General features: G+C 43.7%; 4 protein-coding genes across 9 annotated transcripts; 1 reads left to right on the top strand and 3 right to left on the bottom strand.

Annotated features, from left to right (window-relative positions):
• Positions 1-17,537: 17,537 nt before the first annotated feature.
• scn8aa (sodium channel, voltage gated, type VIII, alpha subunit a) lies at positions 17,538-51,379 on the bottom strand (the record flags this gene model as incomplete). 2 transcript variants are annotated; one of them, XM_079272800.1, is made up of 26 exons in its annotated part: positions 17,538-18,691; positions 18,812-19,082; positions 19,203-19,307; positions 19,404-19,541; positions 19,985-20,038; positions 20,370-20,654; positions 24,793-24,915; positions 28,905-29,078; positions 29,620-29,774; positions 30,034-30,151; positions 30,701-31,174; positions 31,331-31,687; positions 31,929-32,102; positions 33,166-33,404; positions 33,640-33,775; positions 35,311-35,625; positions 36,775-37,056; positions 37,145-37,351; positions 39,247-39,388; positions 39,572-39,635; positions 39,907-40,107; positions 43,118-43,209; positions 44,084-44,212; positions 44,388-44,468; positions 45,795-45,928; positions 51,101-51,379. In XM_079272800.1, the coding sequence occupies 26 exons, from the start codon at positions 51,377-51,379 to the stop codon at positions 17,538-17,540; spliced, it is 5,883 nt and encodes a 1,960-aa protein (XP_079128926.1). The 2 variants fall into 2 exon arrangements, with proteins under 2 accessions (XP_079128926.1, XP_079128927.1); XM_079272801.1 differs by having other exon boundaries at positions 35,344-35,625.
• A 2,000-nt stretch (positions 51,380-53,379) lies between these two features.
• On the top strand, positions 53,380-58,942 carry LOC306780684 (transmembrane protease serine 11D; the record flags this gene model as incomplete). Its single annotated transcript, XM_079273120.1, has 5 exons — positions 53,380-53,418; positions 56,679-56,851; positions 57,278-57,549; positions 58,410-58,552; positions 58,706-58,942. 5 exons carry the CDS (start codon positions 53,380-53,382, stop codon positions 58,940-58,942), a joined length of 864 nt encoding a protein of 287 aa, XP_079129246.1.
• A 1,636-nt stretch (positions 58,943-60,578) lies between these two features.
• On the bottom strand, positions 60,579-105,621 carry dip2ba (disco-interacting protein 2 homolog Ba). Of its 2 annotated transcripts, XM_079274200.1 has the most exons (40): positions 105,495-105,621; positions 88,258-88,329; positions 86,798-86,953; positions 86,540-86,665; positions 86,070-86,300; positions 85,851-85,979; positions 85,048-85,167; positions 84,636-84,833; positions 84,266-84,357; positions 84,080-84,190; positions 83,622-83,745; positions 83,290-83,399; positions 82,785-82,887; positions 82,415-82,479; positions 82,232-82,325; positions 81,346-81,465; positions 81,121-81,235; positions 80,638-80,777; positions 80,369-80,505; positions 80,048-80,128; positions 79,800-79,927; positions 79,457-79,571; positions 78,888-79,089; positions 78,673-78,785; positions 78,062-78,085; positions 76,200-76,280; positions 75,933-76,056; positions 75,668-75,789; positions 74,262-74,373; positions 73,767-73,876; positions 73,493-73,623; positions 73,214-73,382; positions 72,658-72,828; positions 72,340-72,401; positions 72,165-72,222; positions 71,979-72,053; positions 71,714-71,888; positions 71,389-71,512; positions 68,801-71,270; positions 60,579-60,730 (listed from the first exon to the last, which is right to left on the bottom strand). In XM_079274200.1, the coding sequence occupies exons 1-39, from the start codon at positions 105,577-105,579 to the stop codon at positions 71,018-71,020; spliced, it is 4,758 nt and encodes a 1,585-aa protein (XP_079130326.1). In that variant the 5' UTR covers positions 105,580-105,621; the 3' UTR covers positions 60,579-60,730; positions 68,801-71,017. The 2 variants fall into 2 exon arrangements, with proteins under 2 accessions (XP_079130326.1, XP_079130327.1); XM_079274201.1 differs by lacking the exon at positions 78,062-78,085.
• Positions 105,622-107,831: 2,210 nt separating this feature from the next.
• On the bottom strand, positions 107,832-130,925 carry asb8 (ankyrin repeat and SOCS box containing 8). Of its 4 annotated transcripts, XM_079274206.1 has the most exons (14): positions 130,685-130,925; positions 129,587-129,763; positions 129,404-129,508; positions 119,326-119,397; positions 116,086-116,182; positions 115,763-115,875; positions 115,154-115,318; positions 114,907-115,055; positions 113,781-113,874; positions 113,564-113,683; positions 112,019-112,168; positions 111,545-111,733; positions 110,953-111,058; positions 107,832-110,839 (listed from the first exon to the last, which is right to left on the bottom strand). In XM_079274206.1, the coding sequence occupies exons 2-14, from the start codon at positions 129,713-129,715 to the stop codon at positions 110,607-110,609; spliced, it is 1,722 nt and encodes a 573-aa protein (XP_079130332.1). In that variant the 5' UTR covers positions 129,716-129,763; positions 130,685-130,925; the 3' UTR covers positions 107,832-110,606. The 4 variants fall into 4 exon arrangements, with proteins under 4 accessions (XP_079130332.1, XP_079130329.1, XP_079130330.1 ...); XM_079274203.1 differs by lacking the exons at positions 129,404-129,508; positions 129,587-129,763; positions 130,685-130,925 and adding an exon at positions 124,283-124,329; XM_079274204.1 differs by lacking the exons at positions 107,832-110,839; positions 110,953-111,058; positions 111,545-111,733; ... (6 more) ...; positions 116,086-116,182; positions 119,326-119,397 and adding an exon at positions 126,679-128,579.
• Between the last annotated feature and the right edge of the window lie 427 nt (positions 130,926-131,352).

Here is a 131,352-nt window from a genome sequence, read left to right as displayed (position 1 = left end):
TTATGAAATGGCTGATAATCAATCGAATGGAAAGCAGCATCTTGTTCAACAAGTCTCATAGAACAGCCAATATTTTGAAATACATTCACACAATAATCAGATTGTTCTTTCTCTAATTGACTGATCATCAACCACAGTAATTCGAGAGACTAATGTCCAAAAGCTGAAAGTAACAGAGTCAAAAAAGAAGGTGTTAACATACAGAACTGTGCAGACTAAACTGAGCGCGTCTGTCAGATATCACACTGAAAGATCTACTCCAATAATCTCAGGCTTCTGGTGAGACTAGAAAGCAGTAACTGTGGACAGCGACGACGTATAGATTCTTCACTGATACCCATTTAATTGATTTAAATCACATAGAAGAGTGTGTGAGAGTGTGTGAGTGAGTGAGTGAGTGAGTGAGAGAGAGAGAGACACCGTTTTAGTCAAGTTAACATAATTCTGACACAATTCAATTTCTTATTATATGTGCCGCCACCGCATGCCAGTTAATGTACGTGTTGTCTGTGTGCAAGGTCTTCAGTTAAGTGTAAGCTTTGAGGAACATTACATTATGTGAAACAACTGAAGTAATCAGCACTTAAATCAATTGTAATTCATTCAATGCATGCTGCTCAGAGTAATCACAGGTAAACTGTAACTCTATCACGATAGATTCAAATGTAATCTTGTAAAAATCGTATTTGTCAAGAAACTTGAATAAAGGTTTGAAAGAGATGTTTTCACAACAATATAAAATAGATTTATGAACTTTTTAACTTCCTAACACGAAGTTTATAATACATAATAAAACTACTAATGCCAAGATGTTTTTAATCAAAGCAAGTAAAAAAAGATATATATTTCATAATTATTTTTTTATGTAAATAATCAATGTGGATGACATTACCAAAGTAAAAGGATAACATTTAGAATTTTTGACAGTTAACACGGACTTCGGGACAGTTGGAATCATTTTCAGGACGCTGGTGAAAAATATAACATTGCTGTTAATTACAGTACAGTTCAATCATAATCGGCAAGTCACACTTTTAAAAACTCTGCAGTCAGGATCGGCGATGAAACTTGCAATCTCTGCATCTTTATATATAAAATGTGATTAGTTTAATCTTTTGTAAATAAAAGGTTTCATATTTGGTATTTTACTTATTTACTTTTCATTCATTTTCAACATACGTATATGAATACAACCATAGTTATACCATATAACATCAAACACTAACACGAGTCAAAAAACACACGTTGTATTGGGGAGCCACTCAAATGACCAGTGCCTGGAACCTGCTCCATTGAAAACCGATCAACATCTGTGGAGTTAACTTTAACTCATCTGGATAATTCATTCAGTATCAATACTGCTTTCCAGGGAGTCCTTGGTACTAATAACAAAAACAAAAGCAAGCCTTCTGCATTTCACTACATTTGCATTGCAATATCGCCATTAAAGTTAAATTTATGTTACGGTGATTTTTTTTTCCATTTTCTTTTGGCAATGATCACAATCCTAGAATTCAGTACACTGTTAAAATGTACAACTTAACTGTAGTTCATCTACCATCATTTATCTCAATTGTTGTGCTCAACTACATGGTTTATATTTTAATTATGGCATTAAATACCTGCAGTGAAAATCTATACACAGTAGATTTGTGTGCATGTAAACTTTGTTACTGTATAAATGTTGTTTTATTGTTTTAGCTTTATCACAGCAATTCTTCCAGACGCTATCACACTTGCACAAAGACAAAGCAACAAGAGACAAGCATGCACACACAGAAACAGAGACAGAAAAGCGAGAGTGACGGGGAGCAGCAGCAGTATGATGAAGGTCTGTGCTCGCCTCTCATCAGAGCTATTCCAAGCGGCCGCCCTGTCAGAACTCGCCCCAGATGAGGTCCCTCTAGGCGGAGAGAGAGCTGTGATAACAGGACGCCCGGAGGGCCGTTCGATCGGGCAGACAACTCGGAGAGGTGTTAGACGCACACACAGGACCTGTCTGCATGCGAGGGGTCCTGGTTATAGCCACAGAGTACAGATCTGTTGACAGACAGGCAGTCAGAGGCCTTTATCTTTCTCTTTGCCTTCCCCCCCGCCCCCCCCACCTTTCTCTCTTGTTCTCTCCTTAATCCGAGCGAGCACGGGGAGGGAGGGAGCACCACTGACATCTTTGCTTAAATATTTATGCTGACAGGCAAAAGACAAGAATGTTATCGCCAACAAGGCGTGCTTCCATATCAACACGTGCTCTGACGCAGCCACTCACATGAAACATTTGTTCCTACGACCCCTCCACCTTCTCTTAGAGCTAGTTAAAAAGGTATGTGCACCAGTGAAAAGATGGTGGACCCAGATAAGACAATCCCCAGATGTATGTAGCTGCTTTCATTAACATACCTATGTGATGAAATGACATAGGTATGTCTCAAGGCAGGAATCACGGCAACATTTTTTTGAACACACCTTCCAGCTCCTCTCTCAAACCCTGTGACATGACCCTGCGCCACCTTTCCCCTTACTCAGGCACACTCTGTCCTGGCGCTCACTCTTTTGAGTTCATTTGTCTGTCCACTTACACAGCACAGATGGGCTGGTGTTACAGTGCGCTGGGGCCTCGGGGACATGTGTGTGCGAATGAGACAGCGCTATACACAGATGTCACATCTCATGTGATGCACATCCAATTTTAAAAAAAAAGAAGAAAAAAAAGGGGGGCTGGACAGCTTCTCCAATCAACAGATCACCTTTTCAAACAGCCCTTTGTTCTCGACCCCTCCGGCAGCTGGCAGCAATTAGCTGCCAGGACAGGACACAGCAGTCCAGCTTGCCAGTCAGTCCATTATGGAGCCGGGTGAGCCATGGGAGTGGAAGCACAAGCATTAGATCTGTGATAGATGCTGTGGAATCTCTACTCCCTAGTCGTACACACCTGATTTGGAAACTTTTCAAGGCATGTCGTTGCCAAAGCAGGGCGACGCACATGTTAGGTCAACCCAGATTATGCTTCAGAGGTTAGATATAGAGATATTAGTCTCCATACACAGCTGGTTTCTGCTTTGTCAAGTTGGCACAGGAAAGGTGATGATTTCAGTGTACCCAGTGGACTGCAAGGTCTCTCCTTGAAAAGTCTCGTTGCTGACAGCAATAATAAATTGCAATCTGACCAATCAATTGTAGACCAGCTTGAACCCTTTAAGTCCTTAAGAATGAGAGGCTGGGGGAAAATCAATTTGCAATTTACATCAGGCTGATGAGTGTTGAAAACACTGAGAAAGAGACAGCGCCGAGGATCCGAGTATAATTACATCCTGTAGCCAGTGCAGAGCCCCAACATCATCATAGATTTGATAAGCAATGGTACTGATTAGAAACTCACAGTACACACACTCCTGTCATCCATGTGCACAGCTCATTACGCTGCCAGGTGTCATACACGGGGGAAATAATTTGTGTCGCATCAACGGGCAGCAAGTGTGTGATGACAACCCTTTTAGCGGCCCGGCGCCCTAGAAACGTGGCTACCTGGTGGAAAGAGGACACCACTGAGGTTAAGGAGCATATTGAGCCGGGACGGCGTCTCAAGTGCCAGAGGCTACTGCCATGCGCAGGAATTATTTCCATCCTCCGTCACTCATTTCTCTCGTGAACACAAACGCAACACATAAAGAGGGTCTCAACACATTCATGCAAAGAGCGCGGCGCACAGCTAGAGACGGAGCCAAAAGTCAGAATGAAAAACAGAAGCAGAGGGAGGCGAATGAATAGTCGCGGTTTCGACTCTGTTTTGTTTTCTAGTGGAGACAGAAAGAAGAGGCAGAAAAAGGAGCAGACTCGAAGGGTTAAACGTTGGCAAAAAGCGGGGAGGGGACAAAGGGCCTATTGTAGGGGCCAGAAGTGTCCCCGGAAAGGAGGGGAGAGAAAAGAAAGCCACCACTGGCTGGTCCCCGGGACCCCATTGTAAGTGAAGGGGAGTGCATCCACGCATGACAGATGTCCCTGGCCATTGTTTCCCCCTGCAGCCTCCTCTCTGCCTCCTGCTCCGGCTCTGGAATTCCATGAGACGGCCTCGGCCTGTGAGAGTCGCTCCGCACGCCGCGACTCCCGCTCCGTGTTCCCCACCGCCACCCTGGCTGTGTGCAGTGGGTGTATTAAAAAGGTGGGGATGGGGGCTACACTTCTCAGGAGGAGCTCACAGTGTGGTGCCAGAAATGATCGTCACTAGACGCTGCTGTTCCCACCAGGCCTGTCACGAATGGTGCTGCAATTATACTACGGCGGGGTGCGTGCACCGACATATAGTCGTGGATACAGAGCAGCTGTTTGTACGCACAAAAACAAAAAAAATCACTTGTACTACATAAGTCACGAAGACCAGAACATGAAATCTGACATCCACCAACTTGAAAATCAATAAAAAAATAAGATCAACTGCATCTGTAATCATCTGAACGGCTTCTAAAAACAGCACTCACGTTTTATTTTGGCCTCGGGGCTGTGAAGCAAAAAGGCAATTACGAAAGTGTTAAGTGAAGCGCAGGTGGAAGCTTTTTGCAACATAAAGAGTTGAGGTAAGCCGTTTCTACAAAGCACCGACGTTTTGCATTCCCCCATTCAGCGGCCCACCATGTGGCGGACCTACAGAGGGCCGTCAGTCACAGCAACAGCGTGCCAGTGGGACGTGAGCGCCACAATGGTCGCGTCTGGTTAATGGGTGAGAGAAATAGCAAGACAACCTCTCATTTCTATACCTTACCACCACACACTGTCTGTTCTCTGTCCTATTCTTCTCTCACTAGTAACCACATTCTACCAGCACTCGCTCACTCAGACGCCAATCAGCTACCCCACCCCCACTCTCCTGTTAACGTTCATTGAAAAAAAACATTCCAATGCTTAAGCATATGTGAGAGAGAGAGAGAGAGAGAGAGAGAGAGAGAGAGAGAGAGCGAGAGAGAGAGAGAGAGAGAGAGAGAGAGAGAGAGGAAAATCAGTTTGAAAGCAATGAATGTTTACCAGGTGGATCAATGGCTGGCTGTTAAATAATTTGGTGGATTATAACAGTGCTGAGGAGTAGCTGCTGCTGCAACACCCAGTAACTGTCAGTTCATTACGATCAATACACAACGTAGGGCTGGGTGATATTTCATATTCTAGGTAATAGAAAGCTATCCGTAGAAAAAGTTTCTATCAATTAACCACGTGGTAAAGTCTATTTTTGTGAATGAAATACTCCTAAAAGTACTGAATATTTTCTCATTTTATGAAGAACTTAAGTACAAAGTGATCAGCTATTCTGAGACATTTGAGTTAGTATGTGCTTTCTATCAATTCAGACAAAGTGATTGTGTTTCACTATATCTCAATATATGACTTCATAACAATATAGTTCCATTAAAAGACAATAAATTACATTGAATAACAGCAAATACACATATAAGCAGAATATTCTGACACAGACGCTGAAAGAGAAACAGGTCAGAGTCCGTTGACAGGTCTCGGGGAGTTCTTCTGCGTGCGTGAGTTGTGTACAGCGTTCTGTGGCTCCGGAGAGAGCTGCATGAAATCTGATGAACTGCCTCAAGTTACGATTCAAAATCAACAATCTCTTTGTTTTCACAGTCACGTAAACAACCGAGTGCAACACTATGAAAGGCTTTCAGGAGATATACTCTCTGAACATGTGACATTATTGAACAACATCATGTGTTTCCCCTCAACAACTAGTTTGTCTTGGTCAGACAAACCTGTTCTGGTTGAGCATCTACCCGACCCTCAGTCAGAGGTGACTTCAAAAGAAAGACTTTCTTCAAGTATTTGACTTTGACGCGTTAATCTATGTTTAATGTGTTTGTATGTAAGTGACTGTGATGTCATTGTCTGACTTTTCAACTCCACCCTAACTGCTGAAAACAGATCTGTTTGTGCCCGTCCTGAACCTTCCATCCCTGGGGCTCTTTTTAAAGCTCAACTATTTACCATTTGTTCATCTCTCTTCTTCACTGTCACCATGTGGCTCCACATAAGTGCATAATTGAAACACCCATTTTTCTGTAATGACTGTCAGGTTAATGTCAACGGAGAAGCAACATTAGTGTCGAACATGTTTCTCAACCCACTCGTGTTAAGAGCCACGTCTGGTGAAGGCTCGGAGCCAAAACACAAGGGAAGGAGCTGCCCACAAAGAGTATGTATTCTTCCCAACTACCCTCCATAACCTGGTGGGTCTGACCTTCAAACCAGTGGTGAAGAAACGCATGACACATGGCCCAGCCGGCCTGTCCACGGGGCCAACCGTGGATTGGGCCAGCAGACCCCTGGGTGAAGTCAAATGAATGCATGTAAACATTTAGCCCCCTGCGCACTGTGCCGTGATCCCCTGCATGGGCTTAGGTGACCCCAGTCAACATCAATCAGATAGGACACAATGGGAAGAGGCACACGGGGCAAAGAAACAGGGTCAACCGCACTTTAAATAAGCAGACATGTACGGCAGTGTGGAAGCAGAGCGGCCCTGCTCTCCTGCTCGTGGGTAAGCTGGGCACTCCCGCTCCCTCGACCGCGAGCGGCAATTACGAGGAACCCTCAATGCATGAGCTTTAGAGATGAGTGGATTATCTACTTGGCCGGATTTAAGACTAATCTGCCATTTCTGTTGTCCAAATCAAATCACAATAGGATACATAACGGGTTTATGCACTGATATTATGATTTCAAAGTATGGACAGAAGGAGGGCGACTCACAGACTGGCCAGGGGAGTGTTGCAAGGATTTGGAATATGATATAACAACAAGATGAAGGGCTTTTTTGGATTTAGTTTAGATAGCCCCAACTGGCCACCGCTTCTCCAAGAGCCCAGTACAAACTGTACGATGACAATCTATAACCTCTTCCTTACAGCTCAGCTAAACTCTACCTCCCAGGAACACGCATCACGTAAACAGACGGGGAGTGACTGTGCTGACATCGGCAGGGACAGCATTGCCATATCTATCTGCCTTTTGACATAAGACCTATCAGCAGAGTAGATCACGTCTTCGCCGCTGTAACATGCTGCCGTTATGTTGTCATGCTGAGGTTTCAATCCTGCACTGCGGCAGAGCAACAAACCCACAGAGCTAATGACAAACACTAACTCCTGAGATCCTCTCTGACCGTCAGCAGGAGCAGTGACTCTGTGAAAGCAAGCGCTGTGTCTGCGTGGACATAAACACATGAAATCACACGCACACGTGTAAAAACAACAACAATGTACACAAACGGCACGCTAGATGGTGGCTGTCAGTTAAAATCTCTCGCTCTGACAGCCCTGGCCCCTCATTTCATTACCGCTCCTCCTCTCTGCCAGACACTTACAATCCCATTACCTTCTACAGCTGAGCTGCGAGCCTCCCTACACAGACACAAACACATTGATCCAACATCTGAACCAGCAAAGCACAAGGGCAGACACAAGACATCCCAGATTCACAACCACACAATCAACAGGAAAGGAAGCGCAAACGTCTTCAAAGCTAATTCAAATGAGTTACATATCGCTCACATTTTGTGTTACAAGAGGATTTTACTTCTGATTAACTGCCTCAAACAGACAGAACATATTACTGCCATACTTTTGGGAAAGAACAAAAATGAATTCTCTTAAAATTCGGTGAGATGAACATTCAAACTGTTCTGAACCCCCCCCCCCCCTCCCCTTGCTCTCTCTTCGCCCCAAGAAAATGACTTGAGGCTATGAAAATGTACAATGCAATCACTTGGTGTCTGAGGTTTGAGACCACAGTTGTCCACAAGCATTCTTCAAAACTGCTGTCAATAGACTTCCTCGGCTGCACCACAACCATATCCACCCAAGCCGACCGCTCCACCACACCCTCCACCTTTTCCCCCAGCGGAGAAAGGGCCCGACTCCATGCTGCAGAAGCTTTTTGTTGAGTATTTAAGTTATAAGGAAGAAAAAAAAAAATCAAAGACCACCAGGTCTGTCTTCCATATGCACTTGCAGGGAAATAAAAGAAAGAGGACAAGAGATGGAGTAAAGGAAAAGGGAACCGGGAGGCAGCAACATTTAGTGGGGATGCGGAGAAAAATTCACAACTAACGTAAGCTGCTGTGTTCTTGCGTCTCGCCCTCTTCCCCACCCCCGCTACCGGCTCTGCTTTCTCCGTCAGGGCCGAGCGTCCATGCCCCGAGTGCGCTCGCTGGAGCACAAGGCCCTTCAAGAATGGAGCCCATTCAACAGCCTGCCTACAGATGCTCGCCAAAACAGTCCTCCAGGCTACGGCAGGGAGCAGAAGAGGGGAGAGAGCAGGAAAGGGAGATAGGAATCGGATAGCCTATCATTAACAGACCAAATAAATGGAAGGAAAAATCTCAGGCTAAACCACTGCCCTCCGTCGTGATGTTTATAAGGCGATAGCCTTATTGTTTGGTCTCCTGTGGCGTTTCAAAGACCTGCTATGCCTCGCCAGAGAAGGCGTTTATTGTTGCAGATAAATTGTCTAATGTGTAGCATCCACTGTGATTCACAGACCCTCGAACCCCCAAGTGAGGCACGATCCATATAAGAGCACTGCATGAGTTTCTCTTCAATGTAAAGTAAGCTTACATCTTACGTAACATCCACCCTGTTGATTGGTACATTATTTGTCTTTTCATTCAGATGTAGTTTGTGTCTCACATTTTTCCAGGAAATGAAGTAAATGAACAGGATCGAGCTCAACATAACACTTCACTCACTGACACTCCGATGCTGCATCAAAGATCTCCCCCTTACCGAGCCGTCACGTGATGCGAGGCAAAGGAGCCCCCCTGTGTGTAAGAAAAGGCACGGATCAATGCAATATTAATGTATCAATCAGCACCAAGTTATCAAGCAGCAGCTGAGAGAACAGCAGTGCAGCCCATGTAAGCATGACCCTCAGCTATATGATCCCTGCACTGAACTCCCTATCTTCTGTTCGAGATAATATATATATATATATATAACGAATATAGACTCAAACATTTATACCCCTCCTCCCCGGGGGTAATGCCGGAGGAGAATAGCTAGTATGAGTTGAGAGGTCAGTGTGTGTGTGTGTGTGTGTGTGTGTATTCCTGCAAGGACATTCCTCATTAATACTATATGACTGCATCATCCCAACATGCCACCAGCTTCTTTAACTGACCAAAATGGCCAAATACTTGCCTCTTCCATCAGCGCCTTTATCTCATAATGTCAGGCATCTCAAAGTCTTTGTACCTTTTAGGCTGCAGATACAAGAGCAGAGTTTCTCATGCTTCAGGTTTGGCACCCACATCGGATTGATCGAAACGTGGACAAGATTGTCAAACACTTCCTCGATGGATTTTTGTTTGTTTCCTTTTTAACAACAGTAAATTAAATGTTGAAATGTAGTAATATGTTTGTCGAATACATCTGCAGCTATACCATCCTAATCTGACAATATAAATTACATAATTAAATATTAATTAAGATTTGACAGGTTGTTACAATTTCTGGGGTTATAAGGATTTGAGATTTAAAATAAACAAGGTTTCAGTCTAGAAAAGGGTTGAGCAACTCTACTCTGGAGGTCTTATTGAAAGGCTCCTCAACATGGCAGCGTAGAGACCTCGCTGCAGTGCTGTGCTCAAGTCTGACACCTAGTGGCCAATGCATGGAAGTACGCCACATACAGACAAGTGCAAAAACGAAAAGCAAGAATTGAAAAATATCTATGAGGTATGTCAATCAAATCAATAAAGAGGTGACTATCTTTCGAAAGAGACTTATCTCGTGCTTGTAGCGTATTTCTACCGTCTCCTGGTGTTCAGACAGCAATGACTGAGTGCCTTGACAAGATCTGAACAACTGTTAACTATTTAACTTCGACAAGACCAAGTTGATGGTTTAAGTTGTTGCAAACTTAAGTTGAGATGGAAAAGTCAGTCTCAAAGGTGAATTGTCTGAATTGTACTTACATGGTTCAGCTGGGTGGAGTGAGGTTTTTTGGGGGGCTGGAGAGGGGATGTCATCTCAGTTGTGTACTCTGCTGAACCTGTTCATCAAAGGCCCGTCCTGAAACATAGCAGTCATCCACTGAGGCCCAGGCTAGCTGTGGTAACGTTAATGGTGCTACCTGGCTTACGAACACAACACTAGACATGCCCACCACAAAGCCACCGTTTCTGTTTCCTCCCCTACAATGTATGTAACGTTACACTGGAATTATAAATGGCCGAATACAAGCAAACGTTAGGCTTCAAGCTGAAGCTAATTAGCTAGCTAAGGTCCCATGTGTCTGTGACGGTGGGTGTTGTTGTCAGTCGCTCTGGTTCCTTTTGCACTCGCAATTGATTCGTATACAACTAAATATCTGTGACAACTTATAAGCTACAAGAGTTTACAACATGCATTTGTAAATGTTAATATTTGCAATTTGGAACATATTTGAATGACTTTGAATGTTTTGCTACCTTGGCTATTTATGTTCAGTCAAAATGAGCTGTTAATGTTACTTATCAGGTCAAATATTATTGCAAAACCACAACGTGTCAAAAAACTTAACAAATGCAGAAAAAAACCGACATATTTATCTCATTGAGAACAACGATAGATCAGATAGGCCTACAGGTGAGCTGGTGGAGAAGAAGTGTCCCATGGGAAAAATACATGGGACAAAGAAGAGTCTGATGGGACAAGATGGAGCTTTCTCAACATATTCCCCCTTTCGAGAAAAGGCCTGACTCTGATATTATTCAATATTTTAGGTTATAAGGAAGACAGAAATCAAACCCTTCCTGTTCTGGTCCTGATCAAGATGTTCACTTTTGTATCTCATCTTGCATGTTATTTAGAAATGTCCATTTACGGGATACTGTTATTTAAAATGCAGTCACGTTCAGATTCCGACACCTTACAGAGAATGCAGGCTTTATTTATTTTTTACCTCTTATTTTGATTTTCTCTACATGAATAAACTAAGAGGCAAGATGAAAAAAACGACTTGAGATCATCGATTGAGGGTCTTTCTCTGAATGCATTGTGAATTCACTTGTAATGGTTTTCATGTTGTGATGCACACAAATGTATTTTAAAGTTGTTTAAAATAAAATGTTTTGTATCGCCATTGGAGATTGATCATAGGTGCTGTCTTATCTATGCTATCCAAATCAAATGAAAAGATGGGGCAGTATTTCGTGATCTGTATTAAAAAAGGATACATTTGATACATACAGGGGGATGACCAGAGGTGGGTGCTGTTGTTCAGCAAATCAGAAGAATCCACCAGCCGAACACCTCAGTGATCAACACAGGCTGAATTTGGGAATCTAAAAAGAAAAGTCAGTGTGTGGGTGTAAAGGCATCTGTTTGGTTTCTTTTTGAAGTGCAGACTGTATATAGCATGCACTCTGTTCACACAAATGTACACTGTTGCGCAATATGGTTACGCAATCAGGCAAGCAGAAAACAAAGAAAGTAATGGAGTTAACGTTTAGAAGGAGAGCTGGTGGAGTTAAGGTAGATGGAGAGAAGCTGTGGGATATTACTGGTGTGGCGGTGGTGTAGGTTTCATGTATGTGTGTAAATATTGAATTGGCCGGGGGTTATTTATGTATCTCATTATGAAATATGTGTTGTGTGAGGGTGCAACTGTGTGTGTGTGTGTGTGTGGGGGGGGGGGGGGGGGGGGGGGTTCTTGGCTTCAGGCCATAGCCATGATTAAGAGCTCCCTATTTTGGGCTCCAGAGGGAGACTTGGGGAGGAGGGGAGGGAGAAAGGGAGGAAACACCAGCAGAGCACCGAAGACAACCCTCTGATCTAAGTGAAGGGTTGAAGTGGGACCAGATAGTAGGAAACCCCCCTTTTACTGCCGGCTATTTGCACTTACTGCCTGTCTGACATTTACCAAACAGGACTGCAGCAAAATGGGACGGAGCATCTTAGCGTTGCATAGCAATGGATGAAGAGTCCTTGTAAATGATGTAAAGCTCTGTAAAGCTCTCTACCCACAGAGAACCACATGCTATTTGACAACATGCTTCAGAAGGAGGGGAGGTGGGGTGAGAGGAAAGCGATGAGGGGAGGAGGAGAGGGGAGTGTAGGTGTGGCTGTCTAAGAACTAGGTCGAGCTGCTCCGTACACTAAATACAAATATTAAGGCTGGGTTCACGACAACCTGCGCTGTCATCGTTCCATCCGACCCCTCCCAAGGACCCTCAGTGCTGGGAACATGATGGGAACATGATGTCCGTCGGTTCCGGGAGCACCTCCAGCACCTTCAGCATCTCCTCTGCACAGCGCGCAGCTACACCGGCTGCCGTGGTGGTTTACCCACGCTCAGATGTCGTTAACGAGCCTACATTTTTGTAAGATTTTCTTTTTTTTTGGAGCGTGGGAGCCGGTCTCCTAGGCAGCCGTGCATGGGCACAAACTGATGGCGGCACTGGGCCAAACTGGGAGTATGCTGCTGACTCAGCCTCGACTGCTGCATTCATTTATCTGCACTGCAGTGCTCCACCACCTCCCTTCCCCTTCTCTTTTCCTTACCTCCCCCCTCCCCTCCCGAGTCTCTCTCTCTCCCTTTCCACCTCACTGCACTCTCACACAACCATCCTGGAGCAGCGACACGATTTGGAGACGGGTGTCGCGAGTCAATAAGGAGCAGGTTCCTATTTGCCTTCATGTGTAGATGATAGATAGCAGAGAGTCACATAGAGTTGAAAATATCATACAAAAGTGAAGTCGAAATGAGTCCATGTGACTTGAAGGAGGGAGAGGATCCAGGGGAGACAACATTTTGTGGTGTGACAAAAAGAGGAAAGGGAGGGCAGTCCATAGAGAATTTGCCATCTATTCAGTGTCTGAGGACAACACCATAGATCATTTACACAACTCCACCTCTCCAAAAAGGGTTTCTTATCCTCCCAACCGAGGACCACAAACAGATCAATATCGCCCCAAATGGCTAGTTCAGCCCTGTTCTCATGAGGTTATGAGGGGAACAACTGTAATATAATACCTCGAGGCTATTTACTTTACAGTAGACCACAAACAAGTACATCACAGTACAGATGGACTGCATGATAATGGGGCTATAGTCCGTGTTCTGCCTGTGAGGGGAACGTTAACATGGGGCTCTTAACAAATTCAATAAGTCCATTACACTTGAAAGGCTGCCTTTCATGACCTGGTTACCACAGCGCCACTCAGCTCCATTTCACAGGATGTTTTGTAATCCACTTGCAACCACATACAGCACCACAAAAGTAAAATGATCTGCACAAAACGAATGGAGACCAGTCTTTAAACTGGACACAATGAATCTGAAATAAGCCTGAAGCAAAGTAGAGATTGTGAATGGAAAACCAACAAACGGGTTGTAACTGGAAGGCTGCTTTATTGGTAATAAAAAGGTTCGTGCTCAAATGAAGACAATCTTTCATATATTCTTACCAAGAGTCCAAGTGGTTGTGCAACACACCATCATATTGTACTGTATATCCTCTTTTGTTATGGTATCAAATGATAACAACAGTTTGAAAAGCACTTTTCAATTTTTCAGCAAAAAGGGGGAAAAAAAAGCCCACAATAAACCATGCTAAAAAAGAATGAGTCCTGTAATCAAATATTGATACAAAAATAAATTTCAGATGGAGTCAGAAACATTGAAGAACTAAAACAGAAATATAGAAGGCAAGCTGCTTTTTCACAAGCCAAGTGGGTGACACACACAGAGCACTAAGAACAGGACATTTTTGAGTTAGCTGTTTCTCTGTTAACATCACACACTGTTGAATATTAAGATGAAGTGGGGAGTCTGGATGATCCTCCGGCAGTATTTTTGACTCGACATCCCTGATAAATGTTGTGCTCACCCCCGAACCTCCACCCTCCACAGTTTGGACAGTTTTGTTTCTTTTATTTTTTTTCAGTGGGCAATTGACATCCAAATTTGCAGAAAAAGCAGAAAAAAGGCACATGCCATTGAGTGGAACACCGGAAACAAACTCATTCAACAAAAGAAACGTGAAGGACGAGAAGCAGGTACATGTTTGTATGCATGTTGAGCTGTAATGGCACTGATGTGTGGGTATATGGGAAAAAAAGTCCCTGGGGGTTAGGGACCATCTCAGGGAAGAGTTCACTGGTAGAGTTGGTGGGCAGTGAGGAGTCACCTGTGTGTGTGTGTGTGTGTGTGTGTGTGTGTGTGTGTGTGTGTGTGTGTGTGTGTGTGTGTGTGTGTGTGTGTGTGTGTGTGTGTGTGTGTGTGTGTGTGTGTGTCCGTGACTGTGGGTGTGTCCTGTATACTCAGTGAAGGTGACAGATATGACAGTAAGTGAGAAATGTGCTGGTAACATTATCCTTTCATCATGATCAGGCTACAATCCATGGCAAGCAGTTCCAGTAACATCACACATGAGCTATTCCCCAACATAGAAGGGTGCTGGAAACAACCAGTTTTAGACATCCACTGAACGTGTTGCACATAAATCAAATGTGACAAACAGTGTTCTTCTGTTTTATGTATATACATATAGACATATATGTATACATGTATATGTCTTTTGTATTATATAATATCTATATTTCATTAAATTTCCATCAACAAGGTGAAAAGTGTCTCAAAAAATCCAAAAGGTAACAAGTGTGACAAAGGGCATAGCTGGAAGCCATTCTATGTTATTGTTATTGTTCATTTTTTGATTATTAGTAGTAACAATTTTAAAATTCCTTATTTACAAAAAAACACAACAAAGCATGCCGATAAAATAAAAGAATATAATACAATATTTATAGTTTCTCTCAAAAAGTTCATTGTTTTTCAGCAATTGTGCCATTTACATCATAGCCTGCACTGTACATATATATGTTTTTGTGTTTTCTTTTTTGACTTTTTTTTTTCAAGTGTGAATGTATCATTCTAAAACATTACATCCAAGATGAACATGGATACATCGGATGACAGTACCCACTCCTCCTGTGGTTCTCATTGGGAATGTATTTGGTTTCAGCAGCCAAACTGATTTGGAGACCTCATATTGTAAACAGACCTCAGTTATTGTTACAGACAGGGGCTTCTGGTACAGGCAGTGTTAAACACACCAAATGGCAATATTGGTGTGACGAAGGATGTCAGATTTATGTCCAGTCATCCACTTATAAATTGGACCATCACTCCTGTGTAGAAAAAGAAATGGCAGAAACACCTAAGGAGGCAGTTGTGTCTCGTCTACCACTTGACCTCGAGCCTCAGGTTTGTTTTAATGAAAAACACCCACAAAGCTTATTATACAACATAGCTGCATCGATGGGAGGCCTGCTGATGGATAATCTTGGCAAGTGTTTGCATTTCTACCTTCATCTCCGGCTAATTATTTTTGAAGCGGGTGACAGTACTTGAAAGCCTGCAAGTATGTGAAAAGATGGTGCGAGTCTGGGTCTAACACCACACAGTGTTTAATAAGAGGTCCCACAAAAGCACAATGATACACTGACAAACATGGGACTTTCAGCACTCCGACTCAGACCAAAGCACTGTTCTCTTCTTCTACTCTTCCTTTTGTTTCCTGTTGTCATGGCAGTGAACCTAAAACCCTGAAGGGAGGGGCTCTATCTATTGGTCCACGTTTGAGTTATTTATCATCCGTCCACCTCCCTGAAATATTAGACAAAATCCCTTTGATTCTACAGTCCAAAACACAAGCCCTTCATAGCCATCCACCTTTCACACATGCTAGGCACGACAAGGCATGTCCGTGGGACAATTCTCTGCTAACTCTGCTGTTTCAGATGGTCAGTGTCACTCTCACGGATCGAATCTTTTTCTGAGGCTGATTGCATCACTAGGACCTCAGAGAAAGACTTCAAGGCTTTTTTTTTCTAAAGCTGGCAACTCAAATTGTCCAAAAAAGCACTACCTAAAACATCATTCACTGGAAAATTCTGATGTGGTCTGACAGAGTACAAAAGAGGAACTTAAAATGAAGGAATCATCTATCGAAATGCAGTTTCAGTTTTTCCACTAGCCCAAAAACAAATCAACAAAAAAAGAGTATCAAAACAAAAAATAAAACCATATTTCCGTCCCTACTCCTAGAACTACAGCAGTAGAGGGGCTACATATTGACACTTGAGCACACCAGACCCTCACTGGTGCCAGTTATGGATTCCTTTGCGTGAAGCATCACCTGCTCTCACTGACGAAACAGGGACCACAGATAAGTAAGGACAGTGACTGTATGACGGATGTAAGTAAACAAAGAGATATAAGCCCCAGATTTGGATCAGGGCAACTGCCATAGCCCTCCAAATCTGTGCATCCTCATTGTGAGGGTATTCTCCTTCCTAATACTCATACACTCCACACTCTTTCTATACTACTAACATTCAGAGCAGCAAAAAAAAACATTTCTAGTATGTGGTGTTGGCTGATCCGCCTGAGACTCTGCCTCTGAGTGCTTACATCCTTCATTCACCTGATATTTTTAATGAAGGGCTGTATTAAAAGATTTTTCAACTGAAAAGCAAAACTAGTGAAGGGCAGGATCATACGATTATCATTCCCCCAATGTTCTATAAATCATTATCCAGAATCTTCATCTTCAATTGTACTTAATTCCACAGTGGACAGCCTCAAACTAGTCAAGCCACTGCAGCGGTCTGAGAATTAGTGTCTTGTGGGACTATAAATACTCACGCATGATTCCTGATCAAAACATGCCTTCATGCAAGTAATGTCTACGCATTGAACGAGCCCAATCATCATTATTTATCTGGAACTCGGCCCGAGCAGGTCTCCTTCAGTCCAAGTCAAAACAATGACTAATGACCACTACCCAGTCAGTGTGAAAGCCCATGGAGAATGTGTCTATTACAATGTCAGGACAGTATAACAAAGAGGATATGAAAGGACTAGTGACATGGGTTGAATGTTTTGCTGCTCAAATAATGTAAAGATGCAAGTATACTCAGCACAAACAAACAAACAAAAAATATTTTTCACCGGGTTCTGGGTTTCCCCTTCATTCCTAGCTAGTGTTTTCCTTCTTCGATAAAATTTGCTTGGTTGATTATTGTTTTCTTCTTAATCAATATGGTAAACTGTGCTACAGACCCTCCTTTAGACTGCAAATACAGTTCTAGTGGGATCTGTATGATCCAGTCCCGTAGCATTGGAGCTTTGCTGCGGGGGTCCACACTCGGTGGTGGCAGGGATTTTGCAATTCTTCGATCGTCGAGCAGAGATTTCTGTGCCTTGGCAGTTGGTCCCCAAAGAAATGTGTGTCGCTGGCCAGCACACTGTGAGTCACTTTGTACTTGTTCCTCATTTCTATGAACTTGGTCATTATGCAGCAATGTTCCGTGGTAAACTGATTGTGTTTGGTTCAGCTGTCTTTTACGACATAAGAAACCACATTGCCTCTGTAGTATTTAGTCTGTAAACATTTTTTTTTTCTGACTTGCAAATGATCACTTTTTCTACATTTTGTTGGGTTTGGGCTCAGAGTCTCATCTCCCTCTGTTTTATTGGATTTTGAGAGTCACTGAACCTTAACACTTGGATTCCCACTCATCTTTTTGGTTTTTGTCCTCTTTCCTGGCCCACTCGTCCTTCTTTTCGTCCTGCTTTTCCTTGTCAGGTTTGGTCACGCTGTCGTAGGAGGGGAGAGAGGCAGTGGATGGCGTGCTCTCCTTCTCTTGGTTGTTCCCGCCATTCTCAAATTTATTGTTAGTAAAAATGTAACGCCTGAAGATGATGCCACGCCGGATGAGGTGGATGCGGTAGGCATTCTGGATAGTTCTGGCAGAGACATCCTCCTGTTTTCGGCGAAGAGTCGTGGTGATGGGTTCATACGACACCTTGGAGGGGTTGGCTGCCACAAAACGCTCCTCCATCTGTTGTCTCAGCATGTCCAACTCACCACTGTCACCCAGCACTCGCTTTGTGAAGGCAAACAGGATATCCAGGCAGTGAATACGATCGCCGCTCACCATGGGAAGGTCCATGGCAATTAATTCTATAGTGTTGGGCTTTGGCACACGAAGTGGGTGCTCCAGTGTGTCTGCAAACTCAGACAGCTTGGCAAAAGTAATGAACTGAGAGGCAGTGGGGTCAAACTTCTCCCAGATCTCGTAGAAGGTCTCAAAGTCGTCCTCACTGAGTGGATCAGCACTTTCCTCTGTGGCCACGCTGAAGTTCTCCAGGATGATGGCAATGTACATGTTGACCACAATCAGGAAAGAAATTATGATATACATGACAAAAAAGAAGATTCCCACTGAGGGGTTACCACAGTTGCCCTTCACGTTTGTACCAGGGTTCTCCAAAGTGGGATCACAGTCTGGTGGGTAGTTGAGGATCGGCAGTAGCAAGCCGTCCCATCCAGCTGACGTCGTGATCATGAACAGAATGATCATGCTGTTGCCAAAGGTCTCAAAGTTGTACAAGTCGTCAATTCCAGCTCCATGTTTTACATAGCCAAAGTTAGACATGCCAAAGATGGAGAAGATGAACATGACCAGGAAGAGCAACAGGCCAATGTTGAACAGGGCTGGCAGCGACATCATCAGAGCAAAAAGTAAAGTCCGGATGCCCTTAGCTCCTTTGATTAGACGAAGGATACGGCCTATACGAGCCAACCTGATCACCCTGAAGAGGGTTGGTGACACAAAGTACTTCTCAATTATATCAGCCAGGAACATGCCTGAGAGAAAAGAAAGGAAAATAGACAGAAAAAAGAAAGAGAATATCATCAGAAAAAACAAGACTTGTTATTCTTCAGTTCCTTCCTTATTGCTTCGTGTCATCCACCTCCCTCACTTACCGACAATAGACAGAATGACCACCACCACGTCAAAGACATTCCAGCCATTGGTGAAGTAATAGTGGCGAAGGGCAAAAAGCTTAAGCAAGAACTCTGTGGTGAAGACTACAATAAAGATGAAGTTGACCCAGTAGAGGACGTTCTCCGTTTCGTCTGTCTGATCGTCTGTTTCAACCATCATGGTAACCATGTTGAGGCAGATGAGAATCATGATGGAGATGTCAAAGACCTGCTGTTGAACAAAGTCAAACACCATGCCCTGGACCCAGTTCTACAAAGAGAGAGGACACAAAGAGGGATGAAGTTGAGATTTACTGAGGTTTCAACCAAAAGCGTCATACTTTGAATAATCTGAACTCAAATAGAGTAACCCAGAGAACAAAATGTATACCTGTGGTCGAGGAATAGGTTTTTGTGGCTTTTTAGACCCCAGTTTTTTCATGGCATTGTAGTACTTTTTCTGTTCCTCTGTCATGAATATATCCTGACCTCCAAAGTAAAGGGATGAACAAATATTTGGTTATAATCACATTCTGACACTAAAACTGAAACTCCGAAAGCAAAATGAAGGTTAAGACAGAACGTGTCGTATCTTTTTCTTCTGCTGGTTGAAGTTGTCAATGATCACACCGATGAAGAGGTTGAGGGTGAAGAAGGACCCAAATATGATGAAAACCACAAAGTAGATGTACATGTAGATGTTGACTTCATAGTCGGGCTGGTCTTCCACCTATAGGAGGGAGGCACAATGTTGAAGTTAGTGTGACTTATTAACCCAATTTTAAGAAACAATTTCACATTTCGGGAAATGTGATTATTTACTTTCTTGAGTTAGATGAAAAGATCGATATCATTCTCATAACCAGACAGTAAATATGATGTATTAAATTCACGTATTAACACCTATTGTCTTATTCTGTCTAAAAAATCAAAGGTCCTGGTAAAGAAATAAACTCTTGCTTGAAGTCAGTCGAGACTAGTCTCTAAGCTAAGTTAAGTTAGCTAGCTGCTGGGAGTAGCTTCATACTCTTTTAATCTAACTCTCAGCAAGAAAGTGATTCAGTGTATTTCCCAGAATGTCAAACTCTTCCTTTAAGACCTGTGCGTTAACAGTCTGGCATACAGTGAGAGAAATAAGCATTACAATATTTATTGAAGAAGCAATGAATATACCTCTCTGGAATCCACAGCCGCGTACATAATGTCCATCCAACCTTTGAATGTGGCCTTTCAAAAGAGAGACATTACTAAATAAAATTGTAAAAACACAAAATTGTAAATTGTAAATCAAAGAAATTCAAACCGAAACTGATGCATGTCCTGTAGTACAGCTTGTGCATGGAAAGAAACAAGTGTATGAAGGAATGGAGAAACACCGAACAACAGCTTCAGAGTGCTGTGAAAGCAAATGGAGTTTGAAGCAACAGACCCTCAGGTGAAGCACAGAATGAAAAGGAAGAAAACAGAAAGGTGCATCGGAAAATGAGAAAAGAAACCACGTTAACGTGAAATAAGAACTGGAGTCAGAAAGAGAGGAGAGGAGGAGTGACACTCTCACCACTTGCAGCAGGGCCAGGTAGCCGGCTCCCACATTGTCAAAGTTGATCTTGACGTTCTTCCACCTGACCTCGGTAAAGTTTTGTTTCATGAGAGCCTCGCACTGAGTCTTGTTGTTGACCACGTCGACGGAAAAGTATTCCTCTGATGTCTGATTGAAACAGTAGTAGTACTTGCCCGCAAACAAGTTGACCCCCATGATACTGAAAATCAGCCAAAAGATGAGGCAAACCAGCAACACATTCATAATGGAAGGGATGGCACCCACCAAGGCGTTGACTACCACCTAGACCAGACCAGGGAAGACAGGATATGACATGAAAACCAGGAAACAAATGCAGCTCTTTAAACCCCTTCGATGAGACACGACATACTGTTATGGCGTCACACTGAGTACTTTAAAGAATTGTTCAAGCTTTTGTTACAGGTGGCGTTAACAAGAGCAGTATTTCAATCCTATTGTGGATTCATGTAATGTAGTCAAAAATATGCAACGACCCACTGCTGTGATACACATACTGAAGTGTGGGAAATCAACAGGAGGGAGAGCAGCATGAGTCCATTTCTAGTTGGAGCAGCACTGATGTGACTCTGAGATGCTCTTTGATCTGGAGGAGCATGCAGCTAGAAGTTTGAAAGGGATCCTCAATCTCTCTCTCACACACACACACACACACACACACACACCTACACACACACACACACACACACACAAACACTCATACCAATATTTAAAAAAAACAGAGTTCATGTATATATGGTAAATGATTAGAGCTATTGTACACTTTACAACATATTCAATCCTAATATTGTTTTTCATAAGGTGACAGACACTCATACACATACATACATTAAACACGCATCCCAGTGATTGTTACATTTTTTAAATCTATTATTTTACCTTTACGTATATTTCTGAAATAAATATAAATCTCAAAATAACATGAAATAATAATTGGAGAATTTGACAGTGTTGTGAGAAATGCAGTTTATTCGGATTTAATATTTGGAGGAAATAGATGGGTATGTTTGTACGTATTTATTTAATAAAGCTTAAATGTCAGTAAAAAATGTATCACAAGTGTTTGCCATACCACTATGAAGTGTCCACTCTTACCACCCCAACCTTAGACAGTCAATATTCTTCATCTTACTGACCCTTTCCCATAACTAAGTTCAACAAAATAGCACTACAGCAATACAATATAAATCAATTTAAGTATAATAGTTCCCACCACCACCGACCTAAACTCTAGACCTTCCTAGCGATCCAATTTGACTTCCCGTAGATTTATTATAGCCAGTAATAAGCTCAGCACAGAGTGAACCGCTCACTACCAGTGTTAGGCAGGCCGACCAGCAGCTCTCAGGCAGACAGCTGAGCATGCATGTCTTTGGCAGACTCGTCTTATGGAGCCATATTCCCTCCTCATTAAATACAGACAGGGAGGAGCTCTAGAGCAGGATTTTCTCAGCATGTACACAACCTCGACTGGCTGAATCAAAAATTAGTTCACACTGGTAACATTTTTGTGTCTGACGTAAAATGCTAAAAGAAAATTACTTTAGGAGGATGTTTTTCAAATTCAATTATAAGCCTGAAAAACACTAATTCCGTCAGTGCTGCCATTGCACTTGCTGAGAAAATGACTCTTCGCTCAATCTGAGATACAATTGAACAGCTTTCAAAAATTCTGTGTTTTAATAAAAAAACGAGGCCATGCTGTGTGGAAAGCATTCTCAGAAAGAGGGAAAATGGCTTTCAAAAATGCATAATGTGCATCGGCAGTTATAGTACATGCGTGTTACATGGTATTGGTGCAATCTCAAGAACCGCTCAACTCAATATATAAATAAATAGAGAAATGTGTGGATAGAGAGACGGCGGCTAAAGAGATAACGGTTAAAGCTTTGCTTGCTTGTGCGTCTGACGAGCTATTCTGATATTCACATGGTTTGTATGGGTGTCTGACTAATATCTACAGCCCAATATTGCTATATAATATGAGTTGGCCTTCTCATTGTGAGAAAAGGCCATTCAAGTGATTGGGGTTCAGAGGTTTCATCCAAAGGCCCCACGATGACTAAAGCTTTAAAAGATGAGACTATCAAAATTATTGTCATCTTTGGTGCGACTTAAATGTCAGCAGGTTCGTCAGGAAAGAGGGTATTTACTGAAAGTGGGGTAAATATGACATCATTCTAACTCTCTAGAATCTCTTTCATACGGTGTCATCTCTCCATTCATGTACTTTCCTATACATTTATTTATTGTGTTGACCTAAAATTTTCAGATCAAACTAAATGGTAACTCAATTGATGAACATAGACATTATAGTAGAAAAATGATACAGCAGGATCAAATTCTTCTATTTGTTTCCCTTTGCGTGACTGGGCCACCCTCACCTCTCTTACACCCAGTGAATGGGATCATTCGTAGGGGCACTGGTATTGGCATTATTACACTCTACTAAAGCAAATGTGCCATGATTTCCAACCCCAAAAATGACATAACAATGAACAAGTCTATTTCCTATCCTAGAATTACCAGTCAAACCTATAAAATGTCAGTGAGACATTCATGACAGCATCCATAAAGCCTATCCAGGCCCTGAAAGCATTGATGTCTGCTCATGTGCAACGGCATCACATTTTAGTCGCTGGATATCTAGTATGAATGAGACTCCTTAATAAATTTACAATCAGTGCACCCACTGGATAATTGCACAGGCCTTCTTCTCCTGCTGGTCTGTCATTTTCGGGACATTTTTGGGACATACTGTCATTAAAGGGGCAACACATTGTCGGGTTGAGAGTTTTGTTCGAACGCTGTAGTCCAAGTCAACCTATGGGCCACCACCCACCCAGACCGAAAACTCAAAATCAGAGTTTAACTGGGCCCGTTGTTGCCTCCCAGTTTCACTTCCTGTGGGAGTGGAAGGCAACAGGAAGCCAGGGCCTGCTGTGTGCACTACAGTATGTGGTGCCATGGCATGACAGCATTAATGCCTTGAGTGAAATGGCAGCCTCGCATATTTGCAAAGCTTCTGCCTGCATTCCCAAAGGAAAGATTATACATTAAGTGTTTGATGTTGATGAATGAATTTACAGCAATAACCTGCCACCAGAATGGACTGTTAGCAGATCCATCGGTCAGATGGTACGACCCAAAGTGCTGCAGGTGGCAGAAGCTCAACAAATATTTTCCTCCCAAAGCCACAACACTGTGAGAGTGTGGTTTCTGTCTCAGTCCCTGATGTAGAAAGATCCTGGACAAGCAGGAGAGTGTGGTGACCCTCAAGCGGTCCGGCCCGGCCGAACCGTATCGAGGTGGAGTGAGTAGTGGAGGGATAACAGGGTGTGGAAGAAGAGGAGGGGGAAGGGTGGGGAGGTGTGGTTGCTGCACATGTGGGGCTGAGGAGGAGGTTATGGAGGGGCAGAGGTGAAGAGAAAAAGCTCAAACTAGAAGACTAGGAAACCAGTCCAAGAGTAGTGAGTAGTAAAAGAGAAGGAGATCAAGAGCGTTAGAGAGAGCGAAAGAGAGACAGGGGGGACTACAGGTGACAACAACCAGGTGCAACCTATTGCTACCACCAGTCACAAAGATAACCAATCAGATATTTTAGGAAGAGACAGCTGAAGCAACCAGGGGTCGCAAGTGATTTCGTCTCTGTAAACCACATCTATTACGAGTGGGACAGATTCCTCTGAGTGGTTGTTTGGCAGCCGTCCTGCATGCAGAGTTATGGTGTGACTGGCTGGGCAGAGGTTTTGGTGTCCTGCAGTTCCCTGGTTCCTGCTGGTTGTTCTCAATGCCAGATATGCATTGGGATATGATGTGAGCTGGGGAGGGGAGGGTTGGGGGTCATGGGAGCGGGGGGGGGGGGGGGGGTCTTAATTAATAGCAGTGGTTGAGAATCAGGCCAAATGAAGAGCTAACTGTTGATTTGAATGCTATATGAAAAAGTTTGCTTCACTTTGACCAATTTCACATTCACTTTGGCCAATCAAGGAGAAACAAAGTAAGTTTGTCACTTGTGTGATGAGGCAGCTTTGTGAAAAAAATATTTCTATTGCACTTTGGGTAATTTTTACTATGACACAAATCAATTTCTGAATATTGTTTTGTTTGTTTAAGAAATTCAATTGAAATGTACATTGTTCTGCTGGCAATACAACTTTACTGTTACTTTACTCAGTCTCTCAGCTGCATCATGACTTGTTCCTTCGCTCTAAGAAAAGCATGGTACAGGATTGCGCATGGAAAGGTGACTTATTAGCTTTCATTTCCTGGTGGTAAAAACAATCCCCCCAAATTTTGGAGTTATTTGTCCTCTTCGTTTGTTTTTTTAGATCAGTTCTAGCATGCTTTAAACTGTTGAATGGGCATGCGGAAGGATCAGCTGCTTAGCTTTGGATCTTACCCTCATCCCTTCAAAACGTGACAAGGCTCTGAGGGGTCTCAAGGCCCTTAGTGTCCTGAGTGATTTAATGGGCCCTAGATCGGAGTAGCCCAGCGCATTAGCTACAAGGCTGACTATAGACACCTACACAAAAACAGAGAAGCAAAAGAGGTTCCAAACTGTTAGAAGTGAGAATATTCACTCGGGATAAGAGACGGCCCTGGCATAGGCGGAGAGTTGCTTGACATACACACATAAATCTATGCATGTATATGCATGTATAATATTGCATTTATACATGTATATACACTGAGAGAGAAGGTAAATGTTTAGTATAGGTCTTATGTGTGTAGTATTTTTAGTAGCAGTGCGCCATGGGGATAGGGCATAGGCATAGGGTTTGTCTGTTATTTGGGGCAGTTGACGAGAAGTGAAAAGTCCTTTGTACCTGCAAGAAAATGTGTGGTTGAGAGAGAAAGAGAGGAGATAAGAGACATAAGACTCAAATAGAGGGTACATTGGGCAGAAAAGAGTGCTACATGATTTAGTAAAAATACAAGTGAAGGGACTGGGAAAGCAGAGGAAGAGGAGTTGGGGAGGGAGGGAAGGAGAGAGGTTAACCTGTAGAAGCTGATAAAAACCCAACAGACTTGAGAGCCTTACCCTTGCCCCTCTAACATTGTCTCTCCATGTCGCTCTTGGGCTGAGGCATAAAATCCCATATAATTTAAGACAGACAAACTAATGGAACCTAAGAGAAAGAATACAAGTAAACATGTACAAGTGTGTCATTTTGTCATTTTGTTTCTCAGACATCAAATCAAGTTGTCACACAGCAGTTAGAGTCAAGTAGGAGAGCCACAGTCACATGAACCACGCACAAGAAACAGGGATGGAGGTTAAGGGCACACCGGATATAGTTATGAGCACTTGATGGCACTGAAAGGACAAAAATACACAGTCGAGTTACAAACAGTTAACAATAACAGCACACAACCTCAAAGAAACTGGTGCAGCCCCTCTCACATCCGGCAGCAGCCACAGAGGTCTTGCTGCAGCCAAAGAACACTTCCTAGTGTGTTATCATTAGTTAAAAACACTCACTAAGTCCTTACATTATGTCATTCATTCCCAATACTGTATATAGTACCATTCACTGCAACATAGTAAATATGCAATACTCTTATCGCCATAATAAATCAATGTCAATTTAGGAGTTATGGTTTGAACAGAATACAGAATTGCATTGTTAACAATAGAGGAATAAGCTGCGCTAATGTTCTTCAAGGTGTTGTTAGAAGTGCAGGAAGAAATTAGCCTTGATGAAGTCACCTCAAGTGTGTTAAGGCGGCCATTACAGACTGTCTGCTGCACAGGGAAGCTTTGTAATGAAGGATTCTTTGGCTGAATGCAGGTTAATCTAGATGCAAAATGCAAGAGTGGGCAGTTATATTAGAATTAGGTCAAATAGAGAGAAATTTGCTTGTTCAAGAATCAGTGCATGATCACAGGATCTGCATCCTCACGAAGTCTTTTCAATTTTTTTCTTCACTGCAATCCCATTCTGGATGCTGGAGGGGTTAAACAGGGGGAGTACCAGTTCCTTACAAATAAGGAAAAATATCAACAGTCAACACATGTGAGCACCTCCAACACGCCACCGACACCAACCGGTCAAACGCACCGCAAGAAGTACACAACATCCAAAGCTTACCAAAGTCACGGAGGGAGGTTTGTAACAGGCAAAATCTTCATTTTGACTGATGCCATTATCCACGTGAATTAAAAGAGACCGACTTTTCAACCATTTAAGGGTGGGATGCATCAAAACTATGGAAGAAACAGCAGATGTGGCAGCATGGATTCAGACTTCTTACTGTACATGTGAATGTTCATCGGGTCCATGATGTCCTGGACAGGGCTTTAATTAGATGTTGTTAAGATTTCTCCAAGTACTTACTCTTTGGCACAAAGCGCTTATTTAAATCAAAAACCTTGCCTCTCGAATAAGTTGCTCAGGTGGGAGACAGTAAAATAAAGATTTTGCCTTGATCTACGCTACAGTGTTTGGGGTAATTGTCACCTTCAGCCTGACCCCTTGGAAAGCCCCCCTTAGGGGGGGCCTGGCCTCTGGCCCCCCCGCTGGGCCAGCTGTGTGGTAGTGACCTCAGCGCCTCAACGTCCTTCTCACAGAGCTCTGCAAGGCAAGGCCAATGACATCTGGGGCTGTGATCCCATGATGACGACAGCACAGACCAAACAGAAACAAACCAAAATAAAATAAAAGGAAAAAACACAACAAAACAATGATAATAATCTGAGTGAAAAAGAAAGATGAATGGAGTATGACACCTATCACATTCACAAACACACACCTCAGTACCACTATTAAACTACAATCACCTATCTATGCTATGAATACTCCTTTATATTCCTCCAGCAGCTATGCTGTAAACTGAACAACACACTTTCTGACATTACAATGTGCCATCATCAAATGGGTAACAGAAAATACAGAAACACAAGGGCAATGAGGGGGAACACACTCACACAAAGTGTCAAGCACATCCACAATCAGAGAAAATACAGGCTGGTCTAATGATGGTGCCCCCCCCCCCTTCTGAGTCCATGGCAATGATTTCACTCACAACACAGGACAGCAGAGAGGCAGTCAGGCCACAACACCACCCAGACTCATCAGGCACAAGTCTTTTTCCTTTTTTCTTTGGAGGGGAGCGCTAGTGAAGACCAAACTTACCGCCGGCCGCCTGTCACCCACCATCATTACATCTCAGCACAATGTCACCACATACCTGAGGTTACACTTTCAAGAGGGCATGAAAGGAGAACAGGGAAAGAGGGTAGGAGGCGAGGAGGGTTGTCACTCTCCGTAACGTGTTCACAACTTGGGAAACGTGGCGCCCTGCACTGTCCCAAGTGGTGGGCTCGACAACACGCTTACAGGCAGGGATTCGACAATGGCAATAACCAGAATCAGCAAAGGGTGGCGTGTTTCTTATTTGTTACAGGCTCTATGTGTGCTGTATGTGTCAGCCGTGACAATATGGCTTAAAAATAGCTGTGTACTGAATCTGTATGAAGTCTTAATAAACTAATGTGTTATTGTAGGCCTTAAAAACACTAAAATATCTAAATGCGTGACTGTAGAAACTTAAATGTACATTGTCTATGGTGTGTAATAAATGAATGCATGTTTGCTGCATGGAGTCTGGGATAAAGGAGCTTATAATACATCAACATGGCAACCTCTGGCCATTGATAGGAGTCCATTCATGGGTATTGGCTGAGGTGTTGGACACTGCGGAGAGGCGGTTAGTTCAAGGAGAAAGACAGCAATCAGGGAAATTCTTATTCTATCCCAATTTTGCCAGCATTTATGTAAAATAAAACTGCTTTAAGCTTATAGCTACAAAAATGGTCCTCTAATTGTTTCCAGTCTAAGGTTATGTTGTCTGAAAATAGTCAAAATAAAAATATAAAAAGTAATTCAAACATGGTGATATATATATATATGTGTATATATATATATATAACTAACAAAGAATAGATTGAAGAATTTTTCCCATTCCAGTCTTTCAATCTTGAATGACACAAGGAGCAGAGAAGTACAGAGAGACATAGGCACATATCAAATATCTTACAGGTCAGAGACACAGGCAAAGAACTTGAACACGCTGCATTGCTCTGAGCATGACTTGAATTACCGTAATATGGTTGTAATATGGTTGTAATCAATGAGCTTGGTTATTGATTGACTCATTCTTGAAATAGACCTACCTACTGCAGGTGATTAAGCAGCTATTCAATTATTACCCTGACCACTCAGACCAAACCACACCCAACAGACAACACTTAGCATTATAACAACATCATATCCTGCGTCCATATAGTATATGTACTGCATCTGACGTGGTTATTACCAATCTAATGAAGCAAAAGTCAAATTCTTACAGCAGAAATTAGCCTTAGCTCTGCTGCGTAGAGTGCGTTTAGAGTGCGTTTATCTTCGTACCAGTGTGTTGCTGTTGGACCAGTGTGTGGTGGAAGACCAAATAACTGCTCTTCTTCTGTAATCTACTTCACACAATAGAGGAAACAAGAGCTGGACTTACATCCACAATGAAGAAATCCAGCCAACACCAGGCATTGGTGAAATACTTGACAAAACCGTAGGCGACCCATTTCAGCAACATCTCCAGGATGAAGATGTAGGTGAAAACCCTGTCGGCGTATTCCAAAATGATCCGAACGGTCTTCCTCTGCTCGATGTACACATCCTCAAAGGCCTGTAGAGAAACAGGAAGCATTTGTCAGCCACGACAAAGACGGAAATATTACACCTGTTGATATGATTCCACTCATGAAACTGTATACATCACGACAGTCCGCTCATTGCTGATCGCTCACGAGGATTTACTGAATAAAACAAATAAATCTTTTCTGCGTGAAATATTCCACAGGTAATAGAGGTCGGGGAAAGAAATCGATAGAGCACATAGTATGGTGATATTTTGTGTGGCAATATTGTATCGATGCACAAACGCTCTTGTCGATCTTGTACTATATAAACTGTTAATATTGCAATCAGGGATGTCGGGACTAACTGATTTGGCCATAACTGCAGTTATATAAGTCACGGTTTCATAAACATAAGAATCAAGGAAACTACGATGTCCTGATTCCTGCATTGAGACACGCTGTTTGTGTCACGCAACACGTGTGTGTGCGCCAGTTTGTTGTTTGAGAGAGTCCTGCCACTCACCTAAAGCGTGCTGAAAACCAGAGGTATTCAATGAAAATAAACAGACCTGTAGAAGGCCTCCTTACCAGGGCACCGCTACTGAGGAGGATCATGAAGATGATGAGGGTCTCAAACCAGTTATGCTCCACAATCAGGTAGCAGGTTTTTCGCAGTAACCACCACCTCTTCCACCAGCCCGTAGAAATGTCAACGGCACAGCACTTAAACTTGGCTACACATCCTGAGGACACACAGGAGGAGAAACGGTATTTAATATGGTTAGATAAGTTACAGTCCTGTGTTTAGAATTCAAATTCAAGTCTTTAAATGGATATATGGGTTTTTGAGGAATACATAAATAAGAGTCTCCATGGGTGAGTGATCCTTCATAAAGAAACTATCCTTTACCCGTATCATTGCCCTATCATTTTCAATGGGCTCAAGGGAGTCTCTGTGCTATGGTGTGTAGGTAATGGGTGCCATGGGAGCAGTGGTCTCACCATCTGTCCAACACGCCTCTGGTTCCAAGTATTCCTCCACCGGCTCCACCACCACCACCTCCTCCACGTCTGGCCTGATGTCAATAGTGCTGCCCTCCGACGAACTGGTGTCATCCAGCTGCAGCGACGCAGACATATAAGCACACACAGACACAGATCCAGACACACAGAGAAACAAAGGAACGACATTTCAGTGATTCAGAAAAATATCAGTTTTAACGGCGCGGCTAAGGAACCGCTAATTATGAAGAAAGCTGGACTCATGAGGAGCAGTCTGGACCTGTCAGCAAATGGCAGATCAGCTGCTCTGAAAGGTTTCTTAATGCATTCTATCAAAAGACATACATCAGCAGATATCCATTTCATCTGCACTGCCTGCCTGCTCCAGACACTAGATGACTCGATTGAGTAATGGAGTTATATGAATGTCTGAGCAGTGGAGAGTAGCCAGCCACACCCATGGCTTTACTGTCCTGAGAGAGGAAATTGCACAGTGTAGATGAGTTGAGGATTATAACAACAATATCTACATGTTGGTATTCTAAAAGTACAATAAATAATGTATTAAGTTTTGTTGTTAAGTATGCTGCAGAGATTGCCTGTCTGAATACTTGTGTGATAAACTATTAGAAGCGAATAATATACGTAATGTAATCCTCGAACTGACCTCTTTGCTGTTCTCGTTTTCTGACTCGCTGCTGAAGTCCTCTGTGTTAAGGTTTTCAAAATCAGACTCTCCCACCGCTATCGGCACGCAGACGGTCAGGTTTGGGTTGTGGATGAATGACATGTGGTCCTCATCGAGCATATACCTGCCCACACTGCTGCCAATACCGCTGGTGGTTCCGTTGACATTCTTGGCACAGTCCAGGTCACGGTTGATGTCCAGCCCGGTGTGGTTAGCAATGCAGTTCAGCTTCTTGTCATACATGTCATCCAAAGGCTTCTGCTCGTCTTCCATCTGTGGTTTCTTCAGCAGACTGGCCATCAATATCCGCATCTTGGCTTTTATCCATGCAATGCCTATCTTGAAACGCTTGACGGATATCTGCAGGTTGTTGGGCTCACCGTCGTCATCTGTCGCAGCCAAGTTGTCAGCACTGAATGAGCTCAGCAGCAAGGCAAGGAACAGGTTCAACACCTTTGGACACAAAATGACAAATCAGTAACTGGATGTCGAGTGCTAATTTTTCCATCTCTGACCACATCAATAATTATTTAAAGATGGGTTGGAGAGCCAACAGTCTGCTGTTACTCTAAAAAGTTAAATGCACACCCTTAAAGTCTGGACACTCACCACCAGGTTACCGATAACCATGACCAACATGAAGACAAGGAGGCACATGCCCTGACCCGCCACCTCCATGCAGTCCCACATGGTCTCAATCCATTCACCGCACAGCACCCGGAAGACGATCAGGAAGGAGTGGAAGAAGTCATTCATGTGCCAGCGGGGCAACTCACAGTCAAGAGAGATTTTACACACACAGTCTTTGTAGCTCTTGCCAAACAGCTGCATGCCCACCACAGCAAAGATGAAGACGATGATGGCCAGCACCAGAGTCAGGTTCCCCAAGGCTCCCACAGAGTTACCGATGATCTTGATCAGCATGTTGAGGGTAGGCCATGACTTGGCCAGCTTAAACACTCTCAGCTGAATGGGGTGGGTGGAAAGAGTACGAGGGATATGAATTAGTCACACAACATTTTAGCTTTGCTGACTTGCTGCTTCACGTCAGTGAAGTAAAAACAGTACAAACATACAGGTGCGTTGCCTGCAAGCACACACAGTGAATAAAGTAAACTCTAAGCAACACAATTTGCATATTCCAAATGCTAACATGCTGACTCCACATGCTTTCTTTATGAAGAGAGGAAGGAATAAGAGCATTTACCAATCGGAATGACCGCAGCACGGACAGACCCTCGACGTCAGCCAGAGCCAGCTCCACTAAACTCAGCGTCACAATGAAACCGTCAAAAATGTTCCAGGCCTCCTGGAAGTAGTAATATGGATCCATGGCCACGAGCTTGAAAAGCATCTCCGCTGCAAAGATCCCTGTGAATACCTGGCAGGTTGGAAAGGGAACAGATTTGAACAAATGGATTTTGGCTCAACACCATATTTCATAAGAGATGTGAGAATGTGAAATATGATGGGTGGTGACATTTGTGATAGATATTGTGATCCATTATCTGAGTTGTGTGCATTATACAGCGTCACAAAAATTGTCCCTATGGGAACTGCATGCTAATGTGTTACCAGTTGGATAAACCTAATTATTCAAAGAGGCAGCACATCTAGCGTTGGTGTTGTGTATGTGTCAGCTGTATTCAGTAACGGTGAAATGGTCTCTTAACAGCCCTAATAAATTACAGAGGTTATCCTCAATTATAGAGCTTATATAATGAATAAACACACATGTATGTGTGTGTGTGTGTGTGTGTGTGTGTGTGTGTGTGTGTGTGTTGTGTGTCTAAGACAATGACTCACTGCATGAAAGTGATAGACACACCTGTGCCACACAATGGCTTTAATTATTGATTAAATGAATACCTTTCCAAACGTGTGTATCCAAACACACACTACCACACATTGAGACTTGTGTCATTTGTGACACATCTCGTTTTAGGATAATGGAACAACACATATTAACAAATGTGATACTGAAAAGTAAACTTGATGCCAGAGCTGAGATTTACTCAATGTTAAAGTGAAAATGGCCAGGTTGCGTTATCCAAGCCATGATTCAGGCCCGAGTTTAGAGCAGCTCATCGATCAAGCTCCATGAAATATTAATGCAGGCCTCCCACTAGTCAGCAAACCAGCAGAGAGGCAGGCTGGTCCCACTGAGACAGCAGCTCAACACAACCAGAGGAGAGAAAGAGAGATAGCAGGAGAAGACAAGGGAACATGAGTGTGTGAAGAAATGAGAAATGCACGGATGCAAGAAAACAGCAGGGGGTTTGAGAATGGGTTTTTTTTCCCTTTCAACTCTGAATCAGCAATGAAAGAGATGCCAATTATGGTCCTAAAAATAACAGCTCCCTGTGAGCCGCAAAGAAGAAGCAGAGGAGATTCTTAACCGGGGAATCGGGAAAAAAAACAGAACAGAAAGATTTGCCACTCACCAGGTTGCCTACAGACAGCATGTGTTCAAAGTCGGGGGTCATGGGGTAGTGCTCCATGGCCATGAAGAGGGTGTTGAGCACGATACAGATGGTGATGGCTAAGTCCACGAAGGGGTCCATGACAATCTGGTTCACAATCTCCTTGATCTTAATCCACTTGGGGGAGCACTCCCAGATCAGGAATGTGTTAGAAAACTTATACCAGCATGGCGGACAGTTTCGCTGAGACTCCTCCAGTTCTGAAGACATATGTGATCACACATCAAAACCAAACATACCTGCGTGCTTGAGCATTCCACATGCAAATGGTATCAAATTATAGACAAAATTGTATGCATTGTATGTATCTGGTACTGTTGGATATGCAAAGCAGATAAGCAGGAAATTCATGTCAAACTAATCAACCAATGAGAGCAGCCCTAGTTAAAGAATAATGAGAGAGCAGGTTAAATAGCTGGGTTAAAGTGGCAGTACCCTCCACTAGTGTGTTGGTAATGACGCTCATGACACTGTTGGCCCGCTCTTTCCGCCCAAAGGAGGTATTGAGCTGGTCCACAGACACCATCAGGGAGCCCGACAGCTTCTTCTTCACCTCAACCTCAGTAGTCGGCTGTCAGGGGGAGAGGAAGAATCAAGCACCCATGGAGAGGACATGAACACCATCCCGAATCATCACCGGTGGCCGGCGGAGGGAAGTGCACAACAGCATTGGCAGGAAAAAGTAGTTGGTGATCAGATTTTTGGGGTGGGGGCATGTTTCAATCTTTTCTATATCAATGCTGGTTTCAAGGAAGATGTGTGTATGCGGTAAATGCATGCAGGTCTCAGCCAAAGTGGGAGCAGTGGTCTCGGGCTACTTGACCTAATTATGTTTAAATGTAATTAGCTCATCCCGATTAAATAATAAATGGATTGTGCGATATTGTGCAAGGAGAACTGCCTCTGCATGAATGCATTTTTAGTCCTGACATGCAATAATGGAGGCTTTGCTGCCATTGCAATATAATCATAAGGTTATATATAAAAAAAGGTCTCCCAAATCTGGCCATTATAATGATACTTGCAAATTGGTGCTACTGTATCTTCCTACGTTGAAACCATACAACTTATATTGCAACCATCAAGTCAAGAGCACTGTAAAGAGATCATATGGGGGCAGTTAGTTCAGATCCATCCAGTTGTCATGCATGAGCATGCTCCAAGTCAAAGAGAAGGAGAGGAAATTACAGGCACCAGAGCCATTGTTCTACTGTTCATGTCATGCTTGTTCTAATTTTGGATTTAAATCTACCATGCAAAGTAAAATGAGGCAAAACTAATTCACTCATGTTGACCAGGGAGATTTTGGAAAACAGAGAAAGGTAAAGACAGACAAGGACAGCAGCCCTCCTTTTTTTTCTTGAATTATATACGTCTACGGTCTGATAGGATGGTGAGTGTTACGTGTGTATCTGTATAAGTGAAGCAGATAAAATGTCTGTGGCTCTATAGTGCTGGTCCCCTCTGTTTCCTCGGCCTCCTACTGTAGATCTACCCACACAGGCTAGCATAGGACCTGGATGCCTGGAGGAGGAACACATCAACACACTAGAGCATGTTAACTCATCATTATATGCTGTTTGTTCACAAAAGGTATGTTTCATTACAAGAGTGTGTTAAACAGGAACTTGATGACATACCAAACAGGAAGTTCTGTATCATATTCGTCAAGCTTTGATGTGTGTGCCCAAATCTAAGGTGCCAATGCATGAAGGATAATCGTATCATGTCTCTTTAATTAGTGCCTGTGTAAAAGCATGTTTCAATAAGTAATTTGATATGAACATTCAAAACATTAACATTCATCGTTCAAATCAAACAACAAAATTGCCTGCAAGTCACTGATAGACCCAGTTCCACTAACTATCAGGTTGGCTATAGTCTATTCACTATAAAACATTATCTATTTCTCCATTTCTCTTCCATCCTTTGTCTACTGTCAGAGGGCAGCATACATTGCTGGGGGAGGGGAGGCGCGAGCGCTTAGCCAAGAGATACATACGAACTTGCAAAGATGACAGAGTGTAGAAGATAGAGAGCAAGAAAGAAAAGAAACGGACGAGAGGGGGGCCATGCCTAGTGAGGTCTACTCATTGACTTCCTTACACTATCGTCAGCAGCTGCCTTATCTATTTTCACCTCAGGCAGAAGGCGTCCACCGTGCCCAGGGCCGATGAGCGACACCACGCCGTTGCAATCCACCGTGCTGTTCCTCTTCCCGTGAAAGCCACTGTAGCTGTTCCGCCGATAAGGGCTGAACAGGGAGCCCCGGCGCTCCTCGCACTCCTCCACCGTGCTGTGTTCGTCGTCGGCAAACTCGTTCTCCGAGCCCACGTCCTTATTGCGGCCCTTGAAACTGAAGATGCTGCTCTTGCTGTTGTGGCGGGACAGGAAAGGCGAGCCGGGTATGCTGAGGAGGGACTGGGGGGTAGAAGAAGGATGTGGAGAGGAGACGTTCGTGTGACTGATGTTGCACAGGGTGTTTCTGAATCACAATTGATTGCACCATCATTGTTATGCTGTTTGTCATCAGTTCTGGAGGTCATGATGAAAGGCAACATCTGTGGGAAATGTCATTCAGCCGGGACGCTTTTCCCTAAGGAGGCATATTCTGTTGGAGCAATCATGTGACTTAATAAACAAGAGGAAAATACATAATTAGGCCAGTGATAGCCTACACTGTTAAGGTCACACACACAAACACAGAGGACAGAGATGCAGGCAGCTGAAACAACATGGAGAGGAACATGAGTCGTGACATCAATCTGAGCTGCTGCTAGAATTGATCCGAATAGTGTTCTAGCTGCACACAGAGTATGCTAAATTGGAATCACCTTTTTTTTACATCAATCCTCTGTTAATAGGGCCAGTGTGCCTTATCTTATTTGGTAAATCCTGCACTGTAAAACACATTATAAGAGCCAGTGGAGCCCTAGTGGGGCCTATGCAAAGCTGCAGGATTGCGCCCTTTGAAACATTCATGTAATCACTGTGAATAATTCAGGACCTGGACATGTGTCCAGGTCCACTATATGCTCCTCTATTAGTGAGTTCGTGCAACACCACACTACAATAAAAATATTCCTCACCTGACAGTCAAAAAGTACACAGCCACATTTAAAGCCACATTCTTTCACTGACATTTATTTTTTATTCATAGAGATAAAAAGCATCTCAATTCTGTGGCTGTGATATGACGGTATCTTGTTTGGTTTCTTTTTGTGTTTGACACTAGTAATTATCACTGAGCCTCAGGGTCAGTTTACCTAAACTATAAGTGGCATCTACACATGCAGATAGTTATTTGCTGAGGGTTTTGTCTGTGAGATTTATGCCAGCAACCAATTGCTCTGGAAGTAAGTACAATTCCATGTGTGGAACTCAAAGAATTCAAAAAGCACACTGAAAAACTCAATAGGATGTATTTCCAGAGAAAACCACCCAGGGAAATTTCAAATGATCTGCACCTCAAACAGCTGAATAGATGTTTGTGTCAGTGTTTTTCAACTGACCCTTCACATGATGCTGAAGGCTGAACACATCCAGACACATTATCCTTGTTCCCCTCACCTGGTTCATAATGGAAGACTTTCGACCCAGCCGATTATCAGGGAAACGGAAGCGGCTCCTCTTGCTGCCGTCGTCCGACTCTGACTTGACAAACTTCTCACTGTCGCCTTTCTCCTTCTCCTGCTCTTTCTGCCGCCACTTCTTCTTACGATTGCGTCGCTCTTTTGCACTCTTGGAGCTGAGCTTTGACATCTCAGAGGAACTGCACGACAGACGCCCTCCTCCATCGTCCTCCACTGCGTCCTCCGACACTGTACCCGCAGAGGTTGCCATTGCAGCCACCTGCAAAGAAACAAACATGAAGAAAGTCAGAACAAAGATATACCATGACTGAGGAATCATTTTGTGCTCCATTCTGCAGAGGGCAGACCTGGGCGTCTTCCTGCTGTCTCTTGAGCTGCTCCAGCATGGCCTTGAATTCCTCCTCTTTCCGCAGGGCCTCTTCCATGGTGGCCTGGTTCTGCTCCTCGTAGGCCATGGCCACCACAGCCAAGATCAGATTCACCAAGTAGAACGAGCCCACGAAGATCACCAACACAAAGAACAGCATGTAGGTCTTCCCTGCCGCCCTCAGTGTCTGTTGGGAGGCAGTGCAGCAGATGTAAGGGTAGAGGGGATAGAACAGCAGAGACATTCATGACTTACCCTAAACCCCTGAGTCAAGCACATCTTTCACAGTGACTCATCAGAAATAAAGAGTGTCAGCTGTTGGTGGGGAAAAGAGAAAGGGCACAAAGGCCTGATTGGGCATTTCTGGGTGCAAAAAAAATCAACTCGGAGTAAACGTCTGTGACTTCCTCCAAATAAATGCCTGTTATATGAGTGCTAATGTGCTGAAATTAGTTCGACTATCATCTCGTACAATGATGAATCGATACAAAACCATCTGTTCTTGGTCCACACGGGAATAATCCTTTACCCTGTGCTCGTTAAGGTTCTCAGCATGAGCCCTAGGTCGTGCTGTTCATCAGGGAGAGCCATGAGATATGCATTCTGACCTACTTTTCCACGCACACTATGCCAGCCAAACAATTTCCATGGACTGGGACGCTATCCCCAGTAGAGATGGTATAAGTGAGAAGCCTGAGCTGCAGAGGCACGGTAGAATAAAAGAGAACATTCTGAAAAGATCTTGAAAATGTTGTGTTTTTTTATTGTTAGTAGATGATGGTAACCTTCATTTGAATGCAGGTTTAGGTCATGAATCTACATGTAAATAGAAATGTTCCTCATTTTGTTTTATTCACATAAGTATTCAATAGGTCCTTAGTGAAACAGAAGGACCCCGAACTTTAATTTGATCATTCACCGGCCTCCTTTGGTTCCCCGTTCTATTGTCATCGGGGAGCAGAGCAAAAAAGAGAGGGCCTGGGATAGAAAAGTGAATTTATCTTAAATATAAATTATGAATGTAGTTAACATGTAGTGCTGGGAAGTGTATACAACACATTTGCAAGAGGAGTCAAAATGATTGTCTTTTAGTCCCACAACAAATCCCATGTTGGCAGGTTAAAAAGTCCTCAGTTAATAAGATCTCTGCCACATTCATTTCATTGAATTTTTGACAAAGAAACATTCAACATCCTTCCTAAACCCAGCTGCATAATCATGATTCTGAAGATACACTAAACAATATAAGTGAGAGCCTGGAGTTGGGAGCTGAATGTCAAAGATAGGAGCAAAAATAGAAGTAAGAGCTGCAATGCTCCCATCAGGTCATACTGTAATCCTGAGCTGTTAATATTTCATACGTCCTTCCTTTTACTCTGCATGTACTCTGTATGTGAGGCAGGTGTGTGTCCACAGACTTTGTGTGGAACAGGCTGACGGACAGGATAGAAGTGGCCTGATGAGGTGCTTCAAAGTGGGAACAAGGGAAAAACTCGAGGCAGAATGATCCACCATTGTCATCCACTGTCTGAAAGGTGCAGTTCTACTACCTCGCTCTGAACTGCAATGATGACTGCGCAATCAATACAATTTGAATTATTGATTAATCTATAGAGTGTGTTTTCACTTGATCGAAATGTCAAAAAATAATGAAAATAGCATCACAAGTTCTGAGAACCTAATGTGACGTCCTCCAACAGCTTGAATGGAAGGTCTAGGACCAGCGGGTGTTGTATGTTGGACCGATTGTGTGATTTTGGCCATTGTAAATTAAGTGAAATTAAATTATTTCGTCTGTGTAAAGCTGAAAGTTACTCAATTTGCAGTGATATCAAGCAAAGATGAAACAAAAGAAGCAAATTTCACATTTGAAGAGCTGGAACCAGCAAATATTTGGCATTTTTGCTTAAAAATAAAAATCCCTTACTTTCGTTGCTTTTCCACTGATCAATCAATTAATCAACGAATCATTTCAGCATCACTATGCAAAATTACTGTTTAAAGGCAGTGGTGTTTGAGAACTTGTATGTGTTGTATATGCCTCCTCTGAAAAAGCTGAACTTTTTGACACATTAGCTTTACCAGCATGTAAAGGTTTTCCCAGAAGTCCTGTGTCATGAGTCGGAAGAGAGTCAGGAAGGCCCAGCCGAAGCTGTCGAAGCTGGTGTAGCCGTAGTTTGGATTCCTCCCAGCTTTCATGCATGTGTAGCCCTCCGGGCAGCGGCTGAGGGGTGGCGAAAGAGGAAAAAGAGAGAGCGAGAGAGAGAGAGAGAGAAAACGGGGCACCCAGCCCGAAAATGACTCAGCACTATTTACTTATCATGTAATCTGAATTCAGGCACATGAGCTACAGCAGGTCTTTGTGAGGATCAGCAGCATTCGGAAGAGGGGAGAGAAGGCAACTCACCCAGAGTCGGAGCTGTTCCCACAGAGAAGAGCATCCAACTGGCCGGGCAGGAAGTAGAAATTGGCTGGGGAATAAACAAACAGCCTTAATGAGTCATTTCGCTCACATTCTGACGCAGCCACAGTTGTTTATTCTGCAACGGTCTGTACATCCATTCAGACCAATTTCTGACTGCAGTTTGCACATTTTCAATTCAGCGCAGTTCATTTAAAACCAACCCTTTTTGTCCACCCGGTGCCAAAATGACATATTGTTTCGTCGGTCCAGCATATGGGCTGACTCATACTCTTAGATCGCTGCCAGCTCACCATCAGCGAAGCCAGGTCTCTACTTACTGTCATTCATGATGTACTCTTTCCAGTCGAAGTTCTTGATGGTGATGTTGAGGGGCCAGATTACACACTTGTGGCGCAGGTTGCCCATGAAGAGCTGGAGACCGATGAGGGCAAAGACGCTCAGGCAGAAGACAGTCAGGATCATCACATCCGAAAGCTTCTTCACAGACTGGATCAAAGCGCCCACAATGGTCTTCAGGCCTGCAGGACAGTCACGTACATAAACCACACAGTGATGCAGGAGATGCTGATACCACAGGTGTGAGTCTTTAGAGTATCTACTTCTACTACAACATTTTGTTACTAATACTATTAATATGTTAATCCCTTTAAGGAATCTATCACTGGGAAATATCCAGTTTTGACTGGATTGAGGTTGAAAGCTAGAAGTGGCAAAACTGTCCTGCTTTCATATTCAATTATGAAATATATATTTATTACATTTGTAACAATTTTTCATGTGATTTTATACCTAAATGTTCATTTGTTATTCTATTGACTTCCTGTGCTTACAATCTGATCAAAGGTTGGGAATCTATGAATTCAACTTAATATTTAAATTGTTTTACATATAGGTAGTAATACATTTTGGACAAACATCAGATTACAAACATAACATCTCTAGAAACAAAACAAACAGGAAATATTTAGGAGCCTTCCCACTCCTTTCAGATTTGTCCCGACAGAAAATATTGTAACAGATATCAAATCAAAAAGACTGTTTAACGGAAGAGAATTTGTATTTCATTGCCAATGATGGACAAAGTGAACAAGAGGGGGAAGACTGTAGAAAAGTGAGAGGAAATCCATAAGGAAGAGAGCACAGCAGCACAAAGAGGGGCCATGAGAAGGACAGAGGCACAGGCAGGGGGGCTGGAAACCACATGCAGGTCATTTAAACTCCAAGGCTGAACAGGAACTATTCAATGCCAGTGCCAGTGAGCGCACTTTCTTGAACTGTCTTGTATAAGGTGTCATTAGGAAAGCACTGACTCCCCATGCCATGACCCTGCAGTCTGTCTCATTCACACCTTCGCTAAGACAAAATAGTTTTACCTTCTGGAACAGGCATCCTCGCTCTGGCAGTGTTTACGTGGGTCCACAAGGAACTCAAACGCGCTCTCTACAGGTACAGTGGGCTTCACCAGCTGTACATACTGTATCTTCTTGCAAAATATGGTTTAAACTATTCATAAAGGATTACACATTTGGAAAATCTAGGTAAAAACTAAATTTGCTTGGCAGAGTCAACTAAGAAAAGCATTGAAATCAAAACAACTGACAGGATTTCATCGAGCAAAATAAATTAACAAAGTATATTAAAATATCAATTGTGGTATTATATTAAAATGCCCACATAACTCGTTTTCATCTTCTGAAATCATGCCCTCACCTGCATATGAACTATTCTCAGACAAACTAAAACTTCCGAATAAAAGCTACATTTTCTCCACTCCGGTGCTACAGTCCTTCATGAATTATTGGAATAGTTAAAGGAATAGTTCAACGTTTTGAGAAATGTGCTTATTCACCCTCTGGCAGAGAGTTAGATGAGAAGATTGTTACCGCTCTTCTGTCTGTCTGTTAAACATTTCTCTACAGCCAGTAGTTGGTTAGCTTAGCTTAGCATTAAGACTGGAAACAGTTAGCCTGGCTCTGACCAAAGGCAACAAAATCAGCCTAACAGCACCTCAAAAGCTCACGAATGAACACGCTATATGTTGTTTGTATGTAATTCATACAGAAACAGAAGTGTAACCACAGCCGTTCAAAGCTTTAGAGGGCGCTATGTGTTTCTGGAGCCAAGATATAGTCCGGCACATAACCCATCTTAAAAGCGTAACTGACATTTTGACGCTTTAGTATTTGTACAAATTAAACAAACTAGATGTTCATTATAGAATCTTAGAGGATTTGGGTGGATTTTACCTTTGGATGTAGGCTGGCTAGCTGTTTCAAGTTTCCAGTCTTTGTGCTAAGCTAAGCTAAGCTAACCGACAGCTGGCTATAGCTTCATATTAACCATCCAGAAATGAGTGGTATCGATCTTTTTATCCCACTATCTGCCAGAAAGCGAGTCAACATATATCAAAAAATGTCAAACTATTCCTTTAAATACAGTTCAAATCCAGATTTCATCCCCTTTTTGTTTGCACTTAAAGGATTTCCTTTTCCATATTTCCAAATGAATATGCTGTTAAAAAAAAGCCGTCCACGGTGGTTCTTTTGAGTAAGCACGACATATGTTCCACGTCCTCTATCAAGATAGATGTGTGGTCAGTGTCACTCAAAAAGGTCAAGAGGTCATTCAACCATTCCATCTGCGTCCCCAACCTCTGCAATGTGAGCACACAGTTTCTTTTTCTGTGCAGCACATCATTAAAGTAGGTCGTAAATAAGAGAGAGGAAGAGAAAATCAATAATCAAACTAAAAAACAAAGAGAAGGCAAATCAAACTTTCAATGCCATTTGTCAGCCAAGCTCTTGGTAGGTTAATATTGTAAAAGCAAGTTACTGAAAAGCATCATGCAGCATAAGAGATATGTTCACAAGCTAGGCTTGGCAGTCTTCATACATAAATGATCGGTGTATTCTGTGGGATCTCTCTAAGAGCTATGCCATTTCTCATATGAACGTCAACGTACAGTATAAGGTTTGTTTTTAATCCCAAAAAACATGGAATCCTTTATTTCCAATTAAATCACTAGTTGTAAATATGCAACAAAATTACTGATCTTTTAAGGATTTCTGGCAAATTTGACGCTTCAGAAGCTCTGATCTATTCTTAGCTGATAAATATGCCATGTATATTCACCTGATTCTTTTAGTTTTTTCCTTAAAATGAGAGGATTCTACAAACAGTTGTCTTTGCTACAGAACAGGGCATTTGCATATTGTTAAAGCTGGTGATGAAGGAGTGAGTTAAAGCTATTTCTGAAGAGAAACACAGCTGCCTTGGAAACGGGCCTCGTAATGAGAGTGCTACTGGGGCAGCAGAGAGTGCAGACACTTTGGAGGGCCCGAGAGGAGACTGCAAAGCCTATCAAAAATGTATTAGTACCATTTTTGATAATTTTGGAGGAAAAATAAATCAAAAAATGGTTGTCTCCAATTCTTTTCTTGTTGCTTAAATCATAATCGTAATCATAATAATAGTGAGTAGAAAAGAAAGGGTGAGAGGATCAGCCTTAGTGTTTAAACTGAGTCTCACCTGGAATGACAGAGATAGTTTTCAATGCTCGGAGAACTCTGAATGTTCTCAGCGCAGATACATTGCCCAGGTCCACAAACTCTGTTACATATCTGAAACAGGGGAAGGATCACACACAGAACAAACACGATGACAATAACCACACACGCCAAGAGCACAACACCACCGAACCAGGAGGAAACGACGCCACTCACAGAGCCTGTCCACTGAGGAGAAGGGTGGAAGGTAAAAGGAAAGAAAGACACACACACCTAACACCGACCCCGCCCAAACATCCCCCGCCCCATCCTGTCTTACCTGGAATTACAGAAATAGTTTTCAATGCCCTCAACACCCTGAACGTGCGCAGAGCTGAGACATTGCCTAGGTTTACAAACTCTGTTATGTACCTGCAGGATCAAACCACAGTTACAACAGCTTTGTTATTTACACGAAGATATGAGGTGGAAAGGTAAAGTCACACACAGATGGGCTATGTGACAGCTCTACAAAGAACGGAGATGTATTCTACATGGTGGGGATCAGTAATGGGTATGTATTTCGTCATGTGGAGGCAGGTGAATCTGTATTATAAATACTGGGTGAGATATAGTCGACGGGGAACTCTGGGCCTTAAATTGAATGTTGCAGACTGAAAGAGAAAAGGTGAATGAGAGGGAGAGTTTGATGACGAGAGGAAGATAAATCGGATGGATGGGATTGAGGTGAGGGTGTTGTCAGTGAGGCCGCAGAGTGTCGGATGGAAACCTTCAAATTCCCAAAGAGAAGATCTCAGATCAATGGAGGAAACACAGGAGATGGGTTATCAGACAGAAAGAAAGGAACAAGCAAGAAAGACAGAAAGATGAACAGTCATCTGTAGCACAGAAAGCTCAATTTCTTAACCCACCCGCTTTATCAAAACAATGACAATATTTTTGCATGACATTTCATTTCTATAATCTGAATCACAAGAGGAATACTTACGCCATCGAAATGACCATGAAATCCAGCCAGTTCCATGGATCTCTAAGGAATGTAAACCCGTCTATACAGAATCCTCGGGCGCAGATTTTTACAAGAGACTCAAATGTATAAATTCCTGTGAATGTGTACCTGCGAGGAAAGAGATGTTGGCAGAATCAGTTCACCATGCTGAATCAAAGCTCACTCACATCTATAAGTCTGAACCCTTTGAGGCTGTTTAAAAAATGTGGATAAGTACAGGATGCATTTGGCAGTTAGCATGCATTTAACGTGTTGGGTGAATATATATTAAATGTGTACTTACTCTACTTGTTTTGACCACTCGGGAGGATCACTAAAGGTCATGAATATACAGTTGGTCAAAATAGTACACATAATGATCATGCTGAAAAGAGTGAGGAGCATGTTAAGGAAAAAATGGATTATAGAAGCAATCACAAACATCACAAACCTCATCAAACCTCATTGGAAATGTAAAACAGCAATAGAAAATATCTACAGTTCAGTATGTATCTAATGTGATTTCTGTGGTCCAGTGAACCTCAACATCCCTCAATGCAAAGTGTTAATGTCATAAAACCTTCTCATAGCACTTAACAGGAGCTGGTTTTGTGTGCTCGCAACCACATGGGCCATTATTTTACCCATGAAATATTTAACCGGTATATATTTAGTGGAAATACAATGGCATGAACAAAGCAATGAGATGCTTTAAAGCGGCGAGGGTTTCAGTGCAGAGAGGAAACGAGGAAAACCTCAGTTGGCTTTAAGCCTGCATGAAGCCAGAGGTTGGTAATAGCTGTGGCTTGTGGCTAAGAATAGGAGGAAATGAGCTAAATAGAGGGACAAAGCAATAATAAGCATTGCTCAAAGTAAAAGAATGGTTTCCTTTTTGTTATCAGTATTGCTGTTTCCCCAAACAGTCACAAAGGGGAAATATCTACCTTGCAAATAAATGTACATTTATCATGGTGGGAGGTGAAGAAAGCAAATATGCTGTTAAAATGTGTCACCACATGATTACATCTTTCTTTTGTTATACTTCCACATTTTCAAAGTTATTGTTCTGAGGATGTTTGGACAAAAATGGCTCTTGAATATGTTTTGCTTCCTTAATAATGTATGCTCTGATATTTTATAACATTGTCGTGTAATTTCCGTAATTAACAAGACATACGCTGAGACAATGTCAGCTGAAATAAAGTCATCTTTGAATATAAAGATAATGCTGTTGTGTACAAACATACAGCACATGCATCGAATAAATATGTGATTTTATTGTAACAAAAATGTGTTGTCGCTTGGTGTTTTTGTGTCAAAATCCCGCTCTTCTTCTCTCTTTTGCTCTTTTCCTGTAGCCTAAACTTATGATATTTGATGACCTAGCATTAGCATTGGCCTGTTTCTTCCTTGTCCTGGATACGCGTCACATAACGGACGCTATCTGCCGTTTCACTGTGACTCAAGTTGTGACTGTGGTAAAAGCAGATGATGCTGTCATTCATTTAACGTTGGACATGGGAGCTGTAAAGCCTGACGATAGCATTGTTGACATGCTATTAGTTCCGACCTAACGTCATATCAGTCTTTATCCTCTCCTGTGGTTACAGTCACAGGAAACATCAATTGCAGTATGAGCAGAAAGACAGAACACATCATGATGAATAAAACACATGAACAGGAAACTCTTTTGTCTTTGTTGTTAAGACACCATTTCAAAGGATATGCATGTATCAAAATTTTAATAGCTACTCGCCTAACCGGATTTAAAGGATTTATGAAGTACAAGGCAGATGTGGCACTAAAACGGAAGATTGTCTTCCCTCTATTTAGCACTATAAATGTCTGTGAGGAGAGAGAGAGAGCGAAAGAGAGAGAGAGAGAGAGAGAGTGTTAATCACTTAACAGTCAGATAAAAATACACATTTCAGCAAATGCACAATTAGTATAGATCACTAATACATTTACCAAAAGCAACTGCATTTGATTCAAAAACAAATATGTCATCATTTTTACACAGCAAGCTTCTTCTCTGCATACATATATGTCAGTATACATTACTCATATACGTATATATAAAAGATAATATGTGCATTTGCTCATAATGTAAGTTGTGCATGTTCTGTCACATGAAAGGATCTGAACACATTTGAACAGAGTGGAAATGGCTGCCAGGATGTTTCTGATGTTGGCATGTTGTCCCAGTCACTCAGCACCGCCCTGCACATTACAGCTTTGGTGGTTTCAAGCGGAGGAAACACGCAAAACCGAGAAAGGCGGACAAGCCTCTTTATGTGGAAAAACTTCGTAATTGTTTAAATAAAACATGGCAATTTGCATGAAACTTTAATGAGACTGTGTGCATTTGCAGAAGTGATATGGGCCCTTGTGCTTTTAACAAGGCAACCCTCACTACATTAAGCCCTGCAGAGCTGCCAACTCAAGAAGAGGAGGAGGAATAATGGGAAGGGAGACGTACAGCAAGAGGCCTCATGGTCACATGACTGAATGTCATGTGTGCACTTCGAACAGAAATTAAGCGCATTTGTGTAAAATGTAGTGAACAAGAAGCGTAAACATCTTCAGAGAGGAGCATGGAACCGAAACGAGGAGGCTTTCTTCCCGGAGGACGAGACACAGTTCTGTCACATGACCTCCCAGATATTAATTTGACAACTCAGAACAAGCCAGTAGGCCTACAAGCTAGATATTACTCTCTCGTTACTATTATAGGTCAGAGCAGCAGCCTCTCCCAAGTGCTAACACTCTCAAATATACTTTAAACATTCAGTGTGCATGGTCACCCGTAATGACACACATGGATGTGTCCCAGTTGCTGGTGGCATGATGTTTCTGTTGAATACAACCATTTCACACAGATGTCGTGTACATGTGCATGACAAATATACACATAAACCCATGCACAAGCACACACATGGCCTGACATGTGCGCACAAACCACAATGCACGAAGTTCAAAAATGAACAAGCTAGGTTTATATCCACACACACACACACACACATGACTGCTATATATGCCGGGAGTCTTTTTTTTGCAACGCATGACTAAACTGCTGCAAAGCTACTGAAAATTTCATAATCCAGAGCTGAGCAAAGAGGAGAGCAGAGGAGAGGAGAGGGAAGGCAGGAAACCGGGGGAGATGGAGAGCGAATGAAGCAGGCAGGCAGGCAACAACTGTGGCAGCAGCAGGCGGAGGAGAAGCAGGGCGGAGGGAGCCAGAGCGAGGGAGATGGGCAGAAGACGGAGAAGAGGGTGGGTGGGGGGATGGGCGGGAGACAGAGAGAGGGGGGAGAGAAAGCGGCTTCAACACAGACGCTGCAGCCATCGGGCATGGCTGCAGCATCTGCATCCACGAGGGCCACAGCAGCAATTCAAAGAGCCCCCGTCTTTCCTCCCGTGTAGTAAATGGTAATGGAGTGCATTTTATGGTCCGAGAGTCTCACATTCACACACACACACACATTAACACACACACACACATTAATACAGCTGTGGCATAGGGCTCAGCTGCCGTGCTAGCTGCCAACCTTCTCATGTTTTCCCTACTGACATTTTACATCCACAAAGTCTGATATATTTGTCTGAGAAAATATGACTTTCTATGTGCAACGATCTGGACACATGCTGATATGCTCCAGACAGCACGATCTACATATCATGTTTTTGAAGATTAATTGCGTTGTCTATCATTACTTTATCATGGTCCTTCATCTTTGACTTTTGAGATAATATCACTGTAATTATTCATCTTTAATCCACACAAAGGAGGTCATGATGAGCAGATATTGCTGGTGGGGAAAAGCATTCATGTCCCCGATTTTACTTGAAAAAAAAATATTAGCACATCTTGTGAAGCTCTTTTTTTGCACCTCCAGGTCTTCCCTCAGCAAAAACACATTTCAGAGAGCCTGGCTACAGCAAAAAAGGAGAGCAAGTGTGCTCATGCATCCCTGCACAAGTCGTCGATTTCATTCCTGTCCTCACTTCATCCCTCCCTCCCTCCCTCCCTATCTCTCGTCACCTTCTCCCTGAAAATGATCTGTTTCGCCGGCCTTGTACATTGACACCGGGCTCGACGTGGCCTGGCTCAGCTCAGCGTGGCATGGCTCTGCTCCGACCACCAGCCAAGTGGGGAGGGCTGAACGCCAGCCTGCCAGCCCTCTGTACCAGCTATGAGACAATCTAAAGGAGCCACAACTGAACATTTGTGAAGAGGAAGATGAACTGCTTTCCTTTACAGTTATTCCTCCGCCCTCCCCTGAGAGAAATGCATCCAGAACCGGCCCGCCGCCTCTCGGTGACAAAGACATATACGGAGCAACGTTCCTCCACCAAGGCCACCACCTGATCTGACGTCACGGCTGCTCAAGCTGCCAGAACCAAAGACGAATCGGCTCGCTTTGGCATTAGAACAAGACTAGATCGAGGGCCATAATTAGATTTGCCTAAAGCTGAGAGCTGACGGGACTGCTGGTAGAGGCAAGCGCAGCAGAGACAAGGAGCCAAACACAAGATGCACAAAGAGCCATGCATGACTCGCATTCATCTGTGACAGTAATGCACGGACGTGTGTGGAGAAAAGGTGAGTTGTGTGTCAGTCAGTGAGTTTGTTAACAGTCCCACGTATCGATGGAAATGTTCATGTCATCGGAATTGTGTCGTTACTTTCACAAAATCAACTTTTGGCCTCCTCTCTGCCTGAAACGTCGTTTAAGAGCATACAAAAGTGACAATGCCAGTAAAGTGCTGAAAGCTGCAGATATTCATGAAAATGACATCAGACTGTGAAATCAACTGTCCTGAGCCACTTTTCTGAAGAAAATCGTGTCTCCTCCTTGTGCTCTGGACTGGAGGGTTACATAACAGTCAGCGTGCACGGTGTAAAGACAGGGAGGTACGAGACAGAAGCAGATGGAGAGACAGATACTGTGTACCTGAATGCACACGCACACACACACACACACACACAATATCAAACAAATCCGTTGAGCTAATGATGATGACTAAATAGATTCTCACGAGCTTGTGTGTAGGACCTGCTATATTTGAATGTACTCTGTGTGGACAGGTACTGAGTTATACAACACCACAAAAGTGCAGCAGTATTTAAAAGAATATGTGATTGGCGGAGACCATTTTGAATAGAAATGCCAATTTTGTTCCATAATTCTTTGCTAAAAATACAGCCCAAATGACGTTCCCATGGTAGAAGACTTTGGCCTTACTCTCAGTCCTGTTTATAAACACAGCAGCATTAAACTGACCTCAGTTCACTGAGCAATGAATTAATGCCTAAGTAAAGATGGCCACTTTATGATAAGATTTATTGCTTATTTCTAAAGAAACAAAAGGGTTCCTACTGTCAAACACAGACTACAGAAGCACTATCTTGCACAGATGGCTCAGATTTTCCAAAATGGCTGCAAATTTCAAAGAAGTTTTGAACTTTCCTGAGAATTCATTATTATGTCAATAGTAATGGCCTCGGTTTTATTATTTTTATTCAGAGGCCGACTGGTCCGACAAGAGCCAGAAACAGTGATCTGACATAAATATAGTCTAGTTTTGGTTGACAGGGACACATGATGGGGATATCCAGGGACTCTCAAAGTCATCCAGCCGTCCTCACACTGAGCGTCAGGGCTGACAGGAACCCCAGAGAGACACGCGTCTCATCGAAGACAACCTGAGTCCTCTCAGCCTGCTGCTGCCGCTTTTCCCTCCTGCCACGAGTTTAATTTCTTTAGCAATTAGGAAAGTCTGTCGTGTGGAACAACGGTCTTTCAACAGTTACTGCTTCTGACCTTTTCCCCAAAGCCCTGCGAGCACATCGGAGATACAGCGACGGCCCACTCAACAGCTCGAGAGCTCGACGACTCTCACACTCCCCAAAGGTCTTCAAGTAGGAAAACATAATTACATCCTGCAACCTAATCATGAAATTAAAAAGAACTGTAAACACAGCACACACGTAAGCCAACCGTCACAAACCAAACAACGTCTCGTCTTTGTCTGAGTAAATTCCTGCCATCATGTATGATTCACGTATGATTCACCTCCACGTCATGAGGCTACGTCATCGACTGACCATTGTGTGAGAAACTAATTAGTTTGGACTCAACTCATATAGTCTATCTGCGTAAGCATCAGAATTGGTGTGTGCTGACCAATTATAGGGAAAACTATCACCAGGACCACATGTGCACTTTGTTCCTGATGCCGTCCCATTTCAATGACAACCATCTTGATCTTAATATGTTCTAAATGATGTCCTTGTTTGGCTATCTATCAAGATGCCACGCAAGCAAATAAGTATGACTGAAACAGAAATGACCAAATCTGGAAAAACCACACCTCAGCTGACTTTGCTATCAAAAGTAAGAGCGGCACAAGAGATGAGTTGTGATGGAATACAATGTAATCCTATTCTGGCAATATGGAGCTAGTATTAGAGATGCTTGGCACATATACGGTTGTAATGTGAGAGTTTGGACGCCTGAGTTAGAGGGACAAATAGCATTCGTAAATAGGACTGGGTATCTATGCAAATGTTGTGATACCAATACTTGAGAAATATAGATTCTTTTTTTTCTACAAGTTTTTTTTTCAGTGACCAAAAGAGGCCAAAGTCCTTAAAAGATCAACTTTTTCCAATCACAAGCTGCCTATAAAAGAAAATGTGAAAGAAATGTAATTCAAACAACAAGTAAACAAGACTTTGAATCTGAGCAGACATTAGATGCCAGCTTTTGATACTCTTGTCTGACTACATTATGGATTCTAATAGAAAGTAGTGAGGTTTGATACCCAGTCCTAGTCAGAAACATCCTTTGGTTTAAACAACTCTAGTACATGTGGGTTGATAACATCACTACGCATGATGTGTGTGTGTGTGTGTGTGTGTGTGTGTGTGTGTGTGTGTGTGTGTGTGTGTGTGTGTGTGTGTGTGTGTGTGTGTGTGTGTGTGTGTGTGTGTGTGTGTGTTTGCAAACTCACTCTCTGAGACTTCAGGTAGAATGGGTCCAGATCCTCTAGTGGTACCGCCACCAGTCCCTTAGGGATGTCCCCATAGATGAAGGGCAGGCTCTTCCCAGCCTCCAGGTCGCTGTTGGGCTTGGGCTTGTTCTCGTCATCATCGTCGCGGTAGCTGTTGTCCTGCTTGGGTGGCTTCTTGTTCTTCTCCTCATTGATGCGCAGCTCAAGAGTCGCAAAAGATTCCAAAGTAAACTTCTTGAAGCTGCCAGGTCCAGGCGGTGGAATAAGGGGAGCAGCCATGTTTTCATCCTGCAGCTACCTGGTCTTTAGGTTTGCATCATCCACAGGAGCAGCTCTGCAGGAGGTGCAGACAAGAGGAAAAGTTAACCAAAATTCCACAATTTTTTTTTAAGACCTATCACCTGGGATGTTGAACAAGTGAACATTATCATCTCAATTTAGCTGTAAAATGTTTTCTTACAGCACAGGAAGATGTTTGGAACAAGTGACCAAATGCACGAGGGCAGGTCACAAACAAATGCATGTCTACGCAAACACGTTTACAGATTTTGTTATGACATTTTGGTGTTAAACGTAGAGAAAATCCAAAATATGTACATACAAAATATGTCATCCCACTTCTTTCAGAATTTTAACAAAATGACAATAGATAACCTAAAGTACGACAAAAAGTGGCTGCCTGAATGTTGCATCCTTGCCAAACGATCTATTTGTAATACTCCCATTTATTCAATAGCTTGGTTTTTCTTCATGCAAATTAATGTCGATAAGAAAACCCAGGCGATAAATAGCAGCCCAGAGCAAAGGACTACAACAAGGAGGCATCCTGATTGGGGAGTTGAGAACACCATGATAGTGTTCTCTACAATGTTTGTACATTTGTCAATCCACGAGAAGTGCTCAGCAGCCAATGAGTGGAATGTTTACTTCAATCCGTCTCCAACACTCGCAACCTATGGACAAGTATTCATAACGTCTGGCTCACTCTTTAAATAACAGGCTACCAAAAGCGAAAAGCTACGGTAATTATAGTAAAGTGGAATATCTTTTTCATGATATTATGTCATCCTACAGTCTCCTCCTCCCGTCACCTTTACCTCAGTTAAGGTGAACGGAAAACATGAACAGACTTTTTGTTTAATGATCCGTCAACATCAACAGAGAAAAACCAGAACAATGATACATGTGATACATGATATGATATATCTAACCGGCAGCTTAACATATGCTCAGTGACTTGGGAAGAATGATGTAGTCATGTTCCTTGTTGTTCTATTTATGGTCACAATCTTCAGATATTTTTGTTTTGATGTGAATCTTAAGATCTTAGGGACTTAGAAAAAAAGCTAAATGTATGTATTCTACATATCTGAGACATTCATCAGTTATGCCAGGTCTTATGTTGAGGCAACAGTACATAGTAAAGGTGTAACTAATTATTAGCCAACATTTCCTCCCCAATGTTTGAAACAATGTATAGGTTCTGCTTTTAAGCTTTGACAACAAAGACCCATTTAAGGGTTTTTGGAATAGCTGTTGAAACGCTAACAGAAGTCCCAGCGTACGTATTGGATGTATAACTGAGTGGAGCCTTTTCCCAGCACACTTAGATGTGAAAGGGTATGATGGTTACATGACAACTGTTCAAGCTGCAGGACATTTCAGGGTCAATATACTAATGTGAGGCAGTGCTGGAGGAAAGACGAGGGAGCTGAGAGGAGTTCAGTGGGAACACAGCCACACCTGAACTTAGTCATTGACTATTTCAAAGATGGCTGCTATTTGGTTTTGTGGGACATTTTCAACATCTTATTTCACCCTCAATCCCCTCATCCTTACACACAGACCTTTGTTTTTAAGCCTAAGGAGGTGGAGGGATGCAGCAATCACCCGTATCTGAATCACAAGGCCTGTCGCTTTCCTGCTTGCATAACACAACATAATTAAACATGCGCGACATGTAGAGCAGATATCACACAGCAAAGGCTCCACTCCATATCAGTGGAAACAAAACACATGAAAACATGCAGCCAGGGAGCCAATACGTCTGTTTTAAAATGGACCCCGGAACCTCGCAGTGTCTGAGCCTTCTGTTGCTCTGCTGGCGCTGTCCACTTCAGCACCACACGAGCGCGCGCGCACACACAAACACACGCATGCATATGCACGAATGCATACACGCAGGGTTGATAGAGAGAGAGAAACACACCCGCTCTGACTGGAAAACCGTTTTGCCAAAAATGTAAACCTTCTAGCTGAGCTCTCCCCTCGACGCCCGTATGGGCCTGCAGCTTATCCTTCCATTCTCCTCACTGTCAGTAAGTCATGGTGACAACACTCGTCTTTGGTGTGTCTCAGTCTCGTGGGTTGCACATTGCTTACATTCAAGAGCAAACAGGCACATATGATTTATTTCGTTAGCATCTTTTCAGTTCTCATCTTCAGAGACGCAGGGAGGCAGACTTGTTAACCGAACCTGGTAGGCTAGGAGGGAGGGCCCGTGGACACCATTGCGTGCCTTTGTTTCTTAATGTAGTTCATTGACTAGAAAAGTGCCGCTCGGCCACCGAGAGAAGCAGGAGGTTATCCATGCGCATAGAAATGGCCCGCTACAACCAAATTGGCCAACGCAATATTGCTGCAGTGGGTGGTTTGTGTGTTGAAATTGTCACGCTGTGGTAAACGCAACGGTGGATTTGTCAAAGGCACAAGTGTGATGTGGATGTATCCAAATAAATCAAAGCATTGTCTCGCTCTTGTCATTCAGCAAACAAACAAAAAAGAAGCCAAATATGATTCTTTCGGAGATATTCGGTGCGGTTTTTTTGCGCGTTGCCTGATCCACACCACACCCGCGAAGCCATGTCGGCTCTATCTGTGCACAAGACACCCCAGAGTATGGAGCAAAACACCGGCATAAAAAACACACACACACGGTCTTAAAAATGAGGTTGAACATAACAATAAGACCATTAGAGAACGGTTACGATGCTGCCACGCCAAAAATCACCTGGAGGAATGTACATTTCTTGGTAATTGATGGTGGAAGGAAGGCTCGGGCTACTCACATAGCATCGAAGCCTTATGGTGTTTCAAGAGCACCATCCTGTAATCCAGAGGGTAGACTATATAAAACTAAAAATACAGACCAAAATATGAAGAAGAAAAAATCTTTAGTTTTGTGGCTTTTTGGGGGGGCTGGGGGGCTGGAGCAGTCAGACGGCACCCTACCTGAAGCCGAACCTACCAGACATTTTCTCTATCAAAGGTTTAAGCAATGCCCCTGATGCTCGACAAAATAGTGAATCCGATAAATTCCTTTGCGATCGACATCAACTGTTTGATACGTGTATGCATTCGTGCTCTGGTCCCCAAAAAAAAAGAAGAATATGCGGGGCAGTGTGCAGCTCTGCGACATTTACGCAAGGATACCGACAGCGAGAAATTGTCACCGAAAAAAAAACATATGAACCGTTTTCTGAAACGACTATGAATGAAGGATACTCACTTTGTATGCGTTACAATAAATCAGGAGAGCCGTTGCAGAAGTGCAGATGTGGAAAAGATTGGGGAGAAACTGCGGTTGTCGCCATATTGCTGCTGCTATCTTCCCCCTCAGCGCGAGCTGATTTCCTGCATAATTGATGACTGTCAGCAGAATGTAAGGGAGTGTCTGCAAGAGCGTTTCGTGAAAAACGTAAAGGTAATTTAGGCCGGCAGCCTCTAAAACTCAGCGCGTTGGTTCACCATCTCTGTCCGGGCTCGGAGATGAGCGTGGATGAGACTGTGCACAGAAATGCGCGAGGTTCTTTCTGACAAAACGCATCGGCTCACTTTGTGTTCAGTGTGGTGAGTTTGTAAAGCATTGTGTTGTCAGGCTTTTGGGCATTTCAGTCAGACAACTTCCACGAGATACCTCTGACATATATGTTTTGAACACATCATAATTGACAAGCGACTGCAAATAAGAATAAACGTTTACTTTGTCAAGTGCATTTATAACAATGTTAACTATAATTTGATTCCATAGTTTGAAACAACAAGGTAATTGCCAACTATTTTCTTTTTTAGCCTCTGCATCACTCTGCTCTTTAATGTAACAAATGAATATGCAAATAGGCAGCTTTTAATTTATTATCCTGCCACCTGTCTTTTGTTCTCGTGTCTGTGCGCGTGTGCACGTGCGCACGTGTGTGAGTGTGTAAATGAATGAAAAGTCTAACTGAATAAAAATGAACTGAGATTTTTAATTCTGGAGATGTTTCTGTTGGGATAGTAACGTCATCTAAGCTACAATCAAATAGTTATATTGCTATATATTTGGAAAGTTGTATTTTGTCAGGATCTCTACAAAGTTTATTTCACTTTTTGACGCACCTGCCCATGACGTCATTGGCCGGAAATAACAGAAATAGTTAGTTTTTGTTGAGGTTAAACTAAATGGAGTTTAAAGCGCTTGTGCTGTTTGCGACTGCTCTGTGTTTGACTGCACAGACTTCACCACAGGAAAGTGAGTACACAACACCAGGGGGGAATACATCCTGTAGCCTTTAAACTAATAACGTCATTTTCATTTAAATGACATATTCAGCTACGTTGTTAAAGTGCGACAGTTACAGAGTAGCTAACAGCTAACGTTAGTTAGCTTACATAATGTGTAGCTAATACTATGCTGCCATGGTCACTTGGTTGTCAGGCAGATGGATGAAGCTGGTCAAGATGTCACATTGTCCAGAATGTAACTCACCTTAACATTCAAAGTGACACTTTAAAAAATATAATAAACATAACATCCAAATATAAAAGGAAAACTTGAATTCATTAGCAATAAAACAGCCTTGTTGGTCGCTAATGTTAGCAAAAGTACAGTAGAGCTAGTTAGCCTAGCTACCTATTATTGTGCTGGTTTTATGACTGTACTTGTGCTAGTGTTACGCTAGCTACATGTTAGCATGTAACATTAGACGTTGAAAGGTTGTAGGTCGAAAGTAAAACAAGAGGTAAACATACCAGACAGGAGCCATGTTTGTTGTTTCCTGCTTGTTGTCCTTGACAGAGCCAAAGTGAGAAACAAGAATATTAATTTGTGTCATTAGACAAAAAACAAAAAAAATACAGCTACCAGGAGAGTTTACCTGTGTGGAAGTGCCCATATTTGCGTCATCTTTTTTTGGTTTCTGGTATGTACAGCTACTTTTATTAAAAGACAATCACATCATCACAACTTCAATTCATGTATTTAAATTCCTTGTTGTGTCTGACAAACAGTCTAAAAACCAAAGATATATATTTTTATAATGATGATGAGTGAATTATCTCATTTGAGAAACTGAAACCGGAGAATTTGGGGCATTTTCTTCCTTGCTGTGGACTTATTTTCTGTTGATTGATTGGCTAATTGTATCAGAACAAATTCAGTCATTCTCTGTCAGAAGGCTCACACACCTCAAGTGCAGCTACCGCCACACCACTGCACCCAACTAAGTAAAAACCAGGATGTCATTTCAAATATTACATGGAATTCATTTTTGTGTGTGTGTGTGTGTGTGTGTGTGTGTGTTTGTGAGGCTGTGGGCAGCGGACCCTGGTCACCCCCTCTGGTACGGCTCGTATAGTGGGGGGCTGGGAGGCTCCTGTTGGGGCTTGGCCTTGGCAGGTCAGCATCCAGATCCGGTCGAGGCACCACTGCGGCGGGACGATTGTCAGCAGCCTCGCGGTGCTCACTGCAACACACTGCTTCCACAAATACCTGTGAGTACAACCTGCTCTGACTGACCTGCACTCAGTCACATATATAACTCATTCTGGAGGTCATGATAACAAATATTAAGTTTCACCCAGCGTTGTAGCAGTGTGATTTCCATTTATTTACTTTTTTCTTTTTACAGAAGTGTTCATGTTTGACATTTTGTCCTTCTCTCAACGTGCGTGTTAGAGAGTGTAAGTGTGTGTACATGTAGATCTGTTTGTTCATCCAGATGTTAAAAATATATTGTCAAATACTAGTTGTTTTTCATCTCCTTTCACACCACACATGAACAAGAGGTACAGTACAGTACGAACATTTTACATTAAAAGGATGGCAGTTCACAGTAACTAATGAAACCAATCTATATTTCACAGCTGGCTTAGTTTGTAAAATCATAAACAGTCAGATGTATTCTGTTCTGTGTCCAGAAGTACCAGCGATTTTCGTGTGGTGGCAGGAATTCATGTGTTATCCGCTCCAGGACATCAAACCCAGATCCGCTCCATCAGGAAAGTCATAATGCACGAGGACTACGATGACCTCACGTCTGACAACGACGTGGCACTCCTGATCCTCAGCTCTCCTTTCAACTTCATTGACCACGTCCAGCCTGTCTGCACTCCTCATAACGTGACTCACGAGTTCATCCTCAACTTCAGCCACTGTTTCATCACTGGATGGGGGAGCACCTATTACAGAGGTTGGTTTAAAAGCTTGCCGGCTTCTGTGAGTAACACAAATTGACTGGGAAGGAGACACATTAACCTTTACTCAACCGAGACACATTAACCTTTACTCAACCAAGACGTCCTTTGGAATCTAAATCTTTTTTTTGTGCATTTGTGCAGCTCCCTTTGGAGCCACAGGAGGCTTTGTACAACTGTTTTCTCCCCAAAACTTGGAAACAGACTTCATCAGTCCCCCTTAATGTAGAGCTGGCCAATATTAGCAGGATTACAAAGGTTTGAGAGTTACCATAATTATATAAATATGAAATCAAGTTAAAGTAATCAGTGAGGACAGCAGACATGTTAAAAAGCAATTTCAATATTTAGACAAATGCCTTTTATCAAGGCTTTATTACAGATCATTTAATCCTTTATTGATGTTTTGCAGATCAGCAATCATTTTAAATTATCCTTCTTCTATAAGACAGCTGCAGAACATGCGGTCCCAAAAACAACTTCTTGATAAACCAAAGACATTTGAAACATGAAGGGTCGACATCTTATTTTAGAGTGAAAACCCTGTGACTCTTAATTAATGATGTACCGGTACCAACATTTTCAACTGCAGATTTTGTACAGCTGCAGTAGTGTACACACATTAAATGAATGTTTTTTAACTGTAATGTAGTTGTAAGCAGATATAAGGTCATTGTAAGTGTTGTATTAATGTGCAGCATTGTAACTTCTCCTATGAAGACTTTTTAGATTATTTCAACTGTGTTTAACAATATTGTTATTCATCTGTTTTTACACCAGCCTCCATGTGCTGGTGCTCACCAGAGGAGTCATAGTTGTATCTGCTTGTATATATTGTCATTTATAAAATACTCAGGTTGGATGATGAACAGATTGCAGGAAGCTGAGGTGGCGCTTATTGACAGGAGAACTTGTAACCTGGTCACCTGGTACGATGGCGTCATCACTGAAAACATGATCTGCGCCGGTCTGGAGAGCGGGGCGTCTGATTCCTGTCAGGTGACGATGCCTTCAATGTTTTTTAAACTGGCTGCAGGTGTAATTTCAACAGGACATGACTGGTGTGTGTGTGTGTGTGTGTGTGTGTGTGTGTGTGTGTGTGTGTGTGTGTGTGTGTGTGTGTGTGTGTGTGTGTGTGTGTGTGTGTCTCAGGGGGACAGCGGCGGCCCCCTGCAGTGCTACAGCGAGTACGAGGACAGCTTTTATGTGGTCGGAGTGACGAGCTTTGGGGACATGTGCGGACTTCCTCGCAAGCCGGGGGTGTACGCCAGAACCAGCAGGTTTGCAGGTTGGCTGAAGACGGGTCAGACAGGATCAGCGGCCGCTGCACACAGACTGAACACGAGACTGATCGTGGATCTGCTCTGTGCTGCCCTGATGCTGCTCTAAAACATTCACACATAAATATACATAAACATCAAGCTCGTTAGATGTTTTCAGCCGTGCAGAATTCAAATCTGAACAAATGGAATTCTTTCACATTGAAAATGAATTTATTTATGCGTAGTATTGTTGGTTACTTTGTATTAAGGCCTCCTTAATAAAGGTTTGATGGTTTATAAATCGGCTTTAAGCTGTAAGTTGTAAGTTATTATAAGAATAACTTTAGATTGCAAGGTTGCGACGTTAAATCTCTCTGGTTGGTGTTTATTCTTCTCAAGCATGACTTAGTTTGTCATTTTGCGCTTTAAATTAAATAAGAATACCCCCTTCAATGGGCTGTTAGAGACTTTTCAGAGCGTCGAGACCAACATTAGCACATTAGAAAGTGAGAAATTCACGAATATTTATTAATGGATCACCAAGTATTATAACTGCTATATTACCAAATCGATACCAGAAAAATGTATTTTTCACAGCCATCTGAAGTGGACTCTTCAGATGGGATGTATTATAGACATGGACAGGTGGGTGGGGCGTGGGAGGCTGGCACCAATCGATGCTGGTTTTATCTAAATATAAACATATTTACCATGTATTATCACCATACAATACATCGGGTGCAAATATCTGTAACGAAACAAAAATAACTCAAGCATCAAGGTACTGCAAATATGTATAAACTCAGAGCAAAGACATGCAGTCACATTTTCAGCCAGACAAACAGTTGTTGCTGATTTGTAGTAAATAGGATCAACAAAACATGCAAAACCACTAATGTTGTGAAGAACCTGTCAGCCAATTAATAAAGATACCTTCTAGTATTAAGGACAATTTTCATTGTTTATTAAAATCTGAAGTTCAAGTTCAAACTATGTTTAATATGTTAATAAACTGTGCTGTGGTGACATCACAGAGGGAGTCAATCGGATGAAGCAGTGGGACTGCCCCCTGGTGGAAGGAACAGGACATTTCCTGTTAATGCAGCAGCTGCTGCCTGAGGCTTCCAGAAATGTTCGGAAGGGAAAAGAAGAAAGAAAGAAGGCACAAGAAATTCTGACAAAGGATTTTTTTTTTTATTTGACATGAAACACATCCAATGACAGTGTGACAGTGTTTTTTGTCAAGTAAGACATGTTAGAAGTTATCGCACCATTGACTCGTTCAGAATGTCTTTGCTGCAGCTCGACGATGCATAGTGAACAGACAGTTGTTGAGGTATACATTGTGGGCCCTTGAGGTTTTCTTTTGTGTGAAAGATCCTAATTCCATTACCTCACAAGTACATTTACAGTTTGTGCTTAGAATAACTTCGGAGGTTTGAGACGCACGCCGTTCCTCACAACTGGACGACTAAAATAAATATTAAAATGGTGGATATGTCGAGTTGCTTTGTCCATGTTGAGTTGCCCTGTTAAAGAGTGCCTTCATCAGATCTCAGAGCTGATGAAAACTGGTGGTGATGAACCATTTCAGAACCGAGCAGTGAGTGAAATGTTGGCATGGAAAAAGAATGACTTGTTTTCACACAAAAAGGGCGTCGGGGAAGAGAACGTCTTCGTTGTGACATTGGAGGAAAAACAAAAGTAAACTTTCCCTTATTGAATAGCACCAACGTCTATCGAAAAAGGCTTGAAGGCCAACATGACATTATAAAACTTTATTAAAACTTGTCGAAGTGAAACAGTAGCAACAAAGCAATTATCACACAGCAGCTCAGAAGCTCTCATGTGCCTCAAATACTGGCTCGCCTGCATGTCATCAGTGTGCGTCACTGACGTAAAGTGGTGTTGGGGTCTGACTCTGACCATATTGCTTAAACATGTGCTGTGGACAAAGAAAATCAGGCCTTAACTTTTTCAAGCAAAGGTCTCATCCTGATTTGTAGTTGATAAGAGCAAAGGGATTTCACACTCAGGTGTGAATTCCCCCCCCCCAAATAACCATGGTAACCGCGGCAATCTCATTGGCCGAGAGCCAAGAGACCCGAGGACCCCTGTGGTTCGGCCACTGTTCTATAAAACTCTCTGCTGCCCCCACCTCATAGCTTTCCCCCTTCGACCTCGGTTGAGTTAGGAGGCACACAACCGCTCTCTTCGCCCGGACCCCCCCCCCCCCCCTGTCCAGGCCACAGAGAATCCAGCTTTTCCCCCTTCGACCTCGGTTGAGTTAGGAGGCACACAACCGCTCTCTTCGCCCGGACCTTCGTCCTGGACGCATGAAGACACATCGGCCTCTCCTCCCCCCCCTCCAGCACGACGAGGCCACGAGGAAGCAACGGCCCTTCAACCCTACTCAAACCCTGACAAGCCGTTTCGCTGGATGAAACAGCCCGCGATAACGAATCTGCTTCAGCGATCAGTTCAGCGCTTTTTGTTTCTTTTTCTTTTGGTGCACACATTCCGGCGAAGGAAAGACGACAACGCCTCCCTCCTTCACCGACGATTCCCGGTAAGACGCACGCCGTCAGCCGAAATTAGATCACCCTCCCTGCCGCGAGGACAGATCACGTCTGCGTTTGCTCCAGCCGAGCCACGCCACGACAGACCGAAACAGCGCCAGCTCAACGCCGCGCTGAGAAGCACCCCCCCCCCCTTCCTCTCGAAGAAAAAGGACAACTTTGCTCACGAACCCTTCAACGTTGCAACGAAGCATCTACAAGTAAGATTCTTGGCATTTGGGCATAGCTTAGCTTAAATTAACTTAAGTTTAATTCAGGCCATTCATTTATATGTTGATATTCCCGTGTTTTTGTGTGTTTAAGACTGTCGCGTGATATTGAGGTATTACGCAATCATTACGGCGCAGAGAAGCGCCGCTGTATTTGTGTATCAACTATGACTGTTTCTTTGGGATTAATTTCATTCATTGTCTTCCACTCCGTGTGGAAGTTCTCTTTTCATTAACTCGACTCGGTGAGTGAGCTGAGGTGCGTGGTTTATCACGGCATAAGTTACCGGCAGTTCTCAAGACGACAGCGGTATATTTATGCGTGATAGAGCCAGCCAACTCAGGCTCACTACAACGCGCACCGCGCGCAGAAGTCTGATTCATGAGCCCCCACCTTTTTTCTCTTTCCTCCTTTCACGAAACACACACACACACAGCTCCTAATTCTACCCCTGGGGAACCTCGTTCAAACGAGCGCCTCACATCACGTGCTGCCCAGGCAAACGTGAATTACGTACAGCAGCCCCATTCTGCCATTTTGTCCGGGTCCCTCGACTCCGCCATCTTTGTAGTTTCTAGCTGTAGTTCTTAAGGCCCCTCCCCTTTGGCCAGCGTCACTCGACGCCGCCATCTTTGTAGTCTTTAGCGTAGCTGTAAGACTCCTTCCTGTTCACCCACAGACCCACACACACACATACACATACACACACAGACATACACCCTCATCCACTTTATTCATTCTTTAGTTTAGGCATATAAAATTGTATGATAACGTTTGTTGGTTGCAATATTAATTGATTTGATCATTTATTATTTTGATTCAATAAACTCTGTTATACTTTCAGGAGCAGTTGTCTGTGATTACTTGTGCATATGTATTTGATAAGACTGTATGTAGTAGCCGGTGCTCGAACTTAAAAACCTTCACTGTCACTGAATGTGTAGTCATACGCAGACTATTGACATTATGAGTGACTACTAATTATGAGACTTAGTTTTATCGTTTGGTTATTGGTCCCTGTTCGCAGGGTGGTGCCCCGTTTATATTAATAATCATTAATAATTGTTACATACATCAATAATTCTATTGATGTCAAGAATTCAGTTTCTTAAATGCTGATAACCCAAACACGCTCCTTTAGATCCCAACATAATGGTGCCCCGTGTGAGGGTACGTTATTCCAGTTTTGTTACAGTATATATGCACATTAATCCATAATTATTTTTGAATAATTAATTTTCCAAAAATTATTTTTTTCGAAAAATTATTTTTTTTTCTTCTTTTGAATGATCCAAATTCCTGAAACTTATTTCCCAAAATAGGTAGGCTTTGATCTTCAAAATATTGTCTTATTGTAATTAGATTTTTGATTTTAAATCCAGATTTTTAATCTTAATCTTTAATTCCCTTCTCGAAATTTTATTTCGTTTCCAGGTTTAATTATTCGTTTCATTTCTTAAACTAACAGCCAGCTGTGTAGTAGATTTGATCGTTTTATTTGTAATACCTTGCTTGTCTTCTTAAATCCCTCCAAAGAAGTTACACACAGCTGTCACAGGCCCAAAGTGCTAAACCACATTAGCATTTTCGCACCTCTGGCTGCAAAGCAGTAGTGATACCTCAGAGCAGCAACAGTAGAAACGTAAGTCACAGAGCTAGACATTTCACTGTGCGCCTGCATGAACCGTAACACTAACAGTAATTAACATCTAACAGTAGAAATCCTAAGTTACAGAACTAGACATTTCACTGAGAACCGTAAACACTAACAGTTTCCGTTCTAACACTAGGGAATTAACAACTACTGGGAGTCGTGCTCATTAGAGAGAATGAGCAACGAGAAATCCCCCATTCCTGGAGCTGTAGCTCCAGAAGACACCGCATTACGAGATGCGGTGGCTGATGTCCTCGGACTCACAGCGAAGGAAAGAGAGTACTTTGCAAAATACACTGCTGTCCTATGCGACGAGCAATTAGAGCAGCTGGTGGCTTATGTAAATAACCCAGCAGGTAACAGAGAGCGCCTGATTCAGGACGTAATCGGCGAAATACTGCTCATCTACCATCAGAAAATGCAGCTGCAAGCTGCCCGAACCCGGGCACAGAGCGACGAGCAGCAACGCGAGATCTGGACACTCCGAACAGAGGTTCAGGAGTTGTCACGTGACTGTAGAGCCCTACGGTCAGAAAATAGTAGCCTGCGCAGTGACCTCAGAGAGGTCAACCTAGAACTCTCTAAAGCATCAGAGAGTGATGACAAACTGAAAGCGCTTCAAGGTGTTCCAGCAACCCCGGTAGGTACTGCTACCCCCTATCGAGCCTTTCAGCCCAGTCATTTCTTGGTCTCGGCTCCCTCATTCCCCGAGACCCGAACCACCTTGCATTTCTTGAAAGCGACATCCCCGACCAGGAGGAGAGAGGACCAACACCAGGTCCTAGTCGGCCCAGGTGGCTTCAAAACCACCTCAGGCGAACGAAATCCTCCACGCAGTTCACGCGCGCGACAAGAACTGACCCCATCCCCCTCAGGGAGGGAGGATGATAGTCGTTACCACCATCGCGAGTATGGAGACTCAGACGACTCGGGCTGCCCAGGCCCCATCAACCTTGGAGGCCTGCGTACTCGACAGATTGAGTCTCTGGCAAAAGACGTAGAGCGCTTCAATCCCGATAATCACGACTCGAGCATCGATGACTACCTAAGGGAGATCGATCGCTGCCTCCTCGACCTATCGCGCCCCTCATCGCGCGAAAAGCTAAAGCTAGTGTGGAAAACCACTGCGAGAAGCGTCCACGCTTTCATTGAAACGCTCCAGCCGAGCATCCGCGACCGCTATTCATCCCTTTGTCACGCCCTTAGGGAGGAGTACTCCCTGTACGCCAACCCAGCTTCTGCCACCCTCTGCGCCTTTGCCATTTCCCAGGAAAGGCTAGAGTCGCTGAGAGACTACTTCAGGCGCTTGAGATCTGCGTACTTCCAAGGACGTAACGCCCCAGGTCTAGAAGAAGACCATGCCTTCAAGTCGCTATTCTTGCACAATCTCCATGACAACGTGAGATACGATGTTACTATGCACTGCAGAACGAGTAACCTCACCATGCCAGAGATTAGGAAATACGCGCAACTTGCATGGGAGACACGCGGACGGCCGACAAATCGGTACGAAGACACCGCCATAGTCTTAGGCATCCAACAGTCGAGCGACTCCGACCTAGCGTCGGAAGACGACGAGAGGACTTGGCCTAGCGAGCCCTGGTCACCCCCGAGGAACAAACGACCCTGGCGGTCGAAAGACCAACGGAACCAGGGGGGTGAAAGACGCCCTCAAGGGCAACCCATCAGGTAACGCTGACTCGCAGCCCACCTGACTAAGCCAGGTGACCTTTCCCCCTGCTGCCAAGTCGACATGGTAGGGGGGGGGAAGAGAACTCAGCACACGTCCGGAAACGACCACTCCCATTTTCGCACCTCGTTCTTCAACCTTCTTGGGCGACCTTGTTCGCAAAGGCAATGCCCGTTATGTATATCTCTATACATATTCTTCAGTCCTACTGGGGGGTCATAACACTCTTGCTCTACCCGACTCCGGGTCAGAAACGAGCCTCATGTGTTCCCCCACCTTTTCGCATACACCTCTAGGGTGCCACAACCTTAGAGGCCCTTTCGAGCACCCTAGCTCGTAAGATCTTTCGTCAACTAAGCCTTATTCTCCTGCTCTCTCAGCATGAGCCACCTCCAGCTTGTTCCACGAAGCCACCGCCTTCTTTCAGCCGAGTCATCGGCCGGGCCTGTCAAGTCGCCAGTGCCGTAGGTAACTGAACTTGACCTGTGCGCCGGACCTGTCTCCATCTCTAATTAGGAGGGTGGGGGGAGGGAGATATCACCAGCCCGCCATGACACACTCCAGAATGAAACTGTTCGCGACGTTTCCCTGAGTGCTGACGGTAACGTGGGATATCCGCCCTCGCCACTTGAACAGCGTGAGGGGGGTGGGATCTCTGACAACAGAAACTTAGAGAGATACACTTCACAGGAAGTACACTCTAATCTCGCCAGTGCCGAAACCAACCGGCAGAATGGCGGCTTACTATTGACTACTAACGTTTAACTGCATGCTCCAACTCACCCTGTAGACATGCACTAACCGCTAACACATCCAACTTCAACCAGAACAGTTGCATGACCTGAAAAACGTTCATTGCGACTGTAAACTGATGCTCCACTCTCATGAACAACTCTTTGCATGCTTTATAGACTCTACCAGAAGTAACCAAAGAAGACATAACCTCTGCCGTAGCAGTCAGATTTAACCCAGGACCTCATCCGAGAAGGTTCAGCTGTCAACAGCTGGAGCAGCGAGAGACCAGCCTAGCTAGTCACACTAGCCGTGCTAACGAAATCTGTAAATCTGCTACCACTACTGTTATGCAACCCTCACAGGTGCCTCTGGCCTATAGTCTTGGCAACGCAACTCCAATATCGATAGATTCTAAAACTTAGACACAGGACTCGCTCTAAATCTACCGATTAGAGAGAGGTAGACGCACATATCATGTACTAATAGATCCAGAAGCGACAGACTAACTGGATTCCCTCCTATTCATAACACCACGTAGCCAACCTACGACTGCTCCGCCGACGGACTCCAGTCCTGTCTAGGAGTTGAACCAGTAACCACTGTTTGCCCCTCACCTGCTTCTTGTCTTTCTATTCTTTCCTTCTCTCTCTTTGTGTTTTGTTTTGTTTATTTGGGTTGTTACTTTCTTTGACACTATGCCGCAATGCTAGATTATCACAACATCATAATAGCGATTGAATTATTTGGGAATAATGTTTTGCTCACCTATGATTTGAATTGTGTATGATAGTAGATGTAGGTAGAAGTAGTTAAAGTCATCTGCCCAGATGCCACCTTAGTCATCTGCCCAGATGCCAATGAACTCTGAACTTGAACACCATGAACTTGACCACTATGAACCTTGAACTCTATGAACAATGAACACTGCCTGTTTTAACCACTGCTTTTGGTCTCAGGAACACTTGGACTGTCTCACCTCTTCAGGTTTCCCCACCACATGGATGCACATGCCAGCCCTTGGTTTGCTCTAAAGACCGAAGCCAACACCTCGCTCTTCAGAACAAAGGGGGGATGTTGGGGTCTGACTCTGACCATATTGCTTAAACATGTGCTGTGGACAAAGAAAATCAGGCCTTAACTTTTTCAAGCAAAGGTCTCATCCTGATTTGTAGTTGATAAGAGCAAAGGGATTTCACACTCAGGTGTGAATTCCCCCCCCCCAAATAACCATGGTAACCGCGGCAATCTCATTGGCCGAGAGCCAAGAGACCCGAGGACCCCTGTGGTTCGGCCACTGTTCTATAAAACTCTCTGCTGCCCCCACCTCATAGCTTTCCCCCTTCGACCTCGGTTGAGTTAGGAGGCACACAACCGCTCTCTTCGCCCGGACCCCCCCCCCCCCCTGTCCAGGCCACAGAGAATCCAGCTTTTCCCCCTTCGACCTCGGTTGAGTTAGGAGGCACACAACCGCTCTCTTCGCCCGGACCTTCGTCCTGGACGCATGAAGACACATCGGCCTCTCCTCCCCCCCCTCCAGCACGACGAGGCCACGAGGAAGCAACGGCCCTTCAACCCTACTCAAACCCTGACAAGCCGTTTCGCTGGATGAAACAGCCCGCGATAACGAATCTGCTTCAGCGATCAGTTCAGCGCTTTTTGTTTCTTTTTCTTTTGGTGCACACATTCCGGCGAAGGAAAGACGACAACGCCTCCCTCCTTCACCGACGATTCCCGGTAAGACGCACGCCGTCAGCCGAAATTAGATCACCCTCCCTGCCGCGAGGACAGATCACGTCTGCGTTTGCTCCAGCCGAGCCACGCCACGACAGACCGAAACAGCGCCAGCTCAACGCCGCGCTGAGAAGCACCCCCCCCCCCTTCCTCTCGAAGAAAAAGGACAACTTTGCTCACGAACCCTTCAACGTTGCAACGAAGCATCTACAAGTAAGATTCTTGGCATTTGGGCATAGCTTAGCTTAAATTAACTTAAGTTTAATTCAGGCCATTCATTTATATGTTGATATTCCCGTGTTTTTGTGTGTTTAAGACTGTCGCGTGATATTGAGGTATTACGCAATCATTACGGCGCAGAGAAGCGCCGCTGTATTTGTGTATCAACTATGACTGTTTCTTTGGGATTAATTTCATTCATTGTCTTCCACTCCGTGTGGAAGTTCTCTTTTCATTAACTCGACTCGGTGAGTGAGCTGAGGTGCGTGGTTTATCACGGCATAAGTTACCGGCAGTTCTCAAGACGACAGCGGTATATTTATGCGTGATAGAGCCAGCCAACTCAGGCTCACTACAACGCGCACCGCGCGCAGAAGTCTGATTCATGAGCCCCCACCTTTTTTCTCTTTCCTCCTTTCACGAAACACACACACACACAGCTCCTAATTCTACCCCTGGGGAACCTCGTTCAAACGAGCGCCTCACATCACGTGCTGCCCAGGCAAACGTGAATTACGTACAGCAGCCCCATTCTGCCATTTTGTCCGGGTCCCTCGACTCCGCCATCTTTGTAGTTTCTAGCTGTAGTTCTTAAGGCCCCTCCCCTTTGGCCAGCGTCACTCGACGCCGCCATCTTTGTAGTCTTTAGCGTAGCTGTAAGACTCCTTCCTGTTCACCCACAGACCCACACACACACATACACATACACACACAGACATACACCCTCATCCACTTTATTCATTCTTTAGTTTAGGCATATAAAATTGTATGATAACGTTTGTTGGTTGCAATATTAATTGATTTGATCATTTATTATTTTGATTCAATAAACTCTGTTATACTTTCAGGAGCAGTTGTCTGTGATTACTTGTGCATATGTATTTGATAAGACTGTATGTAGTAGCCGGTGCTCGAACTTAAAAACCTTCACTGTCACTGAATGTGTAGTCATACGCAGACTATTGACATTATGAGTGACTACTAATTATGAGACTTAGTTTTATCGTTTGGTTATTGGTCCCTGTTCGCAGGGTGGTGCCCCGTTTATATTAATAATCATTAATAATTGTTACATACATCAATAATTCTATTGATGTCAAGAATTCAGTTTCTTAAATGCTGATAACCCAAACACGCTCCTTTAGATCCCAACAGTGGTTTACTGACGTGTTGTGCTTTGTGTCAAAGCGGCTTTAAAATCAATGTTTGCAGAAGTTGTGCCATTTTAAAATATTGATGAAACCTCTGTAGAACACATCCGATTCCAAATAATTCAAATACAGTGGTGGCGACATAAAAAAGAAGACAGTTCATTATTTTGGGATAATTTTCTTACAAAAGACAAACCTTGTAAAGTAAAGTAAAGTATCACTGTTGAACTGGACACACACACTCACACACTCCCTCCCTCAAGCGCGCACACACATAAAATGAAATTGGAAAAGTGCACATTGTTCCTGCCAAAATAATCTAAAACCTTTTTTTTTTCTCCCTTTTGCAATGTGATACCACTAAATTAACAATGCAGAAAAATGCTGTCAAGTTTTTATCGACAAAGTTCATATCAATGTACACATTAACACCAGTAATATTTGACCTCTAAAATACAGTATACAGACAACATCATCACCCTCATTTATTACCTCCAGAGTTCATAGATAAAGGAGGATTCGGCCATTTTCTTTTTTAAATCAGGGGTTCCTTATTGATTGTTAATTCCTAATTCGTTTTATTTCAGTGTTGCAGACATTCAGAAAGAATTGGTTGAAATGGTAATGATGAAATGAGAAAGACAGGCCGCAAAGGTTTTCGCAAAAAGAAGTAGACCCCCCCCCCCTTCCTCTAAAACATGAGATCGAGTGTATTATGAGTTATAAACTGGTGTCCGATTCCACGAGTGAAAAATGGTGGAATAGTCCTTTAAATACACTAATAGTACAGCTCAAAATGAGGGATTAAACATAAAAAGTACTGAATTCCACAAGTTTAGTAAGGCAAAGTTCTGTCCTCATTCTTGATATCTTATGTATTCAAAGTTGGACCGTCGTCCGTGATCGTTAATGTCGGCGTGATGAAAAGGCACTGACTTGCCTTCTGATGATCTACGTTTATCTAGTCGACTGTCACGCTAACAAGTGAAAGATGCTCTTTTGCTTTAACGCGGGAAACTACACAGACTGAAAGCTAGCGGCTCACTTCAGTAAGGAAACTGGTAAATTATCAACTCACGGTTCACTCGCCTGTTATGGAGCTTTCACTTGTATCACACAGTCCTCATTAGTCTGTGATAATCGCACAAACTCCTCCTTTTAGTTTAGACTACTAACCAACCCACTGCTGTGTGACTCCATGGTTTGTTACAGGGTGTTTTCTTTAGTTTTTTCGGGCCTGCATATTGTCATTGACTGCATTTAAAATTAGCATGCGCACCTAAACACCAGGTATAGCTTCTTCTTCTTCTGAAAATCTGTGCATTTAAGAAATTGTATTAGTACTTCACAATCATAAGAACGATCTAACGGACTGACTCACACCAAAATGTTTCTGTCCATCAAAGATAACATCCGGGTTTGTATGTTTAAGAAGAAAGTCTTTCTTTTCCCACACCAACAAAGGATTCAAGTGTATTTTTTAGGACATTTTGTAACGTGTGACTGCCAACAGCACGTCTCCAGTATGTGATGGAGGGCCACGGTGCACCTGGTAGAGGAAGGTAATCTGTCAGGACCCCCCACCCCCCCATAGGGCTGCACTCACTGGTGGCACTATTTAATACTGATGTGGATTTGCTCTCATGAAAGCAGCAAACAATTGGGTGTCCCTTTGAGACAGGAAGCGGACTCAGAGGTGCAAGGACTTAAAGTGCAAGAGGATGAAAGTTCCAGCTCCTCTCAACAGTTTCAGTGCGCCATCCTGCCTTCAAGAATCAATGGGGGGGGGGGGGGGGAAGAAGCACACGAGGATGAAGGGTTCAGGATGACAACCAAGGAATGGAAGGAGGGTGAAAGTACGTCTTTAAAAACATATATTGGAGTCATGAGGGAGAAGTGGGATGCACGGAGAGAATGGAGATTAAATTTCCTCCATTCGACAAGTGGATTTACTATCAGGAGGACGGAAAATATCCGCCCGTCAGTAGATCTCAGTGAACCGGGGCTGCAGCGATTGAGCAGGTGGAAGCAAAGAAGAAATGGTTTCTGAAGGGGAAGCGCGTTCCCGTTCCAGTACTCGAACTGTACTTGCATTCCCTCATTGTTTGGTGTTGTGAATGTGTATCTGAGCTTTAACATCAGGGTTTCTACTAAATGCGCCCCGCGTTTCCTTCTCCCTCACGGCCGTTCTCGGAGCCTGGCTCAGTTTTCTGCATTTTCATCAGTCGGCGAATCACATGTTGTAGGCCACGTAGATGGGGTCCAGTTGGTCTGCCAGGAAGGAGTCTCGCAGGTGCATCCTCTGCTTCTCTCCTCTGGAGTTGATGGGGATCACCCCGGGGTCCACGATGACCACCACCCCGACGATGAGGTGGTGCTCCTCCAGGACCACGTTGGTGACGAGGGGCACCAGGTCCAAGGCCTCCTGCTCCGAGCCGCTCAGCTCCGCCACCACCACCAGCAGGTTGGTCCACGTAAACACAGCACTGAGGAGAAGGAGGTGCTCAGTCACATGCTTTCTGCGTTGCTGCGCGAACTACAGGCTCCGGGCTTTCTCATTGAGTGGAGAAGAAGAACAACATAATCGTGGAAGTAGAACCTCACCTTTCTGCGATGCAGCGGTGGGCTCGGGACACGGATGTCTCGATGTCGATGGGGTGATAGCGTAGCCCCCTTAACTCCAACGTTTCATCAAGAGAGCCCACCACAAACAAGGCATCGTGACGATCTGTGGAGAAGAACAAAGGTATTTGACCATTTATAGTTATGGACCTGGTTTAGACAATATGAAAATATATACTGTATTATATAAATATAAATTCATACTGATAGCTTATGTTATCGATATCGCCCCCCCCCCCCCCCCCCATCAAGACAGAAAGGCCAAAAGGAAGTGAATGAGGTCCACTTGTTTCAAATGTCCTCTCACCTCCGCTTGCATCCAGTAGCTCGGTCCTCTTGATGAAGCCCAGGTAGCCCGTCCTGGCCCACAGCGTGTGGGGCTCCCCGAAGCTGAGTTTGGTGTTGAAGTGGTCTGCCTGCAGGCTCTCCTCCCCATAGATGGTGTAGTAGCCACTGGCACTGTGAGGGCTGGTCACCCAGATCTGAACCGGCACAAAACAAAACGTTTGTAAGTGTCACAGTAAATCCAAAATGTCAGCATCTGATGATCCTCTGTGCCTCCATCCACTCACCTCCCCAAGATGTGAATCTCCCAGCGGGCCTCTGGTCTCTGGGTTGACTATGATGACCCTCACTCCTGGTAGGATCTAAGAGGAGAACATGAAGGGAGAGTTTAGCTTTAGAGATAATGCAACCACTTCCAATATCTCTCTGGGTCTGTGGCCTGTGAGTCTTTTTAGCCAATAATCAATACTTACAGTGCCAGACTCCATGAGGGGAAGACTTTGTGGCGCTCCTCGTTCCACCAGCCTCACCCTAAAGGACGAGGCCAAAAGACAGCCCGTCAATGATTCTGTTCGATCTGACCGACACACCACGCACGTTTTCACGTATGTCGGATCATGTGACAACAGCAGCTGTTTCCAGTCTTACCTGTCGTGTCGCAGCGACTTCATGTCAACATAGACGGTGGAGGGGTCTGGTCCAGCAGTGCCCTGAGGATGCAGAGAGGAAAATGAATACTCTGAAATGTGAGAAATCTGCTTTTTGCCTCATTTATCATTCAGTAATACATATGGTTGATTTAAAAAAAAAAAAAAACATATTTCTGGAGCGTAGAATAAAGAAACATGCACATGGTAAGTATAAATGTGACAAACATAACTGGAGAGTAAGTTGTTGGACCCTTGGATTAGTTGAATTCGGGAGTAAGTGGTTAGATAACTCGGTGTGTGTCCGTGTGAAACCAACCTGCAGGCAGATGGCCAGGTTGACCCGGGAGCCGAAGGCGGTGCTGACGGCTCGCGCCGAAAGGCCGAGATCTTTAAAGAGCTTGGAGAAGGACTGCGTGAGAATGAGGCGAGGCCGCTCCTCTGCTATCACCACACAGCTCCGCACGCACGACAGGTTCAGACCTCGGGCCTGGAGACACGCACGGCTAAAAGGTTATTCACACTTCTAACAGTTCGGTGTAGACTGAGCATGACACCAACATGAACTCGGCATCAGTGGACATTTTTAGCCAAAATGAATTGAGATGTTGAGCTATGCAGAACCACAAGTACCAGATTTATGACTTAAGACACAACATTATACAATCTGATAACACTTAGACTCCATTCATCAAGTATGCAACTTATCCGTGAGAAGACTTGCAGCTTGGTTTGTTTCCAGACTTTCAAGTTTAGACAGGTATTTATTAGTTACCTTAACAGCAGAAAAGATTCTTGTGCAACCAATGCCACTGTGTTGACATCAGAGTAGTGACAGCTATGACATTTCAAAGGGGTACGAGTGTGGTTCTGACCTTCAGCATCTCTGTCTGGGTTCCCAAGCCTTTGGTGCAGAGCTCCATGACAGAGTAGGAGCAGAAGGTGTCTCGGATCTTGTACTGACTGAGCGTGCTCAGCCACAGAGGCAGCGAGCTCTCCAGCTCCAGGGGAGGGATAAGGATGGACTGGTGACCTGAGTAAACACTGGGCCACAAAAACACACTGGCTACAGAAACAATACCACATTTACAGGAACAGCATCCGATGTGTACTAGGATATTCAGCCTGTGTGTGTGTGTGTGTGTGTGTGTTACCTGGAGAGGCACCACAGGACGAAGCCCAGGCCACAGTATGGGTCCAGGCAGATGGCTATTTGGCGTGAGGAGTAGAGCTCACACTGCAGCTTAATGGAGCGGCACAGAGTGCTGATTGCAGCATGAGACATCTACCAAGAAATAAAGCCTTAAAAACACTGTATGCCGTCATCAGACTACACAACAAGAGCAGATCCGCTTTATCCAAGTCCCTCTGGCTGAAGCAAATGCTTCACGTTTCATACAATGGGCGTGGTTAGTGAGAATAGTTTACCTTGACTCCGGTCAACATGCCGGTGGTGGACACACTGAAGTCCAGGTAGGCCAGCATCTCAGCTGTAGGCGGTTTATAAATGTTCGGAGGCCGCTTTCTGGGGAGATCATCTGTGAGAAGAGGGAAGCGGATTTGTTGTTCTTTTCTCAATGGACAAAATAAATCGCGCACCGTTCTTACTGTCGGTGTCATTGTTTGCTGTTGGGAATGCGTTGCAGCCTGGTAATTGCTCCATGTTTTTGTATTTGTCATATGCAGCATCACTCTACACATCACAATATATTTCAGACTACAGGGAGCAGCTGTTAGTCTACAGTAGGTTTCCCCAACATAGTCAAAGTCAGACAAAGTGTAAACAGGACACTTTGTGGTCAGAAGGGGAACACGTTTTGTAGTCTCGTGTTTTTGCGCTCCCAAAGATGTGTAACAACTGTGGTCTGCTGCTTAACGTCCTAATGCATCCAAGCTATTCTTATTTGAACAGATCTCCAGCACCTGTATCGATGATCGTGGGCCACGTCTTGATGTTGACGCTGGCAGCAGCCTCCCTGGACCTGAGGATCCTCATTAGAGGCTGAGTGGTGAGGATGCAAGCTGCTTTGCTCACCTGCAACACCAAACACACGTATAAAAGGAGTTCATCCAAAGATATAAAACACAAGGCTTTAACAGTGACCTCTGGTACAGATCCTCCTTCACTCATATGAAAAGGCATATAATCATCGTTATACTTTATTGATCCCTGAGGTGAAATTCCATTTTATTTGCTTCCCTCCAGGGAAATCACTTATAGGGATCAACAACAGAGGCGCTTCACTGGATCTGGTTACTTCTTTATGGCACTTTGACAATTATAAAAGATCGCTCGAGTGGTTCCTGAGAGCCGTGAATAGAGTGAAACATGTAACTAATAGATATCGCCATGAATCTTCCACAGTTGATTCCTTATATGAAGACAATTATTTTCTAAATAACAAGTTTTCTGAAAATGAAAATCAGCATTATCTTATCAAATATTTGCCAATTAGCATACATTTCCAAAACCGATATTTGAACATTGGATAACGGCAGGTTCAAAGCAGGTGTAGTTTTGTTTCAATTTGTTGACATATTAGAGTCACAGGTTTTTATAGAGGGACTTTTGGAAATGTCTTTGTGTCACTCGATAAATGATAAAATACTGTTAACAGCCATTTAAAAACATCTATTCTTGACATGTACTTAGCGGTAAAATATTGTCTAAATCAGGCTGTGAATGATACACGAACAAAACCTGTCTCTAAAAACCATCAGAATATAATTAGGAATGAAACTGGAAAGTTTGATGAATGAAAGTGAAGTGGAGTGTTCTGGCTCAGATTATGACAAAAACACATTTGAGAAAACTGCCTTTAAATATATGTAATGACATTACATGTGAATATGGTAACAACTTTAACTAATATATATCACCAGGAAACTTCCCCAGTTAATTACTTACATTAAGACAATAACTTTTTGTAAGGTTTTGGAAATGTTATGTTCAATATGCAAATGTTTATTGTCAAAAGCTAAGTCTTGGTGAATTTAGGAGAACTCTACAGAACAAAGTACCGGTCGTCAAATAAACCCCTAAATGTGTATTTTGAATGTTTTTTCCCCCCACTAGGCTGAAAAAAAGACAAAATAGCCGAAAATCTCAAAATGGATTAGAGCGGTGCCTGAAAAACAATATCTTTGCATGGAGAGTCTCCCCTTAACGAGCTGTATCATATGGAACCAATGCAAACGTATTCGTAATACTTCTTGTTCTTGGATAAGTGTACATGAATTACTCTATTGTGTTTTGGTAATGGTTGATTGATCAAATCGGTGTAACAGAAGCACTGTTAGTAATTAGAAAACCAGCGGTGTGCACTCACATCGATGATCATGCGGACAGTGGGGAGAGTAGCAGCCAGGTTCTGTGGGTGAGGCGGCCTCACCGTCACAGGGATCACCCCCGCATAGAGACAGCCATAGAAGGCAGCTATCAGGTCAATACCTGCAGAAATAAGAGAAAGAGAAAGACAGAAACTGTGTAAACTGAAACACAGGCAAGTTAAACAGCTACTTGTTTCCTGTACATCAAATAGACAAACAAGGAAATTATGAGGGGTGTGTGTGTGTGTGTGTGTGTGTGTGTACCTGGGGGATAAAGCAGCACCACATTGTCTCCTGTGTTGAGGCCTCCTCTCTCCATTAGGGTAGCTGTGATTTTCTCTGCTCTCTTGTGCAGCTGAGCACAAGTAGAGGTGCACACTGCCACTCCCTACAGAGAAAAGAGAGGACGCACAGCTGAACTCACCCAACAAAGTAAATCACTGCTACAACCATGATCAAAAGCAAGAGAAAGACAGAAAAGTATGTTCAGGTATAGTGCGAGTGTGTGTGTGTGTGTGTGTGTGTACGTACCTTGGAATTGAGCAGCACATATAGGACGTGGTCCGGGTCACTTTGAGCTCTCCATTGCAGAGCTTCAGACAGAAACTGGTGCTGGTAAAGAGAGCGTGTCACCACATAAACATTAATGGTGGACTGACTCAATACATGTACTGCACACAAAAAACAAGACAAAACAAAACAAAGCTACATCTGTGGCAAATAATAATCCATTAAAAATGATCGGACAGATAACACATGAAAGCGAGTCAACACAGTGGCTCTTCATATATGATCCAACCAACAGCCAAAAATAAAGGGATCTCAGTGACAACAGATAGATTTATTCAATTCAAACAGACTTTGTGTGGAATAGAGAACAGAAAAGCTATTCGGTGACCTCTCACACAGAGGCACACAACAGGAGTGCGTCTACAGAATATGTTAGTGCAGGTACGTCATGCTGAGACCGTCTGCAACTCAAGCCACCAACACGCTTTGGGTCTTTAAAACTAAAAGGTCATGACAACTTTGAAAAGCGTTTCAGTGCCTTTACTGCTTCAAGGGAACAATCAAACAGCTGTTTTTAGAATGAAAACCTAATTAAATACTAAATGCATGTTATACAGATTACTATTAATGCTTTAACTATTCATATCATTCTACTAAATTCATTGCTGCTGTTATTATTAGTAGTTATAATTTGTATAGTATTCATCTGCTGTTATTAGTGCTACTACTGCTATCACTGCTCTCATTAGATGCATCATTTCTGTCTTATGGATCGACTATTATGTCATTTTGTTGTGCTATTCATTCTGACCACATGACATCTATGGCACCCTCCTCAGTTGCTCTCCCTGGGGTTTCTTCCTTTTCTTTTTCCTGCTAAAGGGTGTTTTTAGGAGTATTTCCTAATCCGATGCGTAGGTCCAAGGACAGAGGATGTCGTATGTTGTACAGATTGTACTCTGAGGCAAATGTGTGATTTGTGATATTGGGCGAAATAAGATTGAATTAAATATTAGCCTCTTGATGAGTAGTCTCAATACGCTGAGGAACTGGCCGGTGCACAGGATTGGAAAAGACAAGACGTGAATGTAAAGAAAGTCTGTTAAAAGGCAGACGCCAAGTAAAGCAAACACATAAAGTAACAAAAAAAGTTCTCTGGACAAACAAACACGTTTCACAGCGGTGTCATATTAATATCACTGGCCGAAGTCATCCTTTGTGCCACTCTCTCTCTCAGTCAGACAACAGGTCGTGCTCAGGTCAACAATGAATCAGGAGTCACATCATGCAGACCGTCCGCCCTGAGCACTCATCAAGCCATGCTACACATGGGGGCATCACAGTGAACACAGCGAGCAGAGGTGCACACGACAATGTTCCCAATTAACCCTTTTATGGGGGTTTATTATCATTATGCGTAGCAGTACGATGATAAGACGGTCTTCAAAGGTAATTTATGGTAGCAGACTGTTTATAACCAATTGCGTAAAGTCTCCATTACTCACTTAAAAAGAAGGAAAATTAACTTTCATTCACTCACTCAGGTGAATGTCACGTAATTTACTGCTGAGCTTTAGGTTTGGTAAAGCTAAGAGGCTGCTGGCAAGCTCCCATCTTAAAAAGGTGATAGCAGAGGGTCTGTTATGGGACACTGATGAATGTAAAGTGCCATTTAACTTGATTCTTAGTGTATTTCTGTACATTAAGTTTAAGTGTGTGGACCCCTGCTGGCCAAGGAACCAGCCTGGACAGTCATCTCTGTGCGTCGGACCAAAGCTGCTGCTGCTGGTGGCCGTTGGGCTGTCGCGGCCGCAAAAGCACATCTGACTGACAGAAGCAGGAGAAGCAAAGACGGGTGGGGGCCAGGCTAGATAGAGCCTTACCATCATGGTGGGCCACATACAGAGCTAAAGCCCAACCCAAGCAAAGTTAAAGGTAGAACAACAACAGAGATTTAGGATCACACATCAGCATCCATTTCCTCCGAGGGTCATCTTTGAGCTAGTGAACACATTCAGAGCATTTACAGTTTCATTTAAATAGATTTGTGTTTCATACAGAGTAACGTATACGGTGTATGTATATATAAGTGTGACCTATAGTGAAATTTAAGATTTTCAAAAATCAATACATTTTCCGATTATTTTCTGAATCGATTAATCTTAAACATCTTGAAACAACAAAAAATAAAAATCATAGAGCCCAAGATTACTAATGTCTTGTTTTGTCCGAACAACAGTCCAAAACATGGAAGTATTCAGTTTACAATAATGTTGAAACAACTTCACAAATTTGGCTTTTTTGCTTAATATTGTGTGTAATATACAGTGACTAGTAATAACAGTATAAAGTTTATACATTTTATCACAAAGTCCAGGTTTTAAACGGTTGAAAAAGAGTGGTCCATTTTCACGATTCTATTATTAAACTTATGAATATTATTCTAGGGTCAGTGAGGTCAAAGTGTGGCTCATGTTTGCGTTACAATCAGTACCTTTCGGATCAGATCCTGGTCCTCCACCACACCCAGCTCTCTGCCTGTAGCCTGGGCGACGCGCTTCCCTGCTACCAAGTTGCCGACCAGCATAGAAGCAGGGCCGACATCCACTGAACAGATCAAAGGCAAGTTCAGTGACATACTTTCAGCATTGAATTCGTCTTTGCCGTGATGTTACATTGTAAAAGTAGATGTGGTCTAGGGTGGACTACCTGGCTGTTTCTGGCGTGGCTTGGGCATGTTGGTAACACAGGTGTGCGGGCACAAGAGGATGTTACAGGGGTGCAGATTTCCCTCCAGGAAGTTTTGCTTGGTTTCACAGATGTGGATGCCTCCAAGGGGCGTCTTTGGGAGGGTGTTGGCCGGGACGAGCGCGAGGCAGTACAGGCCGACCTGGTGGATACTGTCGATGGCCTGTGAAATAAAAAGAGGTCATTGGTTAATGATTGCAAAGTCAACACGGGTATTACAAACTCTTATTTTACCCATCGTGGCTTTGAAAAGCACATCAGCTCAAAGCAGCAGCAATCGATACGACAAAATACATTACATCATCCAGTGCATGGCAGCATTGTGGTCACGCACTTGCTACTTAATTCTAGCAACTGCAGCTAGCAGTGACCACTTCCTTTATTCTAAGTTTAAAATCATGAAAGAGATAAAGGTCTCAAGTGTAAGCTTGGTGTGTAGCTCGTTCCATCACCAAGGACCGAAGTGGAACAAGCTTGTTTTGCCAGCCTCTGTGCTGATAGGAGGAACTTTGCTTTGCATGTGATTTTACCTGCAGTACTCGACTCATCCACTGGAAGCTGTCTTCCTCACTGGCATCAGGCCTCTGCTCTGCCACGATCACTATCCTCTCATCATAAAACACCGTCACTGAGAACACAGCGATCCTGCATGAACGACAACAGAGAAATGAGCACTCACACACACACACACACACACACACACACACAGCGAGAAGCTGCAGGGTGTTCAAGAGATTGTTCAGTTTGGAGGGGTACACAACACAGCAGCCATCTTTAAATATCACAACATTATTATTGATCCATGCACCATTATGTGGTGAACTTGTCCACAAACAGAGCACACTGGCTCACAAGGAGCAGTCAGTGACTCACCTCCCCCTGTAAACTGTTTTGACAGGCTCCACTGCCAGCGCCGTGGCCACCAGGTCGTCGGCGTTGTGGCGTCGCCCGCTCACCATCAGCAGCCCCTCGATCTTCCCCACAACAAACACCAGACTGCCCTGTGGAGCGAACAGTTCAACTCAGTAAGGAAAGCCAAAGTCTCACGTTATTTCTTTTTTTAATTTCCGAAAGGAAAGTCTTTATTTCAGTGTGTGTGTGTGTGTGTGTGTGTGTCTTACCGGTCCTACAAATCCAAGCAGACCAGTCCGGGAGAAGGGAATTTCTCCTATGGGTGCTCCGGCTTGGTTGACGGGGATCACCTACAATTTAGCAGATAAATCACAGATTAGACTGGGGCAGGGTATTTCATAGAAATACACCCAGGGGCTAGTGAGAGTAATTGTGAGGATACGGAATAAAGACAATGCAACAGAAGACTGTGGCTCCATCTAGTGGGTCATTTAAGCATGTGTTCTTTCCCGTCCATCCATTTTCTAAAGCAGCTTATAGCGCGCAGAGTGTAGTGGGACAGAAGCTGATCCCAGCACACACCGACATACCTCAAATGTGTTTTTGGTGACACCAGGCAGGCCGTAGTACATGGTGCCTCCAGCCCGAGAGCTGATAACAATCTCTCCTATTTCATCCGTCTTGCACAGCTGAGGAGGCCCGTCGGGTTTCACGATGCACATCAGAGCTGCAACACAATAACAGATCACAGCATTACGTATGTGCAACTATCTGAATTATTTTAAAGGTAAGATAACGAAAGAATGTACAGTAAATGGGGCAGCCGCAATGCCAATTAAAGTCAACTCTGGTGGCGAACCTCCAGGCATGATGTGGCCCACATCCTGAACAGTGAGAGCAGAGTTCTTGTCCTCTGTGTTCACCCTGATCACCCCGTGGCTCAGCCCGCCCATGGACAGGATGGCTCTGGCTGGTAGTGGAGCTCCTCGTGCACCAGGCCTGCAGGGAAAGCACAAAGAAGTGATGGTGTGAGGGAAAGAATAATAATGGGTCAAGCAGGGAGCTAGCAGAACGGTAAGACTTTGTTGAAGTCTGCTGATAAACAAAACAAGTCTCAAAGTGCAGTGGTTTCAGTGGTTTTATCTTGAACAAGGCAGGACAAATGAACTAAGAAAAGTATGATGCCATGTCAATACAAAAAGAAATCCCCCTCCTTAATTTTAAGACCCACTAAATACAAGTGACTGAATGGTGAGCATTGTGTGAAAAGCAAAACTAGTTTTGCCTGCAAACAGTATCAGAGCGCCTCATCCCGGAGCATGCGAGTATGCAGAGGCTGTACCTGCGTATGGCCACAGTCAGAGCCTCAGGAGAGGTGGCACATGGACAGATCGCCTCGGGCTTCAGACCATGAGACTGAAACACATTCAGGAAGGCATCACACGACGACACGGACCCTGATAACAAACAAATGGGATAAAACACATTAGCACGACAGGTTGAAATAGTCATACATTTAAGTTCATACCACAGTAGTTCTATATTACAAAGAGACCATGCGACTCACATGGGTTTGCTCCATCAGCCACAATAAGCATACGGATGGAGGACAGGCTGCTGTCCCTCTGGTCCTTGTGGGCCATCATGGCCCAGTGGAGGTCCCGGCACTTCACCAAGGCCACACGTGCTGTCAGAGGAACGTTACATGTGGTGTACTTACAGTTTGTTTCATCAATTACGTGTACATTTTGTGTACTGTTTCATCTTGACTTTTGCTGCTATTTTCCAATAATATTCAACATGTTGATCTTGAACGTAGGCTTCGTCATGTTTAAGTGTCTACCAGGGTGGGCGGATCGAGCCGAAAATATTGATACGACAGAAACCTACGTCGCCGTTTTAAAGATAGAATCCAGCGTCAATAGAACCGATTAAAAAAGATGAATCAGTTTCTCTCTTCTTATTTGCATTTCATCAAAGAGTAGAACTGTCTGTTTAAACGTTTGGTTGCACTCTTTGCTTCACACCGCCAACACATGGTGGCTGAACAGAACAAAAGAGGATCATGTTTTGAGCTATTTCACAGCTGTGAATGATGGCGGAGGGTAGTGGTCACTAAAAGCAAGGCTGTCAATATATTCACTGTTTTCAACATGTTTGCACTTTGTTTATAGAAAAAGAAAAACATTTTTGTTATTTATCCTTGAAAAATGTGCTGTGTTTTAACATGCATGTCATTAAGTAATTAACAATGGAAAGCAACATGCAAGTACAAAAGCCACTTTTAATTATAAAATGTATCTGCAAATCTGGCCATATTCTGCGGTAATGTCCACCACTGGCATCTACTTTTATCATTTGAAAATGTACAAAATCACATAAATAAAATAAAATAAAATAATACAACTATACATGTACGGAATATAAAAGTAAGATTGGACTTTGGCTGAAACCTTTGTGAATGTGGACCCTCTGCACCCAGGACATGGGACATGCCTTCATGACAGCATATGGCACTGTGATGGTGTGGATTCTGTTCATGACACTCTGGAACAAAATACACATATTGCCAATGTCAGTTAAAAAAAAAGTGAACTAGTCTGAGTATACAGTACAAATTGTTGCATCCAGCTCACCGTTAAGACGCCGTGCCACATGCCCATATCCTTCTTGCAGTCCAACACGTTGACCAGTGTCTCCCCTAAAACAGAAAACACAAAGACACGTCAGCGAGGATGTGTGCAATCACCAGCTAACTGTGGGAAAGATGCATGATCTTGGTAACTCAGCAAAATGTCTCATTTGTGGTCCATTAGAGTGCATATTCTCCCTAATCATCATCCTCAGCTAATCTTCCTTGAAGTGCCTCTCTGCTGAAGAGCTCAAGAGCTGAGCGCTGTTAATCTTGTAAGAATCATTTAGCTCATCATCCTTACTCGTCCCTTCTCATCCTCACACACAGAAAGAGGGTTCGGGTAGGAGAGGCAGAGAAGCAGCAGCACCGACCTTCACAGTAGTTACAGGCCTGCGTCAGGGCTTGACAGTGGGTCAGCATGGAGATCTTGGAAACAGCAACTCCCATCACCGTTCCCTCCTTACTTGCTTTGTACTGGTGGAAGAGACACACACACGCACACAGCAAAGTTAGATGAGCATAATACCTGGAAACAAACCAATAATAATAATAATCATAAATACATTTCATGTATAAATTGCATGTACAGCACTTTCTTTCAAACGTCTTTCTTTATGAAGGAGAAAGGCATTAATACAAGAAATCATAGTAGAGATATAAAAATGTTTTGAGTCAAGAAAAGAACAAAAAATAAAGCACAATAAAAGGCACAGGATAGCATTGAACTGAGAGGGGGTTATATGTTTTTCAAAGTCGTTTAAAAGATAACTTGTCATTTGCTTTCCCAGGTTTCTCATGCAGGACGGATGCAGGACAATCAAGCACATTTTTTGGGCGAACCAAAGTAGAAAACTGTGACTGTGATCTGAAGCGTACCTCTATGTAGGCAGTGTCTGTGTTGGCGGTGGGGATGTGAGGCTGCCAGTCTTTGGATGGTTTGGTCAGATACTTGGTGTCCGTCACCACCCATTTCATCCTCGGCCATCCTGGTAAACAAAATCACAAAGAAACACACAGAAATATTTGAGCTGACAACGCAAAGAGAAAGTGTGTTTCGGTACACTCCTTTGGAGCCGATTCTCTACAAGCAGAGTGACAACACATCCACCCGTTCACACACTGAAGCCCTAAATTGGCCGGTGAACATCACCCTGTTACTCCCTTTAATGAGAGCCAGAGATGACAATGGTGCTTTTGGGCTGGCTGACCTTTGAACTGGATGATCTCTCCGTTAGGTGTCTTGGGCAGCCCTTTGAGACACACCTCGCTGGTCAGGGCCAGACTAACACCACAACTGCCCAATAAGAAGCCAATCTGTTGGCTGCCTGCATCCTATGGAGAGGGACAAGGGTCAAAAGACGTATGACACACATGGAGGGGCTAGTATACAAAATGCTGTGGCAATTAAAAACCACAGATGCACTCTAGCTGTCAAGATATCCATATTTAAATATGACTAGATGAGCAATGAGGCATTGTATTTACCATACAAAACGTGACCATTAGAGGCACATACATGGCATTATACAGGAGTTAGTCAATAAAATAGCTGCTCATTTACAATTGACCTAGTTTAAGTGCCACAAAATTCAGAAGAACTAAGACTGATTTGTATTTCTCAGAGATCGCCACAGAGGAATTCACTTGGCAAGAGCGTCATCGTTACCTGTCGTGACAACGGTACCTCAATGGGCACAGGGATGACCTCGGCTAACAGGCAGCCATAGAACGCCACCCAGAACATGGCAGGGTCGCTGTTGGGATACACCAGTGCCACCTGGGAAACAAACAAACGTTATTTTCCGCGCTCCTTAATACGTTACGTACCGGGTGGCGACTGAGAGACTCTTACCCGATCTCCAGGTTGTATGACAGGTTCCGTCTTGGTGCCCAGTTTGTTCAGCAGTGTGTAGGCCAATTTCAGGCTGCGGCTCCATAGTTTCCCTTGTGGAAAAGAAAAGCCAATGATGATTTTAAAATATCCTTTATTTACCATGTTGTATAACTGAACCAGGATAGTTCAAGTCCACAACCCACTGGAGCTCCTGTAGGAGATGTACTGCACGTGTAAGTGGTATTCTGCTCAAAGCCAGCACATATTCATTTACTCAAAGCAGCTCACATAAGACACAACCCTCACATTCACATTTGGTGGACACAATATCATGAACATTAACTTTGCCGGCTACGTCATCATTGCTACGGGTGGAGGTGGTGCTCACCGTATGTGAGTGTGTAGAGGGGCTTGCCGGTGATGTCCAGAGCAGTCAGGGCGGGGCTCTTGGCCTGGGTGGCCCCCCAGCGGGCTAGGGCAGCCTGCAGGGCAGGGGGCCAGTTACTGACCACTCCGAGGGGCTCCCCCTTCACCGGGATGATTTGACGTCCCTCTGGCTTCGGGGTGTTGGGGTCAGGCTGGGGCACTGGACAACAGCAGAGGTACGGATAAGGGGGGGGGGGGGGGGGGGGATATAGAGATATTGTTGCACAGACTACGTAGGATGGTCAAACTCAAGCTTGATAAACGTGCTCACGTGAATAAGTGAGTGCGTATACCTGTGATTATTTCAGTTCAACACGTTTTCTTTTACAACAAAAAGACAAACATGAATGCATAAGCACACTTTGTCGTCTCACCTTCTACAATTTCCTCGGAGTCATCGAGGAAGAATTCGCTGAGTGGCGGTCTCTTCGGCCGTTTGAGTGTGTTCAACAGCTGCTGGATCTTAGTGGACACCCTGCTGTTGACAGGCACGCCTGGACAAACAACAAGGCAACGGCCACAGTGAGAAACAACCCAAAAAACACAAGCACACGCACCCACACACGCAATTCTACTTCATCACTCGCACTCTCACACAGGCAGAACCCTCGGCACTAGCACGCAGTCGGGATCAGAGTCAGCAGCAGGAAGGAGTCAGAAGGGAAATCGGTAGGAGACACGGATTGGACCATCTTTAGGGAAAATAAAGTATAGGAGGTTCTCTAGGTCTAAACCTATGACACGAGACAAATATAGAGACAGCGAGACAGACGCCAGGCTGGAAAGCAAGCTGCTTTGGGGCTCTTCAGCATCCCTCCCCGTCCCCTCCCCCGATTTATATTACCTTTTCTTTTTCCTTTTTTAAATGAAAGTCAAGACAGGGACAGGATTAATGGACCCAAAAGAAAGAACAAAACATATCTGTGATTAGCAGCATTCACAACACAGTGAAATGAGGATAATGTTGAACATGGGCAGATGGTTTATTGATATGAAGCCTCAAATCAATAGGTTTGACCTCCAATCTGAAGAAGAAGATCGATAGCCAGATGGCACTAACCAAGTTCAAGACGTAGAAGACTACTGGGAAGTTTCTACTTTTTTTTTTTTTTTAGTGGAAATGTACACTGATACCACCACCAGACTTTTATAAACATCTTGGCTTGAGAGAGTGTACCGTCAGCAGTCTCGATCATGCTGGAGCGGCTCTGCCCACGGCTCATGCCCCGGACGGCTGGAGGCAGGTCCACCCTGGACCCTCTCTCCTGGGGAGTGGAGGATGTCACATCGGGGGGGACGCTGTTTTCTGGAGGAGAAGAGAAGGTGAGAGTCATGACTGGGAACAACAGCCAACAAAACACTGTTATTACTGGAGCTATTTATCAGTGACGTTTACCAATGCGTGTGATGGCCAGTATATCGGCCAACAAGGAAGCAGCAGGTTGGGGCTGTGGCTGGGCCTTGGGCTCTCCATGGGAGAGGGTGGAGGACGCAGACGAGGACGTGGAGGAGCTTTGGACCGAGCGGTTGATCCAGTAATCGGGGCTCTGCAGGCTCTGAGCTAGCACTGCACTGAGAGCTGCCTTCCTGCGCAGTGAGCCATCATCCTCTGATGCAGAAGATGTGTCTGATGGGAAGAGAAAATCCTGAATATTTAGATGTCTTTTACACAATTTAGCCTCAGAGGACACATTTATAATTGTCTAGCCTTGAAAAAGGGGGTATCAATAGGTAGAAGTCAGCTACAGAGCAGCATCCCTACAGTTGGCAGGGACACAGTGTCTTGCTCCAGAGACACTTCAGTAATGTGGACACGTAATTGTCCAGAGGGACAGCTACCTGCTGGGTGTGATAAATGTCGTTTACCTGGAGGTGTGCAGGTATCTATGGGAGACTGGACAAAGGCTGAGCGTCTCTTGGTTGGCATGGGTAGTGCCATCTTCTCTTCTTTGTGTTTGGCCAGTGCTGCCTGCACAGCCTCTGTATGGATGTCTATATTAACCGCAAGAAAAGAAACAAGAGGGACAAATAACTGATGGAGACAAACAGAACGAAAGAGAAAAATATATTGAAGAGTAAGTTGATATTTATTTAAAGTGTGTGTTTTTTATGTTCGCCGTTTACCTGATCTGTAGCGGTCGTCCCTGGCCCCTCCACTGCGGTGTGTGCGGTGGTGTCTGGAGGCTGAAGACGTGGAGGGGCCCGGGGCCTCGGGACTTGGGCTGGGGTCGGCACTGTGACCGGGGGAAAGCTGCACATCTGGCAGAGACAGATTCATGTCTAAAGAAAAGAAGCAGGTATGTGCAAAGTCAACGAAAACACACGTAGGGCGACATTAATAAACAACAAAGAAACACGACCTTTCGGAACGTTGCACACTCTTGCGTCACATAACACCATTGCAGCTTCGTGTAGGCATAAATATTATATTAAACTCAGAGAAGCTCTCTAAATTTAGCCTCGCTACAGAGCCTCTGAGCATGAAGTGAAATAAGGACAGGTACTTGACGGATGTTACTTATACCGTTAACGCAGCACATGAAACTAGACTAGATTCAGGCAAATAGTTTTAGTCAACTCCTCTCAGAGGGCCTGGGCAACACAGTCCCTGTGTGGAGGATGGTTCAGAGCGATAAGGACGCCGGGTGGGACGGGTGCAGGAGCAGGAGGCGACCTTAGCATCTCCAAAGCTTCCCAATACCTGCCTTGACATTCAGGGCGAACCCGCTAACAATCATGCTAATTTAATTAAAATACTAAATATAGAAATGAACCATGTGAGATTTAGATTCCTGCAGTCCTTTCCAATTCCCTGTGCGCGTACTCGCTTCACATGTATCGTGTAATAGCTCAAGCCAAAACAGGCCACGGTTAAACTAGCAGGAAAGGAAGTTAAAGTATTCCTATTTTTAAAATGAGCTTACAGCGACACATCAAGAAAGATCTTTTCGTGCCAATGTGCTGCAATTCTTCCTGAGGAAGCTCCACACCCTCATGTGAGTCAGCTGAACATATCATCTTACCAACGAGGTGACTGGCTCATAGTTGGACAGTGAAACTCTGGTACTTCTCTACTTATGTTGGAGCACATTGTGTTGAAGTTTCACCTCTGAGGCTCACACGGTGGTTTTGGGTGATTCTGTGGGTTTTCTACAGCGCCGCAGCTTGTTTTAGAGAAGTTGTTACATGTAACTCTATGCTTTGTTATCAATTGCGCAATTCCAATGTTAGACACTAGAGTGCCACAGAAAGCCAGAAATTCTCTTTGACAATTTGAACAAAGAGAATTACAATCACACTGGATATTCAGTGATGTTGAAAGACTTAAACCATACTGTTTTTCTATGTAATTCTCCAATCAGATGGGGGGGGGGGGGAAGCATTAGCTCCAATGATACGTCCAGCTTATTGAACTCATGACTTGATGAGTACTTGTGATGCAATTACTTTAAGTTTCCGCATCTCAGAATGACCAGCACCCAAAAAAATGCTGACAGGATGATGAAGATCACGCAGGGAAGAGAGAAAGAGGGCGAAGAAGTGAATTAAGGAAAAGCAAAGCGCAGAAGAAGAGTTGGCCTTACTTGGCAAATGGGGGACGTAGGGGGCCAGCAGTTTGGCTCTCTTCTTCTCAAAGCCCTTCTGCGTGATGTCACCTAGGAGAGAGAACAGCGACGCCACACCGTTAGGTTAGTCATAATTACCACGCAAACACACACAAACATAAAGCAGATGAAGTACACACAACACTCCTCTGACACACACAACCACTCTGCTTTAGCTAATACATGAGCCGGGGTTGAGTCATTATAATAATCCTTGAAACCACATCTACTAAACTACACATGTTGACGGATCAGTCCATTTACAACCAGGCAAGGAGATAGCGCCATTGTTTAGTCTTACATTAGCCCCAGTGAATAAACATGACTCGTGCACAAAAACCTCCTCCAGGCAACGAAACCCAAATATGATTAAGGCATCTAGCAGATAACCGAGCGTGGCAGAGAACAATGGCAAATCTGAGGGCTATCGGGAATATTTGGGATAGCGAGCAGAGCAAAAGGGAAGCCATGTGAGCCGGTTTCACATGGGACTCCACGATTTATCTCCTCCACCTCCCCCCCCTCAGTTTCCCCACTGTACACTCAGCCCCACCCCTTCGTCATTCGGCCTTGGACCGGCAGGACTCCCACTGCTCCCAGTTTGTTGGAGAGCAACAGAGGCAAGACAAAGTCTATTTAACCGGGACCCCAAAACACACAGTCAAACATGCACGCAAGACACACCTTATCCAGGTCACTAACACACACACAGCACACACACAAACAAACCCCACTACTGCAAACTCTCTGTTATTCTTCTTCCTCTGTGCCCAGTGATAAGAACATATGCTATGTCAAGTGCAAATGTGCCGAAGGACCGCTCCGCCTCAATCACCTTCTCCACACTTTGACCAGCGACGACAAGGAAACCAGCCAACACGGAGGACGAGGAAATCAAAGATAACAGGGAGGAGAGGGCTGTGGGCCATGAGGTGATAAACACACGGTGAGAGTCACTGGCAGAAGCCAGAGCGAACACAGATCGGTGAGTGTATCAAACAACAATGGAAAGAAAATGGGGCGGGGGGGGGGGGGGGGCCAAAGTTCAACAGCAGATTGGAGGGTGGTGGGCTGGATACGCCGGCACTGGGGTGGGCAGTGAATGTGTGGGTCAGATTCTGTGTGTGTGTTAAAGCTTTCTCACACGCTGGTCACTATCTGGTGTTTGCCTGGAAAAACAACTGAATCAAAAAAAAGAAGAAGCTCCCTTTAGGATCGAGCATGTGGATTGGCTGTGTTTGACTTTAGCAGACCTTTATTTCAGATCCTTCCCATACAGGAAATTCTTGAAGTTTCACAACACTGTGAACTCATGGGAAACGGGGCGGGAAGAGGGAGGGAGCGGAGGGAATACACATTGTTTACAGAGGAAACAAAACAGCAGAAGTTAGAGACAGTTTGAGAGTGCGCACACGTGGGAATAAATACTGAGTGCTTTGTCATTCTCTGCATAGATATCCACATACATCTATGCAGATGCATGGATTTAAGCGTGAGTTTTCTACCAGTTTGAGCTTTTTGATACCAGCACCTTATTCACGATAAAGCCGGATGAAGCGGTGGTTGTCCTGCATCATTCTCTGCATAAGAAAGCTCAAATGGGGTGACCAGCAGTCAGCTCTGCCGTCATGCCTGGGTACACACACTGGCCTTACACTTAGTTGGGATGAAAAACACAGCAGCAAATGTCCGTTCCAGTCACTTTTTCTTTGCTTGGCCGTCTCTTAGACCCGGGCTACGGGCTAGGAAAACACTCACACACAGACATGCAAATACAAGCAATCAGCAGCAGATTGATTGTGCTGGACTGGAACGTCATTGTTGTTGGAGACGGGGTTCTGTCAAGCCTAGTCCTGGTGTCCCAAGTGGTGCCCGGAGGGGAGGAAGGGAGGGATGGAAAGCTGGAGGGAGGGAGGGTCATTAACACAGACAGAGCAGAGTCTGTATTGGTGTGAGGGCATAACAACAGGCGTGGACTGGCACGACCACACTGGCTTTGTAGCCGGCAGTGGGCAAAGACACCGAGGGCTCTGGGTTTGAAAGAGTGACTGTGACAGCTGCTTCAAAACAGAGGCAAAGCTGTATGTTTTGAGAGCAAGAATGTGGTGTTTTGAGTGCGAGCATGAGTAAAACAGTACAGCGACTCTGTGTGTGTGTGTGTGTGTGTGTGTGTGTGATTTGAGGGCGGGGGACAGGATATGAGCGTTACCCCACCCTGGCTATGCGCTGCCAAAATCGTCTCCCTGTGTCTGTCTGGTGAAGGAGGAATGTGTTGATCGGAGAACATCATGCTAACAGAGGGGGCCAACTGGACAGGACAGCTCGCCCATTGGCCAAAAACTCCTCTGAGGTGCAGGAAGCACAATATGTGTGTGTGTGTGTGTGTGTGTACATGTGTGTCTACACAGCTGCTGCAGGTTAAGGGGTGCTACAGTACGCTACAGGAGTGAATGCTAACTGAGCCCGGAGCAGGGTTGCATTACAAGCCTTCTCTGTGAGATGTGTGTCAGTGTGTCAAACCGGCATCATGTGCGTTTTGTGTTGTCCAGTCATATGCTGGACCTGCTCAACATGGTAGTAATAGTAGAGGCGGGTTTAGAGAAGCGTGTAAAAAATGTCTCTTCGTCGGTCATCTACTTTCTGTAAGCAATCATCGTGATCCTTCTTCCTGTCACCAAGGCGTTAAAGTGTGTCTTCATCAAGCTGTTTGAGTAAACGGGGCCGTTTCAGAGGAGCTCGTTCGAGTCAAGATGACAGTGACCCTCTGACTCTTCATTTAAACTGCTGCTGTTGACCTCTGACCTCAGGACGAGCCAAACAGAGGGCTGAACCTCTCACAGCTGACAGCAGAGGGGATAATCTCACACACGTAACCAGCATTCCCTGTCACGCCGATAACTATCGTAGAGAGCTACGTTGTGACACAGAGGGATTTTACAGTATAAATCGTGGATCCAGGCATTAAGAGGTCAGTTTTAATCTGCACTGGCATTCTCCAGCACAGTAACAGCCTTTTGTGTTTGTGCAGCTCATCTGTTTGCGCTCACCATCAAATATATCTTTTAAGATGTATGCAAATCTGATGCCAAATTCTGGTTAATTCTGGTTTTCACAAGTGATTTTTTCATTTAAGCATACATGTGACATGATGCTTGTTCCAAAAAAGTTTCAACTTTGCCTTGAAAGAGTCATTTTCCAAACTTTCCGAGATGGATTAAGTAAACTGGTGCCTTAAACTGGTGCATCTATAATATTAGGGCCTGCTTCATTCAGATTATGGTTTACATGAAAGGAATCCATCTGAAACATTAGCTGTCAAGATGCCACAGTATCTGTACCAATATTATTGTCCCGATAGTCGTTTCCATTGGTTTCTCCAAGGAGCTGATATGTTGAATCATATGATCGCTGACACACTTAAAATGTTGTTTCTTAGGTCTCTATTAACAACAGACTGACTATTTGTTCTTCTCAAACAAACCAACAGAGAAACACAAAACCACATCAATGGTGAATAAATGATGAGTAATGAACAGCAGACTGTTGGAGAGGGCTGGGAAGGAAAGACTGAGGTTATGGTTATATACACCCGCTGTGTGCGTGTGCGTGTGTAATACACAATGAAACTCAAATGAACTGGGACAAATCCTCACCTGACGCACCTAAAACATTACGCAAGACTCCAGGTCATTCAGCAATGTGTGAAATGAATATTGGAAGTAGAAGAGGACTTGAAAGGATTGTTTTTGGTTGGTGTTAATAATCTGAACAAACACTTTAATTCCAGCTGCCACTATCAGCAAACGGCACTTTGGCAGAAGTCTCAGACGTCTACATAAAACTCCAACAACAAAGCCAGCGTGCTTCCCGGCTATTCCTTCAATCAGAGTAACACCTGCTGCCAACTTCTTTACTGCGACGCAACGTCCCTTTTACTTCTTAACTGATACGACTCGACTCGTGAAAAACTGTTTTCAATTTTGGAAAATGCTTCTTTTCCATCTGTTTAGTGGTCAGAGGACATTTTCTTGAATCAAAAGCCCACTAGCAATTTGAAAAAGCACAAGTGAAAGAGCCTTGAGTTGTTTTTTAAAGTATAGCGCTGGGTTATAGATGAGTATGGCAGTCTATGAACGCCAGCAACCCGGGGACCAGATGATGAAAACACTCCCAACCGTGAACCTAAGCGATACGAAGGAGGAGCCAGCACGGTTTCCGGGGGGTGTCAATAACAGTCAGCGGTAACTGCTGGGCTAATGTGTCCTCCATTAGACAGAATGATGAGCTATCGGTTGATGCCATCAGACAGGAGAGAGAGTAGACTCCAGTTAACACCTGCCCGACACACACGGCAACAGATCAAAGCCAGTGAAGTACAGCATGTGTGTCCGTGTGTTGGGGATACTAAGACAACGACATGGAGCCAGTTCCCGCTTCTCTGGTGAGGATGTGGCAACAACATGGATATTTTTATCTCGCTAAATATGGTTTCTGTCGCTTTCTGTAAATTTTGCAAGCTAAGACCACTGTGACTTCCTTGCACACACACACACACACACACACACACATATTTATCCCCCCCCCCCCCCCCCCCACTGGTGGAGTCCTGTAATTACTGTGGTCAGATTAGTCGGGTGGCATCCAGCTCCGATTAGAAGCAAGCAACATGACTGTTTCTGTCGCCCACCATTTCCTCTTGCCTCATGGTATCAGTTCCTCTCCCTGCAGGCACACACAGGTTACCGAAAAACACATGACTGAACACAAAGACACGCGAGTCAGTGAGAAGAACTACCAAGATTACACAGAGAGATAAATAAATGTGAGCATCTCCCAGCGTTCACACTTTTGGGTTTTATCCTCATCTGTAATCTGAGATTACAGCTAACATCGCTCCATCTGGACATTAGTGTGGACTTCAGAAGGATAGATGACAAAAATGTCTGAAGTGAGGCTCTCCTCCGAACCTGTAACAGAGAGCTATTTTCTAACTCTGAGGTCATGGTCTGGTTTTTAGCCAGCGATACTGGTTTGATCCACACAAAGCAGTCTTTGTTTTATCAGTGGTTTATTGTCTTGTGATAAATGAGATGCCAAAAATGCAACGCGGTTACAACTCAATCTCACGAGGTACCAACGAGAGAGAGTCTCGTGTAGCATCTTGGTGAGCACATGACAGCAAGAGGACACACAGAGCAAAACCACAAACAGAAAGTCACGGTTCGTACATTTACATACCGAAGCACACAAACACAGGAACCAACGTCACCCACAGCATCTTATTTATAGAGCAGAAACACAACAACAATGAGCAGGCTGTGCTGACAACACGGGTAAATAGCACTCGGCAGGAAATGCAAATGAATGAGTCTGACACCAAGGCCATTTCATGACACCTGGACATCAGTTTAAGTACCGTAGATGTTACAAGCTCATCGCCATAGCTCAGGCTCTTCAATGGAAGCAGTCAAGACGAGAAGAAAAATAGTAAATTCACAAACCCCAGATTTGCATTCTCGTGTATGATTTATTCTTTAATTTTCAACTCGCGCTGAAACAATTAAGTCTATGAATCGATTACTCGAGTGACAGAATTCGCTGCTTAGCTGTGTCTCAGGTGATACTAAATTGAGTAATTTTAGGTTTTGGAGTCTTAGTCAAGCAAGCAAAATAACACCTTTCATGAATCTATTATTAAAGATAATAATAAGCCAATTTATTGATCCATGAAAACTCTGGTTTGATCAGGTTGTATGCATTTTAAGACCTGCTTTATAAATTGTCATCCTCACAGTATTGTAACAAATACAGCATTTTTTCTTTGCTCGATGGAACTTTAATCAGTACACTACTGACCAGAAGACTGAACAGGCATCCACAGCCTTGACTGTGTCTGTGGGGACTCAGCAGCTGAATCACAGTTATCAAATATCAGCAACAATCAGGTCTCAGTCGAGGGGATCGTTTGTTCGTGTCTGGAAAGAGATTGAAACATTGATACAAAGGCCTCTCCACTCCAGGACCAATGTTTTCCACTCCAAAGGCAGGCCTGCAATTCCTCTGGGACCCAGTTAGCCCATGCGGGGGTTTTCTGGCAGACATGCAGGATGAAGTAATCTCTAGATGGAAGAAGAAATCTGCCGTCCAGCTGAGAAAAAAGCAGAGGGCGTGTAATTTCTCTCGACACAATCTCCAGTGGAAGTGGTTTGCATTTGGTTGCGTAAAGGGAGGACTCATCAGGTTAACAGTTAACTGAACTGTCAAATGATGATTGAGGAGGGCTGGGCAACATGTGGTTAGTTATCATCCATCACTGTGTCCAACTACTAAATATCTGATGAAGTAGCTGGCAGTGACTGTCCCAGCTGATCCTAAATGTACAGTCACAGTTTGTCATGAACATGAACGAGACCATTCGTTTTCTCTATCTTACCAGACACTGGGACATACGCGTTTTGTTTTCGTGGTATGATAAGTATGATGAGGAGGATGAATAACTGGCCTATTGGATCATTTCTATTGTCTATCTGTTGCTGTGCCAGATCACATTGCTGCCCCTCTTACTATACAGACAGTTTCTTGTGATGACCTTAAAAGAGAAGAAGAAGCAGACTGAGATCTGCATGTTAGCAGAGATCGAAGTGGAAAAACTCCAACAGCTGACGATCAAAGATGTGTGACACCCGTGTTCGCCATCGCAGAAGGTAACGAGTTAAGGGAGTGAGCAGCACAGAGGATGTAACAAAAGGTGTGTAGTGGTCCCGAAAAATGAAAGTGAATCCATGTCAGAGGCACTGGTAGGAAAGCAGCAAGGTCGGGCTGAGAGGAAACGAGCGCGAAAGATAAAGACAAAGACTCACAACAAGTACATAACACATCAAAGTCACAATCACATATTCCGTCAGCTAAGCCTCACAAACGCCTTCATCACTGTAAGACAAACAAGCACACGGACACACACACACACACACACACGCTGGAAGATTTTAAAACCAAACTCCAACTCAAACAGCTAATCGTTTCATCACATCAGACCTTCCTGTACGGGATGAAAACACTTCAGCTCGATTGTGTTATTAGGATCAAAATAAAGACCGGGCTCTATCCACCATCAGACTGGACGGTTAGCATCCTGAAGTTGTTTTTGCCAAAGAAATAAAACTAATGCTCCTTCCAAGCTTATAAAGCATTCATATTCTGTTTGAGTGCAGACTGAGCGCTGCCCTACTTCCTCCATTACTTCTATCACATTGTGCATTTCATGTTGGCAGAGACGGCACTCTTGAGCCAGCTGTGTGAGTGAAGTGGAGTCGTGAGCCGGGGTTCAGTAACAGCATTGAGAAAGCCAAACCAAAAATGTCACACTGATTTGGGTCGCAGCATTTCCCAACAACAGGCATGATGTACAGTCTTGGCGGTGATACGCTGTTTTATAGAAACTCAAGAGCACAAGACTTCATCAAAGCGATAAGACCGGTGAGCAACCGCAGACGCTTCACAGCAGACGTCAGACAACGGAGGTCGGACAGCCACAAGTGGGTCGTATGTCAGTACCAGTAGAAGGTTAAAGTATTTAGTTCTTCAGTCACACTACAACCTTAATGAGCTGTTAGCTGCCAGAGTGCATGTTTGCTGTCTTGCTGTGGGTGCACACGTGAGTGAGACTACCTAAAGTCACTACACCACTAGTCACCGTTAGTGGTGTCACGGTTCGGCTCACCCCTCACGGTTCGGCTCACCCCTCACGGTTCGGCTCACCCCTCACGGTTCGGCTCACCCCTCACGGTTCGGCTCACCCCTCACGGTTCGGATCACTCGTGAACCGCGGATCAAGAGAGTATTTTTTTTAATTTTATTTTTACAGTGTAATCATCATAGTGTGTAATAAAGTTATACTGCTGCTGTTCCTTTTCAAGTAACAAGTCCCTGAATATCAATGCAGAGTGTCAGTGAACAGATATAAAGCAGTAGTGTGTTCACGTGAACGGAGCAGCTTAGAAGCATTTAACGGTGAAGTCATGGCGAGCGGAGGTACGTCAGAAGCCGCGTCGTCATTTAAGTCGCAAGTTTGGGAACATTTTGTCTTCCCTGTAACGTATAATGACGGGATGAGGGTGGTGGACAAAGCGTTACGGTATGTAGGCGTTATTTAAAGAGAGACGCACGACAACGGCAAAACATCGGCATGTCCACACATATGAAGAGCCACCATCCCGTCTGTCAGCGACGGGGACACTCCGGTGTAGAAAACAAAGGATTTCTAAATCTGGTTAAAATGCTTGAGCCACGCTACGAAGTCCACTCACGCACCCACTTCAGTGTGAAGCTGTTCCAGACCTCTATGAGAAGGAAAAGACTGCAGAGACCGCTTTCACCACGGCGGAGTGATTCTTAGTCCGGTGCTGTAGACACGCCCCCTCTGTGAGAGTCACACACACACACACACCTGGTTCAGGTGCTGACAGAAGTATCAGAGTGAAGCTAGACAGGCCCAATAATATTCCAGTCACCACAGAAAGGTCGACCCTCTCCCCAGACAATGGAGATATTCTCATCTTTTTGAAAATAATGTCACAGTAATGTAACATTATTGTGTATTTCAATGACCTGACAGGAAGTAAACATAGACCCAAGTTGTTGCTGAGCAGTTCAGTTCAGTGTAAACAGTGGAAGCTCACTGGCTGTTTCTTTCTTTCAGTATTGATGAAAGGACGAGGATATCAACATACCTCATGTTGCACTTAAACTTATCAGAATTCTTGAATGTATTATTTTTATTTATTTCATTTTGTTTCAAATTGGACATCTTCAATATTTTTGTTTTCATGTAAGACTATAGCCCAAAGTTCTTTGCTTTAAGTGTGCTTGAAGTTCTTTAATTAATAAATGGAAAGCAAAGTTATATTTGTCTCCTCCCCTTTTCTTTGTTGATCTGGAAAATGATCCGAACCGAACCGTGAGGTTTGTGATCCGTGACACCCCCAGTCACTGTGCATAAAGAATAGCTCGAGAATAATCGCGACTGGAGCGCATTAGTGGCCGAGTGGTCACAGTCATGTAACCGCAATGTCCAGGTTTGATTCCAGCTGTGGGTCCTTCGTTGCATTCCATACCGTTCTCTCTCTCCACCTTAGTGGTTAAAGCTCAGCTGTAATAACAGGATTAAGTAGTCAGCATTCATATTATGAGTAGCACCTGTGCTTTCTTTGTACTATGACAAGTTAAACTGTCTGGTGTGAGGAAAAAGGCCTATTCCGCTGTATAACTCGACCTGTGTAAGTCACTTTGTCACTTTCTCTTCTAGCTCGTTTATTGTAAGTGTAACCAGGTCAGTAGGTCGACTCAGACTTCATTGATCGCACTGTAAATAACAGGAAGAACAAAGGAGACACTTATGTAGACCGAGGTCGTCCTGGCTGGTTACCTGCATGACGGACCAGTGTATTCGGGCATTGCTGGTCTCCAGAGTGTGTTGAGCAGTGAAAGTGAGTCAGTGGTATCGGGTTGTACTGTGGTGGTGGTGTTGTAGTTCAGAGACATACAGGGGTTAGAAGTGTGCCACAGACCTGGTTCACTGAGACATACACATCAGCTGAATTGACATTCTGTCGGCCACATGTTGTCCAACACCTGCCATACAAACTGAGGTTGGCTTAGCAACATCCTGTCTATGTCTCATCTCTGCACCAGTGATGCTCCTTGACTGCTTACTTGCTCATGGGTGATGGGTTAAAATAGGACATTAATATAAGAGGGATTTTAACCAGGCAGCTGACTCATTAAATCACTATTATGAGCTCATAACAAGAAAGGGGAGTGGCCTGTGAGAAACATTCCCATCCTGAGGTGTTGAGTCTGCAGCTGACACTAAAAGCACTTTCCACTCTCCAGACAGCTCATGGTTCCTGACCTCCCACCGCCGCCCACCGCTCACAGTCATTAAACAGCCTGTCATCATGATGGGCATCTATCGCCGCTCTGGAAGTGTGGGGACGTTCAGAAAGTGTAAAAGAAAATGTGGTGTAAAATTGGCCTGTCAAAGCTCTAGAATACACAAACTTTTTTGCATCAGTGAAAACACTTCACGTGGAAGTGAAGGTACGAGGTCACAGGGGGATGTTAGTGAGGCGGTGTTAGCAACACGGGCAGGTAAGGGGATTAGATGGAGAAGTACTGACTGAAGGAAAGGTGAGAGACTTAACGGTGGTTTTGATCCGGACACAACTTAAAGAAATGTATCTTCACTAACGCAGGTGCTTTTGAAAGGCTGTTTCATCGCAATCACAGCCAGCTGATTATAATAACATCCAAACAACAGTCATCAGTGTGTCGTCAGCGTCTTTGGGAGCATGTAGCACAACACACACCTGCTGTAGATCGAAGGCCTCCCACCGATACACTGTCACTACTGGCTCATCTTAGGCTCCACAAACCATCTAAACAGTTTAATTAAATGCTAGTATGGCTAAATTTTGTCCCAATACGGTCAGAATTGTAGCTATTAATCTAAAGGCTATGAACATACAATACATTGACAGTTGAGGATTAAGAGGTTGAAGCCCCACCCATTTCTCCAGGGAGTTGAATTAAAGGGGGCGATGACGTCAAGCCAAGCTCCAACACAATGTGTTCCGAGGGGCCAAGAGTGGAGATACACATCAGCTTCCTGAGGACTTCTACTTGCTGCTATTTTTTTTCGATAACCCTTTGGGCTCCGCACAAGAATAAGGAAGAGAACTATTCAAATGCAGGGCACGAATCCAAAATAAAATAAACACAACTAGCCAATAAGTGACCGACGGAGAGAGCCGTTGACCTTTTGTAAACTCTCATTGTACATAATACAGCAGGACTGCTCTACCCCTGAGCTCTGGTTTCCCATCAGCCCTTCCTGTGACGCGCTCTCATATATAGAAACTGACCAGCTGCTGAGAAAATACCCTGTGTTCTACAAAGGCTGCAATGATCAGCTGATCAGCTGAAGAGCCCTAAGAAGAGACAGAAAGGGACTTTGAGCAACCTGATTTACAACAGACAGCAGGTTTATGGTCAGAGCTCTGGTCATTTTTAGAGTACATATACCCAATCATAGTTACTAATGTTTTATTACTAAAAAATCTTTATTGATCCAAATATCAGAAACGTCCCTTGAGCCTCCTTTAAAGGACCCCTCTGTTCTAAATGTTATATAAACCATGTTGACATTTACAGTCGCATAATAGTAACATGACCAAATATTCACTTCGATGAAGTACTTTAACTCATAGCATCATTTCACCAGTAATAATGTTAAGCATGCACAATCTGTAGGACACATTCTAAGAACATCTAAAAGCACCGGTATGATGCTTTAACAATTAGCAGACCTATAGCATCTTTCTCCTTTGGGTTAGGCAGCCGGCTGATTGGCCGGAGAAGGGCCGTTCTCATCCGACCGCGGTATTTCCCACACAACCCACGGACGTAACAGTGACCCACATGTAGCAGCCAAAGCATCTAGCGGTTGCATGCGCAAGTGTTTGCTGCCGGCTGCCTGTCTACTAGCCGGGAACGTTAGCCTCGTCGAGAGAGAAATGCACACAATTAGGACTGACTCCTTGGGACTTCGAGAGGGCGGCCTCCGCTGCAAATAATGGCGGTGCTTTTGTGTCAAAGAGACGCTTGTTTTCTCCTCCTCAGGCATGAAAACGAATTTGTCTTGCCAGCCAGGTCTATTTATATTCACAAGAGCATTCTTCAGCATTAACACAGTCACATGGCCCGCCAGGCAGCGGATAGCCCTGGCAATACATTGGAGGGACTCCGCATCGGCTCCCCACGGTCTGACAACAACAAAAAGACAACAAGATTTCTGTTTCGCCATCAATGAGTTCGTCATTTTAGCCTACGACGCAATAAATCAGTCAACATTGTGTGGTGTGTCACAGCCTGGGCCCCTGACTGAATGACTGCAGGCCACAAAAGCTCAGAGCGGTTGTGCAACACAACGTCAGAGAGGAAGAGTCACCGTCAGCCCAGCGGGGATTACGGGTCGGTCAAGCGGTGAATCAAGGTGGTTCTTGTACACACACTGGGAGAAAGGGTCTGATACCACAAAATCCCCAGTCATTCTTCAGTTATGATGAGTCACCGTTTGTATCAAAACTGAGTAAACAGCCCGGTGAGACGAGAGGCTAAAAAACAGGTTCTCTCACTTTGTGATGCACGGATGTGACCCGAGAGAAGAGAGGACACGCCTAACCGCAGTGACTCACAGATTTACAACGAGCAAGGAAACTGTTACACCTTACAACAAACTGTAAGATCCATAGGTAGGCCACAATATCACGCCAATAGATGAAGCATAGTATTGAGTGTAATAGACTGTAGGTAACTACATTAACTTGGCTACCCCCACCCAAGTGTGTAAATGTGATTAAAAACAAATAAGAATAGTTTAGTTTTACCAGATGAACTGCAATACATAAGAGTGGGAGAGTTCATTTCATGGAACGTCGATCTGAAGGTTTTATATGTCGTACTGCGTACAGTTACCATACACTAGCTGCCATATTGCCACGCCCTGCCCGACACCACATGTGAGCTAGTTCAACAAGTTGAGCATATTCTACAGCAGAGAGAGATGTGCAGGTCTGGAGGGTGGATGAGTGGGGTGTCAATACATCTCTTGGCACTAATTCAAGTGTTTGTTGTTCTTCCTATGCATGCCTCAACTTCTACCAGGGCAGCGTAAAGAAGTCACGCTTACCAACCACACACACCCACAGCGCTCTGTGAGGGCGTCCTGATAGTTAATGAGAGCATGTGAATAATTCAGACTACAACAGGTCTGGAGGAGGAAGAGGGAATGCAGCCATCGTTAACTATTCACAGTATAACAGTATTACAACACATGCGAAACACACATTTAAACGCGCAAACACAAACACACACACTAACACGCATTAAGACCTTTGCCAAGAGTACACAACCATCTGCTTGGACCTGAGGCCCTGGCTCCGCAGCTACAAGGAAGATGATTTGTCCATTTTTGGGAAATTCTGACCTATGGAGTGGTCTCGTGTGACGTCACAGTTTAGCTGTCGGCCATGTTGGAGTACACACAAAGCCACTGGCATGCACGGCTGAGTCGCATAACCTATCGGTGGTGAACTTTTGTGCTGTCTTTGGTTGTGGCAGCAGAGCTGATAGAGACAAGAAATCATTCTTTCGTTTGCCAGCGGTCATTACACATCAAGGAAATGACACGAAGGAGCTATCCAAGCGACGTCGCGAGAAATGGCTGTCACGCATCTCTCGAGATATAAAGGAATGGAATTTGGCGTACACTAGAGTATGTGCGGATCACTTTATAAGTGGGCAGTGATTTTATTTACAAATTCGTTTGTGAACAGTATTTAATAAAGGAAATATAAATTAAACTTGGACATGAGAAGGTTACCGAAGCTTCATCGGACCGTGACAGCAGTCGGTACCAGAGACGTGTCGAGCGTGTACAACAGGCGAAACACAGAGATGCAGCCTCAGCATTGCTTGATATGAGTTTAACGTCAGATCATATATATATATATATATATATGTATATATATATGTATATATATATATATATGTGTGGGGGGGGATGAAGTTAGGAGTTAGTTGAAAGTGAATTCCTACACACACGCACACAATGACATGCATGTACAATGTAAACAAACACACGTGTCTGTTTGCGCTGAGTAAACATTGAATATTGCTAAATATCGGACCAGATCTGTATATATTTACTCTTCCAATGACGAGATGAGAATTCTCGACGACCGTTGCTTTGACGTCTCGGACCCATCCACTGACCAACTGATTATAAGCGTCGAGCCCTTTGTAGCACTCCAGCTCGTCTTTTGTGTAAGGACTGGGGGTGTTCACGAGATACGTGTAGATGTTGGCGTAGTTTACCGATGGAAGATAAGTAGGATCGGCACTGAAACCATCTGCACTCATCGTATAGGGATCCAAGTTACCAATAACCTCCAATTTGGCCAGGTAGCGAACCTTTGATGCACTATCCAGTGATTCAAAGTATTGTATTTTCGCCGCACTTCCTTGTTTACGCGCCGCCATGTACGATCTGTATGTACTCCAACATGGCCGACCGACCTCGTAACTAAGGAGATCGTGACGTCGGTGAGACCACTCTATAGGGCGCCAATTGAAGAACACCCAAATATCTACCGGTATATCTCTCTATAACAGAGAAATAACACACTGCTCAGAGCTCATTTAAATGCAGGGAGAACTTATAGTGGCAGGTTTTAAGTTGTCTTGCAATAAGACTGGGCAACAAATTCATTTTACTGTCTATCATTAATCTTTAAAATAATGCTACAAAACGCTCATGAGAAGGTGTCATGGCTCACAGTTGTTATGTCTAAAGGCATAAGAACATCCTTTTTTTATTACAGCATTGTGTTCCAGAAAAACACTATAAAACACAGGAAGTCGTCAAGTAGCCTGTAACTGTGATGTTCCCCATTTGCTTTGTCTGGGGACATTTGTTGCATGTCATCGTCCCCTTTCCACTTGTTTCTAGATGGTCAATTCGCCAACAAAGTGAAATAAATGCAAATTAACAGTCTTTAGTCAGACAACGTATTGTTAACATGATGAGATAATGCTGTCATGCTAACAATGTCAATTGTGAACATATTGCCCAGTTGTATTTGCAGGTGAAGTGTTCTAACATTTGGTAGAGCATGTTGCAAAACAAAGCATGTTGTTTCAGGCCAGCAAGAGCCAAATGCTGCGAAATGATTTGAGGAGATTTCAGCTTTTCATTCTGTGTGAAAAGCCCCTATTCCTCTTTTAGACCTCCAGCTTGTAAACAAGAGCTCTGCACCACATGAGCTCCAGTTTGAGGAAGTATATCACACGTCTGTAAATCAGTCTCAAAATAAGCCCTTTGCCCGACTATTGACCAGAACAACAGTTTGCTGCGTAGAGAGATACAAGACACCCTTTCACAGTCTTCCTCAAGGATCCATCAGGCTTCGTCCTGGAAGATGGATGGCTGATACAGATCGGGTCCATATCCGTGCAGTCATCCTCTGCTGAGGGCCGTCTCTCTTCATACAAAACTGAGACACGTCTGCTTCTGTTGCATCTGAAAGCTGGCTGGCTGGTTAACTGGCCTAGAACGAAAGCAACTGGCAACAATCTGGTCTCTCTGTCGGCACATACTGATCCCAGATGCAAACAAAGAGTAAAACTGTATCTGTTCATAGACACAGACAAGCATGTGCACCAGAGTCCGTGTTCCTGAGTTTTAAAAGTTTCAACTGGGAGGACTTCATTTAAAGTTGTATTTTAATGGCAAAACTTGCCGATGACCACCAGCTACTAACTCACCGACGAAAAACTAACCTGTGTTGAATTTTGCTTGTGTCAGTAACATCAGATTACTGTACAACATGCCTGACTGACACATGGTGCGGGATGTTAAGCAGGTAGAACCAGACATGACCTTCTACCGCTGGCTGGCTCAGCTGAGAGATTGCACAGTGAGAATGGCGAACCCCATTCCCTCAGTAATACACACACACTACACGTCATCCTGTCAAGTATGACCAGTCACCAGCCCCTCCCCGATCGTCCTATATAGAAAGGCAGCCAATTCCAACGTGCACACAAAGACCGGGTTCAGCTGAATGGCCTAAATGGCAGCGGAGCTCCTGGCCACGGCGGCTCAGACCAGCTGAATGGTCCTCATTGTGTCCCCATGGTCACAGGGGGCTAGCAGAACTGGGTTGTTTTTTTAAGAGGCCATTTGGCAGGCCGGTGTTCTTATTCGAGCAACGCAGGAACAGGCATTTCAACTTGGTTCACAGGAGCGCTTGTTATGGAGCCAGAAAAATTGCCCATAAAGGTGATGGCATGCCACAGTCCTGAAGGGGAGAGCTGGCTTACATACACAGGAATTTAAAACATTGCAAACCTTAAAATGTTTGGCTATCATTGCTAGGTGAGACAACGATTTACTCAACTACATTCAATTCTAGCGGGCTGCAATCCAGAAAGCATTCAGCGGCTCTGTCGTCAGACAATATGTGGAAAACATACAATGAGTAAACATGGCCGCCTCAAGTCTCATATGTTTCTCAACAAGGAAGAGTTCCTGTTCAACACTACATTACCACATGAGTTACATGTAGTTCATTTCACTATGCTATATGTATAGGACAATAAAAATAGTTTCTTCTTTCTTTCTTATTTGGATGAATGAATGATTGAGATATTTGCAAACTACAATAAATAGACACAGCCATCACTCACCTAAATCCACAAGGGCAGAGCAGACATGGCGTACACCTGACACAGGTCTCACCCAGGTTTGAGGGTAGTGAAACCCATGACTAGCAGCGCACGTGGGTACACCTATAATTCCAGGTTCACACAGGTGTGTAAGGGTCTGTGTGTACATCTCGTTGATCACTGAAGTCACGCACTATGTTAATTACTGACTCATTCATAACAGTCTGTATCTTTATATGACAACAGAGCAGATGATGACTCAGAGCCCTGTCATTACACCTCAACACTGGTCACAGTGACTCACAGCTTTTACTGCAATAAAATAGTTTTTTTTTTCCAGCTGAAACCTGAACACAGATGCCAAGTACAAAGCTAGTAAATCATGTCAAACTGGAAGCCATCAAGTGTTCACAGATGAATAAAATCCCCACCATATGAAGAAGTATAACCAAGATGACAGTAGGGTCAAGCAGTGATGGCCAGACCGTGCCTCTAGCCATCCAGACACACACACACACTGAGCTTTGGTTTTTGACATTCAATAAGTAAGCGAATGTAGAGTTGTGGTACAGAAACGAGTCTTTAAATCGACGTTTTGCTTTGAAAGGTCTGATATAAAGCAGACACGAGGAAATGGATGGGAGCCTTTCTCTTCCTCCTGCTGCTTGTCATGCACTGCTAGCTCGCGTGCCCACATCCCGTGTTAGCACAGAATGAGCTAGCTTTAGAGCCTGACGTGAGCTCTCAGTCAAGTATCAAACACTGTTAAGTATAATAAAGGGAGGAAATGTACTGCTTTAATCGATGCTGGTTAGCACCAGGCAGCTGAGACACATAACTAGCTTGAAAATCTGCTATAGCATCCCCCCCAACACACACACACACACACACACACACACACACATCAGCCCCCCTCTCCCCTCCTTTACCTTCAGACAGCTCCAGATCCAACTCCGCCACTTGGTCTCTAACCTCTTTGGGCAGGGCGGACAGATCCACGCCGCGGTCTGCCATGCCTTTGCCGATAAACACGAGTGCCGTCTGGTTGAAAAGGAAGCAGCCCGTAGAAAAAATAAAAAAATACAACGCCCTCCCTCAAGACACAAAACAAGCATCAGAGTGGGAGAGACGGTCCATCCGCACGGCTTGCCCCTCCGCCATAATGGGAAAACTCACCAGCGGCAACGAGGGGTCACGTGACTGCCTTTACCTCGCCTGTACGGTAGTTCACTGCGTCCCAAAGAAAAAACACACACACCGAAACTGTTGCTCCCCCTGGCGTCCCACTGGCAGAAACACACACACACACACACTCACACACACACACACACACACACACACACACACACACACACACACACACACACACACACACACACACACACACACACACACACACACACACACACACACACACACACACACACACTTTTAACTTAAATAGCGTTGCACAATTTCATCACGTTACCCTCACTCTCATTAAACTTCCAGTGGATCTTGGGCCCCTTTTGGGAATCCCTGTGGGTTCACACAGAAAAAGTTTAACTTAATTATTTGGCAAGGTAATAAAAGTCTGTGTGAAGATTTTTCACCCTTTCAACTAGCAAGGATGGAAAAACTACCAGAATATTTTACTTAAACCTGGATTAGGAATTAGGAAACTGCCCAGGGGCCCCAAACGGTACCAGGTTCCCTGTGTGGTACTTTGATTCATAGCACAAAACAGTAGTTGGCAAATCATAATAATAACTTTGTTTCAGCTCTACTAGACTGTTATGGACACTTACAGAATCAATCTGACCCTGGTCCTACTTGAGAGGAAGTACTTTAATTGTAAATTCATGAAAAAATACTTACAAAAGGCCAGTGTGGCATCGTGACTGTAACCATTATAAAAAATAAACATACCCTTCCAACCACTTCCTCTGCAATTAAGGGCTGCTTACAAAAAGTTACGATCGTGTTGTTCTCATAAGAAACATGGGCATTGTCGTATAAGGACAACAAGCTTCAAAGCAAACTTGACATAACAGCATAATTGTAGTGCAGTATAAAAACATCAACTTAAAAGCAGGGCCATAGCAGGGATATAAAAAAATACTGAGTCAAGAGTCCAGCCTCTAAATACACACCACCACTACTCAGAAAACGTTATATATTTTCGACAGGTTGTCGTATTTTGTGTTTCTACAAGACCACGTTTAATGTTAAAAAGAACTCGTCATTTTTATCACACTTGTATTCACCCTGGGGTCCATGTTTACATCTTGTCAGCTGGTGTCATTCGAATACACTGCAACCACAAATAAACTGGGACACGTTCAGAACGTCTGCGTTTAAAACTGTGAAACGGTATAACTATTGTAGACAGGGGTGACCCCGAATAGTTGACTATGTGTTGATTCGACGTAAGGAGCCTGATCCGACGCAGTGAGGGAAAATGTGGTTATGAAATAAAGGATCATTTATCATTCATAAATAACATGGCTATTTCAGAGTTCCATCTATATTCTTCTCCTAGATACATTTTGAATTTATGAATGTTTTTCTGTTAGTTTGCTACAATGAGGACAATGAAACTAGGAACAAAAGTTCTCTTTACAACAACAAAAAGCAAGCTGGACAAGAAAGCTTGTGTCTGTCTATTGATCTCCGCTATGTGACCGTAAAAAACTACACACAAAACAGTGCTGTCCATTACTCAGAAACAACAAGCGATAGAGGCTAACATGCATCTCAGACAACAACGTTGTTGATACTATTTTTCTGCAGCACACAAAGCTTAGACTACTCGGTAATTAGTTGGGGACGCTCCTACTTGTATTGTTGTGACATTGCAATTCGTTGAAAGGCACCATCTCTATATACGGGCGGTGTGAGTTTCATGGATTGAGTGTTTCAATACTTTCATAGTATTTATAAAGCACCGAGAAAAACTCACTTTTTACAATATTTTACCGTTTAAGTAGATACTGAATCTATTGGTCAAGAAGTTGTCCAATTTAAACACTTTGAGTGTAAAACTAGAATGAGTCTATATGATGAGGTGTACGTTTTTAATTGTAGAATATAACCTCAGGCTGCTACAAACCCCAAAGTACCAGAAACATACAGAAGACATGACCTATGTGTCCTCGTATTAGCTACGGCCCAACATACAGCATATTCATCATCTTTCATATCACTTCAACCAAAAACTGCATTTCTCCAGTTGTGAGATTACAGCAAATTTAGAGAAAACAAACCAAACTTTGTAAATGTTCATTAAGTATGTAGTTTCTTTAATTAAAACTGCAGCACTGTAAGTGTTCATAGTATTCCACTTGGACATGCATGGAAAAGTAAATATATTCATATAGTACAGATATGTACAGTACAAGGACAATTTTTGAAATTATCAGTCCAACAATGGGAGTGTGAAAAACCATGAATATACTATGCAACTTTCACATTGTATGTTTCTTTAAATTGCTCTTTTCACAACAATATGCCAAAAGACTTTGTTAGTTGACCAATTAAAAAATAAGTTAGAAGGACACGACCAAATTCATCTTGAAAGATATAACAAAATCACTTTTTGAAAGAGGACTCATGATGTTTTTTTTCTGTAGAAAACCAAACAAACAAAAAATAAATCTCTGTGTTAAAGAAATGACTTTCTATATTCATCAGTACAATCAGAAGCGTGATGACAAGAGTTGTATAGTGCTGAAAATAGCACACAACACCAGAAAACAAGAAATGACAGAAAAGGTGCCAAAGACATGAATTACATGGAAGCTAAATAGGGTTTGACTTTTCATTTCATATGAACAATAAGCCTGACTGCCAATGAGTCTGACTGCCAGCCAGATATAGGGCCGGCTGTGAAGCACAACAACATGTCGGGGTCTCCCATGGGACTGCAGCACTAAAGGTTCAGTCAAAGGTGGAAGGTTTTAAAGTTGCTGGGCACATTCCCATTAATGAGTACAGTACAGAAAGGGGAAATATGATTTTTTTTTTTTTAAAGGATCTGATACCTCTGACAAAGAGAACTGTAAAAAACTGTAAATGAACAGAACAGAAGTACAAAGCAACAATAAACTTGCATTATTTTAGTGCATAGAGACATGCCCTCCTGTTAATGGACAGGTATCTTGTTTTTTGAAATATCACATCTTGCAAATATATGAATCGTATCAGACAAAAAGGGAAAGAAAAAGACGTACAGGAAGAAAAACGAGGAAAGCAAACTGCTTGTTTAGGAGTTTATGAAAAAATATTGTGGTAAAATATGTTGGTGGGATTTATAAAGAACTGGAGCCATTCATTTACAGTCAGAAGACATCTGAACGTGTTTCTCCCTCAGTGAAGATGTCTTTGCTGCGTCTCTCCACCAGATGACAGGCAAGCATCGCATCGTTTAACGTCACTGAACAGAGACTCCTGGTTTAATGAACCATTCATCCTAAAGGCTGTGAGGAGTCTCCAATGAGTAAATCATGTTCCTCGTCGATAGATTTTTATTTGATGAAATTGACAAATTGATACAAATACATGTTTTAAAGCTCCATTGTTTTTCACATAGAGCAAATCTGCGTGTTCTTTCGGTGTTATCGGAGGCACCAACGTGATCTTAAGGCAAAACCGTCAGACATTGTATGTGAGACTGAGTGTAAGTGCAAGTAACAAGCAGGGATGTACTGTCGATTTTGTCACGATGACGTCTGAGTCACAAAATAACAGTAAGGCGATTTACTTCCTGTCCCCCAGAACAAGTACAAGGTGGTCTTTGGAGATTGAGATATCTGATTTGTGGTCAGTATGGCTTTAGTTTAGGTTTGGTAGAGAGCAGGGTGACTGGGTTCATCGCACTTCCAACGAGCAGCAAGGATGTGCAAACCATCCTGAGAAGTGTGAAAATAACAGTTACAGTAAGTCCAGGGCCCACACGGAGAAACACAGTCACGAGAATAGTTTCATAGAAAATGGAAAAGGCATCCACTCACAAACCAATAAACAGCACAAGAGTCTGCTTTAGGGGAACGTAAGGAGGAGGGGAGAGATTGGAAAAAACTGTTGCTCACACAAACTAATTTAAGATAATACAATGTCAATCCTTTTGGTTCTGGTTCTGTGGACTAATCTGGGACAATGTGCCAATTAATAACAAGAAAGTATAGAGCTGCACATAGCTGTATCAAGAACATAACACCCTAATAGTCACATGCTAACAACCCAGCAATTAACGCATCTGTTCAGCACTAGGCAAACTGCTATGTTGTGATGTACATAAATATATACGCACAGAGCTTATCACACACACAATGTATTCATTTTTGTCATAAAGGGGAGTAATTGAGGTAAGGTTTTTTCGGGTCCATGTTGAGATCACCTTTTGGTGGAACCATTTACAAAAGGTTTGAGGGAGTATTTGAGATCCGAGTCCCCGACATCTAGACAGCTACTGCATTTTGGAGCCGAGGCTGTTTAGGGACGTCTGCTGTGATGGTATGTGTGGGTGTGTGTGCGTGGCTAACAGGTCGAGGAGCACGAGGCACAATTCCCTGCTGAAAACAGTGTGAAGCCCCGTGTGCGTTGTTTGGTATCTGATTTGATCGAGAATGTTTATGCAACACCTAGCGTGTTAGAAGCTGCGCACGTGTCCACGCGGGAAGTTCATGGCGGCATACACTCGGAGCGTTGCGGTCCTACAGTCCAGTGGAGAGTGAAGGGAGATGAGCGGGGAAGCACAGAGTGGGGGACACGAGGATGGGAGGTTGGAGTCCAGCCCCTGTAGTCTATGGCAAAGTGAACAGGAAGCTCTCTCAAAAGTCTCAGTCCATTCTCAGAAGGCTGCTGCTGAGCTTCAGGCCACAGCTCGGTGGCTCCGCAAGAGGGTCAGAGAGAGCAGAGGAGCACAGCGAAAGGGCGAAAGGGAAGATTTGGACTTCTACGTCGGGGGAAAGTTAGGAGGGGGGGTTCCGCTGCTCTTTTTTATCCCTGGGTGATGATTGTGAGCCAAGTCTGGGCGGTGGCGGTGGTGGTGGCATCGCTCATCATCTGGCAGCAGATTGAGACTGTGCAGCCATGATAATGTGAGAGGGTCCACTCTCAGCCCTCTGGTGCTGGCCCATTCCTGCCAGCACTGACATAGCCATGGCCTCAGCTGCTGCCCTTGAGCTCAGGCCGTTGTGCCCTGCAGAGGGGCTGTGTGCCAAAGAGCTGTGCTGGATCACCGGGGCAGGGGAGCCCGTAGGCTCGGAGGGGTCTCTCATGCTCTCTTCTGCAGCTGCACGGAAAAGAAGACGACACGAGGACAGATTTATACTTCAACTGGCGAAAGCATTTCACTTTTAAGAGGCGACCACAGGAGTAACATGGCATCATTTTAAAAAGGTTCACCTAGGTAGGCCGTCCTCTTCTGTAGGGTGGTCACAGGACAGTCCTTGTGGGCTAGCAGCAGCTGCTTTAAATGAGCCACCTCGTTCCGCAACAGAGACACTTCATTCTAAAGGATCAGAAAATAAGGACTTACAACACTTTTTAATAGTTCATAGAAAATTCGTATCATAGGCAGACTTATAGTACACCCAAAAGAAAAAAATCACCCCTAACACTGGGTCATCTCATTCAAAACAGAGAGACCGTGCAAACCTTTACTTCCCGAATGGATTATTAATGTTTTTCAGCTCTGAAGGGGTAAAGAGTCTGGTTTCCACTACAGTACAGCTGGCAGTGGAGAAGTGGTCAAAAAACCTGCAACTACCGGAGAACACAAATATGTGAAAAAAGTTGTAATGAGTCCCATGGTTTAAAATCCTGTAAATTCATTTGTAAAATATCCCCTTTCTGCCTGAAACTGATGGAAAACACCTCACACACTTCAACAGGAAAGCCTGTCAACTGTGCACAGTGAGTGTGACTCTGCACAAACAGACACAGGCCTCCCACAGGCCGCATTTCATCCCCGCCCACTCACTCGAGGCCCACTCACCGACAGCGAGACGTTCATGGTGCAGAGCTCCTCGGCCTTCTTCTCCAGAGAGCTGACCCAGTATTTGCGTTTCTGTCTGCAGCGCGATGCGGCAGCCCGATTCCTCTCGAGGAACCGCTGCCTTCGCTCATCTGGGTCATCTTCTGCCGTCCGCCGCCGCCGCCCACCTGTAGGCTGTGCTGGAGATACCTAGAGGGAGAGCAGGGTCAGGGGGTAGAAGGAAACAGAGAGACAGGGGGAGGGGAGCGGAAGAAAGACGAGAAAGAAAAAGGGAAGTTTGAGTCATCGCTTCATTATTTTAGTCAGAGCACATTATAGTCATCTCACTACAAGAAGTACAGCCCGGTTTTCTTGAACTGAAACAGTTGGTATGCCAAACATCAAACAAGGTTCAGCTCAGTTACTTTGGGTGGAGTTTCCAGATTTAAGTAACATTGTTCTTGGACCTGACAGTCACATTACAGTCCGGTATACCTGAGGTTGTGCAGGTGACGGAGCATCTGGATGTTGGACCAGCAGCTGGCTCTGCTCTGCCCTCTGAGGTACCATGGGGCTGCCGCCCATGGCCATGAAGCCCATGCTGTATCCTGACGGGCTCTGCTGGGACAGTGCTGCCTTCAGGCGCTGCAGGAAAACAATGACACGACCAAAATCAATAACAAGAATACACAGCCCAAACCAACAGTGTTAACTGTTTTACTGCAAGATCTCAGTTTTTGCTAGAAGTAATGGCAGCGAGTAGCTGGTCACCAGCGTATTTAAAGTTACTGTGAGGACATTTTAACTGGTTATGAGACGGTGTCAAATTAATACTGTTGACACTATATGACCTACATAAGTAGACGTGACCATCTGCAAGAAGATTGTCTGTCAACCCAAAGTTAAAGTTCCTCGTAGTAGCTTTAAGTACACAGCAGCACAGATTGACAACCATAGCTGTCTGAAATCACTCCTTCATCAACAGTTCATTAAATCTACTGTACGCTACTTTTTGCAGGATGTCCCGCTCTGTTGGCACTAGTTGACCCGACTCTGCAGCTTATTGGACGATTCAGCACGTCGAATTAGCGGTGGAGCCCGTCGGCGAGAGAAAATGACTCTCGTACTCTTGGTGTTCAGCTGAAGCCAATCAGTGCACAAGTAGAGAAACGGAAGTGAGGAAAGAAAGCGTTAAGATTGAAGGCAAATTCTGCTTTGTTTCATGTACTGCAGGTATCACAACAACTGCTTGTGTAACTGCTGTCCTAAGGCTTCCGTTTGCCCTTCATGAATGACAAATACAGACTACCGCCACCTGCTAGTATGGAGAGATCTCCTCTGACGCCGGCGCAGAACAAGCCCCAAGGAAGAGTGCCGGGCTTTGAAGGCCAAATTGGGGAATTACAATTTCAGGGTGAGTCACGTGATGCCATTGGGCCCAAAAATACTTTTTCCCATCGACTTAAATTTTGAAAGAGACGTCTGTGAATCATAACTTGTATTTGATGAATCAACTCCTCAGTGTGATCACTTGAATAGCCCTTATTTAAATCATTAGGTCATGAAGCTAAAACGCACATAACGCCGAATCCAGAGTTATTTTCCTTCAGTCACGTGAGGCCGAGGCTCGGAGGCAAGGTTAAAGGAAGCGCTCGTGCGCTTACTCTATGCGCTCATGGATGACGAGGATGAACAGAAGATCCGTCTTATGTTATACTTAAAAGTCCAGCGCTGTATCCAGTTCTCTTTCTACATCCATGGAGCAGAACATACGTGCTCGTTGGCTGTGGTCTCTGCGGTGTGTTCAAGTGCTACTATTTGGCCATGAAACCGGCCACGTGAGGCGAACCAACAGTCAGCTGGTTCTTTTGATGTTGGCTTGGTATGCCTTAATGCCTAAGGGTTCATTAACAAGTAACTGCAGTAAAAAGTCATATGATGAACAAAGTAAGTCAGTGCAGAGGAAGGCTGGAGGGTGAAGGTGGAGATAAAAACGGAGCAGATAAAGAGATAAAAATAGAGAGCTAATCTAGTGCTGACCATCTTGGCCTCTGAGTGGATGCTGTAGCCAGAAGGGGAGTTCGAGCCGCTGCTGCTGCCTCCCAGAGGAGGACCGGGTATTCCAGGAATGTTGGGTACCATGCTCATGGTTCGGGCCAGCTGGAGACCAGATAAGATGCACAAATACACACGTTTTCACAGCTTTCTTAGTTATGAAATTGACACTCGACATATTTAGACTGTGGGTGTGCCTTACATTTATGACGGAGGGTATCTGTACTGGACCAGGGAGCACAGGCACTGCCTGACCAGAGGGAAGCATCATCATGGGGTAGTGGCTGGTTGGTGAGCTAGACAGGCAGACGGGCAGGAACAGGAAGTTCAGTCACGTTTGTATGAATAACTATTTTATACGACAAAGTTTTTCGAACAAAGCAACTATCACCTTTAGGGAAAAAATGATCCACTTCAACCCCACAAAACACACACTTACATAAATAAATACTCGTCCAAGCTGTGAATAATATGACGGCTCAAAGTGTCGATCCAATATCACTCAAAAACACAACACAAGTTTTTTTTTAGATACATCATCTGTCTGATGAATGATGAGGACGTGTGATGGCATTCTGGGTTTACAGGGTTAACTCACAACAGAGTGGAGGTTCAACATATTGTTGGGACCAGCAGATAGAGAAGATGGGAACTGTGGACTACACTAAATGTGTGTGTGTTTGGGTTTTTAAGATGTTCTCCTGAAGCAAAATAGTCATTTTAATAAACGATTCTTTGACCACTGCTTCTGCGAAGGAGGAAGTTCAGATTTCCAGTTTTGTAGAACACACTTTTTTCCCAGCTGTCCCCGGGAGTAATATAGGAATAAGTATTTGCTATTATGGTTCACATTACGGTAAGTCCTTGTCTGTCTCCTAAGATCCAGAGTCTACGGTCAGATGAAATTTAGGTTTTTTGACAATGAAGTTATTCTAATGACATATTTTCAAAATTGTTCCAGATAAGAGCAACTCCGAAGCATATGAGGTAAATCTCCATCAGAGGTTTATGTGGAGTGTGATAGGTTTTATGAAAGATATGATATTCTCTGTGTTTAGCTGAGATTAGCACAGCATATTACACCAATGGTTATCAGTGTATATGTTTCAAGATCCGATTTCCGATTTATCAATCAGCACGATGCTGTTTAGATGAATATAAATATAAGACGTCTGACCCTGTGTCGTGTACAAGTGTTCACGAAGCTATTGCTTTTCAAAGAGGGATTTTGGTGGAGTATATACAAAACCTGCATAGCTGTTGCCGACCCACCGTCTAATCTGAAAATATCTGTGGTTCTCAGAAGTCAGTAGAAGGACTTTACTCACCCCAGAGTTCGATTGGAAGGTGGTGTCTGTGTGATGACAGAGGTGGGTGACGGCATGGTGGGCTGAAAGGCATCGAAGCCCAAGTGTAGTGGGAGGGAACCTGGACGCACAATAGTCGGGGTGGGGGCCGAACTTCTGGGTGGCGTGTCCTTGGAGGATAGCAGTGAGGTGAGTACACCGTTTAGGATCCGCCCTGTTCGCTACACACTCATGTGATCCCCCCCCCCCTCCGCCCGCTCTGTCCTACCTTTCCTTTAACCAGGGGCTCATAGTAGCTGTCCGAATCTCCAGAGTAGGAGTCAGGGCTGCTTGGAGGCGAGGAGTCGACCTCTACAGGTTCCTCTTCTTTCACCTTCACGTCAGATGCCGTCTGCATGCTCATGTCCACAGCCACAGCGGTGGAAGCAGGGAGCTGAGGAGGACAGAGGAAGGGAGAGAGAGAGAGAGAGAGAGAGAGAGAGAGAGAGAGAGAGAGAGAGAGAGAGTTAGAACACATGACTTATCAAAGATAACAGACGACATTACATTGAGAAAGTAGGCTGGTATTTAGCACTGAAACCAAACAACCACAGAATCAGCGAACACTATTTTGTGCAATAAAACACACTGATCTATTCAAATAAAAATCATCGAAAGAAAGTTAATGCAACACTTTAGATTATACTGATAAAAGCACAAAGCAGGAATTTCTGAAAGCAATAATTTTTCACTTCAACACTTGAGGTAAGAAAGAAGGAAGTAGAACGTCATTTTTCACAATGTGGGAGTCTTGTAGGAGATTCCGTTGGTTTCTGCTATTAATAATAATAATAATACATAAAGGCATCAACACATATTCAAACGTTGGCTTTCTTACAGAGTTCTTTGCTCTCTTGTCCTCCTCGTCTTGTTCGAAGGAGCTGGCCAGCTCGTTGAACAGACCGACCTCCTCGCAGTTCTTTAGGAAGCGGGTGGGCGTAGGTGTCTGGTCTGGCAAAAGGGAACGAACAGAGGTAATTATTCAAAGTATCGCTTTCACACTCTGCATTAAATATAGAAACCCATGTCATCAAATGTGTCTTTGGAGCGGTGCTAATAGACACTGATGTTGAGCTATGCAGACACAGTCAGGGGGGGGGGGGGATATTTAACAAAGAGGTAGATTAATGCTGTGGTTTTGTTTAGATGGTGAAACAGTACCTGCAATAATTACAGAGTCAGTCCTGGCTGGTCCAAATTTCAGTGTCATCTCATGCTTGTGTTTGTGTACAGCCAAGTGGTCCACGTTGGTAAACCTCTGGAGCAAGTGGACAAGAAGCAGAGAGGAAAGATAAGTACATTATACGAAGTGGCTGATGGGTAATGGTCTATCTGTTCTGGTGGCTTGAGGAAATAGCCTACACAACATTAACCCAGATATCATCTTGCGTAATTGCAATAATCACAGGCAGATAATCTGTTGGAGAAACACATGCAGCCGACACTGCACACACTTTGCAGACCATAGAGAGCACTGTCTTGGTAGTGTTCAGTTCCTTATGTCTAAAATCCCTGAATGGGCTCATTATAGCTGCAGGACATGGGCTCAAATATCTCTACACAAACTAGAATCATCTAGAAAAGACAAAGGCCTTGCACAACGAATAAAATATTATTTTAACAGCATGCGAATGAACCAATGGTTGAAAATGTCTACGAATTGATGAGGGCTGAAAAGCAGCAGTATGGCAAAAATAGCAAAAGCAAATAAGCTGACACGTCACATCAGATGCTAGAAATGCAAGTGTAAGAAACCATTGTTGTCAAACTAGTGTGTGTTAAAAAAGCAACGGAGCTCGACTATGTTCCTTCCTGCGTTCTATGTGCCGTCAGGTATCCACAGTGGAAGCTGCAGGAGCTCTGGCACTCGGTGCAGACCGGACCTTCTGAAGAGAGCTCCGGCAGCCGTCGGCTGAGATGCGGCGCTTCTTCTTTGGAGAAGTGGCGGAGGTGAATCAGTCACAGACGTAGGAGGAATAATCTTAGCTCTGGTACCGGCCTATTCACCATTCGCCGCAGCCTATTTTGGGAGTTGCGTTTGCAGTTGCGAGTTCATACGTGAGAGAGTGAAGTGGAAACACAGTCAAGTGTCAGGGGGCTTATTTTTAGCTTCACCAATACAACTACATGTCTCATTTGTCTCTTTCCTCTGAACAAGGCGGCTGGATCTTGCAGAGGAAACTATCTCCAACTGATCTCCCTGTAGGAGATACTGGCAGGTGGGATTTCCCCTCCCCACAAAGTAGATGCTGGGTGTTATATTATAAAATGGGGGAGCTGTTGTTGTTGTTGTTGTTTGTTGTTAACTTGGTAAAAGGAAAACCCGGAGCAAAGCCTGGAGTCAGTGATCCGCGTTCTATTATGGGCATGATTCAGACTTTCCTGGTAGACAACTGTTGCTTGTAAAGGGCAGGAGCAAAACAGCATTGGGACATGATGTACACAAATAAATATCATCAAAGATGATAAATGTAAAAGCAGCACGTGTCTGAGCTTCATAACAATTTGTACAATGATACTTAAGCTGGTATAATATGTAAGACTGGGTATTGAAAACTCTCAAGTACTAAACGTTTTCAATCAAATGCATTTGCTATTTCTCTGATCAGATAGTTCCTGATGTAAATAAATTGTTTTCCATTCAGGTCGGTTTCTAGTTGGATAGCTTGTGTCTCGACAATATTTAAAGCTGCACTCATCGATATATTTACGTTACCCATGGATCAAAACGTATGTTTGACCAGGGCGTCATACTGCGACCTGTGCACGTTCAAATTTCACGTTCTCGCGTTTATGTAAGTGCATAATGATCATTATCATTGGTGCTATGTAGTGTGTGTACGTAAGTCAAGTCAATTAAAAGTTTAATTCGGCGCAAAATCACAACAGAAGCTATCTAATGACACTTTTATATGTAGAGCCGGTCTAGACCATACTCTTTAATATGCAAAGTCACAATACTCCACCATGACAAAGCACAAAGATAAACTCCCCTGTAACACAACCGGGCGTTATGTTGAAGGCCATCTGCCTTGACCGGTTGAGTCGAGAGAGAGAGGGAGAGAGAGCGAGAGAGAGAGAGCGAGAGAGAGAGAGGCGTAGAACTCTTGAAAACAATAAAAAGAAAAGTAGCACTTTCAACCACAATGGCTTACGCAGAAACTGGGTCTGTGGTACAAAGGGAAAGCTACACAGTGTATTGTAGGCAAAGGTCATTGATTAATACCAGAAACAACCAAATCATGTGCTACCAGTGCAAAAGTTAGTCTGGAGCTCTGGCGTGTATTGTGAAGCGGGTCGCTTGTTGGCTTGTTGGTACTGCTCTCGTCAACCCTGACTTCAGCTGCAGTTTGCAGCTTTTTGACTCCAAATGAATGATTATGTTGCTCTATGTAAACAGGCAACTGTTTGCCAACAAGTCCGCCGTGACATCTATGCCACAGCCAGAGACCTGCACTGTCATCAACGTCCCTTCATCTCGAGAAGCTCCGATGTGATTCTGTTGTTTTAACTGACAACTAAATTAATCATGATATCTACCAATGAAATATGCAGAGCATTTATACATGACATAAACATGTCAAAGGACATTTAAAATGTTTGATGAATGAGTCCCTCGGTGTCCATAATGTTCTGAAATGAAAATAAATAAACAAACAAATCATCATTTATTCATCCGACACACATGTTTCGCTGCTTTACATGCCTGTTGTTCAAACCGCAAATCCCGTGTACAACAGATCGCTTCTGATCAGAGAATGGAAGACGGCTTCTGAATCCCAAATGTTTCTTAAACCACATAAAACACTTTCTTCCTCCAGAGCCCAGGAGAGATACTCAGAGCATATCACACCCAGCTGAACACAGGACCAGACGGATAATCCAGCACATGAGACATGACGTTTCCTTTGTTGAATAATCATGAGTCCTAGAACACACTTTTTTTTTTTAATTTGCTCTGATATAAGGCCACGCTCAGATGATGCACCACGCTACTGGCATGTGAGAGCACTATCGGCACTCAGCTGAGTCACGGCCGCGGCTCAAACCTGTGTCTGCAGGCGTTAGAAGTCAACAGCTACAGGTCGAAAGAATAACTGATTACTCACTGGAGCTTCCACTGAGTCACTGTTGAAAGGAGACAGCCTTGTCTCACAACACAGCGCGCTAGCTAGAACGCGATCTGAAGTCCTTTCAGGGATTCTTGAAGTTTTGTTCCAGGCAAATCAAGTGCCTTTTGGGGCACTATATCTTTTCTCTTTAAAATTATTTTAGAAGAACATTCAATCATGATTAGTTGCAGTCAGCTGCTGGAGAGTACTGATGTGGACAACAATATCACACAGCATCACACGCATGCACACACACCTGGAAGCCAGGACAAGGAGGGGTGAGACTTACCTGTCCACAGCCAGGAGCACTGCACACAAAAGGTCGGTCGTCCCCCATTTTTGCGAAGAGCTTGCAGTGTAACTGTGTGAGAGGAGAAGAGGAGAACATTGCTGCTGCTTTTCTCGATTTGCCAAGTCCTGAAAATAACAACACGGGGATGCTGTGGCTTGTAGTCTTTAGTCTGAGCAGGAAGCTGAATGCTGTTTAAAAATAACCCTGGCAAAGGAGGAAAACATGCACAGAGGCAGCGAGACCAAGTTTCCCTGGTGATACTTCCTTCACACAGGGGGGGCTTCTGGTTGGCGAATGAGAAGCCGCTCACACGAGAGAGAACGACGGCTACCGTTCACACAAAGACCCCTCCCCTCTCCTTCTGTCTCATTTTCCCTCACTCCCAATCCCTCCTTCTCCCATCACCACTCCCTCTCCTCACCTCTCTAGCACCTCCCAACATGTTACCTTCTCGCACCCCTCATTCCCCCGTCATCTCCAGCCTCTTTCTGTGAACTCTCACGTGACTCCACAGCACAGATGTATTGAAATGACCTGAACGTGTACCTCACTGGTACTTCTTTTTCTTATTAAATACAAGCGTTTCCTGTGTTGAGATGCAAGTTTGTGATGAGACCAAAACGTTATTAGTGGAGAATTATTAATAGAGAGAGGTATTTGTGTTCAGTCTAGACAACCTCTAAACTATTGCTATTATTTTATTTATTACTGAACTTTGAATATGAGTTATATAATTTAAAAAAATATTACATTACATCCAACGTCTAATAGTGCGTAATAACACTGCTGCTATAATAGGGCGGAACAGTATAATCACAAATCTTTACCATAATAAATTGTCATCTCTAAAATGATCAATGTGATGATAATCATTTTCAAATACATCCCCTACATTAGATTCCCTTGTCATGTTGTCTTCTGATTTGTCCTGATTCATCACAGTTTGATCACTTTCACTTTCAGATCTGGGACTCAGGGCTCACTGTATGACTGGTTGTTATTCAGATTTTCAGTACATTTTGGTAGATGCAATTTATCAGTAATTCAATAAATTAACTCAATGTTCCAGCCCTATGGTATAAAAACATAACATGGGCTATTTCATTAGGGTGCTATATGTTAACACTGTAATAACAGATGCACTTCCAAAGCTTTCCACAGGACTACAAAGCAAACACCACATCCACCTTCTCCTCGAGTAATGCTTAGAGTTAAATATGCACATGCTCATGTTTGGTTTCTCCTCCTGTTGTGTCTGAAGCTGAAGTGACATAAACTAAAGCTGTGGGAGGCTCACTGCTTCTATCAGCTGTCTCCACACACACACACACACACACACACACACGCCCCTCTCTTCACCAAACCACCCTGAACAACACTCCATGTGAAGACAAACTGTGAAGTTTAGACAACGAACTTTGGTCAATGAATTTAAATCAGGGGATTGAAGGTGGATCATTAATGTTTTAGCACTCTCAACCTGCCCAGAGTGACTTCTGGCAGCTATTACACAACACTGTCTACAACTACCAGCATGCATTGCACCTTTATACGTAGAAACCTTTCAATAAACAAAAGCCACTGACTACTGCAATACTCCTAAAGGTTTCTCTAAAACACATTCATGAGCTGATGAGCAGGATGGTGTTCCACCTTAATAATTTAAGACTACCCATTTCAAGATTCACGTCTTAGACGTCTTTAGTGATCAGCTTCCTAAATCTTAACTTTGCCGATGACGATACAACAGCACCTGAACTTCTGTGTTGTTCTGACTTGTTTTTAAGCTTGCTTAATCGCATTCATTACATCAAATTTCATATGTACTGCTATTCCACGAACTGGAAAGCGACGTCGGTTTAATGTGTTTAGTGTCGTAGCTGAGTCACAGATCGCATTAACCTCTGTTGTAAATACTACACGGATTGAGAGTGTAGCCTCACATTATTGAGTGGGACAGATTATTCATTATGTTGGCGAGGCATAAATGTCTGAAAGTTTTCCCAGTGCTGAAGTCAGTATATTTTCCTCCTTCCTCCCCTCTATTTCTCCCTTCGCCGAGGACAGCTGCCCCTGAGCCAAGACATGATTACTGAAGCCGTGCGCCGAAATGCAACGCTCTCCCATGATGCCAGAGCAGCAACAGGCCCAACCGTTGTGTCTCTCAGTCTTCGTCCCTGCTCTGTGCAGATCAGACGGCCGATAAAGAGGAGCAGACTGATTTTCTTCCAGACCTCCCATGCTCTGGAGAAAGGCAACAGGTTGGTGACAGGGCCCTCGCAGTGTTCCCAATCCGCTGAGTCTATTTGGGCAGAGATGTGTCTGCAAACAAGATGCTCGTTATACCGAGGGTGTGGACCGTGTGGGGAAGTGGACACATCTGCCGTGAGGAGTGGGAACAGATTTCAGAGTTTACATCTTACTAACCACATGCTTAGACATTAACTTGGCTGCCTGCCGGGTGGGATTTGATTTTGTGGGTCCACCATATAGTCCACCATATATTTCAGACGACGGTTGTGGAAAATACCATTTGTTTTCCGATAGCTGCCCCGACCAATCTCTTCACCTGATTAAAACTGATGGGTTGAATCTTTTCTTCAGCATCTATTGCTTGACTTCGTGGTAAGTCCGTCTATCTTGAATGAAAACTTCAAAAACTGCAACCCTATCTGTAATCCTGCGCTGAATTCACGTAAATACAGAAGGAAGTTTCTCTGGTAATTTACGGCTTTGACTGTCAGTAGTGTCTCACTGAGAATAAACTCTGAAGGTAATTAATGAGTTGACAGGATAGTTTTACTGCACTGAGACTTAAACTCTGCGAGACACAATAAATCTGTCTGCTAGTAACATTAGTGATGCACATCATTGATATACATTACAGACATGGATATCAAGTTCACCTATTTTGCCTCCTTTCATCCAAGGTGACAGTCAAGGTGTCCTAATTCCTGTGCCTCTCATTGAGCTGCTGCCAAAGTCCCACCGTTAACTTGGATTTCTCCGACTCAGCAGGTGTAGGGGAATGAGTCGCAGCTATAATCAGCCACAGCCATCTAGTGTTTGATGCAGCCTGCTAGGAAACTGACTAAACAAACCGTATTAATAGCTCGTACTGCAGCCATAACTCTGGAATCTGAGGTTTGAATTGCCAGAGGGTAGGGGAGACCCCACAAAAAGAAGAAAAAAAAGAAAAGGAGGGGGAGGTAGAGCGCGAAATGGTGAAATCGCAAAAAGGTCGGTCAGTGATCGATCAATTGAAGGATCTAGGATATTTGCTGGATCACATGCTTGGTCCTGTAAATGTGGGCTGTGACCTCCAGAGATCTTAGCTGTAGCTGGACGTGTGCAACAGCCGATATGTATTTATGTAAGCAGAGTGAACCCGAGATTTGGTAAATGGAACAAATGAAATTCTATATCTTAGTCTGCGTAACTAACAAGGCCTTGAAGCTAAATCCATGCGGAGCAAGCAGACAATGCAGGAAAATACACGATGGACCAAGCCAGAGCTGTTTTCTAAAATTAAATCAAAAACACTGTGCTGAAATTATTCCTGGTCTGCAACTTTTATAAACACTTGCCGAGAGGTTTTGGCTCTAGTTCAAAAGAAAAAGACCGTGTCACTTGATGTTTGGTGTCTTAAGCCTGTTCAGCCTCTGGTGCAGACATTCATTTAACTCAACCCTTCATGCTCAATCCTCTACAACACTGTACATCTAACACTGAATCAACAAACCAACAATACAATGGACACACTTCAAATCACTGGCATCTCAGCCAAAGGCACAAATTACATACATGCATACATGCTTTACATGTATTTTCCAAACATTAAATATGTTCACCATATGTGTAACGAAGTGATACTGTTTAAGTTGCAGCAAAGAACATTTCTGTTGCATAAAAAATTTAAACTTAGATAATTACTAAGAGTGGGTCAAGATGCTTGGTTGGACTAAACAGGCTGCAGTTTTCTCTGGTGTAGATCTATGTGATGGAATGAGGTACAACTCTGCCAAAAACATGACCTACATTCCTAATGAAGGTGTTGACATGCATGGGGATGCGGATCCTGGGGGCATTCAACAGCTCAAATTGCAATACTATGGATATCATTATTACGAGAGACTTTGGCTTCTTTTAGTGGCTCTCCTTGCCCAGACCCAGATTATCATCACCGCTTATTGTGCCGCCAAAAAAACAGACGAGGCAAATGTTTTTCGTGTGGTTTCGGCCATTTAAAAAAGAGGGCGATGTCAAACACAAATCCAAAAGTTCTGAAAACTTTAGTTCCTTCTTCTATACCACGCTGACTGATCTGAAAAAAAAGTATTTTTCAGCCTTCATTACCGTCTGGTAACCTTAGCCCCGCCTTTTCCCGTAACAAGACTGCCTTTCATCTTCAGCCATTGGCTGTGAAGCGCGTCAATCAACAGACTCTAATGTACGCGACGCTTAGGACCCTGTCAATAACACTGGTTAGATGATTCTGATTGGTTAAAACCCCGAAATCAACTTTTAGTATCCACGAAAAACTAATGGCTAGCTGGTGTGGCTAACGTTAACAACAGGCCGAAGGCACGTTCAAGATGTGTAATAACAGCGCTACTACCAGCTTCAACGATGACAACGATGACAACGAACATACATCAACATTAATACAGTCATATCCGCAGTGAACCGGTGTAACGTTATTATAAAGGCGTTAACAGTCAAATTAACAAAAACAGACAACGTTAGCATTTAAGTTGAGTTAGCGGACTGACACTTGAGTGCAAAACGAGACAGTAGTGGGTCCGAATGAAACAGTTTAGACAATTCAATATGCGGAGAGTTTTGGCGACAACAAACACAGAAACTGTCGCGCCAAACGCTACTTAGTCATAGTTTAGTATGGTGGACTTATCTATGGTGAATATAAAGCGTAATAAAGTGTTTACAAACTCACCCTTGCGCCCCTCTCTGTGGCTCCCCTCTCCTCTCCTCTCCCTTGGAATTTGACACTCCCCTCGACGTCAAGTTATCGCGAGAGTTCATCTCAGATCTCGTCGCCATATGTTAAGAAATGGATCCAGACGTTGAGAGGAGAAGCTTCTGGTCTGCAGACGAGTATCCCCTGAAGTTCGACTTAAGTCACATGTATACACGGGAACATATGACGTCTGTCAGTGTGGACGCTGGATATAAATAAGCAAGTTGTGCCCTCAGCATGTGGTAGACCTGTCTTAAACTACCCTATTACAACTTGTAACCCACCAATCAGGGCGCCATATTTGCTAGCAGCCATTAATGCACATTATGTTTTGTAAACATTGAGATTCCAAATCAAGTCACAGAATTTAAGAAGTCAAAACACGTCAAATAAACATAAGATTAACAAACTAAACAGACACTTTACATACACACACAATACTGAATTGGAAGCTCATCTTAATGTTTAAAACTTCTCTGTCTGCATGGCGAAAAACTAAAAAAAGTAGAAAAGTACATAAGTGTTGAAGACTAAACCAAAGTGATTTAAATATCCACTATGAAATACAAAATAACAAATTTCATGCTATATTACAATTAATTAAATAGCGGTAGTCGCTGTCTAGCATAAGGCCCTTTCATTAGTTTTAATAAAGTAGAATAATTTAACTTAAGACTGAAAAAAGGGTAGTTATTCAGTATATTTGTTTTCATGATTAAAGAATCCCCCCTAATAGTTAATCACAATTACAAAATTAACTTTATGAATTGGATGGGTGTGTGGTGTTTTTGTGTGACTGTGCATTTAAGAACATGTGGCCCATGATTAAGATACTCTATATTGATGTGGAACCTTTTCTTATGAAGCTCATTTGAAGTTTAGTTTGTCATTGAGGGAGTTTTTCCGTATCCAAATAAAGTGTGTCATATGCTGTACAGATTGTAAAGCCTCTTAAGGCTAACTTGTGATATTGATTTCAATTATTTCCAAATCTTTGTGTTGTTGACTGTTATGTGTCATACCATAAAAGCAAATAATTTAAACTATTGTACCTATGAACATTTACAATGAGGGGGGTCTTTTCCCCTCTTACTGTGGTTTCCTTCCTGATATTCTCCACCTATTCTCTCTCATGGAAGTGGACGTCCTGACTGTAGCAGTAAAAGGCAGCATGGTGTACAAGGCTAAAACAATAGGCCAAAATATGACATTATTAATGGTTGAACTTGAGATTGTTCCAAATCAGCTCTTGAAAAAATGCATAATGAATTAGAGACGAGGCATCTGATGTAATCCACAGCGAGTGTTACATAACGTCACAATTTTGCTCTCATTTGCAAATCACACTAAACTCATTCAGAGACGGTTTTAGAAGACAATAAATGTGAATTCAGAGACGAGGCTAGAGAGACCCCAAGTGGATGATTTGAGAACTGGATATGCTGAGGTTAACTTCTGTATTATTAATGTAAAGCTACTTCTCGTCCATCTAAATGGTTTGCAAAGTCGCCACAGGTTTTACAAAGCAAATACATTTGTAACAGTGTCATGATAACTGTAGAGTCCTGTTAAGCAGTCATTCATTGACCCTTGTTGATACATAAACTCTTGAGTTAAAATATCATAGAAACTGCTCCCGACTGCAAATGTATAAAGTGGTTTCTTATATTTCAGCTCTTCTGGCCCTCAGATTGTAATGACTGTGATTCAGACAGTGTAGTCCAGCTGTTATGCTGTACAGCTATGAAGTGATTACAGCTGCATTCAATCATAATCACTAAGTCGCAATTTGACACATAACTTGGCCTTTTCTTCACTCTATTAATATTTATGCTGTTGCACGTGTTTTTGACCGAGCGGCTAAAGTTGTATATTACTTGTGCATTTTAAATACGATTGCAGCGTTGATCATTGGTTTGGTATTGAAGAGAGAGACTTAACTTCAGTTTATTAAAGGTGCCGGAGAACCACCGGGATAAATAGCTAAATTCCCGATGGCTGAATTCCATTTAGGTTTGGATTCAGCGTCCTGCTGTTTGTGCATGTACTGGTTCACTGTCACAATGACGCTTACTTATTGGGACACTTGAATATAATGGAGCCATTGTTCATGTTTTCAGTAACACCTGAACCTTTCCTGCTATTTCCTGCTGCAGTCAAAATGTCTGCTGTGAAAAAGGACTATGCAAATTAAACCTCAATCTGATTAGAGACAAAAAACAAATATGAAAATGACACAGCAGAGTGTTCCAGTAGGGTTTCATAGCACATTGCAGCTGAGCTTTCGGAGCCGTGTTTAATCATGATTTGGTAAATGTTTAAACAACTCCATGAGTTTAAATATTCTGTGAAGAACAATAGAGAGGAGAAAATAGAATATAAAAGGAATTTACTTTCATTGACAAAGAAAAAGAAGCACCTTTGCAGGAGTACACGAGACGTTACTTTAGGGGTTAACTCTTACAGCGGCAGAAGAAGAAAACAAAACCAAGCACAGAAATGGTTAGATTTCAGACAGATGGCGTAACAAACGTAAACATCTTCCAAGCTCATTTAGTGAATCTTTAAAGGACAAAAACTTAGTAATCATTCCATTTCATGTTTCTACATTGAATTTAAACTAAAAAGTACTTTTCAAACATATGCAGCTAAATGTTAGACCAGCGAGCTCCTGTGAAAACCAAAACTTTGGAAAGTTAAGACTGAAAAGATCCATTGTAAAAACAAAACAAACAAAAAAAACATTTTATTTCTTCTTGGCAACGGCATCCTTCATTAAAATAAAGCCCAAATAAATAGTGAATCACATGTGTAAGCAGGCATGTTCAGAGGGCTAGACGAAGGCAAGATTAGTGTGCCCGGCACATTTTGTGAAACCCATGATAATATTCTGCAACATTTCGTTGCGTCTACATAACAAATACAACTGTTCCCTTCTGGCACAACCTTTTCTGTCCTGATTAAAGTGGGTTTTTTTGTTTTTCTTTTCATTTTTCCTTGGTACTGCAAAGATTATTGCATTGCGAGTTCACTGGGACGTCATTGAGAGAACGATGGCCACTCCAACTATCATATACGTGACATAAAATCCGTTCCTGAGCTCTACTTCAGGAACTGCATCCTCTGACAGAAGCACCCGACAGCCTGCATCATTAGACATTAGTCGCTATTCAATACATCTATTACACATTTAAATCTAATCTTTTACCACCAAACTCAACATTTAAGAGTTTCCTCATGCTCTGTGACAAACCATGACATTACTTTTAAGCATTAAAATGTAGCTTACATATTGTACATTTTGCAGACAAAAAAAAAAAAAAAAAAAAGAGAATAAGCCTCGTTAAAATGTCAAAGACGGACTGGCTCTTTGTGAACAGCTGGAAACTGATCAGACTTCAGACCGCACTGCTTATTTAGATGTTGTTCAAGGACTAGATAATAATACAAAAAAGACTTGGAGAGGTATGTACATCTCTCATGGGGCATAAATTTGCAGGGTTTGATAAATGAGGGCCACTGTCAGACACTATCGTAGAATTCAATGGAGACACTTCTTTGCCAAATAAATGCTGGGTGATGAGCTGTCCAATTATCAGCCAGTGAGGCCTGAGAGCTCCCTGATGGTTACATCACCTCAGTCTCTCAGCAGTAAATAGTCTTTGATCGTCTCTGGTAAAGGAAGCTCTTTTACAGCAGTGGGGAAGAACTGGACTCCGAGACTCTGGCGAACAGCACAGCGTGCCAGAGAGCAAAGCTTGGGAGCCTGAGCCACCATGTTGGTCAGCCTCGCCAGCAGCTGGGGATCCTTACTCAGCTCCCTGGGAAGGGTGCCATCGGCCCGTCGGATCTCAAACCGCCCCGCTGCCCGGCACAGCAGGTCCAAGCACTCCTCCTCCTGCTCAGTGCCCAGGCCCCGGGCCAACAGGGCCACCAGTCGGGAGATAGGGGTCTGGCCCTTCAGGTTGGTCACGTGGACCTGGGCTCCGTAGTCTAATAGCACTTTGACGCTCTCCAGGTTGCCCTTCATTGCTGCCCAGCTCAAAGGCGTGTCATTGTTGTAGTCCCTGCCATTGGGACAGGCCCCGCTCTCCAGCAGGGCCCTCACACACTCTGGGTTATCTTTGAAGGCGGCCCAGTGAAGTGGAGTGTCCTTGTTGCCATCCAGGGCGTTTGGCAGGGCCCCGTACTCCAACAGCAGCTCCACGCAGCCCTCGTCCTTCTCTGCTGCATAGTGCAGTGCTGTTCGGTTATAGCCATCCAAAGCATTCACCTGATGAGGAAACGTCATGAAAGGAGAAATGTTCTGATAAGGAGTCACCAAAACGTTGGGCCATATTTCAAATGGTGCAAGCACTGTGAGCAGCACAAAGTGTTATGTCTCAGGCGCATGAACTGTGCACTTGACATTTTGGTCCGAGTATGTGCCGCGGCACACAGTGCAAAGGGCAGCTGAAGTGGAATCTAGATCAGAGAGTGTGGTAGTTGGGCACCAAAATAACACACAGACGGGCAAAGACACTTTCAAAGTGTTGTAGCGCTGCTTAAAACACCAACACACAAACAGAGCACGAGAGTTAGAAGTTTGGTTCTGTAAAAAAACTGTACAAAAAATATGCTGGAAGTGCTTTTTACCAAATAGTCTTAATGAAAACTGTTGAGTGTGATTATCTAAAGTAACAGGGGTGGTGTTTCTGACGAGACATGTTGCGGTTGAACTGTTTTTGCCTTTTTGCCTTCATTGGATAGCCAGGAGGGAAGAGGCAGCCAGGAAACACGGACAGAAATGCAATGAGCATGAGTAACCTTTTATTGTTCATGACAATTAAATTGTAATCATCTCATTTCGTCAGTTCCATGTTTGTTTACTGTTTGTGTTCTGTTTTTTTATTTGTGCATTAATACGTTCGAAGCGTTCTTGAACACACCAACGGGGAAGAGTTATAAAATATGCTCCTGCTCAGACCTGCATCTGTGTTCAATGTGATGGATTACTCATTACTCATACAGTAGCTGTCTGGAAGGAAGAATTAAATCCAAAAATCAGTAGTGTGCTGTGGGGAATGGTTGAGTGTGTAGGAGTCATCCATGTCATACCTCTGCACCCTTCTCCAACAGCAGCTCTACACAGTCAGCATCAGCGACCATACAGGCACAGTGCAGGGGCTTCAGTGTGCCATGCATCCGGTTCACATCAGCTCCCTGAGGGCACACGGGAGGTAAACGATGTCAATATAACTGTTGACACTACAAGATACTATGTATTTAAAGTTGGCCTACCTTACGAATGAGATCCTCCACGTTGTCGTGTGGGAATGAACGAATGGCTGCGATGGTGCGGATGAGCCGCTCAGACAAGGAGTATTTACTTTGAATGCTTTGCATGATGTACCACATAGTAGAGCTCATGTGTAACGGAGGACCATGGCACCCAGGCCGGGGTGACACTCGGGCACACTGAAACAAATTGTTAAACAAGTTGTAAGACACAATGGAGATACATGGGCCTTAACAGAGCAAAATAACAATTTCAATTTTAAATTCACTTTTATCAAATTATTTCTTTTGACTTTCCCTTATTATGGAGATGGATCTGTGGCAAAGTGTTTTATTGTGGAAATAATATGTACATACTGTAGTTAATGTCATGTAAAATGATATTGACAGTACATGATTAAATCTGCTGTGACGAGTTATACGTTGTACTGGTGGGTCGATATCTCGTTATATTTGGGAGTTTGTTACAACCTTTTAAAAAAAAGTCATAAAGTCAAATTGCCACCGATAGTGATTTCGAGTTACTTGCTTGTTGATTTTAAGATCAAAATGTCATGCATGACCGTCACGAATGACTACTTTTAAAAACAAAATCAACACAAACGTTTGATAAATAGCCACATTTTGACCGTTCTTTGGGTGAAATTGGAGGCGTTTAATGGCCCTTTGGGCTTCCCGTAAGTAGCTAGCATTACACGTAAACATATGACTGTCACTGTCAGCTAACGTTAGCTCACTTCACAAGAACTCCACAACTAAATGTAACAAAAAAACAACAGTGATGCACGTTTTACACCAAGTGGTGCATCAAAAACAATAATGGAGTACTTGTATTTTGCAAATCACCACAGCTGCTTGACGCTAACGGGCTGGTTTAGAGTCAATTTAAAAAACCTAGAAAAATAGCTACATTGTAACCCGGCAGCTAGCACCGAGTTAGCTTAGCTAGCGAGCTGACGTGAGCGTCGAGATGCGAAGAACGATCGACACTCGGGTCGAAAAAAAATCGAGTGACATTCACTGCAAATGCTTGTGAACGAGCTTTTAAATAATCATCGTATCAACCGTCGACGAATGACCGATGAGGTTTACTCAACGTACCGTTCCTGGTCCTCAGTGTGAAGGTCTCACAGATTACCGTACAGACTGTTCGCTGCGCTGTTCGACCTAAACACAAAGCGTCAGCGCTCGCGGCCACGCCCTCTGCCTCGAGCGTGTGCTTTGTATTAAAGTAATTCACATTCTAGTCATTTTGTTTTGACCAAAATCACAAGTTTACAATCCGTACAACATCCGACGTCCTCTGTCACAGGACCCTCGCATCGGAACAGTTACACACATATTAACACCGGACTGAGCCGATAGTGGGTTTACTCTGCGATAACTTCACATAACTTGAATACCAGCTTTCACGATGTCTGACAGGAAGGCACGTCTACCAAGAGCACTGCCTTTCCCAAAATAGACTTGTGTGGCTGCACCGCAGCAGACGTCCACAAACATGCCGTGAATGTCTCCAGTTCATGACCATGTTAAGGTCCAAGCAGCAACACGCCACAAACACACTGTACACGTTCATATCTTTACCTACAGTCTAGTTTTAAATTTCGGTTAAGACTATATGGACACAAAATGTCAGAAATTAAATTCAGAGATATTAAACGTACACATTACAGAGAAAAGCAGAAAATCCTCTTTTAATTAGCTTTTTTTCGCAGCTGAATGTTTTTTTCCAAAATTATTTTGATAACTGAATGATTAATCAATTT

Source organism: Melanostigma gelatinosum, assembly GCF_949748355.1.
Source record: "Melanostigma gelatinosum genome assembly, chromosome: 8".
NCBI classification, from domain to species: Eukaryota; Metazoa; Chordata; class Actinopteri; order Perciformes; family Zoarcidae; genus Melanostigma; species Melanostigma gelatinosum.
Note: the sequence above shows the minus strand (reverse complement) of the source record. Positions and strands in the feature narration are given on the sequence as shown.

Coding starts and splice junctions, on each gene's coding strand:
- dip2ba (XM_079274200.1), bottom strand. CDS start 105,579: ATGGCAGACCGCGGCGTGGATCTGTCCGCCCTGCCCAAAGAGGTTAGA. Junction 86,301..86,539: donor AGATACCTGCACACCTCCAG/GTAAACGACATT, acceptor TCTTCCCATCAG/ACACATCTTCTGCATCAGAG. Junction 79,090..79,456: donor GGATGAGTCGAGTACTGCAG/GTAAAATCACAT, acceptor TTTATTTCACAG/GCCATCGACAGTATCCACCA.
- asb8 (XM_079274206.1), bottom strand. CDS start 129,715: ATGAGCTCTACTATGTGGTACATCATGCAAAGCATTCAAAGTAAATAC. Junction 115,876..116,085: donor TGACTCTGTAATTATTGCAG/GTACTGTTTCAC, acceptor CCCTTTTGCCAG/ACCAGACACCTACGCCCACC. Junction 111,734..112,018: donor CGTCACCTGCACAACCTCAG/GTATACCGGACT, acceptor CTCTCCCTCTAG/GTATCTCCAGCACAGCCTAC.